This window comes from Melospiza georgiana, chromosome 8 (genome assembly GCF_028018845.1).
Source record: "Melospiza georgiana isolate bMelGeo1 chromosome 8, bMelGeo1.pri, whole genome shotgun sequence".
In the NCBI taxonomy this organism is placed as follows: Eukaryota; Metazoa; Chordata; class Aves; order Passeriformes; family Passerellidae; genus Melospiza; species Melospiza georgiana.
In genome coordinates, this window is record NC_080437.1 from 17,880,381 (window position 1) to 18,021,258 (window position 140,878).

The 140,878-nt window shown below is 43.2% G+C and overlaps 6 protein-coding genes across 6 annotated transcripts; 3 read left to right on the plus strand and 3 right to left on the minus strand.

The window, feature by feature from the left end:
- Positions 1-502: 502 nt before the first annotated feature.
- TM9SF3 (transmembrane 9 superfamily member 3) lies at positions 503-41,665 on the minus strand. The gene is made up of 15 exons (XM_058028754.1): positions 41,546-41,665; positions 33,400-33,595; positions 29,817-29,939; positions 25,061-25,221; positions 22,808-22,885; positions 21,761-21,892; positions 21,081-21,247; positions 18,621-18,715; positions 16,568-16,698; positions 8,890-9,029; positions 7,289-7,357; positions 7,051-7,197; positions 6,810-6,893; positions 6,625-6,701; positions 503-2,146 (listed from the first exon to the last, which is right to left on the minus strand). Exons 1-15 carry the CDS (start codon positions 41,621-41,623, stop codon positions 2,079-2,081), a joined length of 1,746 nt encoding a protein of 581 aa, XP_057884737.1. The 5' UTR covers positions 41,624-41,665; the 3' UTR covers positions 503-2,078.
- A 4,270-nt stretch (positions 41,666-45,935) lies between these two features.
- Positions 45,936-80,046, minus strand: PIK3AP1 (phosphoinositide-3-kinase adaptor protein 1). Its single transcript, XM_058029679.1, has 18 exons — positions 79,753-80,046; positions 79,475-79,622; positions 74,061-74,477; positions 63,384-63,532; positions 62,394-62,538; positions 60,767-60,909; positions 59,503-59,635; positions 58,625-58,821; positions 56,239-56,428; positions 53,340-53,435; positions 52,649-52,828; positions 51,814-51,876; positions 50,943-51,148; positions 49,317-49,389; positions 48,830-48,985; positions 47,016-47,086; positions 46,724-46,833; positions 45,936-46,336 (listed from the first exon to the last, which is right to left on the minus strand). The coding sequence occupies exons 1-18, from the start codon at positions 80,044-80,046 to the stop codon at positions 46,282-46,284; spliced, it is 2,826 nt and encodes a 941-aa protein (XP_057885662.1). The 3' UTR covers positions 45,936-46,281.
- A 3,941-nt stretch (positions 80,047-83,987) lies between these two features.
- NOLC1 (nucleolar and coiled-body phosphoprotein 1) lies at positions 83,988-93,799 on the plus strand. Its single transcript, XM_058029594.1, has 14 exons — positions 83,988-84,119; positions 84,222-84,277; positions 84,352-84,473; positions 85,562-85,677; positions 86,456-86,597; positions 87,120-87,226; positions 87,880-88,030; positions 88,582-88,716; positions 89,114-89,203; positions 90,484-90,630; positions 90,856-91,416; positions 92,109-92,221; positions 92,596-92,676; positions 92,906-93,799. Exons 1-14 carry the CDS (start codon positions 84,009-84,011, stop codon positions 93,062-93,064), a joined length of 2,091 nt encoding a protein of 696 aa, XP_057885577.1. The 5' UTR covers positions 83,988-84,008; the 3' UTR covers positions 93,065-93,799.
- An 8,829-nt stretch (positions 93,800-102,628) lies between these two features.
- LOC131086402 (2-hydroxyacylsphingosine 1-beta-galactosyltransferase-like) lies at positions 102,629-108,538 on the plus strand. The gene is made up of 5 exons (XM_058029400.1): positions 102,629-103,474; positions 106,224-106,363; positions 106,534-106,610; positions 106,998-107,217; positions 108,140-108,538. Exons 1-5 carry the CDS (start codon positions 102,629-102,631, stop codon positions 108,453-108,455), a joined length of 1,599 nt encoding a protein of 532 aa, XP_057885383.1. The 3' UTR covers positions 108,456-108,538.
- A 12,694-nt stretch (positions 108,539-121,232) lies between these two features.
- ELOVL3 (ELOVL fatty acid elongase 3) lies at positions 121,233-124,568 on the plus strand. The gene is made up of 4 exons (XM_058029680.1): positions 121,233-121,345; positions 122,049-122,180; positions 123,398-123,549; positions 124,147-124,568. The coding sequence occupies exons 1-4, from the start codon at positions 121,233-121,235 to the stop codon at positions 124,566-124,568; spliced, it is 819 nt and encodes a 272-aa protein (XP_057885663.1).
- A 6,050-nt stretch (positions 124,569-130,618) lies between these two features.
- Positions 130,619-137,072, minus strand: LOC131086002 (pituitary homeobox 3). Its single transcript, XM_058028619.1, has 3 exons — positions 136,964-137,072; positions 132,195-132,400; positions 130,619-131,182 (listed from the first exon to the last, which is right to left on the minus strand). The coding sequence occupies exons 1-3, from the start codon at positions 137,070-137,072 to the stop codon at positions 130,619-130,621; spliced, it is 879 nt and encodes a 292-aa protein (XP_057884602.1).
- Between the last annotated feature and the right edge of the window lie 3,806 nt (positions 137,073-140,878).

Consider the following 140,878-nt stretch of genomic DNA (forward strand, 5'->3'; position numbering starts at 1 on the left):
TGGCCTGTACTTCAAAACAAAACAGACAAAAAATTATTCTGCTGTGCAGCAGAGTGTTCACCTACAGACACCAATGATTCACCTGAAGCAAAACTTAATTATTTTCTGACAGATTAGTTAGAATTGGCCAGGGAAATCAGAGCTAATTTTTTCAGAAGCCATATGCAGCAAGGATGCACTGCTTCCCTCTATTACCTACCTGTACAGTTCACCAAGCTAAATACGGATGTTTCTCATTGTGGCTACTGCATTATCCGTACTTTTTATACAGAAACAGTACAGTGCTAATCAATACAAATATTTGGCTCATTTTTAAAATTCAGGGAGTTTCCTTTTACACGGCAGGTGCTCTATTTCAGACAGCCACACTGATGAAAACATTCCTACATGGCAGATGTCTAAAAAAAAATCCCATGAAAAAATCAAGCCAGGGGCTCTCAAATCTGTCACAAACACATTCAGGATATTTCTAGGTAAATACAGTGCATAATTAACAGTCATCTTAGAAAGACTTAACCTTTATTTGCCCATTTATTTCAGTCCACACGTACCCCCACTTTTCCCAGTACACTGGCTGGATCACAAAACACTTTGCCACAGCCAAGAAGAATCTTTTTGGGTTGGTCACTCGCTTTGGAGTTGTATTGTACAATACAGTTGTAAGCAAATTCTGAATTCAAAGCAAGGGGGATTGATAGATGAAAACCACGCTAACATTGTATACAGAAACTGGTGCTCAGCAGTATTGCCTTTTCAAACATTCTCCATTGCAAACTCATCTATTTTCACAATCAAAACATTTTGTCTGAAAAGTTTATTTTAGTTTTCTGAACACTCTAAAGCAACTGTGCTTTTGATATTACAAGTGTTCAGATAGGATTAACAAAAATTAAAATGTTCTAAATTACAAATTTAATTCCTGTAAGAGCTTGAGAAATAGAACAGAAAAGCATGACATACACACATTGTGAAGAAACCCCAACTTTTCATGCAATGGCAGGCAAGATGTAAAAAGCCACCCGAATTCACACATTTTTACACCGAATCATCAGAAAAAGTACTCTGTAGTAAATCTGTACATCCAAATACATTTGGGATCTACACCTAAGTTACATTATTTAATGTTATATACACTTATTACCCCTTGTATGATGTCTAAAGGAAAATCTTCATTCAACCCAAACCCAAAAAAAATATGCAAGACTAACTTGGAGAAAAGGAGAATCACTTTAGACATTCAGTTAAAACGTTGGTTTTGTTTTAATCTAGACCTCAGAGTGTTTATTAAAAAACAAACAATCCTCTTCATTTAACATTTTGCTTTCTAACTGTACAGTAAATTGCATTGCAGAGAACACATCCCGTCTTCAGACTGTATTTTCTTTGGATGGATTTAAGATGTAGCTGGATATTACTTTAAAGATAAATAAAGGGAAGTTGGTCCAACTAGAGCAATAGCTGATATATTACATGCATATGGGAGTTTTATATATGTTTAAATTATTTTTTTAACAAATGAGTGTAGGGTAGTTGATATTGCAAATAAACCAAAAAGCACCTGGAGTTGAAAATACAAAACATACCTCCTATCCTGGCAATGGCAGTAAAAATCAGAAGAGTAATCTTTCTGGAACAGCATTTTTACATAATTTAGAAATGTTGAGTACCAGGAAGACTACTAATCAAGTAGTTTTAGCAGCCAAGTTTCCCTCTTTATATTGAATGGAACAAATGCTTTAAACAAACTGTTTGTCCTCTTCACTGAAGAGAGCTAGTCTATTCATCTTTAATGAGCTAGGTTTTTTGTTTTTTGATGTTGGTTTTTTGGGGGGGAAAGATTAGCCACATACTGTAGTAATGCCTACTGCATATAATCCAAGCATTTGCTGTGAACAGTTGGAGAAAGCAGTCAGTAAGAACCTAGGATCAATGAAATAGATGTTACTTTAAGCCATCCACGAAATGGAGACCCATATAGTGCCCAGTGTTAAAACCCAAATCTCTTCTCGCGCTTTTTGCTGTGCAAATTCATCCCCAGGAAAACAGGAGCTGATCCATAGTTCAATTTTCTTATTTCCTTAGTCAATTTTCACATTAGTGTAGATTTTACGAACAAAGGCACTTGTTCCCATGTAACCAATAGCTCCTGCAAAAGAAACCAAAAACATTCAATATGTTAGAGAGCTGATCATCAGAACAAGCCAGCGGCATAAACCCCGCACACTTCAACAGAGAAAGTCACACAAAGCACTTACTCTGCACACAGAAACTTCTTACCTGCAATACTTGTTCTCAAACTCTAATTATCCATGTTCCCCCTGAAAGGCTGACAGGAACTTCCCCTGTCTAGCAATCCAAATCCATTAAGCCATCTTACCAAGAGGCCATGCTCACTTGGCCTTGATAAATATAGCAGCCCCCCTACTGCTGCCAATAACCAAGTCCATTTTTTCAGAGCAGAGGGTAAAAAACATACAATCACCCACTCTGCAGGGAAGGTGGATGGGAGGGCAGGTTTTTATTATAAGTTACATGCCTTCTGGATGACTGTTTTATTGGCAGATGGCTTCTTCCCTCCCACAAAGCACAAATAATAATAGATCCCCATCCCAGGAGTCTTACACTCCAAGGAGGTCTGTACAAAGACATTAACAAGTAGCAGTTAGTAGTTCAAGAAATTGCAACCTGTGGTTTTCAAATTAGTAAGAGTCATGAGCAAAGCATGCATTGTCACAGCAGTAATAAAAGAACAGGTCACTGAGTTTTTGATAGGGGCAACAGTTTATGCTAAACCCAAAATACTGCAGTATTAAGGACATCCAGAAAAATTAAAGAAATGCACTGGACTAAGGCCTCTTCTCAGAAAGAGATTCAGCAGCTCTCCTGGTCAAACCCAGAACCTCAGGTTTGCCAGGCTCAGTAAATACTGTGGTCTTACAACATCAGCAGGGAATGTCTTCATCTCTTCCAAGCAAAATGAGAGTAAGTCAATTTGGCTGATCGTCATGTTTGAAGTGAAGTTGAAAATCAGGCAAGAATTAGAGACAACTGCTGTCTGACTGCCAACACAGTCGTATTTTACAGAACGGATAGAGAAGTCAGGGTCTGTAAATCACTACAGAGAACTCCTAACATTAAATGCTTGGATGCTTGGTAAAGAACACTCTTCAGAGAAAAGATATTTTTCCTTCCTTGAAGAAATGAAGAAAAGCACAGAACAAAGCATTGCAGTGAATTACGATGCACCAGAACTGCAGAAGAAATGTTAAATATAGAAGTCTAACCCATGCTAAAGTTTTAAAGCCAAACTTTCCAGTAAAAATATAGAGTGGTTGTTTTGCCTTTACATATTAAATCTGTACAGACCTGCAGCTGGCATTGCTGACTATGGAATTATTCAGGTTCTGAAGAGTTCTTTAAGTCCTGGAGACTGATGGGATAATTTATGAAGCCAGCCATTAAGCTGCCACAAAGTTTTGATTTTTAGACCCTCAAAAGTCCAATATTTATACCCAATCAAGAAATCTTGCACAAAGCAAAACGAAATAACTAACAATAAATCATTCCAGCATTTTTGGAGCAGTAAGGAGCTTGTGGATTCAGCTTCTGTACAGGACAGCATTCCAAGTTGTATAAATATCATGGCAACCATTCCACTGGCCAGCAACAAGAGATTTGCATTACTAACTTGGGCAAAGCAGAGTTCCATTAAAGCAAGTACAGCACACACAAGATCAGGTTGCTGCCTGCAAGCAAGCTGGGGATGCAGCAGAAGGAAGGCCTGACTGTTCAAGGAGAGACCAGTGCAGCACTTGGACAGACTGTGTAGTGCAGGCTGTGAAGAGGTGATGAGAGCTTGGAGTCATACAGAAGCATGTGCAGACTTTTCTGCAGCTTGTCAAGAAATTAATCTTCTGTCTTATGAAGTAAATGAACAAAATAATGGCACTGGACTCCTGCTTTAAGACTCACCAGGCTTTTCCTGTTAAAGCAAACCCAGCCAACAGATCCAATTCCCATTTCCAGTGCTAAACTGAGATACACTCCAGAACTTGTTCTTTAAGAGTTCCTCTAGTGATGTGATGCCAGGTATCACAGAGATTTGAGAGAACAAAGCATTAACTGTGCTTCACTTGGGATCTAGAGAATGCATGAGGTGGAAGTGAGGGGGAGGAGTAGAGAGTAGCAGTCACATGAGACCACAAGCTCTCATCCCCATAAACAAATCATAATCTATTCTGAATCAGAGAGGTGCCTTAGCCAGCAAGGCCACTAATGGCCAATACCCAAGGCAGGGGTTAAGCCTCAAGGCTACTTCACAGGCATTGAATAAAACATGGGGCAGGGAGGCAGAAAACCCTGGGCAATGAGAACTAAATAACATCCTCCTAAGTCAAATGCAAGGCAGCTGGCTCATCTGAATAAAAAAAAAACATAGTAAAGGGAAATATTTTATTTGTTTATTAAACACCTCAGCAGATGATATTTATAACCTGGTTATGGCCTATTTAGGTTCAGCAGAAATAGACCGCAAGCATATTTCAGCAGAACAATAAGCTTTTAAATAAACAGAAAAATCCAAATACTGAGGAAGAACAACCACGCAGCAAAAAGAGAATAATTCCCATCTATTACTTCAAACCAATTACTACAGTTGTGACTTTGTAAGCACCATTTTTTTTAAAGCTCTTTAAGCACACTTAAATGCTGAAGTGTGGTATTGCAAGAGTTCTTTCTATGTTATGTAGCCCCTAAGCATTCCACTAAGTTGGGAAATGAGTCTTAACCTTTTCTGCCACTAAGAGGGAAACATGAGGAGCTCAAAAGGTTTGGAAATTCTCATGGGCTCCCTGCTGTCCGGTCCCAGAACTGAGATGCTCTGCAGAGAGCAGCAAACTTTGTGGATCAAAGCACCCCACAACATGTGGGATTGAGTTCACGAGGCATTGTCAAGGGCATTAAACCCAGAGCTGGATGATCCATTCCTACAGAGAGTTTCCCTGTGGCTGCTTTGGGCCCTAACCAGTTCATCTCACATCCAACTGTGATGCCCAACACGCCCACTCCTGTGAGCCTCCAGAGAACAGCTCCACACCCTTTTCACAGACCTACAGGCAGTAGCACACACACTGCACAATTCTTTAACACAAATGTTTTTGTTAGACCTCAATGGCTGCAAGTTCCCTACACAAATGCTTTTTGACAGGGGATTTTTCTTCTCCACTCTACATGCTGGAAATGGCACTTCTCAGTAAAAAGGAATCTCACGGCTTCTCTTCCAACACATTTAAAAAGACAAAAAGAAATTTCAATAGAGTTGTGGAAATAAAGTTTAGTGTGCTGAAGTATTTTCTGGTTTTAAAAAATTTGGATTTTACACTAATATTCCATCAAATAGTGTCCTACCATGAGAAGAAATAATTTGACAATCTCCCTTTTTTGTGTTTTAAAACACATTTTAATTACAGAAATTGGTGGACAAGCTTGGCTTCTGCATCACAGACATTTTAATCAATACCGGCCTGAGCACTTTTGAAAGAAAACATTAGAGCTGAAAAGTATAAGCCTATTAAGGAAAAAAAAATGGCTGCAAGACTACCGAAACAGCAGGGAAGTCTTGTAATGTGCCAAGAACCTGATGAAGCAAAATTACATTGTATGAGAGAAAAGGGGAGCAGGTACTCAGCTGTTAAATGATGAATTTCCTTCCCTTTTTATAAAGCATTGTGGTATTACCCACCCTTTTGAGATATCAAGAAATACATACTTTACAGAAGTAAGTTCCTGTAAGACATCTCGTGTCTCAAATATAACTCTAAGAAATCTTCCCACTAGCTATAGGACTATTCATTCACTGCTAAGAAGTATTAAATTAAGATCACTCACCAAAAAATCAACATTAGAGAAAAGTGCAAAAGAATCAAGAAGCACTTGCTGAAGGTCATAAAGGAAATGATAAAAATAAAGTTAACATGTGAACAAGTTTTTGGCCTTAACAAATGACCTCCCTGCCATGAACTATGTTTTTGTCTAAACATCTGTCAAAATAGTACCTTAAAAAACAATGAAATCCAGCTGCACACAGGAGCACCCTGCATTCTCCTCACCTCTGAATATTGCAATACTTATTCTCAATAGTTATTGCAATAATTATTTTTCAAATGTTTTCCTCCAGCTCTCAGTCCTCTGTCCTGCTCACCCTCATATATACATGCCACAAGACACACATGGCCCTGTCATCATTGATGCCTCAACGGGTGCACCTAGCTCCTTGTCTTGGGTGACAGTAAAAAATCCAAAGCAAAATGCTAGCATGGTCTCAATTTCATTTGGAATTTATTTTGCAGGATTTCTTGCCAAATACTGAGTCTTTCAAGCTTGCACAGAGGCTGAAATTCCCTGCACAGTATATAAATTATCTTCCTATCAGAAGACACAATCCACAGCAATCTCCTATATAAGGCAGAACCAAGTCTAAGCAGAAAACTCTTCAGATTCTTCTTAAAGACTTTTTGAGCAGATCTTGCAGACATACACATTCTACCACCAAAACCACAAACTAAGGTCAGAAATATGAGTCTGAAAAAAAACTGTTAGAAAACCTTCAAAATATCTGGAACTTACCACACATTATTCCCAGAGCTGTGCTAAATACTGCCATATAACCAAAGTAAAATGATGTTTGAAACAAGCCATACATCCTGAAAAAGAAAGATAGAAATTTATGCTAGCCGTTTCCCGTTTTTTATTAATAAAACTGATTTGGCAATACAGTAATCTGATATTCAAGCAAGAAAAGTATCACTTACTTTGTCTTGAAAAAGTAGTAGTAAAAGGAGTACATGTAAACATAAATCGCAGTTGATGCCGCAGAAAGAAAGCTTGTCCATTGCCTAAAAGTAAACACACATGTCCATCATACAACCAGCCAAAAGGCTTCCCAAGAAGATGCACAATGCACTTGGAAAAGACCCATCTAGACTGAAAAAACACTGCTTTTCCACACAAGTCTCCCAATCTGGTTACCTAAGAAAACAGTGCAACACTTACCACCTGTAATCCTCTGCATTTAGCAGGAAATACGTACAAACGATGGTCACACAAACTGTCACAATGCACAGGATAACCAGAACCAGCATCATAAAGCCATAAACATAGTAGATCTTGTAAGCCCAGAATGAAGTAAAAATGAAATACCTGAAGAGAGTAAACAAAATTTGCAGATGATATTGTAATTCAACTTAAATTGTAATTTTTAACCAAACTGGGAAACAGTTGAGGTACTCACATTTCAATAAAAATTGATCCAAAAGGGAGGATTCCACCTAGGCAAACAATAACAGCTGGTTCCATGAACCTGAAAGATATTAGGATTAGTTTAGGGACAACTGAAATTTTTCATTTATAAACATATTAAGACCAGATTATTAATATAGCACAGGAGATTGTTTAAAAGACATGCTAACAAGAATACTTCTGTCTCATACCAGGAGATTAGAAAGATTCCCTCAAAAATGTCACATGTATGGATAAAACAAGAAATTACTCTTGGGGAAAGCTGAAACAGAACATGAGGCTGATGCCTATCACCTACAGGCATAAGATTAGCCCTCAAACCAGCCTTAAGGCCACAGAAAGAATCTTTCTGGACAAAAAAAAAACAATCAAGTTCCATTACATCCACTAGCCCTGCAGGAAGGCAGTGAAAACACAGTGCTGTTGATGGCTACAGATACAGAAAAAAGCACAGGCAAAATTTCACAGGATAATGGTTATATAGATAAGAACCAGTGTTCATTTTTAATGCTATACTGAGTCATGAACATATAGTTAAAAATGAATACCCAGCTACCTGTAAAAGACACTGTCACTAAAAGGTGACCTTTCTTTAGCACTTGCAATGATGCTGAATCCAGCTAGTAACCAGTGATTTCATTTGCAGCTTCTTTTATTATTTATAGGGAGACTTGTCTAAGCTGATGGTGTGTTACTTCATCATCATCAAGAGAAGTATTTTTAACTGCCATGCTGATCCAGAAAAATCCATCAGATTTCCAAGACACTAGTCACAATATAACTTAAATTCTAACACCTGAGCTGCACAACCCACCACTAACAAGAAAATCAGTGTCCTGCACTTCTTGGACATTACAGGCGTACATGTTTCAGTACCCCTTTCACTTCATCTGTTCCACTCCTCTGAACAGGGAAAGCAAGAAAAGTCTATTAAAAAAATCCTCTGAGGATATTTTAATTTCCATAGCTTGCTGCTTTCACCTCAGAATTAAATTAATAGGAAAATGTGATTGCATTCATAATTTTCCAAAAACCTAAGACTAGGCACCACTTTGCATTCACATCAAAAATTATAAAGCCTTCTTCACAGTTCAAACCATATACCTGTAATATTTTAGGCTCTGTGCCATCAACAAAAGTACAGAATTGGGAACAGCATTGCAAGCTTCTCCCCACCATAACCCTGCAAATATGTCTCCGTTTGTGTTAGGAGACCATTAATCAGAGCAGTTCTGCCTCCAAGGCACACTCAATCCTAAACCTGTAAGAGGCATTAACTGAAGTGGAGAGGTTTTAGTGTCAATATATCTATACAAGAACTGAGTTGGCACCACCCCCTTCACACAAGGACTAAAGAACATTTCAGGAAAAATGTGAATCTGTGATCCAAGAGTGTAAAATCTGCTACAACTATTAACCATGGTGTTTTAATTCAAAAGAAAAATCATATTAGGAAAATGTCAGTTGAGCGGTTCTTCTAGGCATAACTCAATTCAAATTAAAAGGAATTATTCCATTAAAGCTGAAGACCAGAAAAGCCATTTTAAATGTATTGAAGTGAACATTTCTAGTTAACATTATGCTCGTCTTTACCATTTCTTCTCTGGTATAGGACGAGGCACTGCATTGACACGACATGGGAAATTAGGCTGTCCTGACAGATTTCGGCCAAGAATAGTCCCAACGAGGTTCAGGGGAAGGATGACAAAGAAACAAATACAGCACACTGCCACCTGCAAGCAAAAATATACAGTTGCAATTAAAAAACCAGGTCTAAGACAACAATATAAGATAATCAACCAGTATTAGTCCTTAGTAGTTATTGCCGTAGAATCGTACTCCTACTTATGAAGCATTAGTCACCATATATTTTATCAAATAGAAGCATTTTTTCCCTGAGAAACTTTTTAATAAACATTATTAAGCCTATTTTCATCCATCAGTTGAGAGAACAGAACCATTACAGACTGCTTTACTGTTTCCACCTAATTATTATACTCAATACATTGCATAAAAAATAAAAGGAAATCTTCATGGTACTTCATAACAGAAAGTATTGTCAGCGTTTATTACAGTTTTGCAGAGAGTGCAAGTGGGAATTTCTCTGGGAATTAACATAAGTGGGAATTTCTCTGGGAATTAACATCTAGCAGTTAGGTAGTTGCACACAAAATTACAGCTGTTGAGTGCAGAATTTTTAATCCAATAAAAAAAAAAAAAAGCCAACCAACCCAATAACAATCACAAAACCATGTAAGAATGCTACCAATTTTGATTCAATTTTGGGTTCAATGTTTTCCACTATGCATCAACCAGGCAACTAAGAACATTGACTGACAAAGAAACCAGTGACCACTGGTACACAAAGATACATAATTTAGAAACACAACAAACCTACTTACATATAAAAATCAAGTTCATACACAATACAGGAAAGAAAGGTCAAGTCAATGCTCCAGCTCTTTCCAGTGGAACAGCCTCTCTAAAAATCTACCATGAATCTTTTTCTGCCACTATACTTATCTAGCTCCATTTTTGCTATTCCTTAAAGGCAACATAATTTATCTCCCAAAAATAGGAAAATTTCAAGTGTGAAGTAAGACATTCTGAATTCATAACTCTTCAGCACAAAAAGAAATAGCATTAGACAGTTTGGTAACTTTTTGATATTGATAATTAAAGACAGAACAGTTGCCCATAATGCAATCACTACAGTACTGAATATTGACCCTATGACCTTTTCTATGCAAACATATGAAAATATTGCCTTTTAATGGCTTTGTTGCCTGAGGCTGTGTGTACACCCTGGTGCCTCCTGAGCAAAGGAGCTACATTTGCCTTCACTCCAGCAGAATGCAAAGTCCAGCAGATTAATGCAAAACAACAGAGAGCAGAACAGATCTAAGAGCACACATTGACTTGCTTTAGAAGCAGTTACTCAGAGGATAAATGAAAGCTGCTCATGTATGTTGTATCTAAGAAACCTACAGCAAGCACCTGAAAAGAAAGAATGACATTAGTTCAATACAAACTTAGCAATAGGTGAAACACCCAAATTTAAGGCAGCATTTGACTAAAGTCAGTGGGTTATTCTTCTATTAATGGCTAGCTTAGGTCAGATGTGAAGGGAAAACATTGCCTGGGGTTGGATGGAGTAAACCTTCATGCTTCACAGGAGGGGTACACCAAACTGGTGGCTCAACAAGCAGAAGCACTTTCCACACTGCTCTGTATATCTTTGAGAAGAGGTTATTAAAGAATTACTTCATGAGCCACTAAAACACGAAGTGTCACTGGTAAATAAGGAGACGCTAAGTTGTACTTATACTTGAAGTACAAATAATATAATAACAATAAAGCAGTTTTTACACAATTAATTTAGTATCTCCCATTTATCTTCTTCCATTACTCAAAAAACACAGGTAGGTAAGCAAGCATAATGTTTTAAGCAGGAAACTGAGGCTGCCTAAGAAGAAATTTCAGGAGAAGCATACAACTCACTCAATGGATACAGGTTCTGCCCTTGAAAACTTCTCAGTCTAAATGAAGGAGCAGATGAGAATTTTCAGAGAAAAATGTCAAAAAGTATCAGAAACATCAAAGAACATCATCTTGAGTGCTACATTTATTAAAATCCTCATCAAAATGTCCCAGCTTGCTTTAGGTGCAGTGGGTAGAAGAGATTTTCAAGAATTACGGCTTGGATCGTATCCAAAAAATTTCTGAGCTGAACATACTGAAACCACTTCCATTTTCAAGGAGAGTGTGCTCTGCTTCCTGCAGCAAGGCCCTCTGGATGTGTCAGGTGGTCCATCCTGCTCTGCAGTGGTGTTCCAGCAGGCAGCTTTCACACCTGGCTGAGGCAGAAAGCTCAGATCCAGGCAGTGAAAGGGTACCTGTACTGCTCATGCAGCCATAGCTGTCATTTATAGTGCAGGTTTTAAGATGACTGTAGCTTAATTTCTTGATCTTAAAATTTCACCAGACTGGGGACAGTGGTAGAAAGAGAATCCACTGCATAAAGAAACTGCGCAGGAACTGCCTTGGGCTCTAAGCTCACCTGCAACAACACTTAGCATTTTGCTTTGGCCCATCTTGCAAAATGTGTCTATTTTACAGAATCCACACAGGAAGATTATAACCTTGGACAAGGTATCAAGCAAGGAACATCTAGGCCTTAATTACTGATTAGCTGGCAAACTCCTGGATGAAACAAGGCTGCCAGTAGCATTTCATTGCAGTGGTACCCTCAGCACAGCTGAACGGCTTCAATCCAGTAGGCAAAGGAAAAGGGCTCAACTTGATCCAGCAGGGTTTGGCTGTTGTGTTATCCAGGAAACTGACTCAGCAGTAGCTTTGAAATCTAAAATGTTCATCTGCATAAAACAAGCTGAGACAGATCAAGGTCCCTTGAATAATGACTTCAGTAAGTACACTCAAGCTATCTCTAGTACACCTATAATTGGCATCCATCAGAAAAATCTGTGGTTTCATTATCAGATCAGTCAAAGTATGACTGATAATGGTGTAACACCTCACATTCTGTTATCCAGTTGGCTGAAAAATTAACTGATTTCAAACAGAACAGCCAGCATCTTCAGTGATACCAAGCAGCAGCACTAGATAAAGTCAACATTTTGTTAAACAGTGAAATGCCACCTGTCTTAATGCTATCCTGTGTTCTGAGGACATGTGCAAGCGAAGTACATTTTTTTCCTTTTATCCTGGAGCCACTTCAGGAGTCTAAAAATTATCTGAGCTAAGTCTGGGGTGCAAGGGAGACACAACTGAGCAAACAAGGATGAACCAGGGCAGAGGCTCAGGAATGCCTCCTACTCCCACCTGGCTCTGATAAGCTGTCCAGATTGAAGAAGATGTGCATGTTCTTTCTACTGAGATAAAACTATTCTAGAGACAGCAACCTACTGGCCCTGGTGAGATGACCAACAAAACCAGTACTGGTTGTACACACCATGTTGAACTCAGCAGCATCTTCTTTCTTGCTTTTCACTCACTGACTCACAGGTAGTCTACCAGCTCAGATTGATGACTGGTAAAAAAACTTTCTTCACTCTTGGCAATAACAAGCCTTCCCTGGATGTAAGAGATGACTGGAGATAGCTGGTGGTTTTCAGGCATGTTCCTCTTAATTACAGGGCTGAGGTAAAACCAGGGCCCCTCCTCTCAAACTAAACAGGCAGTGCCGTAGCCACAGATGGCAAGGACAATGTTTGCAGGCTGGGCAATATCCAAACCTACAGAGTCTAAATCCTAACCAAAGCAAACACAGGCTACTGGGGTAACAAGTGTCTTAAAGGTGAAGTAACAAGACTTCTGCCTAAAAGGTTTCCAAGAGTAAGAATATAATGGGAAGAGCAGTTCAGGCACTTAATGGCCTCCACCACCACAGATGGAAAGGAGAAATGAAGACAAGACCAACACACAAACCTGCTCTACCCTCCTGCCAAAGTCATTGACAACATACTAAAGATCCAATCCGATTAACAGCAGTTGTGTGATAGGCAGAGATAAGAAAGTTACATTTTTTCTGAGTGTTTTAAGAGTTGTTACTGTAACATCAGCCAGGGGAAATTCAGAGAACCGTTTTAACGACTACTTCATAAAGCACAAATTATGCAAAGAGGCAAATACATGAGATCTTCAAACCTGGTTTTTCATCAAGCAAACAAGAAGACGTTCTCTATAATCCATGTTAACCAAAACAAATTATGTGAGTTTTTGTACCAAGCCACTACATTAAAAAATACTTCTTTAATTTTGACTGTTGCAATTTTGTTGTACAAAATATCTTACACACTAGCAGTCAATTTAGTTTGCAGGTTTCAGTTGCCATAGAAGAGACTGTCAACCTCACCAAGCCTGCATTCCTTCTAACTCCTTTTTTGTTTTGTTTTGATGGGGAAAAAATATTCTACTGCCCTTGACTGAATGTGCAGAATTCAGTTTTCCATATTTGAAAGGAAACATTGTGAAGAGGGATATAATTTATTTCCTAGTGCCACATGTTTCATATTTCCTGACAACTGTAGATTAAACTTCTTTCAAGGGTGATAATTAAAATTTTTATGAGCATATCTAATATTAAACAGCTACTGGCAGGCTATGGTGCCACGTCTGCTTAATGCACAGGGAAGAAAAGCAATAAAAATTAACTGTCAAAGCAGCAGCTTGATCTTCCCTGTCAGCTACCAAAATGCACTGAGTCATGAGACTCCCTCCCATATAGAGGTTACTAAATTTCTGTAACACAACAGTTTTCTGCACATTGTCCAAACATTACAAGAAAAAGAATAGAAGGCTTCAACATAAAGTGTTACAAGTTTTATTACAACTAAGTTGTTAATCTAGACTGTAGCTTTGAGTAATAAATTGAACTGTTGAAAATGTAGGCAGAAGAATTAATGGGTGTCTATTTTTAGCAAAATGAAGGAGTCTGACCAATGGTTGCACAGTCACTTTCTGCTGAATGCATGTAATAGGATTTTCTCCCTTTTTCAGTGAGGTATATTTCTTTATCTGGCTTCAGGCATGAAAATGGTTGGCACCACCAGGTCCCCTTTATTTTTAGTGGCAGTCAATAGTCATATCAACTCAAAGCTGTCAGGGAAACCTTGGATTAAGCTATCTGTTGGAGGAAACACTTTTTTCTTTTCAAAACAAGGTACAAAAGATGCAAACAGGGTCTCAATCCCAAGAGAAACACTGTGTCCTTAACCTTATTTAATTAAATCATTAAAAATGCACTGGAAACCTTAGCCACAAAGGAACCTACTGTTCAAACAAAACAAAAATAATAAATCTTAAAACGGTTAATAGAAGCTGCATAGATTTTGCAGTCAGAATATTACATTAGTCATAGTAGCCTTAATGGAAATCTTTAAATTATGCATCACTCACAGAACAAGGTAAGCAGTCACAACTTATGAAATGCCAGAATTAAAATGGTCCCTTCAAATTCAATCATGCTGTACTCTGTAGAAATTCTGCATTAGTCAGTATATCTGCACAGAACTAGTAACATACTCCTCAAACTTATTATGGAGAAATCACTTCACATACCATTATTTTAAAACTCTTCTTAAATCTTCCACACTCCAATTTTTACATATCACTCACACACACACAAATATAAAGATGATTGTTAAATATACCAGAAAGACTGATAAACATCAACAGACAGTAAGTCAAGATGTATAACAACTTCAGAACTCAATGTTCACTAGTAAGAGGACATAATAAACAAAATATACCAAAAAATCAAATTTGGACTCCAAAGGCATGAATAACTGAACAGTACCCATTGCATTCCTATAAAGGTGAAGGGATGAGTAAAAAAAGCAGATTTTGTATCTCCTTCATATGCTCCAGAAAGCTTCAATGTATTAAGTTTTAAAAAGGTATCATATTTGAATAAAACCTGTCACATTCTTGATATCATTCTGAAGGGAAGGACAGCTGAAAGCTACCCCAAGGAAGAGATTAAGCCTTTGTTTATGCTCATGGCTTATTTCCCTGCAGAAGGTTTGGCATTCCACAGGTAAGACAGCTTGCAAGTATTTCTAAAAGGGCTAAGGGCAGAGTCACAAGAGTGAAGACTGATTTCAGAAACAAACTTTCCATTTTCCCAAACTTTTCATCTTCAAGGAGATCCCAGACACCAGGAATGAGTTACACAAGGTGAATGAAGTTTTGAAGTTCAAAACAGACTACAACAATGCACGAAGGTCCTGAAGAGCCCAATCCATTTGAGGACTTCAAGACAAAGTGTAGAAAAACAGATACCAGGCAGGTGAAAGACACAGAACTGAGTGTCAGTTTGGATGTTGTGGATTTGATTCTATCAGCTGCCCTTGCCTAAATTCCCTATGAAAACTCCTCTGGACAGAAGAAATAAGTCACAGAGACTACTTAGATACTTCACTGGAAGTGGCAATGCAAAACTGGTAAAGTAGAGGATGACATATTTAAGAATAGTCTCTTAGCAACCTTTTTGCTATGGAACTTTTTTCAGTAACTCAGTTTCTGCTTTTTCCAGATTTATGGCAGTCAAGTGAAGGGGCAATACTTGCCAGCAATTTAAATCAAGGAGGATGGTTTCAAGACATGTCAGGATAAAGAAAGTTATTTCTGTATTCTAATACATTTAGGTGGCAGAGGTTTTATTTCCCCAAGAAAGCAGCAAATTTGCATTAGACAATTCTGGAAGCCTCTTTACAGTGAAAACAGAAGTGGAAAGACACAAAGGGATCTCATCCATAAAGCCAGAGGGCTTCCTAGGGACTTCAACCTCAAGCATAACATGGTAATTGCAAACAATTTCCATTTCCTCCTACAAACCAGCTTGTTGATTTGAAGCCATTAGAGCGTTGCTCATGCTGATGAAGTTTCCGATTCATAACCTGCTCGCCTGCTAACTCCACTCAAGTTTTATTGCCACAGTCACAATGATTCAAACGCTTTCATAAAACCTGGCAAACATTAAAATCACTCTGTATGGAGAGTTCTAACATCCTGGTGAATTGAACCCTGAAGATTTATACATCAGTTTGCTTTTCCATGCACATGCCCACGGTCTTAAAATACAAATCAGTTGAACAGATTCACAAGAAAAACTTCAGTACACGTGGAATCGCCTTCCCTCAGCATTCCTGGCCTCCAAATGAGAATACAAGTGAGAAATGGGATACCATAACTGCTGGCTTAGCAGTAAAACAGTCTCTTTACACATATCAAAGATCAATGCTGTAAACTTTTATGACAATACTGTATATAGCTGCTAGCACAGGAAAGAAAAAATAACACAATATTGCTTTGGGACACATTGACCAACTAACACAAATATATTCAAAGACAGAATTTTAATCTAATTTCTCGAAGAAGAAAATGAGAAAAAATAAGTGAAGAGTTTGTTTAGCTTTATATTACATTTAATGGTTTTACAGAAATTAATTTGACTGGTAAAAAGCTGGTATTTAGGCATGCTTTGAAAATACTACCAATGAGGAGGTGACTAGAATCAGCAACGTCACTTTAAGTGTCACTTTAAGCAGAGATAAGACTGTTTTTGGCATCCATCAGCTGTTGCTATTGTGATTAAAATTAATTATATTTGAAGCACCTTAAGCCCCCTCCCATGATAAACTTCTAATTAGCTAGCTCTAAAACATGACTCACAAATATATTTCTATTAAAAAAATAACATTTTTCTGTGTGTACAGTGGAATTTAAATTTGCCAATGAAACAACTCACCATGGTTGCAAAGGGTATAGCTCTTGAAGCATGGTAATAGATGGCAATGAAGTTGATGAAGAAGGCAGTTCCACACACCATTGCTGGAATAAGGAAGGCTCCGATGAACATCTGCTTTATCCATCGCCTTCCTGTAAGAAGGGACATTTCAATGGGACTGGTAAGATACAGCACATTAAAAAAAAAGGACTAGCAAGCACTCCAGAATTTACATGTTTGACTACTTCTCCCACAAAAAAGTGAAAGAAGTAAGTAACAACATACTACATCAATACAAGAGCTAAGAGCAAACTAAGTTTCGGCTGACTCTGGTCACTCACAAGATACAGCACATTAATCAATTTAGTGGGCCAGGTGAAAAGAAGAAAAGGGATACAGCATGAGAAAAGCAAAGGGATGCAGCATGAGAACATTTCAGCTGAAGAACAGCATATGCTGACTAAGCTGGCCAAAGAACCTGGGGTGTGAAAGCTGAGGGTGCATGTAGCTGCAGATGAGAAGAGACAGAGATAGCAGAGCTGGCCCTGTGCAGCACCTGCATTAGACAATGCTTGAGGAGCACAGGAGAGCTCAGCACTGCTCCCAGCAGAGCTCAGCACTGCAGCTGCTTCCAGGCAGCTCCTGCTCGGGGCTGCCCTGGTCCAAGCTGGACCCAGCCAACACAGACACACCTTCAGGATGCATTAAGGAAAGGGCTATCCCTGCTAAAAAGCAAAATGCCACAGCATTTAACATACAGGAAAACTGGACTCTTGACATTTTCAACAACAGAAAAGGTAGAAAGAAAGTGATTTCTAAACTCCAAGCATCAAGGGAACAGAACACCTGTTAGCAGTTATTACTAAGTTTAGAGCTCCCTGAGGAGATCAAAGAAATCCTTTTGGGCAACATCTTAAAAATTTCCCCCATCTGTATTCCCTGTACTTTCTATGCTCTTAAAAACGGTCTACATTTATACACTGTGATATTAATATTCAGTAAGTAAAAGATATTTTTAAAAGCATATTTTTTCAAGCAATCATAAGTATTTTCACCATGTGCCCACATAATCAGCATTTAATGGTTTGATACATGTTTACCTGTAAAAAAAAAAACAACAAACTTATCTGGCTCAACTACAGATAACAACACATGATAGCACAGCAACCCCTTTCTAAGTAGATCTGGTTTTGTACAAATTGCTAGGTTTATAAACAAGTCACATGAAAATAAACTTCCAACCTCCAAACTCAAAGTAGAGTTGAGATTGAACATTAACAGGTATATCATGCTAAAAAGATACAAATTTTTTTTTGTGAACTTACCAGATTTATTTTTTTAAGCACTCTAGAAGATAATAGACACTGATTATTCTTTTATTGCAGCATAGGGAATGGATGAAGCTAGTGCACTGCAAGAATCTAACTGGTCATAACTCAGAGGCATAGTGGAGAGCATTTGAAGACAGCCTGTTCAAATCTTCTGTCAATTTTACTTGGCTTCTGCTCTCCACTGATGCTTACTTTGATTTGCTAAGTATAAAGCAGAGCAATACTGGAAAGTAGAACAACTTTCTTTAAAAGATGATATAAACAGTTCTCTCCATCTGCAATTAATGGTCTAGTAAATAATCTATATTGGTCCTTTTTGTGTTAGCCTAACATAACCCCCCTAGCACATAAAGAAGAGGACTATGTAGGAGTCAACTGGAGAAGATGACATGAGCTGTTTAACATGTTACACAAAAGGGAAAGGCTGTTATACTCTGTGGATGTCATGAGCCAAAAATTATATACAAGAGTATTACAAGCAATTTGGAAATCACAACTGTTAAAAGTTCTTTAGCTCTTTTAAATTAACCTAAGACTTCAGTTACCTTTTTAGAAAGCATAGCCAGTACTGACTGAGTAAATAATATGAAAGTTAAATATACTCAAAATATTTCCTGTTTATTAAGAATCTAATGGATTCCATCTAACTCCAAGAGGACTCTTCTACATTGGTGCAAATCAGAAAATAACAACTTCTCAATTTAACAATGCAATGAAAATGCTGAAACATGAAAACAATTTACCTCCTTGTCTAGCATAAAGGCTTCCTCCAAAATATCCATTCACTGGTGATGTTGCAGCATAAACAAATATAGCTGTACTAAGCATTGATCCTCTCCTACAAGAAGGGATGTTTTTGGTAAATTACATAATGGCATACAAAACCAAACATGATTAGAGCAAAAAAACCCTGGATTTTTAGCAGAAGCAGTTATTTAATATTTTAATGTACTACAAATATTTAGAAGTGCTTGAACTGTAAAATCTGCGTTAGAATGAGAACTGTTTGTACACAAGGCTTTGGCCAAGTCTAATTCAATGTGGGAAAGAGAGTTTTGACATACTACAGTCTTTCCTAACATGCCTTTATTTTAACTGGAGTACAGACTCTCACCTCTGATAAATATACCCTGACATTTGGATATGTGTACTTTGTGCATAAATAATTATTTACATGACATCCATTAAGTGTAAGATTCAACTGCAGATAAAATGTCAAAAGGCCAGTATTAACAAAAATATACTAAGATTGTGAATAATGTTTCTGCCATCCACCAGAAATTAACTTTTAAGATGAAAAGTGCTCATCTGGCAGAAAATTAGATTTAGAAACTATAAATACTATAATGAAGTCACAAATCAGCATTAAGTAGCGCAATCAGAAGAGCTTAGTAATTTTTAAATGTCACCCCATTAAACGTCGGACTACTAATTTTGGCATAATTTTTCTGAAATTTTACAAGCAAAGCTAATAATTTTAAATCAAAGAAGCCATTTCCAAATACATTTTAAAAGATCGCATCTAAGAATAGGAAGATATAAATGTAATTCATTAATAGAATTGTTTCCCCACATCCCTCTGCTATTCTTCAACAGCAAATAGCAGTAGGTTTTCAGCTGACTTACTGTACTTCCTTCAAATTAGTTGCTCTGAGAGATTCTAGTTACTGCCATTTTGGTTTTTGAGGAACCATTCCTGGATGCCTGCTGTACTCAAAGAAGCAATCTTTAGCACTTAAGCTTCCATGACAGCATGACCAAAGCAAATATACCTGCTGATCACACACACTGAAGGACTGTTCTACCAGTATTTGTTTTTTAAAAGTTTCTCCTAACTTAAGACAATTTAGAGACACATGCAAAACCCCCAAGAGCAGGCACAGTCTGAAACGGCACTGCCATTGTGTAAATCCAGACTACCAGTAAAAACACCAGACTTGGTGCTGTTTTCCTAAACATAACAATTGTCTGCACCACATTTGGTCAATTATTCCACTACACACCCAGAATTAAATTCACTTTGAAATTGACAGAAAGGCCTATTGCAATAAAAGACTAAATGCACACATCTTTTCAAAAAATACTATTCTGATACATTTCACAAGTGTCATGACTAACCTACAGGGCACATACATTCTGAAATGGTTTCCTTTTGTCCTCTGAAGGGCTGATATGCTGCACAATTAAAATGTGTATGCATTCCTGTCTAGAAACACCACCATGAGACACAAGGAGGGGAATAACACCCTATGGAAAATGAAAATATGCCAAGATTCTGGTACTACAGAGTGGCTTTTTAAACACACTGGTAAAAGGCCACTAAACTGAAAAGCAAGTGTTCCCTCCAGCGGCACATTAGAAGCATTACAACTTGCTAAAATCAAGTTACAGGTGATAGAGACCAAAGTTTAGTCACTGCTTAAAACAAATCACTTGTAAAAAACCCCCAAAACCCAAACACAAGCCAATAATTCCCTCCAATACCCAAAACACAATCACTACAGAAGCAGATGAAGTCCACCCAGTAACCCAAAAATCTCAATCAAATTAAGAGGTAAAGGAAGAAAACAGGTGAACTACAAGTACTGTGTTAAATTTAAACTTGACTATTATTTCTTTTTTTTAATTGATTCTTTCCAGTCAGGACCTCTTTCTGGGGATTTTACATCAACACAGGCTGAGCATAATGTGTTCAAAAGAACTAAAAGAATTACATTTTCATTCCCAAGCAGACTTGTGATAAGACTGACTTAATACTGACTTGTTAGCTGAAAACAGGACTATTCACAACAGAGCACACTCTTATTTCAGTCTTCACAGGACATGGTGGGGAAATAGGGCCAGAAATATAATAACATCTTGTCACTCTGGATGAAACCAGGAGTGAAATATGTACCTTTGAATACATATAATTCCCATATTATCTACTAGTGATTCTGCAGAACAACAAACTAGTTTCAAAATAAATCATTCAAAAAGCAAGCACTAAAAGAGAAAATCAAAGAAGACTGACTAACGTGATAACAGTAGGACAAAGTTTCATTACAAATTAAAAGAGCACTTCTTAATACTACATCTGATCTGCAGATTACTACTAGAGACTCTCAAACACTTTTATTCAGGCCACTTAGAACAATAATTTTTGTAATTATTTTGTTCACTTAAACATTTATATATGGAAGACATGGCACAATTATACTTACTCTGTGTATAAATCTTCTATCATTGCAACAATAATAACTATAAGAGACACAGCAAAAATTTGACAGCCAGACCCAATAAGCGATGAAAATATTAGAGGATGACTGGATGGTCTAAACACATCTCCATGGACCTGCTTCCACCCATACTCATCACCTAGATCTCTGTCCTGGGAACAACAACAACAAATTTTAAGTCTAGTCATGACAATTCAAGACAAACACACAAGCTACATAAAAACAAAAGGTCTGATTTAATAAAGCAACTTCAAGTGAAGTGTGTATTGTCTTCTAAATGCATGAAATCGAAAACTTTTCAGATGCTTATGAAGACAACAAATTACTACCTGAATGTATGACACAATAGAATCTACCAGAATCCCTCCCTGTCCCTAAAGCCTCTGAGGTGCTTAGGAGTATATCAGGCTTCTACTACAAAGTCAGAATGGACCTAGTTAATCCTAAGGTTGGATATGAACATTAACACAGTGACTAGAGAGAGATTTTTGGGTCGCAACCTAGAAGCATGTTATAAAGAAAACCAGTAACACTTCCAAGACACACAAAAGGCATTTTCTGTCCAATTGAAGAAAGCCATTCAGAGCTGCTAACACAATGAATGTACAACAGGAAAACAATAAGCCTTAAAAAAGGAGTTTTTAAAGCATATATGCAGGTCTTACCATATCATCCATTTCTTCCTCCTTGCTGTATCTTGCATAATCTTTTCGCAAAGTTCTCATTAATATCATAGACACCAGGCCAACCAGAAAGATCACCATCATAAAAGAATTGAAAATTGAAAACCAGTGAATCTACAAAAAGAAAACACACACATAAAATTTAGAACTGTAAATGTGTTTGAAATTGTTCCAATAAGGATGAATTGTTGCCTATAAGGACAGCTTGTCAGCACTAGCAAAGTAACACAACATTTTCAGAGAGTGACACTAAAACTGGCCTGTGAAACACCACTCATAAACCTTTTTATCAGCCAGCCTCGATCAGGACCAAGTTATCACAACTTAGTTAAGCAGCAGCAAAGTTTGAACAATTGGCTGTGCATGCTCCCTTGATAAGCAAAAGGCAACACCATGCACTGCTGCCTTCCTAGGGAAGAGTTTCAAGTAGAGAATCCAAAGGAATTACTGCTCTGCACAGGATGAAAATGTGCAGCAGCATTATTTTTGCTCTCAAAAGCATATACTTCTGGTTTTCACTGAGCTCCAAACAGAATGCAAAGTTCCTAATTTCAGAAAGCAGCACAGCTCAGTACACTACACTTAAGGAGATTACAACCTCAGATTTAAACACAACTGATAGCACCACAACTGATAACTGGCTTAGTTAATGCTTTTTGCTCTGCATTTGCTTCAGAAAGAAGTGTACCAATGGCCAACTGCATTTATTCAGCTAACATAGTTGCACAGTCCTGTCCCTGAAGTTTCATTGTTTCTGGTCACCTGAAAGGATTTTTTTGAACTACACTATATTTTCTGCAAGCTTGAGGCTTGCCTGCACATTTATTGAAGTGCCCCAAAAGAACAGAGCCATCCTATTTTAGCAGCAACACTGCCACTTAAACAACAGTCAGACCTTCCTGCTTTATTGTCCCAGAGCACCTGGAAAATATGAAAATTCAATGATGTAATCCAAAACCTGCATGACATCTAAACTAATGCAACCATTGTAAAGGGATGTATTGTAAGGCTGTCGTGAACAATACATACTCTGTGCTGAAAGAAAGATGGGTCAAGATACTTGTCAAAACGGTCTTCAAACTTCACATCTGATTTCTTCCATTTCACCTGAAGAGAGAAATGTTTATATTTGAAAAGGTCCTTACAGTATTTTTAGCTATACTCACATGCAGAAACTCAGAACACATATTAAAAATCATCCACTTTAGATGTCTTCTTCAATATGAATGGGGTTTGGCAAAAAACAATGGAATGACATTCTTAAAGACTGGCATCTACAGGTCAGGCACAGAATGAACACCAGCCTCCTCTCCTCATGGATCTAATCTTGTACATGCTTGTGTTTAAGAACAAGGAAGAATCAGTCGTGTACTAGCTCAGTTCTCTCTAAGGGTTAATCTCTGTGAGGTTAACCAAAGATACAGATTTGTAATTGTCAAATACCACAAATCTTTTCCACGATTATAGAATCTATACAACGTATATATACATAAGTATACACACACACATACATGTAATTACTATTAATCTAGACACTTCAATTGCCAATAAATTATTCTAAAACCAACTGGAAAAGTATGTGATTATGGACAGACTATCACAGGGTAACAGCATATTACAGCTGTCAGTTCTCCACCAGCTGCAGAGAGGACTGCTTTTGATTTGGAAAATGTAATTGCATTAATGAACTACATGGTGATAATATGGTAGCACAGAATATTTTTGTCAATTTTTGCAAGACTGCATTTAAAAATCAAAATAATTTTACAAACTAAATACAAGCCTACCCGAAAATCTTTTTCAAAAGCATGCCAAAAATTACCAGGATTTTTAGTGATGGTGATACAAATGTAGCCCCCTTGTACATTCCAATTTTAAAATTCATGAGAAGTAACTATCCCTTCCAAAAGCTGTTCTCTTACTGAGTATAGAAGAAAGCACATAAATGTAGATTGAACACCCCAATCACTCACCACAGTCCTGAGACATGTTAAAAACCCCAAGATGCCAGCACTACTCACTTTGAGGTTTGATATTAATGTTCCTCAGTTCAAATTACAACTTTGTTCAAGATTAGTAGCTTTCAAAATTGTTTCAAGCAGATACATTTCTCATTTGAGCATCTGCCACTATGAAGCACAGTTTAGAACAAATCCACTAGTGACAATCTGTGAATTAAATACCACACACAGGACAGCCCAGCAATTGCCCAGCGGTGCCAACAGAATTTGAGAGAGAAGTCCTGAGCTTTGCATGCTAAAAAGTCTTTTAAGGGAGTATCTTATGTTATTTTTATTACTGGCTGCTACTCAGCTTTTAAGTTGCTGTCCAACTTCAAATTTAGAGCAAATGGACTTCACAATGATGGTAGAATTTGAAATAGCAAATTCTGAAATTTCTACTATCAATTTTGCAGCAAATATAGGGAAATTAGTGTAAATGTAATACTAAAAAGCACATACAAAATCCAGTTATCTGCTCTTCAAACTATACAACTTATTCAGCACAAAAGAAATGTAACTGTGGCAAGAATATTTTCTGAAATAAAATCCTATGCTGACATCCATGTATGGAAGAAAAGCAGTGCATTAAAAAATGGTTTCACTATACAAATGTGCTGAACATGACAAGTGAACCATCACTTGATTTAAGTAACATCAACTAAATAAAGAGGAAAACTGAAAAAAATCATCTGTCTCAACCAGCAAGCATTGTTTATTCATTACCTTTTATCATAGCAACTCAATATCATATCAGAGAGCTTCAGAAAAAGAAATTAAAAAAATTTAAAACCTCATTAATCATGTTATATAAATAAGAAATTTCTACTGGAATAGCAAAACAAAGTAAATTTTGACATTAACTGCTTGCAAAGTATAAAGGCTTACAGTGGGTTCTTATACTAGCTGAGAATCCAGTTCAAACCCATGATACAAAGGTCATAAGTCCAAACATGAAGACAATGTGTACCTTCTCATGGGTCCTCTATACTTCCAGTCTCCATTATTTCAGGGTATCTTCCTTTCCCACTAAAACACTTTTCTGCACATTACAGAAGCTCCAGTTTGTTTGGAGTACTTCAAAAATAATAATTTTACATTCACTATTAATAAATCTATCAAGGTTTTTCAGCAACAAAACAGAATAATTGAAGGAGTGAAGATGCATCTTCCTCTAACACAGCCCAACATATCAGTACATATTATAGTATACAAGTACCTATTTTTGAGTTATTTCACCATGTAGAATTTCTTATTACACGGACATCACCAAATTACTTACTGAATATGACATCTGGATTTTTGTGTTTGGTACCAATTTCACCTTTCCTTCACTGGTCAGATTGACATCTACAATTCTATTTCCATTGAAACCAATTTCAAGTTTTTTGTAAGTCCAAAGGTAATAATCTTCTCCATTTTCATCTGCTTCTCCAACAATCCCTGCATAGAAAAGAAGTGCAAACATGTATTATAGCTATGCTTTTCAGATATTTTGCATTTACTTTTTAAAAACATGCATTACAAAGTTTTGCCAGCTAAAGAAGCAACATAAATAAAGAGGCCACAGAAGACCATATACTTTTCTTCTCAACTCTAATATCTGGACTCCACTTTCAATCCATGGGTCACTGAAAGAAGCATTTTGTAATGGCATTAAAAGAAAAAGCTTGCAGCTACAAACACTGCAGAAGACCCAACAACAGAGCCTCTACTTTTATTTGCAATTCTTACCAGATAAATAACTAGCTAGAGATTCATTCTTCCTGGCAGAACTTAGCCAAGACCTCTACAATTTCCCATCTTCCAACTATCTATTTGCTTGTTTTTCTTCCTCTTATGAATTTTACTTTTTCTCTGTAATTCCCATTAGTTTACTTCCCAACAAATGCTTCTTGCTCTTGTTTGCACACAAGTTTCCAATGCTTGCCGAAAATGTGGTTTTATATCAGGAAGAAATTCTTTACTGTGAGAATGGTAGAGGTTGCAGGTTGCCCAAGAGAAGCTGTGGCTGTACCATGATGAGCTTTATGCGCTCTTCCATCTCAAACCATCCTGTGATTAAGTTCTTAATTTTCATTAAGTTAGTGCAAAATGTCTCATCTACCACAGAAGAATTCCAGAGACTGTGCTATGTTGGGTGAAAATAAAAAGTTTAACAGTCAACAAGTTCCCAGGCTGTAAGTGTCACCTTTGATGTCAAGATCCAAGATCACATACAAGATGTACAAAATGGAAAGTCACAAAAAAAGCAGCACTCAAGATACACACGGCTGAGGGGAATGGGAGTACAAGAAGGTGAAGGATATGGAACAGAGTATCACAAAGCACCAGGGATATGAAGGAAGGGCCTTTGTGCATCACCTGTGTTTTTTAATTTTCAAGGTGGTATTTCTGTCAAGTTTTTCACTATGCTCAGCCATCAGGATTGCCTTGTATATGCCATCTACACAAAACACGTGCCAGTTTGTGCCTCCACCATATAGCCTGGCACCTGCCATGCCATCTGTTCCCATGGTAGTATCCAGAACCACGACAATATAGACCTCTAAACTACTTAAAGAACGCTCTGATTAATCACTCACTGAAGGAATGAACTAACACAGTGCTTCACATAGCTAGGGAATGTCCTGAAACAATCAAGCCTAGTCTCTCTCTCCACTGTGGGACAGCAATTCAGGAAAAAACATAAAATGGAATAATTTTTTCTGAACGCACTTAGAAAGATCTTGTTGCCTTTTTCAGATTAGAAAACAGTGTAAACCTTACAGAGCCCTCAAAGAGCAGTTTGATGTCATTACCTTCAGTTATCAGCAGTTAAGAAAGGTTAATTTATGCCTAGTCTCTACTGAAAATAGAGTAGTCCTTACAGGGCTTGAGGACTTCCAGGGTGAATTTTAAGAATTAGTGTTTGTGCATATGTCTGGTGTAAGCCTTAGCAAGGTGAAAAATCATAAAGAACATAAAGGATGAACTTAACTAAAGTTTGCCAGGAGACAGGAGGAGTGCCAGGAATGCATCTGGTGGAGCCCAGGGAAGTGAAAGGTCTGCTTTAAGAATAGAATTAAAGAGAAGTTGCCCAGAATTCTCAGCAAACATTAGCACCATCTGAATCCTTTTCTTTTACACTCTTCACAGAGAACTTTATTTTGGTAGCACTAAAAAAGGATTCCAGCTATCTACATTTAGGGAACAAAATTTTGGTTTAATCCAGCTACAAGATGCAAAGCAACAATGAAAAAAACCTGGATATTGGATCATACAGTATATTCAATACATGCTGGCCAGTGAGGTTCTCAAGATAGGTAATCCAAATAAAGTGGATCAAGATGAGAGCCTTCACACAGTAACAAAAAGTCATTCTGCACAAGCTATTTTTAATGCAAGCTGAGGGTAACCAGTTCTGGACACTATCCCCATGAAACCAAAAAAACCCTTCTCAGTATTCAGAGTATTTCAGAGATGCCATCATAACTACTTCAGATCTTACTTCCATACCCAAGTATCTTCCTTCATTATAATTACTGAAATTTAGTAACTATTTAGAAATACTTACAGCTCTGAAACAACAATCAAAAGATATTTGCTTTCTTCAGTGTCTCTACCTGCCACCACAGTACGTGGTACTAAACAAGTCTACACAACACACTCAAAGGCACCACAAGCTGGCAGAGGCATGTGTACAGCATCATTCATGCCATATTCATAACAGAAAATACTTAAAATAAAAACTGTTCAGTTACCAGCAAGTTTCAGTGCTTTAAGTTTTAAGCAGCACTCAAAGCCCAAAACATTTCTGTTGCTGAACAGAGACCCAGGAAAACCAAAATTATTGCAGACAAGCTATATTCCCAGTTTTCTCCACTGTACTGGGAAAACAAAGGTCCAAAATACTAATTCAGACTTGCAGATAAACTCTTCTAATTAGTTCAGGTGCATCCACTCCTTCCTCAGCTCCCCACCAAGAACTCATTTTAATTTTTTGAATATAAGTCAGGCTAATATTGACCTACCTGCAGTCCTGCTACTTTCACCTAACCTGCAGGAGACACAGACCAAAACTGTCAGCACCACTTGCCTTCACACCTGGTGTCAGATTATATCCTTACACAATATTACCTATACTTATGATCCTGGAGTCCCCATTATGTAGCACAGCTTGAGATCCTGGTTCCAAACTATCAAAAGCAGCTTCTTAATATCTTAGAATGATAATACCTATATTCTACACGTTTTCTAGTTGACTTCTTGTGCATAAAAAGCATACTACTGGGAAACATTAAAAACACTCAATCACAGGAAACTAGATTTTTTAGCTGAGAGCATAACATTTGTCATATGTAGATTTAGTAGGTATGTTTGTTTTTTGGCATTTTGGATGACGAAACATGACCAGAAAAATAAATTTCAAAAAAGAAAGCCTCCAAGACTTGTTAGCCACACAGGATTCCAAAGAAGTCAGCTTAGCATCCATCATACCTGGGCAATTCAAACCCTACATACCTGCCACTAGTTTAGAAAAATAATTCACTGGTCTTTTGCTGAAAGGCCAAAGCCATAAAAATATTGTAGCAACAACTGTCACTCATGCATGCTTTTAAGAAGCCTACCAGCAATTGCACAAGCAGTACAGTAAAGGTCACACAGAATAATTCAGGTCTACTCCAAGCCTGGCTACAGAGCCATTACACACAATAAACCAATCAGCCGAAAAGAACAAAATCAATACTTAAGTACTTCTCTTCAGGCATTATAATGGTATCTCTTAAAAACAGACACATTAAAACAAACCCAGACCTTCCTGACAACCAGATAAATAATAAATAAATGAAGTGTTAATATTTCTGCCATGTTCATCCAACAGATATTTTCTAAAACATATTAAAGTAAGAAAGAGCTAAAAAAAAAAGCAGCCTTAGTCAAAATGAATTAATGATGGATAGCCTTATTCATACCAGCTATCAAAGAACTTTTCTTGCATGACTTGAACTGCGTTTCTGTAGGTGCTGTGGGACTTGGTTTAGTTTGGGCAGGTTTACCTCCTTCATGGAACACAGGCAACAAAGAGCTTATGGCTGCTTTTCATTTCCTTCCAGTTTATATATCTACAACAGGGAGATCAGGCCTTGGAGAGTTTGGTTGATTGCTATCAGTGCAAAGTTCAATCTGCAGAGAATTCCTTACTAGGTATGTGATCACAGGTTATGAGGGAGCAACAAAACACAGAGACCTTAGGAGACAATGGCAATAAAGATACACACATTTTTATTCAAGACACAAGCACTTCTAAACCCAGGTAAATAATACTCAGCAAGAGAAATTCTGAGAACTGTAAAAAGAGTAAGTAAAATAAAGGGTAAGTAATTACCATGAAATTAAACCAAACAGTTTTTGCATGAGTAATAAAGAAAAGTAGCAAAATAAAGTTTCAACTCTCAAATAAGCTTGTTATTAATGATCAGAATAACATGGCCCTTACAAGTAACCTACCTAATTACCACCTACTTGAACATCTGAACAAATTTAAACCTAAGAACTTACTGTTATTAAATCAGGGCTTTAGAAACAAACCAGCTTTTCACTGGTTTTGTATTTCACTAGTACAGTCACCCTACTGTTCTTTCAATGCAATAAGTCATCAACTTATTTCACACAGAATTGATTAGGTTGGAAAAGACCACTGAGTCCAACCTATGACCCAACACCACCTTGTCAACTCCACCATGGCACCAAGTGCCACATCCAGTCTTTCCTTAGGCAGCTCCAGGGGTGGTGACTCCAACACCTCCCTGGGCAGCCCATTCCAAAGTCTAATCACCATTTCTGTGAAGAAATGCTTCTTAATGTTCAACCCAACTCTCCCATGGTGCAGTTTACGATTATGTCCTCTAGTACTTTACTTCAAATTCTTGTGAATTAGACTTGCATTTCTTGTGAAATTCTTGTAACAAAGCTTAGTCATTAAATGACTCCATGAAACCCACTAGTACAGGACTTGAGTAGGTGTAATCCAATCATTAATGCACAGTATCACTCACCCCATATTGGCAAGTCATCAATATACATCTGGTACCAATAGTGATTTTTGATAGCATACACAAATGCATCTCTTCTTCCTTTGTCCAAGTCAACTTCACAGTAAGTGGTCTGCATCACATCATCTGCAAAAAAATTGAAGCACAGTTGAAGATTTATTATTGATCTGGCTCAAAGTGAAGGCAAATCAAATGTAGGAATGGACAGAGCTGAAGTCTCCAAGCCCTCTTGGGTATCCTCAAGTAGATAACAATAAAGGACATTTTAAAAGGAAGCATTAAAGCAAATGCATGATTGTGTTCAGAAATCTGCATGCAGAGGCTTCCCACATACTGGGCAGGGAAAGGTTTCACAGTATCCATTTGCAGCTTCACTCACACTAGATTAAGGTAAAAAAGCTGATGACAGATTCACCTGAACAGATAATGAGATCTCTCTAACAAGAGATATGAAATTATTAAGAAATACCTTAAACTGTTTACAACATTATCTCTGGTTTAGTATAATCAGCTTCACTGACTAGGAATAATGTTTGTAAAAAAACCTAAAAAGTTTTAAAGTTCTCAGCAGTTTTGAAGAAACTACCCTAAGGAAGAAACAAAGCAATCAGAGTAAAGACAGAGAAAAAAAGGAGAGAAGACAAAAATAGGAATAATGCAAAGGACACACAAGAGGCTGCATTTGGAAATAAAATAAATCCACCTCTTTCACCCAGAAAGTTATTCTTTCCCATCTACAATTCCTAAGTTATACTGTTAGCAGCCATTCTTTTACATTTCTGAAGAAGTACAAAATGCAATTTTGTTAAATCATCCTTTTCCTCTTTACATTCATCTTCTCTAACAGCACAGTATGGTAATATCAAAAATAAATTTTCAAACTGAAGTTACCATGATACCAACGTTCAATCCATTTAAAAATTTATTAGGTCTCAGGTGTAACAGAGGATGTCACTCAAACACTTGAGTAAAGAACTTGACATATTAATTAAAAAGCATTATTATCCTAGATTTAGCTTGACAAGATAATTAAGCCAAATGAAAACTTAGAAGTTATATTACAATATGAGTGTATGTTACTATTTCATTTCTTCCTTCATACAGGTATTTATACAGATTTGAGACCTGTGATCTAAGAACATTGTTCATATTGTAACAAAAGGAAAATCCAACTATCTTGTATGATTACATGTATCCTTTCATATGCCACACTTAATACAACAAGAAACTCTACTTCATGGAGGCTTGAATACACTGTAGATTCGCCCCACCAGTCACCACCATGGGAGTGCAAGTGGAAACCTTCACTCTCAGAAGGGCACATTTCTGCAAAATCATGTTTTTATTCTAGTTCAAAAAATACAGGCAATGCCTACTGATTCAAATGCCAGTTTTACTTACACAGTTTAGTACTTCAGCTAATAACAGCTGTAGCTTAAACAATTCTTTGAATATGATGAACAACATGCAGCTTCACACTTACCTGCTACTGCTGCCCAGTCAAACAATGTTGAGAAGGGAATTATTTTTCATTGCAGAAGCTAATTTATTAGAACAATTTTATTTCCCATTTACTAACTTTAGAGAATAAAAATCTAAGAGTATGAAGTTCAAATCTAATTTTGCAAACTCATACAATACTTTAAAGAGAAAGAAATGCCTGCAACTGTTAATCTTGCCATAATGCCAAAGACACATAAAGAAAAGCACAGATGCCTGTAAACTCAGAATTTAGATATGATTCACATATTCATGAAGAAAATCTGTGCAAGTTGATTACTTATTATCTTAATTATTTCAGCTGCAAATTTTAGATACTCAACACTCCTTCAAGCTGTATCTTTTACTTAAGAACACATGAATATATTGGTACCAACCAAGCCTCTATCTGCTTACAAAAAGAAAGAAAAAGGAAAACAAAAACCAACCAAAAAACCAAATCACCCCAAAACACCAACAGCCCTGTTTCAATTTAATTGCAGCAACTCCTGGAACACTGACGCAGAGCTGAAGCCGATATCAATCACACTGAAATAAAACTTATCCATTACAAAAATATTTTTTCAATTTCACTGATACAACCAAGTTACAAGGAGAAAAAATAAAAGTGAACACCCTTTCTGCACAGAACAAGGTCTACCACTAAAATGTCACCAAAAAACTGAGCTACCATCACAATTTAACAATCTAACTGGAAAGGAATTAATTATACAAATGCTAAACATTAGAGACTGGTCTATGAAATCCAAATTTTACAATACATAAATTGGATACAAATTGTACTGGGTTTATGACAACTTCTAAGCCTCTAAAAAATGAATAAACTTTATTAATCTTCACCAGTTATTGAATTGCTGCCAGTTGCCTTCACTGTCCTTTCCATTTTGTGTTTCTGAGGACATTCTATGAGGTTTGACAAGAAAATTATTTCTCCCACACTGAGTAAAATTTTCACCATGCTACAAGTGTAACAGACCAGTAGTAAGACTGTTTCCCAATGTTTGTACAGGTACTTCTTCTTTCTTAAAAGAAAAGATTCAACTCCAAACTCCTTTAGTGTGGCAGTGCTATCCTCTATGCAAATTTTAAAATTATGAAGAATTTAAGATATTAACAAACTTTGTAAAAATATTTTATTCAACTTATCCTACTGCTAGCAAAAACATCATTAGCTCTTTTATTTTACAGATGTCCAGCTTTGGATAAAAATTTACAGCTTACAGAAACTAAATCCCATCTGACTGTAAATGCTCAGACAAGAGATACTATGCTTAATTTCTCCATCCATTTAAGCCCAAGTGATGAAATGCAATGTTCTGGAAAAAAAGATACACAGAAACATACATGGAATTAAATTAATAAATGTTAAAAGTCAAGAGGCAAAAAAGAATCTATTACTATTTGAAGTTCTGCAACTACTAGCTACAGACATCTGAAAGGACACACAGAGAGAAATTATGCAATAGAAGACTCAGGCCTTAACACCAAGAAATATATTTGCTAAAGAAGTTAAATGTCTTCTCTGGAATAGTATGGAAAGATGGTGAGGACAGGGAACAACAGGGGAAAAAAAAAAAAAAACAAACCAGCTTCATCCTGCTCCAGCCTGACTGGCATGAGTTAGGGACAGCACTACGAAGTCATTCTAAACTAGACAGTAATCAGAAGGATACAATCATCAACTTTGTGTCGAGGTGGAACTCTGACATACTGAGCCCTTGCTTCTCCTTTGCAATTGCAGTAAGTCTACAAGTATTCATCATCACAGGAAAAAACTACATCTTCAGAACTGGTAATTCCAGGATATTAATTCCAGGAAATTATCAAACATTCATACGCAGAAAACTTAAGTTTTATTTTGTAAAATGATATCAGTTACTTCACAAGCAATATCTGCTGCAAGCATTTTCCTTCAAGGGCACATAGATGGAAGTGCAAACTCAAAAGCCAGTGGTAGTACCAATCAACCATACAAAATACACTCAGCTGCTAGCAGCAAGAAAATTTCAGTTCTTCTCATTAAAAGATCAAGTTTGAAGAGTTTGTGTATTTTTTTAAGTGACTAAATGCACTTTGAATTACTTACCTTTAAATTTGATGTCAAGCCCACTAAATTCCAGCTCAACTCCTTGAAGTGCTTCCCCTAGGGTTTCATGGTAATGGCCAATGCTTTTTTTTGATCCCACACAGAAAGGGAGAGAGAAGTATTTGTACGTTTCTTGGCGATTGTGGTAGGGTCCTACAGTATTCATCCACAGAACAACTTCCTCTTTATCTTGGTACTGAAAAACAAAGTTATTGAGTTAGATGAGAAGCTCAGCAGAATAAAAATGTTCAAGAAGCTCTTATTCATATCAAATAGCAGGGCAGGATTGCTCAATCACAGGCAACAGCCACATTTAAAGACAGCTGAGCATTTTTGTCTTTTGCACAACAGGGACTCCAGGATAAAATTTCAGCCTGCTTTCATAGGGAAAAAAAAGGCAAGTTGATCATACAGTTTCTTACGGCCTATCAGTGAAGTATCAGACGAGGGGGATTTAAGAAAGATGTAGAAGATGCAGCGAGCAGAAGTTTTGAAAATAAATAAGCTTTGACTAATTTTGTAAAAACACAGATCAGTTAAAAGCAAAACTCTGCTTATCTCAACTGAAATAAAGGAAACACCAAATTAATGTCTTGTTAAACAAGACTTTAGCAAAGTAGTCAGGCAATCTACCCACACTGCCAGGTATTTTGTATTTTCCTAAAATGCAGCTCCTTTTCTTCTTAGAAAGGGTATAAACTGCATTCAAAATTCCCAGAAGAGCACAATGCCTCACAGGAAGCACTAAAATTAAACTGTTGTGTACCTATAGCAGCCAAGAGCCAAAGTCAGACAGAAGAACTGTATTTTGATGCATTTCCAACATTCCCAGAGTGAAAAAACAGAACAGCAAGAAGTCTGGTGGCTGCCATGAAATTCTCTCTGGGAACATTTACTCTTCACTTTCCACAGCTACTGTTAGCCAGAAAAAGATATTCCTTGTCTAGGCGCCAATATTTTTTTCCAAGCCCTTATTACTTCTGAACAACAAAAAAAGGTACTTAGAAGTCATTAATCTATCAGTATTCAAATACTGGACAAATCCAGGAAAATTAAATTATCTGAAATAGTAATTTGCATTATATCTGTATGCATCTGGATGAGGTATCAGATTTGCTGATTACTACACAAAGTCCCTCACACAATACTACTTCACCTATAATTTCAACAGAATCAGAGCGACAGGGACAGCAATGTAACTTCTAAGGCAGGAAAAAACCCTATTTATAATTATATACACATAAAAGCAAATTGCTATACAGGTCTTGAATTTCTTTTAGGTACAGAAGTATAAAGTACTGTTATAAGACCAAAACACAGACACAGAATACCTTGGGGAAGAAAAGAAAGCAAAATGTTAATTAGATGTAACTATTATATAGTGCACAGCTGAAATACTGAACACAGTTTTGTATCTCCCTTTTTAACAAATGAACAAAGGTTGTTCAACTCCATTTGTGGTTGTTCAACCATTATGAACAACCACAGCCATACCAACAGGTCAGTGCAGAAATTTTAAAAAAATTCCAGATGAAGTGTTTAAGAGTTAAACTCAAGGACTTAAATAAACTTGCTTCGGAAAATAATTTCATCCCTTTAAACTAACACACCAACTCAATTAAAGGCTCATCTTTTTTTGTTTACAAAGATGTACAAAGGTCATTCCAGCCTCCTGTGTGAGTGATTTCCAACAAGAAACTTAAAAGATCTTAATAATTTCATTCTGAGCTGCAGCAGAGACCAAACACTTACTGGTTTCACAAACTTACCCCTTTGCAGAGCACACACTTCAGAGCAGTTCTGACAGCTAAAGAATGTCAAAGAAGCATCAAATAAAAAGTAAACAAGAGAAAGCATGAGAAAGTAGACATTCCTCCTCTCTGTCAGCAACCAGAAAGGTCATACCAGTGCAGCATAGTTGTCCAAAGTTGGGAAAGATAAGAGAAAGAAAGCAAAATCCCAGTTCCAATCCCCTGAGCTGCAGAAACAGACATTGGAGTCTGCACATGGAATCTGCCTCTAGCTCCTGCCAAGAGAGCATGGCACAAGCTGGTCCATCTCTCTTCCTAGCCTGTTATTTCTATCACATCTTCTGTTTCTTCCTCTAACAGCTGCAGAACATATTTCCAGCCCTCTCTCAAAATGGTCTTTACTTGTCAAGAGCCCACTTTAGCACTACTTACACCAAACAGCTTACACGTGAGCTGACCTATGTCTCTGCTTAACCTTCAGTAATAGAATATGACAACATCCTTGGGTCTGTCAGTTCATCACTGACAGCCTGAATAAAGAAAGCACTGACCACTGCTTTCCTCAGCTGTTCCTTTCTGACATGCTTCATACTGAGCTGGCACCTCCACATTTTTGGAACTCATGACAGATGAGGCAGAAACCAACAGATTTAGAACATAATATGCAAAATCTTGCTATGTTTTCTGATCTACCAATGAAACTAAATAGTAATTACAACATCTGCAATAACAAGTCTGTTTTTGCTTGTCTCTTATCCTCATGTGGCTTAGCCCCTCTTCGGGGCCTACATGTTTTTCCCGCAATGACTCCAAGATGCCATCAACCTACTCTAGAGAGAAAAGGGGCCACATCTAACAGATGCAAAGAACTCAGTCTGCATTTATTACTTCCTCCTTTCTAACAACCACCCCAGAACAGCACCAGATGAATCTTTTCAGGATTGCTACATAAAGAAACACAACACCTCATCCAGCCCAGGGTACACCTCACTCACACAGTCCTTAGGCACAGCCATCTGCCATCCATCAGGTGCTCCCAGTGACTTCCTCAAATTAAGGGCATTGTAGTAAGTAAAACAACTTAAGCACCTTCAGCTTAAATTTGGGGGTGGTGCCTAGCAGAAACGGAAGGACATTTTCTTCTCTCTCCATCTGTTGGGTTTTGCTCATTGTCAATTATAAGGATGAGCTTTCACATTTAAATACATTTCTCTGACATATCTTATCCTTGCATTCTTAGCCTATTGCTAGGGTAAGATGTTGGCAAGAACACAGTGCTATTAAAGAGTTCAAATGTGGCAGTTTGATGGTGGGCTTTCTGTCTGGTTTCTTTTCTGTTCTGTTTCATTAGGGCCTTCATAATATCAAAAAGTCCACAATAAATAACAATGCCAACACAAAGGAAAACTTATTTAGGCAAGACAAAGCACTAGAGTATTTTGTAGGATACTGTCCTGTCACCTCTTTAGGAGGGCTGCTAAGTTGTGAGAAGGCTTACATATAACACACCTTTCAGCAAAAAGGTCCCACTATGAGAGAGAGAACATAAAGTAAGCCAAGATGAACATAGTAAATGACAAGGCAAAGAAGGTCAGCAAATAAGATGCAATCTGTACTCTGGTATATCTCAGCAATCTCTTCTGGTTTTGGTTCATATGAAGGGATAATACACTGCACATAGCTCAGAGATCCCAATTATATATTCACAGACACAAACATTTAACAACTTGGTCACAGTGCCACAACTCACACAGTTCAGTACTTCCACACGTGAGAGAAGGCTACAGAACACAATTTTATTTATGTTTCACGTACTGTAATTTATGAAAAAAATGTTTGTAAGCTTCACATATTTTTCTGCACTATGCTTAATATCAGCTCGGTAATTTCTGTAGCTATCTGGAATATATAATGATATATTTATAGATGCAGCCTGAAAAGTCTCAGAATAGACACAAGTTACCTACCATATAGCTGTTAAGCTAAGGGAGACAAACCTTCAGAAACTTCTTTCTGTAATTGCCAACCAGGTGGTGGAGAACCAATCTGCACCTCAAATGCAACTACATATCAACTACAACCCTCACCACAGCTGAGGACATCTGCTCCAAAGCAGCACAATGTGGCCACAGTGTCTGTTCAGAGCACTGGGCTGCAGGGATGTGCCTGTGCAAGCTAAAATCACATCCAACCCATCCACAGTTCTTCCTCATTGCCTGTATTGATGGGTCCACTCTAGCTCCCTGCAGAGCACTAAAGGGGCAGGAACCCTGTGTAGTCTGACATGGCCAGGAGTGCACATCTTCTGTGTAATACAACTAGTGGAAAACTGGGGGTGTGCACCACTTTGAGGCTTAATATAGACAATTTCCATAGATCTATACAATTTAGAAACTATTCAAGTATAGCAATACTGCCTTCAGTACATGCATCTTTCTTTCCTGTTACCCAACAGGGCACTCGTGGTATGGAAAGCAACTTTATGTTTTCTTTGCTCAACTGTAGAAATTAGCATGCTAACCCTAAAAAGAAACTATTTATTCTAAAAAACAATTAAGGCTAGATGAAGTCAGTTACAAAAGGTTGCAGAAATAGATATGAGATTGTTGCTGATATTCTTTAAACCAGGAAAACATTTTGCAAAAAAGTGAGGGGGGCCAAAAAGAGCTTTACATCTGCCAAACCTCATGTGATGATTCAGCAAAATAAATTCAAATCAAGACAGTTTCTTTCAGAAAATATGTGATTTTACTCCTTTCCTCGAATAGAAGTCTGGAATGGCATGCCCCACAATGCACATCTTGCAGGGGGAAAAAAAGAACCAACATTATTTGTTACTGGCAAAGCAAAGATGTAGAAGCAAGATAAGAAATACAGGAGGCAGCAAGCAAGACTCACCTGGCAAGTAATATCCCAGGCCTGCAGTCCCCAGTATCTTAGAGATATCCCATCTATTGAGCACTGTGATAATACTCAATGTTTGCAGCTCACATCCACACCCTATTAAACTGTGGGTTTCAGCCTCATGCTCGCCTTTGGACAAAGCAAGCTATTTCCAGTAACACTTCTTTATTTCTCTCTGAATTTTAGGCCTCATCAAGATGTGTCTAGAACTGTACCAGTGGCACAGGCTGAACTTCTGTACATGCAGTACTTTTACTGTTACACTTCCTCGATGCACAAGATTGCTCAGGCACACCACGTCCTGCTTCCATGACATTTATTTCACCTCTTCAAAATGGAAACACAACTTCAAAGAGGAATCAGGCCGCTCATCTACGCTCAACTTGACATGCAAATAAGTATTTTACATGAACTGAAATGTTTTCCACAGTGTTTCTCTAACAGACGATTTTCAGATACTATACAAAGTTCCTAATTTTACATACTAATTTTAAATAAGCCTTACATTCTCAGGGTTTTAACATATTTGATCAGGGTATAAATCAAGCAAAAATGCTTTTCTCAACCATATTAAATTAGGAATTTTGCTATGTAATGTAGGCTGGGTTTTGTTTATTTTCAATGTTTTTCATGTATTTCCATTCTTACAGAGCACATATAATTAAACTGAAGCAACATTAAAATGCTACCTACTCTCTAGACCATTCTCCTGCAACAAAAACCACAGGATATTTCAGAATGTTTTATGGTTTGTCTATTACATCATCAATTTCAACAAGTCTAGCAACAGAAGATGTGAAAGCAAAGGGCAGGCAGGAGCCCCCAGCCCTGTTTCTGCAGGATCAGTGTACACTGTGATAAGGCCACCAGCACCCCATCGATACTATCGCTTCCACAAATAAAAGGACAATTGTCAAAAAATGTTGCAATTGTTATAATACAGGCAGTGAGCAAGTACATTACATGCTCTGAAGCATGAAAATAAGTTAAAGAATCACCAGACAAGTTTTCAGTTAGGTCCTGATAAACTGTTCTGTCATGGTCTGAAGTTATGCTGCTGTACTGTCTTTAGACAATGGAGATTTTAAGTACTGTGGCAAAAATTTCTCTTCACTTACTACTCATTTTAAATAACCATGTCTTTATCTTATAGTTGTATTTAAACTATTCTTCTTCCAAAGCAAAGCAAATGTGATTTCTAAAGACTAACTGAAATTAAAGATAAAGGATATAAGCTGTTGATTCAATGACACTATCCATACCTAACATACCCAGAAACAATAGCACAGACCTAGAGTTTCATGCAGAGTCCTCTCACAATTACCTTTTATAGTATTTGCTCAGAAGCCCACAACTAAATAAAATAAAGGACACGTGTAATACATATTACAGCACACAGTGCATACAATTCCATGTTACAGCAGCTTTAAAGGCTTAAGACAGCACTTCTGTATGTCCAACATGCTGAGCACTGACAACACCCTGCTCAGCTGTGTCAGGGTGCACCAGCACACCTTCCCCCAGGGAGCTGCACACTGAGGAAATGGAAGGACAAGGATGTGTATTCCTACCAACGGGTCTCGAGTCTTTAAGTCAGTGAAAATTTAGTTTGAGATTATCAAATCCTAAATTTCCCTTCCACTTCTCCAAAAGTGAGCAGAGCCTTCAAAATGTAGTAAAGCACTTTGATTATAAGAAAATTAATCTCCCAGCTGCAATCATATTTAAAAGTGAAATTCATTAAAATGCAGTATTTAAGGAATATTTCCTTCAGGTTATTTATCTTAACATCAGTACACTACTACAAAACCCTGGCCATGCTTCATTCATGCTGTTAATGCTTCCACTCCAATCTCCCACACACAAGATTAAAATACCAAAATACCCAAGTAAGGAGATAGCCTTCCAAAAAAAGGTACCTGTCTATCTACACCAACTATTCCTAACCTATCACATAACTTACCCAGTTAATAAACTGAACACTATGTGAACAAGAATACTGAACCAAAACAGACTTACAATCCCTCAGAGTTGAGCAGTTTAAATGAAAAAAATGACAAGCCTTCAAAAGGAATTTGTGATCTCCATGGGTAATTGTTCAGGTAATCATTCAGAAGATCTAAAACAATCACTTCTGAAGAGAGAGCTCAAACCCAAATAAATTCAGTGACAGCTTTATTTTTTTTCCCCTAGAAGACTACCAATATTAATTTAATAATGAATAATCCCTCAAGTCAACCAGCCCTTAAAATAAACACAGTGCAATGCTGAAAACCATCTCACCTCAGCAGAAGCCTCACTGTAAAGCATATGTTCAGCAAGAAAACTGGCACCTAAACTAGTTCAAAGAATATCTGTTTCCTGAAAGTACTGAATATTAGATTAACTTTTCTGTCATCAACTGAAGAACCAATGAAGTCCTTTCCCTTTCAAAAAACAAACACAATCCTAATCAGTTTAAAAGTCCTCAAAAATAAACGGAATGAGGCAACTAATTAACGACCCCTTATACAAAAGCTATCAACGCTATTTATCTGTTTCATTAAGAACACTTGGTAAGCTTTACCAACCTCACCTTGAGAAAACTATGTTAAGAAACTCGGCAAGCATTTACCAGCCAGGCTGCTCAAGAGCAAAAAAAGTCCTGACAGTGAGAGAGAGCCAGTGTTTAATCACAGCCACGTTCTAATACACTTCACTTGCAGAAGAGACGATTTCTAGGAAAGTCTTGTTCCAAAATCACATCTCAGCTCATCATCACACAAACCTCCATTCTTTCACACGGAAAGTCACGGGAAACAACACTCTGATGTAAAATCGGAAACTGACGAAGCACTAGTATTTTTTTCCTAGAGATTCCTTTTGGATAATATTGCGAGCATTTGAGAAAAACTATCCTCATGCCAATGCGTGAGCTCTCAGATCAATAGTATTTTCTGCACCCATTTTCCTTGCGGGTCCGTGGCAGTGTCCCGGTCCGGCTCTCACTCCCCAGCCCATTCCCACGCTATCCTGCCTTTTCCCGAGGGGAGCTGTCAGCCCCTGTCCCGCAGGGCTGTCAGAACCGCTCCGGCTCGGACTGAGCTCTGAAGCCAGAGCAAACATCCTCTCGGGAGGAGGGCAGAGCAAACAGCGCTCTCCAAACAAAGCACGGTACCTGCCGGGCCGTTTATCTGCTCCAGGAAAAGGTGGGACACCCCGCCCGGCCGCACAAGGATGTGCAAACCGGATCAGAGAACCCGCCGGCCCTGCCCCGAGCGCCCCGGCGTGCCCCGAGCGCCGAACCGGATCGCGGGGCCCGGCTCCGCCCGGCGCGGCCGAACAGCCCGAGCAGCGCGGCGGGAGCCCCGCGGGGCGGCGGCCGCCCGCTCCCCCCGAGGCCGCGGCCCGTGGCTCCCCGTCCCTCCCGCCCACCGAGCCGCGCTCCCCGCGCCGCCGCGCCACGGGGGCCCGGCCCGAGCTCCGCTCCCGGGAAGCCGGCGCCGCCTCACCGTGTGCTCGTGCTCGTCGGCGCGGGCGCGCAGCGGCAGGAGCGGCAGGAGCAGCAGGAGCAGCCCGGGCGCCGCCATCTCGGGCCTCGGCGTCCCCAGCAGGCCCCGCCGCGGCTCCGGCCCGCGCCCGCCGCCGACGCCACTTCCGCCCCGCCCGCCACGTCACCCGCCCGGCCGCCGGAACCGCGGGGGCGCTACGGGAGCGCTACGGGAGCCCCGCGGGGCGGGCGGAGCCCGGCAGGGAGCGCGGGCAGGCACAGGGCGGCCGCGCCCCGCGGGCCGGGCACCGAGCGCGGCCCGCGGGAGCGCCGTTCTTACGGGATGGAATTGTAATTGATATTTCGTTTTGATCGATAAAGTAATGGAAAGGTCTTTGGGAAGGGCGGGACGCAGAGCAGTGGACAAGAACCCTCTGGAGCGCAAGTGTTGGGAGCAGCATCTGAGGGAGCTGCGGTTTTTGAGCCTGGAGAGGAGGAGGCTTAGGGGAGACCCTTATCACTCTCTGCGAGTGCCTGAAAGCCGGCTCCAGCGAGGCGGGGTCCGTCTCTTCTCCCGGGGAGCCAGTGACAGGACAAGGGAAAGGGCCCCAAGCTCAGACACTGGGCGCAATTTCTGCCCGGAATGCCTGAGCAGATATTGGAAGGGGCTGCCGAGGGAGGTGGTGGAGTCACCTGGCCTGGGGGTGTTGGGTGTTTAAGGAAGGACCGGACATGGTCAAGTAGATACGGTGATGTTCAGGCCGAGGTTGGACTCGACGCTCTCAGAGGTCTTTTCGAAGCTCAGCAGTGAAATCCACAGCCCCATTCTCTACAGCCCTCGCACCAGCAGCACACGGAGCCGCAGGGCCCAGGGCAGGCGCTGAGGCAGCAGAACCACACCTGGATCTTGTTCAGAGTAAGGTTTCTGTCAGTGCAAGATGAAACCCACAAACCTACCTCAAACTACAAGCCCTCAATGCAAAAAGCTCATGTCATTGAACACTGATTCATCAGACAACTTTAAAATTAATTACAGTAAAAAATTTCAAAAGTTATCTTACATATTATCTCAAAAAAAAGGGGGGGGCTATGCCATCTTCTCAAATAAAGAGAGCCAACAAATAAGCAGACAATAAATGATACGAGCAGAAGGCAGGAACTCTGTGCTGTTACATGTCATCCTTGCTTTGCAGAAATTATGCAGAAAGCAGATTTCCCTGTTACCATCATACCTATGCTAAAAGCTTTTCCTCTTGTGGTTTCACACATTCAGTCTACCTTCCCTGCACATATTTCAAAGGTGTATTTATCTGAAGCCCTTTCCAGAGATGCAGGAGATAGTGCATGCACTGTTTCAGTAGAAGTGAGGTCTCTGTAGAGACACTTGCCAAAACCCATGCAAAAGCCATGCTTGTATTACACACACACATAGAGACTAAAAAAAAAAAAATCCTAGACAGTTTTGATAACACCATATGTTTCTTTCTAGTCATTGCATCTCAGTCCAAAATAGAGTAGCTTACCCTTGGGAGACAGAGAGAGGAGGCTTCAGCATCTTCAGTTTTTTCAGTACTTAAGTCTCTCAGTCAGCACCATGGCCAACCAGAGCCATCTGCTGCAGCAGGGTTTGCAAGGCATGCTGTACAAAGAACAAACACTGTCCCCAGGCCTGCCAGCTGGCACCTGACTTTGGTGGATTGGTTGATGCCGCCACAATTGGCCAGGCCACTTAAGTTTTTACAAGCAATTTTATTATCTATTCAGTCCTTGAACTCTAATATGCATCAGAAACACTTCATATTTCCCTTTCCACTTTCCCTCCAAAGCATATTCTTAAATAACCAGCAATCTGCATGCACACTGTTTCTTCTCTGGTCTCTTCTGAACTTCAGTTTCAGTGCATTTCTCATCCTGGGTGGAATTAACACACACCACATGCTCACCAGCACAAAAGACAGATACAGGGACTGCATACAGTGAAATGCAAGAGGCTGAAAGCAACTAGATGAATGCAACGCGTGTGGAACACACACTTTGGTGGCTAAGCAGGTGCATTGCTGTTGGCCTGTAAGAGGCTTGAAAGACATGACTGCATCCAATTGTTTACCTGCATCCAACAGTAAAGCCATCTTAGTGCTGCTCCTTTTTCCCTCAATAGGGTGAGAGTCTTGCAGTGATTGTTGGTTACTGAGATCCCTCACTAACCCAGCAGCAGTGAGAGAGGAATGCCTGAAACCACAGCTGCATCTTCAGTTTCTCTCCCCTGAGGAGTGCAGAAGGGGCCTGAACAGAATGCACTTATAGCATGGCTCACCTCTCCCACAGCACCACCAAGACTTGGCTTTAGGTGATGGGTCAGGCCAGAGTAATGAAATAGCTTCACATGGGAGAGGGCCTGAAAGGCTACTTATGAGCTACTTTCAGTAATTCAGATATAACCATGTCTGCACAGCACAAGCAAGAAATATCCAGTTCACAGCCATGGTATTAGTCAAATGCTCAGATAAATCCCTCCCATAGAGGACATCTGGCTATAACATGGAGGGGATGCAGAATTAAAAATTAACTTGGAAAGACAGATCCCAGGGCTGCTTCAGTCCAATAATGTTGAAAGAAAATCTGCATGACACACATATAATTTGCTCTTCCTTTCCTGTCTTACTACAGTTTTACCCACATCCTACAATTCTACTTTATGTTGTACCTGGCAGATGTGAAAGCAGACAAATTCATCTTACCACATCCCAGCTCCAAAGTCTGGGGCACAGCTGCAGTCAGCACCAAGATAGGGAATTTTTGAGTAAAACCAGGGAGCTGTATGCAAACCAAAGCATGTGACAGCTGAAGACAACCTGTTTATCTTCTGTCCCTAACTTCTTCTTATCCTTGCTACTGTTTTCCCCATTTCAGCACCAAAACCTCCTTCCCTCCTTCCAATTTGAGCTAATAGAGCTGGAAACCTTGTTTCAGTCCAAGAAGAGCACAGGAGGGCTGCTCTTACCATTCCCCTCGCTACAGTGAAGGAAAGCAAACTCACTGAAAGTCTACAGCGGCAGTCACTGGAGACAGCACTGAGGTTCCTTTGAAAAAAAAAAAAAAAACAACAACAAAACAGAAAGGACACCTCTTTATCTGTGACACCTCTTTATCTGTTGTGCTGTGTATGCAGCACAGCAACTGCATCCCTCTGCCATCAAAAGGAGAGGAATTATGAACTGCATTTGGAGTCACCCAAATCCTATGAGTCTAATGCATTGATGATATTTAGCATATGTCTATATCCCTGAAAGGAGCAGGGGCTCCTCTACCTTCATTCAGTGCTGGTCAAGTCACAGTTGTTGTCACTTCTGCAGCTTCACACATTGAGTTTGCCACCCTGCAAGAGAAAGGAACTGCAACTCTGTCACCTGCTCTCCTGCTGATGAAGGGGAGCTGACATGATCAGACAGAAGCTCTACATGTCCTGCCTCTACCCGAGGGATCACCTAATACAGATGTATGTCTGTTTTTCAAGTCATTCCGCCCTCTTTCATCCCTGAAAACCAAGTATGTAATGATGTTTAATTCTCTACCCTGAATGTTATCATTGCAGATTTCCAGCAGTGTCACTCACAGACAACCAGAGCCCTCAATTGTCCCCCAAGGGTTGGGATATGCACAGACAATTTCAAGGTCTGGAAGAGAGCCAAACCAAGAAGTCTCCTTAAATTTGTAAGCCCTCCGGCAGAAAAAAGGCTGGCTGTAGCTGCTGCAGGTTCACATTGGTAGAAAGGGACAGCAGAGCAAGAAGAGTCCAGCTCCCAGGCTGTCTGTTCCCTCTGCAGCCAGCTAAAATATGGCTGGTATTTGTGAGGGGTGTGCCCTGATAACTGGGGACTCACTACTGTGCCACAGTATTTAGTGGAATGCCTTCATATTGCTGCAATGACCACACGTGAAAGACACAGAGCACAGCACTGCCACAAAGGCCTTCTCTAATTTGAGAGCTCAGTCATGTGATCTTTTAACACCATATCTGCAACTTGCATGAAAAAACTTAAGTCCAGTTGGTTTGTGATACAGAAGGTCCCTTACCAGCTGTCTTGGGAATTTTCATGGTAAATACAGGACACACAACACCTTGTCTGTCTTCCTCAGGAAGTGAACAGGAAAAGGAAAGGCATTTTCAAGGCTGTGTGCAAAATACATTCTTGAAGAAAATTTCTCATCCCCTCCATGGTTTAATGATTGCTAAAGGGGGATGCTACACCTTCTGAAAGGTCAGTATAATTGGATTAAAAATGTTATGCTAAGCAGTAGTACATTCATCTGCTCCTGCTGTAATGAGCATTTTTCAAACATCTTATTTTCTTTACTTTTTAAGCATGTTTTCCAGTCAAGCCCTGATAGACTGTATTGAGAGGTTTGATAACAATGCTTTTCAGGATTTAGTTCCTAAAAGGACACATGTGCTTTCTTGATCAGATGGGATCTTCATGTTGATGCAGGGCTCCCAAGACACACATCAATGTTCTTCCCAATGATGATACCTTTTCTTGAAGCCCCAAAGCACCAAAATTCTTCCAACTAAAAAAAAAGTTATAAAACGCCAAAAGGTCCCAGTGAAAATCATGGGAAAAGTCACCAGAGCTTCAGGGAGGACGAAGGGGATGAAATCATTTGGGTCCCAGTTATAAATAATTTAACGCAGCCCAAAAAAATCTGTACAAACACATGTATAAACAAAAAAAATCTCATATTCCACAGATGTTGAGAGATTCAGCGACCTCTTGGGGGCACAGGTGGAGGATAAAAGCCTTCACAGCTCACAGGCCTATAAAAAGACAGATAATGAAAATGTATGAAAAAGTAGTAGAAAATAGAGTTCTGGAACAACACATTGCATGCAATAAAATCATATGTAAGCATAGTGTACAATCAGTAGTCATACAAGAACAAAAACAGGCTGATTGAGCAACAGAGCAGATGCCAAACTGCCAGAGCATTGTTCCTGTCCAAGCCATTTCTTCTGTTCTTTAGTTGCAGTAATTCTACTATTACTGGAAAGAGATGCTAAAATGGTTCGTTGGAGTAAAACTTTGAGAGTTTGGTAGCTTTCTCAAAAACATACTGCTGCCTTTGCTAACTGCCTTGCTTTCTGTCCAAGGCTTCCATAAGGATTAACTGAAAACACACATTTTGAGCTGCATTTTAGTTTTACCTGCTTGCACCTCGAGGAGGCACTCTGGGAGGCCTTTCTGGGAAAGGAAGCCTCTCTGCTTGGTGAGCAACTGGGCTGCGACTCCTTGCTGTTTCTGGGACTTCACTGTCCTACAAAATGAAGAGAAGTGTTTACAGAACAGCAGAATCTGGTTCTTGGTATCCTCACAAAAGTGGCTACATTTTGGCATTTCTCTAAATACAATGCCAGCTCTGAGCTCTTTTTTCAGCATGAAAACAAAGGTGTGTACTTAAGGACAGCAGAGCAGTACATAGCAGAGGTGAGAGCTTACCTCAGTGTCCCCTTCCATCCCACTGCTGACACTCAGTATACTCCGAGTGCTGGAGCGGTTACTTGCACTACCTGGAGGAAGCAAGAGAAAAAACTGATTAACCAACCCTGGGCATTTAACTGCAAATTCCTAACTCAGGGCTCTTTCTAACCTCATACTTAATTCTTGCAAATATAATTAATGCTTGTTTATATTAATTTATTTTCACTGGTTTTTTCATATATTTGGGATCCAAAACCAGCATTTCATACAACACAAACCACAGGCCCAAGCAATTCAATTAAGCTTTCTTTTTAGATGATTTCTGCCTTCTCTTTCTTTATCCAGTCTTCTGGTCAAATACTCACAACCACAATCTATTCTTTATATCTGTCATATCATGTAATATGAAAAGATCTAATGCTAATATCATCTGGAAGTCAGGCAAATATTTTCACAAGGGTTACACACCCAACACTTATGTACATTTAGATTATCAGTCCCCATATCTTTAACAACTACATGAAGATAGATGGCTCTCAGCACTGTCACATATTCATTCCTGGAGTGACTGCTTAAGAAGTTATTGTTCCAAATAAATAACTGTTTACTACCCCCTCTTAAAATAATCCTCCATCACCACAGAAATGTTTCCTAGTCTATTTCCAAGCTAAAAACAAGTTTGTTCAAACAACCTTCAGCACCCATCTATGCAAACCCATTAAATGTCATGGACTCAGAGTAGGGATTGTTTTTTCAATCAGTCATGCCAATTCCAAAGGTGACAGGAACTCACAAACATTCCCTATACTGCTATGGCTGGTTTCAGTACTAAATAGGTAACATTCTATAGGGCTGTGAAATATGGGGATACTACTATTCAGAAACCTGTACACTGAAATGGTGGCTAGAGAGGTTTTCTCCTAAGATGCAGTCCCTTCCTGCTAGCTTTGGTAAGTCTCATCAGCTGATACAAACAGCAGCACTTCAGAGTGCTAAATCCTGTGCTAGGGTCCATTCTCAGCATCACCCTGTGAGAAAGAACACCAGGCTACGTACAGCAAGCTCTGCAGACTTGTTAGTGCTTCTCTCACATGTGCTTGTAGGCAAGTTACTGGCTCAGCCAGCTGCCTCTGGCACCTGTTCTGGATGAATGCCAGCTGCACCTTGCCAAGAGTCACAAAGGTGGTAACCTAACAGGAAGTCAGGTTTCCTTTCAAAGGACCCAACTGGTCCTAAATGATTTCTGCAAGAATTGCTCAAGTCTGCAGTAAGAGTAAGAACACAGTGATTTAATTTGCACAAATTAAATGTAATGAAAAGCAAAGATAATAAAAATGTGCAGATTGCCCAACCACTCAAGAGGTCCCACAGTTACCAATGAAAAATGCTTTCCTTTATATAAAACAATTTAAGAAACAACGTATAGAGACTGGCTTCCAGCCCTTCAGGCCAGAAGAGCACACAGCCTGCTGGCAGTCACAGCATGGGAGCATCCTTTCCAATAAGGCAGCAGCTGCCATCTACTTTTACGAACTGAAAACAGGTGGCATGCCTTCTCTGAGAAGGGCTCAAGAGAATCTTTTGCTCAGCTTTCAGGTTCTCCTTCTGCAGAGATGCAGACAGAAGATGCCCAAACCACTTGATGCACACCTGGAATTGCTTCTACAGTTTTGAGAACAGCTGGCCTGAGGCTGCAAGGTTTGGAGTGGCATTGTCAGTGTTGGGATTCAGGAACAGAAGTCCTGTCCCCTGGGTTGACCCCAGGGTAAGGCTTGGGAAGTGTGTTCCATCCAGCTCTCCTGTAGGGACAGTGATGCTCATAGGTTGCTTACTTGTTGTGCTGGATGTGCTTTCTGTTTTCCAGTCTCCTCGTTTTAACTCCCTTTTTGGTGGAAAAAGGTTTTTCCTGGGCGTGTATTCATATATTCCACATTCCGGTTTCCCCAAAGTATTACGAGAATGTCGAATGGGTACTGTAATTTCCAAATCTGGAAGGGAAAATGAACAGCTCCGAAAGATCTATGCAATTACAGCCTCCAAGAGACAGTTTTGCACTTAAGGACAGAGTTAAACACCATTGCATAAGGACAATCAAAACTGTGTATGAATGAATCAAGATGCACTCCACAGATGGGGACATCCTTTTCTTGGCAGTGAAAATGAACAAAGCAGTTTCCTTAAGTTTTTGTCAACTGGCACATGGATGTGCATACTAAATATCACAGAACCTCAATACACATGGACACACCTGCCTGAAGAGCTTGTTAATATGGTTAGCTGCTTCATTGCCAGAGAATTATCAGAATCAAAGACTGTTACCTGCACTTTTGTCTCTTTTTTGCTTCTCCATTTGCCTCCTGGTTATGCTGTCTCGTAGACGTTTCAGATTTTCCTAAAATCATCACAAGATATTCTTTTCAGGGCTTTGGATAAAGAAAGATGAGCAGCTTTCTGACAAAACCAGTATTATATTTTTGCTAACTTTGCTAAAGTTTATATATAAGTCATTATATTTGAGCTAAACTTGCTTTGCAGTCAAGCTGTAACAAAGCTTGCTAGACCTGGCTGAAGTCCAAACCATATCAACAGGTTTTAATCTATTCCTTTCAGAAACCCATGTATGCCTTTCAGAAGCCAAGTTTTTTTCTGATGTTCATTATGTATGTTAAGGTCAAGTTCACATATGGGCAGTTGCACATAAGCAGCAAATTGGATTTAGAATTCTATATTTTCTGTTTGCACTGTGACACTGGCACAGAAAAATGACCCACAACCAAGTAACTGCATTGTTCTTTCTGTACCAATGAACAGATTATCCTGACTGCGGGGACAGAAAGGGCTGCCATGCATCCCACAGTGTGAGGTACAACTCAGAATTTAGGATATCCCCAATGAAGAAATGTAACTGGGAGCAAAGACTCTTCACCATTATGTGGCAGCATATTACACCTTACAGTACAAAAAGGTAGGGGGGAAAAAAGACAACTTTTTTCAGCAGGGAAATATGTACAGATCTGAGAGGAGGAAACCCCTGAAAAGCAGAGGAAGGAACTGCTGTACCATGAAGCAAAATTCAGAGCAGAGACTTTGAAAGCTGCTCATGGCATGGGGCACAGAGCATGCCACTTCATCTCTTCAACATCAATTTACTCAAGTAGCACTGTGTTCTTCTCTGGGAAAAGAAGGGACTGTTTCTGGGTAGAGAGGACCTTTCCAGGAGGAGAAAAGCTTTGCTTGTTTTGGAAGTTGTCAGCAAAATGTCACCCACTGGAGACTAGACTGCCACAGCATGAACAAAAGGCTCCAAAAGAAGCAGGCACTGGTTTTAAACAGGGAGCCAAACTCTAACTTGAGAATGAAAATTTTAAACTACAACTGATAGTTCCACCAGTCATTATGTCACTGCTGCCAACGGACTCCCTCTTTCTGTTAAGACACCCAAACACTCTGCTTTTACTAATGACTATTGCTAGACCTTGCCCAGCTGCAAAGAACAGTCCTGTAGCCATCAACAGTTGGAGAAATCAGATCATCTACCAGCTAGGGCTTTACAGCCAATACATCATCTGGGACACAGAGTCTTCACTGATCTCAAATGGATGACAGCCAACAAGTTAAATGTTCATCACAGAAGTCCCCTGCCAGCAGGTAGGTGCTAGGTGACCTCTAGAAAGGTGATTTAGCCAACTGGATTTGATCCAATTACTTGTATATACAGATCATCAAAAACTGATGCTATTACTGCAAGACAAACAGATCTGTACAACTGCTTGCTGCTTATTGGGAACAGCCTTCCCATGGCAGGAGAGAACTCTGCTAGCTGGGGGGGACTATGTTAGCAGTCTTCCTGCTCCAACCAGGAAAAAAATGTACCCATGCTGAGAAGCTTGTGATATATACCTAGAGAGACAGCTGTATTTCCTAAACAGTAGCATAAGTCTGTACCTGCTGGAAGCGGAATGATTCTGATCTCTTTTTCTGGTTCAGTTGCCACTCCTTAAAATGAAGTACAGCTTCATCCACAGTGAGGATCCCCATTTTCACTTGCTCCTGCAATGTAATCAGCTGCCGCTGACCTGGGGTTTTCATTCCAGCAAATGGATCATATATACTTGATTGAGACAGGTCCCTTACAGGCCTGACTATTGTCTCTGAGGAGAGAACATCAGCAAAAATATTATTAAACTTGTGGATCTACCTTCCTCACTGAATACAAAGAGAGCAAGTACCCTTGATCCAGCAGACATTTGAAAAAAAAAAAAAAAGAGGGAAAAAAAAAGTACTACAGACTGAATGTTTCCTAAGTGTTTTCTTCTTAGGCCATCCTACTAATTGTCAGGTCTAAAAGCCCAGCTGAGGGGTAACATTGTACACAAATATATCCCAGGGATAAGCTCTGCTCTTAAAAATGTAATTTAAGTAAAGAGCACAAAACATATTCCTTAAAGCACCTGCTTCCTCAGCAATTCACAGAACAGTGCTTTTACCTTAGCAGTCACAAAGCTAGATTCTATCTAGGTAATCTATGTAGTTTAAGCCCAGAAACTGAAAACTCATTCCACTGATGATTTTCTAAATAATTTGTAACATAAAGAAGAGCTCCCCAGACATGAGATGTGCTCCCCTCACACTCTGCACTCATAAAAGTTTCCAGTGTCACAAATGGTCAAAAAGATTGGGTCATTCATAGAGGACTGTTATCCCCAGAGCTTTGCAAAACAGTCTATTCTGTCATATTTCACACAAATGAAGCTACCACATAACAGATCTGCTTTTGGATTACTGAAAGGATTTTCAGGGTGAACTTCTGCCTTACCTTTCTTAACCCTTCCTCTAGGGACATAAAGATTCTCAGGTCTTTGAGCCTTCTGTGCAAAAACTGCAAAAGAAACATTCTTTAGATACTGAAATGCATCTCATGAAGACAGAAATAGCAAGGATGAATACGGCAAGCGTACACAATTCTGCGTTGCCTTGCAGCTTCTGTTACCCTTCTCAGTCCATTGAAGAAAACAAATATTTGTACAGCAGAATTTCCTTTCTATTGACCTCAAAGAATTTAGCTCAGACACCTCTAAGAGAAATCTGGACATGATTTCTCCTTAGCTCTGTCACAGCGGGAAGAAGTCACAGAAATTACTCTCTCACATGTCATTGTGGTTCTTGTTAGAATGGAAAGCTTGGTCATATATCATGAACAAAGCTGCCTAATGAACTAGGAGGAACAATCTTCAATTTCAATAAAACCCCACCTCAGAGGGAGATACTGAGGTATAAAATCATGTCCTAGACAGATGCAGTTGAATCAATGATAGCATTACAGATCAGCAATGTCTCAATTTATTAGCTCGATTGTGTCCTTATGTCAGGATCTTTCCTACTTAGTTGGACTTGTTTATACCATTTGGGGTTAATCTGTCATGCTACTGCTTTCAGGAAGAGCAAGCTTAGGCCAAGATCTTGGGATATAACATCCCCACATTTTCAGAGTAGGCAAAAGATGAAAAAACAGATATGAAATTGGATCCCAAAGGTAACTTGACTCCAGAGTCAAATAATCCAGTGATCCTGGCATTTATTTGGCAACTGGAGCCCATGTCAATTGTATCCTACAGTTTACTGGTCTACATTTCCACCGATAACCAACTCACTTTTGGAGATGTACAGTTCATTGTCTGGCTGTGGAGAGCTAGATTCTGGTCTTGGAACAGGAACTGGAGGTCTGTTAGCCATTTCCTGTGGAAAAGGGTCTTGTTCCACTGAGTAATACACGTCTTCACCATACTGCTCATGACCTCCTTCCTCAGAATCTGGCACATCCATGCTACCACCTACAATGAAGCAGAGTTTGTAAGAATAATAATCTGGCCACTTCACAGAGCACTGGTTCCCTCCAGATGCATTATGTACCACATTCTTACCAAGCTGGTCATTTCACAGCCAAAACCGCCCAGTTTTGCAGTGCCTTAGATGTACCAAAGACCTTTATGACAGGACTTGATAAAGTCATTAACCTCTAGTAGCATGTAACTGCCACTATGCCTGTACCATCTCTTTAGAGAAAGTGAAAAACCTCCTAACTCTCCTTAAGAATTTGAACAATAGTTAGTTTAATTAATTTCAGTTAATTAACGTACTTTAATAGTGAACAAATCAAACAGACCAATGGTTTCCAAAAGCTGTGTGATGGTCTACAAAGTACTAAAGAGAATTAGTCCTTTGTCTGAAAAAAGCTAACTATGTGGGCTATCTTCCATCCCTAAGAGATCATGAAGAACTCTCTGGTTCTGTTTAATTGCTTTAACTGCGCTACTGCCATCCTTCCCTCAAAATAGGTCTCACCTTCTAAAAACTTGCGGAGCATTGAGTCCTTTGTAGTTATGGAAACTTCATCTCCAGCAACTGGAGTGTCTGGTTTGGACTGAAGCATCTCTACATCTGAGAAAAAAAAACAACCCAGAAAAATGAACCTGTCAATTATAACCTTCAATACATGGAAGAAGGTAATATGACATAATGAACTGGACCTTTACTTTGTGGTGACAATCAAAGCAGCTGGGCAAATGCCCAGACATTCTCCTTGAAGAAGGCTTCTAAGTTGCTATGTTCAGTCCACTCAGCACAAATTTTTTCCAGCTGCCTGATGCTTACACTTGAGGGTGACTAACAATCCTATTGAGAAGTTCTGACAAGGCTTCAAGCAGGCATTGAGTTTTGGCTATTCTTGAGCATGTGTTGGCCAGGTGAAAGTTTTGACCTCTGGACAGTGCCCCAGAGAGGAAACCATGTGCCTTGGAAAAACAAGACATTAAAGGCAATTTTCCCATTACACATAAGATAGTGTTTATTTTATTTATTGGAATAAAGTCAAAACAGTTGGCTGAGTTAATTACTTGGATCTGGAAAGTGTTTACAGGTCAGATAATAATTCAGCATTGAGAAAGGACTGACAGCAAACAATAAGATACTTTGTTAATTCAGTGTTTTGACATAAAGAATTCTGATTTTAAAGAAAAAGGTGAGCCTCATCATAACACTAATACTAATCTTAAAACTAAAATAAAATGTTAGGTAACCATATTCCTAATGATATTAAAAACAAGAGTGATATCAATGGATTGCTGAGGCTTATTGATATAAGTGAATTTTTGAGATATATCTATGTCATAGATCTACTACTATGTAAACTAGATAGTTTGGGTTACATGTGAGAATTTGAAATACTTTTAACTCATTACAACAGCTTCAGTCCCCTGTTACCTTATTCTCAAACAAGTTTCTATCAGAAAAATTGACCCTGTGGTATCTAATCTTCCTTTGATCAGTCTCTGAAAAACTGTGGTGGAAGCACACCTTAATCACAATAAAGGGGCACAGTGCCACAGTATGGCTACACCTAAAATAGCCCAGGTATTATCCTCTACACCACAGCCATATCTACTCACATACAGGTAATTCCTAGAAAAAGTACTTCAAGAGAAGTTAGTTATGATTCCTTAGTGAGCCATCCTCACAAAGTCAGTAGATCCTTCAAGTCAGTACAAAAGCTTAAATCCTTTATTTGTGATGGCAGCTCTAAACCAGCCAGCGCTCATATTAATTTCAGTGAGAGTTTGCCTGTGTGCTGGTATTCTAAATGATATTGAGACACTTTCACTTTGAGAGAATCAATCCAAGTGCTGATAATTGCACCAATTTAAACTTATCTGTTATGATACAGGTAGATTATAAGCACTGTTCAGACAAGTTGTTAATATTCTTCAGACAAAGTCTAACAGACCAGGTAAGGAAAACACAATTTCAATAAGACTCCTTAATGGAAGGCAGCAGAGCTTTGTGTGCAGAAGCAACACACTAGAACTCCAGAAGAAGCAGGAAAGAGAGGCTTTCAGAGTCCAGTTCAAAAGTGCTAAATTACAGGGAGCTCAATTTGCAAGAAAATTCCATGCATAGTTTCTGGGAGATCTGGGCATTTCAGGCCTGGAAGAAGGGGAGTTTGGCTTAGTAGTGTTGAGCTTGTTTTCTAACCATCCACAGGCTTTGTCAATCAACCTCATTCAGAGGTGCACTGATTACCGGCAGACCTACCAAGCATCTAGAAACTCTCACTCATTCCTGCAAACAAGAGCAGCTTTGTTCCTTGCAAGTCCAACCTGATTTACTGCTTATCTCCACCTGAAGACAGAATAACCCTGGTTTTGGTAGCAAAACTATCCCTGCAGTGGCCAACAACACTTAGCAGAAAAGAGTTTATGATTTCAAGGAAAGAACCAACAGTCTTCTGGACTTCATAAACAACAAAAATGTGTTTTATAGTATCATTTAATCTAAAAGAGGAGAAAACAGTCCAATATAGCCCATAAGCACAAGTGTTTCAAAAAGAAAGCTTTTCCCCTGAGGCAGCACACTTAAAAACTGCAGAAACACTAGAAGTCCTTAAGTACCTTAAGGAGGTACTTAAAATATAGGAAGCTAAATTTTCTGCTCATTATGGGAATCATATAATAGATATCAGTGGGATTAAGTCAGACCAAACAGATAGGTGAGTAAGAACAGCAAATTTACAATTGCTTAACAGAGGTAATTAATTTGGCATTTTCAATTGGCCTCACTGAATATTAATGAAATAGTAAAAAAGTTAAACATATGCATATTTATCAGAATTAGCTCTTTATTTTTAGCAATAAACCAATCAGATTAGAATAATGATTTTTCACTTATAATCTTTTCGGTATACATATTTCTAGATGTTCACTTTCTTTTGCTCTCAAGCTGTTGCACTAGAATCTCAACTCTTGTTTTTCAGTTTCCCAGTTGTCAGTAAAATCACATCTGACAGTGTTCTTTTCTGTCAACGTCAGTTCCTAGGTACCAGTCCTCAGGAGGAAAAAGCAGGACATTGTAGAAAATTTAGTCTCATTTCTATATGTTAATTTATTTGCTCAGGGTTCAGGGAGTCCTTAAAACACTGAAGAAACAGCTCTCGATCTTGTACACTATCAATTAAGAAAAGGCATAGAGTAATTTTGTCAGTCAGCCAATGATGGAACTGCAGGATAGTTTCCTTGTGGTGAGAGCAGAAAAGCTGTAACTGAGGAACTCCTGTGTGTGAGAGAGATGAGTCTTGAGCAATCTGATCTAAACACACCTCCCATTGCAGAGGGCTTGGACTGGGTGAGCTTTAGAGGTACCTTCCAACCCAAACCTTCCCATGATTCTGTAACTCTATGAATGTACATACAAAGATCTTCTGGGGCACCCGGGACAAATCCAGCCATGGATTCATAAAGCTCTTCATCAGAGCCTGGATTCAAGGAACATTTCATTAACAGATCAGTGGACAGGTGAGCCATGGACTCATAAACAGACTCATCCTCCTCGCCTTGCATCAGCTCTTCCTTTATATGACTCTTTAGCATATCTGCAGTTTCCTGGAGAGGAAGGAGAGCAAAAAAAAAAAAAAAAATTAAAGTCTCTTAAATAAAGAATATAGAGAATAAAAGCAAGCAAAAGATATCTCACTTTGTCATCAGTGATAAAAAAAAAAACAAAACTCTGAAGACAGCTCATTCCCAAAGATTAAGGCTTCTCAAGTGACTTAAATCCCCACTACAGCTGTCTGGGTCAAACTTTTGAGATCTTTACTGTATTTATAGGTAACAAAGGTGAAACAAGGGCTGCTAACACATTCTGAGTAGCCATTGCAGCCTCTCACCCCACCAATTTCATGTCCTACCCAATATCTGCAAAGTCCTAGAACATAAGCACAGCTCATTCTAAAAATACAAATGTTTGTCAAAGGCTATTTTGGGGCACGCATAGCTAACCATAAAGAGAAAAGTTTATCACATGCAGAGCACCTGCAAAATAGCAAAGTTTTAGCTTTGATGTAGATTCAGTTTCAGTTTCTTGGCATTAGCAGCAGCATGTAACACCCAGAGTGGGAGTACACAGACCCTTTTCTGTGATATTAACAGGAAACCTCATAGCAGGCAGCAGTTCATGCAATACAGGCAACTTCTGATTCACAGGAGAGCAGAATCCTTTCTTTTGCATTTGCAACATAGAGCAGGGGGGAAGGCAGAGCTTCACCAAATCACAACACAAGGAAGCAAAAGGTAAAGCTTCATCCCATTCTCCTTCCCAAATTCCAATTATGTCACAAGCACCACCTTAATAGTTGCAATACTACAAGATACTCTTCCATTCCCAAACGCAGACTCATGGGCCCTCAATCCACAGGGCATGTGTGTCAAAGCTGTCTACACATGCTTCCCTCCACAGTCAAAATGTGTCAGGCCAATAGTTCACACAATGCTTTACAAAGGTGCAGAGGAACCTTTGCCAGAGAGAAAAATCAAGTGAGTAACGGGGTTTAATGGGATTTTCAGACATCCATACTAGTGATAGTAGTGACACTATTGCAGATGTTTGTGTGCTTTGTACTGTGCTGCACTGACAGCTCCAGCAGGTCAGTGAGGAGGACCTGCTCTTAACACAGCTCTGTCACTGTGCTGGTGGAGAGAACATGGGAGGAGCACAGTACTGCAATGAGAGGTTGGAAGGACTTCCTGCACATCTCTTACTTACCCCAATGCAAAGATTGTGATCTCACTATTTACAGTTTCTGCAGCCCTCCTGATCTCAGAATATGGAATGGCTTTTATTTAGCTCTAATGTATAATTGTCAAGAAGCAAGGCCCAAGTCCAAGAACTACCCATGCCTCCTAAATAGGGCTCAAATACTACAGTAATTGGCTGGCAGAACCATGCTAAAGCTACCAGATTTATCACCCAGCACTCAGACAATGTTAAGGACAATTAAACACAACTTTTCAACCTAAAGCAAAGGCAAATAGAATTCAGATGTGGTCAATGTGACCCGAGTCAAGGAGCTCCTTGTTATTTTGAAGCATACAGGCCAGAAGGAGCTCAAACGGAAATGAAAGGAGAAACTCTGTGAGTACCCAAGTACTGCACAGAAACAATTGCTTGGTGCAGCTGGAGTCAGGTCCACATCATAATCTGGAAAAGTTCAGAGTGTATTTTCTGGGGGTGGGCTTAGCTCAAATAGAAATGAACTGTCAGTTGGGATCCCTGATAGTAACAAACAGGGAATGGACAGCTATACCAATGCAGGAAGAAATGGGTATCAAGTGAAAGAGGCAGACTACACAGATCAGCTGTGAATGAGCTAGTAAGCAATCCTGCCTATACTAAAACTAATAAGAGAGCACCTCAAATTGTATCTTCCTAAACATATTCTGTTCCCATATTATTCCCTAAAGTAAGCTGGATGAAGGGGCTCTTTCCCAAGATCAGAACTACAAGAATGCACTAAGCACCAACCACATATCCTCAGAAACTTCATTAGATGGATGGAGGAATGGAAGCCAGCTTGGCAGTCTCTACTTCCATCTTACTTGCAAAAGCCCCAGGAATTTCCCTGGCGCCAGAGACACACCTAACCCTCTAGCCTGAAAGTTTGCAGTGTGGCTGGATGTCTGTGTTCTACATCCTACCACAAGACACTTTATCACCCCAGCACTCAAGTAACACTGAGTGCCAAGCTCGGTGCCAGACCCTGGTGTGGGACGAGGCAGAAAGATGGCTCAGCTTCCCCTTACCACATATTCATCAATGAACTGGCGCAGATCCTTAAAGCCGTGCTTTTCTGCGATGGTGTTTGGATAGTGGCCATACTTGTTGGCTACGCTGTAGGCCTGCAGTGCGCCAGGGCACGTAAGCAGCAAGGCAGTAAGGTTCTTCAGCCCGTATCTTGCAGAGAAGTGAAGCAGTGTTGGCAACTCCTCATCTCTCTGATCTGTGAGAACAGGAGCCCATTAGAACCTAAGTTTTTCTCTAGTAGCAGCAGAGCCAGCAGGTGAGAAACAAACACAGCAATCACACAGAACAAAGCAGCTGGGAAATCCCTGGAAGGATGTATATGGTTTCAAAAGTGAGCCAACAGCACAAATTATCTTGTGCATCTCCAGGCTTAAGTCCTGTAACCTTTAGTGGGGAATATGACACTGTAATAGCTTAAATGCATGTAGGATCACAGATTTACAAGGACTTCTTAGATCATCATTACAAAAAGACAGCATACCAACCCAACTGCTCAGTGCCCACTGTGTATCTTAGGAGTTATGTGGTTTGGGGAAAAGGACTGGGCTGTGGAGAAAAGTCATGAGGCAAAAGAATAATGCAGAAAATCTGGGAGATATTTGGGGAGAACCATCTTTTCACTCTGGTATGAAGCTGTCTATATAGCAGCATCTGCCACAGTGCAGGGAAGTGAGAATGACAGATGTAATATAAAAGGGCCACCTGACTCAAATAGCAATTCCCTTTCTATAGACACCATCAAAATTTAGCTTCCTGGCTGAGATCCAAGGTTTTTGAGACAGCCTGTGCAGGTACCACCCACTGCAGTGTTAAAAGTGCTTCAAGGTAAAACAACTGATACAAAGAAAATCTATAAACCAAGTGTCTTTAAACGTACTTGCTGTCATATCTTCTTCTTCCAGCTGGTTGATTCCAAACAGGTGTAGACCACTAGCAGGAATGTTCTTCTTGAGTGACTCAGTCAATAGTTTGTCCAGGGCTTCTATGCTGTATGGCACAATTTTAAAGGCCTACAGATAAATGGAAAGGACTTTTGTTTGGTAGAATCTGGAGATTCAGTTAAGGTGAGATTTATATGGTGTCGTTATTATTTAACACAATCAGAAAACAGTAGGTATAAATACAAAAGGTAGAAATGTTCAGGTCAAACAAAGAACTTGGATAGCTTCCTGGTGTAGAAACAGAGTACCATCAAGCTCAACAGATGAGAACTGTATATTCCACAAGACAGCACAATGAGAAAGTCCCTCATGCAACTGGAAGCACAGAAAACTTGCTTCCTACTTTCTTGGCAGGTATACACTTACTTCTGAAAGCGTTCCAATGAAATAGCACTCCTGCTTTAAGTATGCACTAGTCCATTTTGAATTGTACTCATGCTGAGTTCAGCTTTTGGACTGGTTCTTTACCACTGGGGAACAGGCACACTCCCTAAGCAGAGGCATCAACCTGTACCAACTGCTACACAACTTGAGCTAAAAAGCAAGGCAAACACAGTCTCCCCCACCCCAGGTATATTGGTGACTAACAAGGCTGCTCTGTAGGCTTCCATTACATGGCAGATCAGGGACATGCAGGCAGGCAACAGGGCAACGCTGCAGAAAACTTGCTTGTGCAACCTTTACCCCTCTAATAGGGTTCAGGTACCCCAGCTGGGCAAAACAGAATAGGAAAGCTGAGTGGCTGTATTGAAAAAGTGTTAAGAATCAGCAAATCCTTTTATGTTACTCTGCTTCGTCCAGCTAATATGAATCTTTGCTACTATTTACATATTTTTTTTAATAACACCTAGGTACAAATTCCAAAATGTTTCATTTCTTTATGGTACTTTCTGTTATATCAAGCTCTTTCATTCCAACCTTTTGAAGTCATCAAGATCTAAATGTAGGTGTTGATTGACCACATTTTTTTTTCTTAGTTTGATAACCTGACTCACCTTAGCCAGCTATGTGCTCCAGAGACAGAAAAAACAGCCATGCTTTCAATAAAAGGGGATATGAGAGTTAGGTGAAAATCCCTAAATAACCTTGCATTTCTTCATTTCAGAGGAGCTACTTCATGGCAAGCACTTTTGCTTATGCCTGTTTGTTCAGCCTCTGAAAGAGCTGGTTTCCAAAGCAGCTGATTGCTAAAGTCCTTACCTGGCACATGAACTGTACAGGGTTGGCTGCATTAGCCAACAGATTGCTGATTTCCTCCATGTCAGTATGGTAAGTGACACTTGTTTCTCCCACCATCAAGTCCCCTGAATATATCTGCAGGGTCACTGTCCCAGAGGTTAAATCTTTGAAAAGAAAGAGCAAAAATAACTATTAGCACAAACAACGGGCATGAGTTTGCATGATGCACTGTGAGGACAGGAGGAGTTTGGATATACTACCAGATGGCTACCAAAACAGTTTCTGCTATATTGAACTCATGAGAAGAGTCATAATCTTGGAACTCTAGGTAGGAAAGTACTTTGGAACTACCTTCTTTATGGCTGCATCAATGCACATAACCTGCTAAGTCCTCTGCTAACAGTAGACTGGACCACTAATGTTATAAGAACTCCACCTTGAATAGAAAGCCACACATCCCTCCACCCCTGGCTTCTCTGGAGCTGTCTATAAAGCCAAACCATAAATACAAAGAGCTGGGGAAGAAAAGAAATCAGAAAAATCACTAGAGATTTTGCAATCTCTGTCAGCCTCACTAGACTCTGAATAAAATCCATGAAAAGGAATTCCAGCTTTGCAACTTTACCCATGCACAGGATTACCTTATACTTGCACCTTGATGTTTTGCTTAATATGCATTTATAAGTCTGAACTTTCTCTTTGAAACACAGATATTTTGAATCCCACTAAAGCTAGTCTTTCCCTGTTAAGAACTTGGGAAATTATGAAACCATTAATAACACAAAGGAATTAATTATTTCTCTTACTGTTAGAAACTTCAGAGCTTACACTGTACACTCCATCAATGTGAAGGTCATGTTTATAATTCAAAGTACAAGTTAGTTTTCAGGTCAGTGTTTATATTGTAAGACTTAAGACATTAAATTAAGCCCTTATATGTTCATGAGGTCACCTTTAAAATCAACTCACTTCACTGACTTTAGGGTAGTTGCTTTAATGACTGTTAGTCTATTCTCAGAGAGAATGGCAGAATGACTCTTCAAGAGGACAAACTAAGGTAGATTAAATAAAATAATGCTGAGAAATAATAGCAATCCTTAAGGCTCTGAAATCATTCCCTTAAAGTTCAGTGAACCTAAAGTTTAGGCAACCTTCACTTTTGTAAATGTAAATATTTAGAGTGACAGAACGTATCTAAATTAAAAGCCAGAATAAATAGTCTCAGCTCTGATCACAGAGATCACTACACATTAAACACATGCCATTATAGTCATGTAATTATTTACTGGCACTTCCCTTCTCTCTTGGTGCCCTGCCAATGCTAATAATGGTGGTGGTCATAACACACAGCTAAGTTCAAAGTGCTCTACAAGCTGCAATGTGTTCTCAGAACTCCCAGCAAGGTGTTCCCACCCTTCAACCCTACTGCTGCTGAGGGGAAAACAAAGCCCACAAGCAGCAGTCTCTCTCAGTTCCTCATCAAAAGTATCACAGGTGAGAAAGCAAGTTCAAGATTTTCTGGATTCAAGTTTTTCTGCACTGCAATCTTTAGCCTTATGCCCCTGGCACTTCTCAGGACAGGCAGGTTGAGATAGAAAGGCAGCAATGGTGAAGGAGAGAAGGAAAAAAAAATCTCAGTTCATCTTACTTGGAGCCTTCACAGAGATTGTGTACTCATTCTCCATCTCAGCCAGCACACGCACAGAGGATGCATTCTCTGGAGAAAATTCAACTTCAGTTTTCAATTCACCGTCTAGTTTACATTTCATGATAATATAAACTGTTGTCTGCACCTAAAACAAAAGGCATTACAACACAGAGGTTCAAAACAAAAACACTTACTTGGTTAAGTCCATTTTCTAGGGATTTTGTTCTCATTGCAACTAACACATCGATTATCACCTATCATTTTCAGTTTTGAATTGTTTTCAGGAGCATCTTCCAGTCACAGACTAACTGGGCAGGTGGCTTCTGCTACAGCTTGCATCAGTATAGATACAAGCATTAAACTGATAGAACTCCAGATTTATTAGATAGATTTATAAACTGATTAGGGCTAGATTTATAAAATTATTTACTTTCAACTCTATCCATCTCCTCCCTTAAGCAACACAGCCACATTCTAAACAGAACCAAAAGAAAGAATCTTGGACTCTTTCCATCTGAGGAGATGCTATACTAAAAAGTGCTGCTTTTCAGACAAGAAGCCATGATCCAAGCTTTTCAAGGTCACTTGCAAGGCATGCACCAGTATTGTCATATTAGACTGGATACTGACTGTGGAGTTAATCAGTTCATTACAGTCATCTTACTCCACTTGCCAGCAGAGCAGAGGAAGGGAAGAGTGTGAACCTGTCTCACAGCACCCAAGTCAAGCAGCCATGTTAATGGGGCAGTCATTAAGTGACAGCACAGCCTAGACAGCACTAAGCTCTGCACCAACTGCCACCAAGCTACTCTGGGCCTAGGCAGCCAAGCCCATGAAACAGGAGACATGGAGGACAGGGGGCTGAGCAGGAAGGTGACAGAAGAATTCAGGACTAATTTGCAGGCCTGTAAAGCTGAACATTACAAAGCAGCATAGTGGGCTGCAGCAGCTCACAGTAAGAACACAGCCCAAGGAGTGGACATACAGTACCCCACATTGTATGCGGCTGGGCTGCACCACTGGACAGTCCCCAGTGCTCCTGGATGATCCATGTTCTTCACTCATGGCAAGTCTGTGGGACTCAGCTGGATTCTTCTCGTCTTCTGTTTCTGTATCAGTCACAGAGTCACAGCCTGAGTCTAAAATAAAGTATAGAGAGTCCTGTTGCCTCACTCCCCTTTGCTGAAAATGCTTATCACACCCATCCATCCTGAAAAACAGCTGTGAAGGTGGTGGGATGGAACTTGCTATTCGTCTCAAAGTAATGCTCAGAAAAGGGGATCTAGTTGAAGAAAGGGCAACTAGAGAGTTTCCTCTTTTTTTCCCCTTAAGAGGATTTGAGGAGGAAATTACCAAAGACATGAAATCAGTAGAGTAGCACTGAATATGCTTACGGAGCAAACAGTGGCACTCTGCTGAGCTGGATAGTCCCCTCATGTTAAACAGGAAAATCAGCATGTGAATGTCTAATATTAGAATGATCAGCATCTGAACTCATCTGACTCAAGCAGCACTCTGATATACTCTAAGAATGGCAGCAGCCTTTAGTCTTACTTTCCTAAAATAATACATGAAAACCATGTTTTATTTGTCATGTTTGTCATTTCAGTAGCATCTTTAGTTTTTTTAGTGCTGCTTACCCCAACTCCCCAACTTTGATTATTGCATCAAAAAATAAAACATGAAGCAGTAGTCTGAAGGGGTTCTGTTCCTTGGGCAAGAACCATAAGCTCCAGTATCTATACAAGAGTGAAATTGAAACCTTTGCATTGAAAAGTAACAGCACTTTACCTAAACAGAATCAAGAGCAGAATTAGCGCATGTGAGCCGACAATATGTGTGTACAAAACCATGTTCTCACTCTCATTTCCCAAAACCAGCATGGATATTGATAGAAGTGCAAACAAACTGAATTGATACCACTGGCTGAGAAAACTTATCTATCCCTGCCAGGAAATACTTTTCTCAGCTAGAGAAAGGAAACCAAAGACAATTACGTAGCTACTTCGCACAGGACACTTTTTTAGCCAGTTTCTACTTCTTGATTCACATGGTTCACACCATTCCCCCCCCATCTCCCAGAACACAAGGCAAAAGTCACTGACTCCACTTTGTCAGAAGACTATAATGACTTCTTAAACTATCCCCTGTGGTCAGAATTTCCCAAACTTTGTAAGCCTGTGAAGCAGTCAAGGATTTAAGACAACATTTTGGCATTTACATGTTATTTACTACTTAGTAAAAAAACAAATCTGTAAAGAGTAGTACAAATTATTTACCAGATAAAATCTCAGACTTGGACAGTCATTGTTCTTATATTAGTAAGAAATATTCTATTTTAAATGCTCAATTCTGATGGGAAAGACATAAGTGAGAACTGGGCTGTCAAACCTATAGCATCCATACAGTGAAGCTGCCAAGAATTTTACTCAGAATCCTCCAATTTTCAAGCACATCAATTTTCCACAAATCAAATGAGACAAAACAATTATAGAGTGGGCCACCATTAGGAGTTCAGATCCTCCTAGTTTCAAACTGAAGCTAGAAGCCAGTCAGAAACTTTAACGTAGACATCTTCATAATTATTATTACCACCAAAGACTTAAACTTAGGATATTAGAAATGCTTTGTCACACAATTCTTTAAAAGGTATTTTCAATTCATTTAAATGGGATTTTAGGAATTATAAGAAATCAACCTCCTTGCTTTCAGGAGAGAAGTTTTAAGCCACAAAACTTTAGCAAACCATTCAGGTGAAATTTTTTTCACAAATTTTGGTGCACACACACTTAGTTAAGTATGTGAATCTCTCCACATAGTATAAAAAGCCTACTCACATGAGTAGAAGTAGATTGCTGCATTAATGTTTGCTGTAGAAAGAAGATAGCCAAAAATTTGCAGCTCTGAAGCTTAAACAAGGCATGACCACTAACACCAACATTTCTTAAACAAACCTAGAACAGTATATGTAATTTAGCAAACAGATTTTAATGCTGAACCAAATCTGAAGATTTGGCTAAGCAACTGCTTTGACACAAGGCTGAAGGCTGTACTGAAGGAGGTCTTTGGGATTTTCAGACTAGTACCAAGTATTAGAAAATTAACTGAGGCATTATATTCCTTAACTCAGGGTTTCAATTTGTACTGTTCAAAGTCATCAGCTGCAAGAACCAGATACATTTTGGGAATCCTTCTCTTAGAGAAACATGGACTACTCCCACCTGGGAGTCCCAGGCTGCCCTGCTGCACAGAGGAGAAAAAGCACTGGTCCCACACCCTTCCCTTACACCATGGCTATCAATTCAGGTGTTTGGCATATGCAGAGCAAGATGCCATGCCTTCTGGGAAGAAGAGGCAACTGTTACTAGGTTAGTGTCTCTGTAATCTCTGTTGGTTACTTCCAATATGACTAAGTCAGAAAGGGTTCACTGAGTTCACAGCAGATGAGAGACCCTCTTGCTCTACAGTAAGATATTGATGTTCCTGCAACATATGCACAAATGGACACTTGCCAGCATCCTGATCCTCAGGGCTTCATCCCGAACCCAACACAGAACCATTAGTGTGTTAATTTTTACCTCACTCGGCCAACGTGATTTTTCAGAGAAAAATCAAACCAAAGCTATGGATCTCAGCGACAATGTACACAGTCAAGGGTAAGGGCGATCTCAGCGACAATATACACAGGCAAGGGTAAGAGGAGTGGAAAGGAGGGAACAAGCCCACTAGTCTCTCTGCCTTAACAGTGTTATTTGATACTAGAAACCATTTAGCAAATAAAGAATAACTAGAGCTTTCAAGAAGTTCTGGCATTGCACTTCTGCATTCTTGTAACAGAGTTGACTGCCTGGAGGTCATGTGAACACAGAGCTGTTAGGTAATACAGGAAGAAGCACGCAGTGTTAATCAGTAATTGGATTAAAAGCTGAAGGAACAAGCATTCAGTTCAGGTATGAATTATTCATCTGTTTTTTCATTCAGAAAATACTGAAATTGCAAAGTACTAAATTCCCACACCAGCAGTGAGGTGATCCTATGATTCATGTTGAAGTTCCAGCCATGTGCTAGTGACTGACTCATGAACATGCAAGGCCTGGAAGAGGTAACCATCCCATAACACTTGATAATACCCATGCTCTAAAGCATTGTTCGAGCAGGTTTCCCACCCACTAAGATACTTGAATAATGACAACCCATTTGCATACACAGACTCAGCAGTTGTAACACTGCAATTACAGTCTAGAGAGGCCATCACTGAGAAGAGCAACAGACTTATTAAAGTTAAGTGAATACCTGAATTAAGCTTCGCCATGAGCATATGCTGTAGGTCAACACTCATAGTTATAAGAGGTTCTCCTTTTCTGCCCCCTTTGAAACAAAGGCTCCCTCAGGCCTCACTTGACGGTCTGTGAAACATTTGTGAGAATAGCAGCAAGGGGAGGAGATGTGGTCCAAGAAACCCAACCACATTTCCCCTTGAAGAACGTGCACCCCTCCAGGATGCATCAGCAGCTGAGCTGCAGAGAGCAGCCTCATGCTCTTCTTGCCTGCCCTGCTGGGCCCCCTGCACAGCTGTCCTGCAGACACTCACCCCAGGGAAAAGCCCAGGGGAAACACAGGCATGGACATGTGCTTCAAGAGTCATTTAGCAGCTTTAGAAAGTCCTAGGAAACAACCAGCTATTTTGACCTGCTGCTGTAGAGCACACAGCTCTCCCTATCATCCATTTCCTCCTGGCGAAGCTGGCGGGCTATCGGCATGGAGCTGACAGCTGTGGTTTCTCACAAGTCAGCCCTCACACCAGAGGACATGTGAATGCTTGGAAGAAGTCAGCAGTCTGTCCAGAGCACTCTGTCACCCAGATATTAATGCTAATGGCACAACTGGGCAACAGCTTGTCTCAAGTTCCATGTGGGCAGAACAGCCCCTCGCTGACATCTGAAACACCTCCCATGCTGTCCATCAACCAGTTGAGACAATCAGCTCTCACAAGGCCTCACTATGCTTAGAGCAAGAGGGAAGACCCTAAAAGAGAGTTCCTGCTTTCACCTGAAGCTTGCAACTGGCCAGTATCCTTTCCCAAGTGCTAGTAAGTCTCCCAGAGCAACGACAGCTACTTTTGCAAGAAACAGACAAAGTACTGACAAGTAGTTGGGGAAAGCAGGGAAAGTTATCTGTCATCATGCTAACATCAGAGCCCCTGCTTCACCAAGGAGATAAACATGCATCAGAGCAACATCTTGTGATAAACCCTCAGAACTGGGCGATACTGTAGCAACACTTCCCGTTTCAACTGAGCGGAGAGAAGCATGCAGAAAAACAGCAGAGTGAAAAACAAAACACAGAAATTTAGGACTTTGTAAAACTGTCCATGCAGAACAAAAAATGTATGGGACATCTCTCCCTTCTCTCCAAACCCCTCACCCCAAGCGGTTCATCTACAAGCACAGCACCTACAAACAGATTTTCAATTCTACGAAAAGCAGAGTCATGTTTCACATGTCGTGCAAAGTTTGAAACTACAATGAACTATTTCTCATCCTCCATCAAGGAAACAAGGTATATTTGACTGTCAAGTTTTACTAAGGTTCTTGCAGGTCTAGCAGTCAATTTGTGACTGGATCAAGTGTATAAACCAAAAGAAGTAGCTGGGGTGCACAGGAACAGGACAGAGATGGGGAAGACATTGAGGAAGAAGCAGGGTTCTGGCTACCCAGACAACAGACATTGTGTACGTGACCAAAATCTCAAGCAAGACAGGCTGGAATAGTTCACTTCCACTACTTCTGGCAGAAAGAGACAACACACACTGACAAGGCATATGCACACCTCTTACGACTCTCAAGGGTGCCAAGAACCACATGATATCCATCACTGATTCAAGCCTTCCTGAGAAGCCACAGGTAAGAAACATGAACATCCAGACTGCTAATTCATTATCTCCTCTTGCAGTACCTCCTTGCTTCAATTTAAGTGCAATGTGTAATGCTTGCATGACAGAAAAGACAATCCCCATAAAAGCCAACAAACCTGGAACTCCATCTCAGAGAGCTGGGCAGCTGTTTGGAAACATCCCACCAGTCACTGTTTGACTGAACGTGTGGTTCTACAAGTGGCTCCAGTAGATCTAAGACCACATTACTATTGCAAGGGCAGTCATGCCTTGCCTCTCCTTCAAATAATTTCTCTTGGAATACCACTCTTGTAGTCCAACACCACACCCAATCAGACAGATGAAAGATGGAAAATGAGGCAGACACTCTTTTGCAGCACTTCATGCTAAGGTCAGCCACTGGTCAAACTTCCCCATGGGAAACTCAAGATACACTGTTATTCTCAAGTCACTTTTGAAAAACATGTCAAAAGTTTTCTGAGGTAATAACAAACAGCCATAAAAATCTTACAAAATGCAATCCTGGAAGTAAAACAACTGTCCAAGAAACCACAAAGTATCTGTGAAATAACTTAAACTCTGTTCCATACATGTCTCCAGACCTGCTCTCCAAAGCATCTTTTTCTTGACCACATACTTCTACTGAGATTTTCAGAAATGACTTCAGCTGCTCCAGACTTGAATACGATCAATGATGGCCACTGGGATCTTACTTTAAGTATCTTAAAGCCTTGCAGTTCTCATTAGCAGATACCTAGAATTAGTCTGAGACCATAAAGCAACCTGTGAGGAGATTGTCAGAACCACAAGCCACAGAGAAATACGCTTAGTATTTACAAGGTGCATAAAGACTATAACAGTCTAAAATTCTTAACCACAACAGTTTGTCCTTTACTATTTCTGGGCTATCACTGTCTCTATTTAGAAAGCTAATATGCACCTATGCTAGCACTGCTTGAATTTTAAATGCCATGAAAGAAAACCCATGATGTATTTTTATGTAAATAAACTGGGACTTTATGAAACACCTTGATGACAAACAATTAATCAATTCTGCAGCTGTGAAGATTATTTTAACTGCTTGACCCCATATGCTACAGATGGATAAGAACATCCACGCATTTCTCTCAGAGAACTCTCAGTATCACTTGGGAGCTTAGTTAAGGTTGCTCCAATTGCTTTAACCAGCTCTCTAAAGTCTCTGATTTTCCAGCAGCAGTCCTGTACACCCATGCACAGAGAGGCATGCAACCAGCATGTTCTCTCAACCTGAACTCCTGTGCAAGAGCATCAGTTTCCTCTTCCTGACAGGCAGTGAGAACCAGCCAGGCTGCTGAGCTGCCATATAACAAAGCAGGCTCTCATTTGCACCCAGAGGCTGACTAATAGCTCACCCACTCCTCTTCAGTGAGCAGGGTCAAAGAACCACATCTTATGTCTAAACAAGATAGAACAGAGAAAAATATTGCTTTAAGAATTCATTTAATTTTACCCCTTCAAAGAGGAGGGAGAGAGAACTGCATGCTACCACCTCACATCTTCGAGACCAATCAGCTGGCAGAAGTCAATGTTGGATGTAATTAGCTGAGATAGAACTACTCAGAACATATTCCTCCACAGAGCACTGAGAGTGGAGAAGTAAACACCACATGATAGTTCCCATCAAGTTTAAAAATACTTTGTGAATTTAGGTCTCTAGCCCTAAATGGCAGCTATTAGCAAAAGTAAACAAATAAATCAAATCAAATAATTACAGAAACAAAAAGCTGTAAGGAATCTCACATGTACTACAACTTCACCTATCTGGGTTGAGAACATCTGTCCAACATGACCTTAAATTCTGAGTAGCTTATTCCAAGATTTATCTTTACAGCTTGAGTCCAGCGCAGGACCATAAAGATGATTAAGGAACCACAGCATCTTCCATAAGAGGAGAGGCTGCAAGAGCTGGAACTCTTCAGCCTGGGGAAAAGAAGACTCAGGGGAATCTTATATGGACAAGATAGCAGAAAATGAAAAAGAGGGAGCCAGACTTTTCCATAGTGCTCACTGACAGGAAAAGGGGCAATGTGCACAAACTAAAATGCATGAAGCTCCATCTGAACACAAGAAAACATTTTGTTACTCTTGAGGGTGGTCAAACATTGAAACAGCCTCAGAGAGGCTGTGAAGTGCTGCAGTCTCCACCTGCAGAGACATTCAAAACCCAACTGGAAATGGTTTTGGGCAACCTGCTTTATTTAACCATGCTTGAGCAGAAAGTTTAGATGACCTCAAGAGGTCCCTTCCAACCTGAATATGATCTTAAGTCTCATCTGTGCTTTCATCAGTGCAACAGAAGAAAGCCAGAAATTCAATTCAATTCCTTGACATGAACAGGAGGAAGAATTATACAGCTTATGTCGTTCTTATGCCATTTCCCTCTCAAAAAAGCTTTCTACCATGGTCTCTGGCATCTGTTAATGAGTCCCTCTGAAAGTGGCGTAACATTTCAGCTCTTCCTGACCTACAAAGTTAAAAAAAGTTCTCATTTTCCTTCTACTTGCCCAAGGCCCTCCATCTTCACCATATGTTTCCTTACACCGACTTCTGACCCTCTTATTTCACAAAAAGTTTGTTGGTACTCATCTTTCATTCTTGTCTCTTCCAGGGCACAAGAGCTCTGCTCAGCCAAGGCTGCCCTTGTCCTCCAGCAGCACAGTTCACTGCTGCTGTCATATTCAATTACCACCTCAGCCATCTCAGGCACATGTGGACTTCCCTGTGTTTTTACCCACAAGAGATGGCTTGGATGCAGAGAGCTCAAAGCCACTGATGAATTAGTAAGTGCTTTGGAAACATCAGCTTTTCAAGTGGGAAATTTGAAATGTTTCAAAGCAACATAGGTAGGGACAAATACCCTGAAGCAATTTGAAATGTCACATGAGCTTTGAGAACACATGAGGAAGAGAAAGATCACTGCCTCTGACTGTGGCTCAGCCTCCCAGCTGCTCAATGCACACAGCACAGCTATCACAGGCCAGACAAGAGGGGTTAAGCAGCAGCTGGTCACTGCACCCTGCTGGACCTGAGCTGGTGTGTACAGACATCCTGAACAAGATTGTTTAATCTGGAGAAAAGGAGACTCAGGGGGAACTTACTGCTTCCTACAACTACCAGAGAGGAGGCTGTAGGCTCTCTTCTCTCAGGCAACATGCAACAGGACAAGATGAAAGAGTTTCAAGTTGCTTCAGGGGAAGCTTAGATTGGATACTATGAAAAATTTCTTCACTGAAAGGGTGGTTGAACACCAGAACAGGCTGCCCAGGCAAGTGGTGGGATCACCATCCCTGGAACTGTTCAAAAAAAACCATGTAGATATGGTATTGAAGGACATGGTTTAGTGGTACACATAGCAGTGTTAGGTTAGTAGTTGGACTCCATCTTGAAAATCTTGTCCACCCATAATAATTCTATGATTTCTATCCCCTTAGCACAGTTATTGCATAGTCTGAAAAAACTTCACCACAGATAAGAGGAGTACCTGCAAATGCAAACCTTCATGTGCTCTGTAGTTTTCCCAGAATTGAGAAACTTTAGAAGTAAAAATACCACATCTACAAGAGAGCAAGAGGCAGCATCAGCACATAGTTGTTCAACAAGGCTAGATGAATGTTTCCTCATTTCTGAATTCCTACTAAAATAATAAAAATTAACATAAGTTTCAGCATGTGGTGTCTGGGTGCCATAGTCCCATGATGCCCTAAACACCAACAGCTGTGCCAGAGGCAACAGCACAGCCTGCACAGGGCCAGTGCGCAGCCTCTGGAGAAGAATTTGCCCTGACTGCATCCTGTAGACCTGCACCACTATCACTATCTCAGGATTCAGCAATTTGGAAGCTGAAACAGAAATTTTAGCATCAGACCTAGTTTTGACACTGCTGTTAGAAGTACAGGTGAGTGCATGTGAAGAACTTCCCAGAGGAAGACACCCAGACCCAAACAATTTCAAATATGGTCATGAACTTTCTCTGCTAAGTGCTGTAAGAATTAAGGGCTGCCTTAATCAGGAAAAATTCAAATTTAACTAAGACCAGAGCAGAGGCTGTGGTTCTCTGTGGGAGAGGTCTGCTGTCACAAATATTTTAAGTTACTCATGCTGCAACCAAATCATGCAGCAGATTTTTTTTTTTAACCAGCCAAGAAGAAAGTTTTCACAGTTTCAACCAAAAAAGGAACTATGTACACCTGGGGCTGTCTTCAGAGGAAACATCAGAACATTTGCATTTGAGGCCATTCACAGAACTTGTATAGAAGCACACAATAGAAGAGGTCAGAGTCATTTTTTCCCCACACAGAAGTAGGATCTGATACATTAATCCAAATACTTTGGCCATGAAAGCAGCCCACCTTAAATAGGTTCTTCCTTCACAAGAACCACGGTGACAGCAGATGGCTTACCTTTGCAACTGCTCTGATGTGCACAAATTTGACATGGCATGCAGGTGACAGTCACATCAGCTATGACTGCCATAACAGCAACCAAAGTCCAGAAATTCTGGATCTTTGTGTACCAAACTGTCTGGAACATGTTACAGCAGACTCCACAGCAAATGAGTTTAGTTTTACATCATTTTTTTTCTCCCAGTCAAGTGCTTTCTAGATATGCTGAAGTCAGTTTGAGATCAACGTATGCTTATTAAAGTGAGAAAACAGAAAACAAGCTGATTTTTTTTTTTTTTATGTAGAAACAGCAATAAAAGTCCAAAGCACTAACTCCCTTTCAGAACACCTACATAAAGCCAAAGCACAGCTTGTTTCAGCCCATGCTAACTTGCAGCACAGGTGGAGAAGGACTTTAGATCCAACTGTGAGAAGTCAGACTCCAGAGCCTTTATGCACACAACACTGGACACACTGCCTCACTTATGCCACGGAATAGAGATAAATCTTAAGCCAAGATGCAACCACAGGATTCCAGTCTTGCTGAGACTGACAAAGAACACTGTAACCCTACCTATGGCAATGCCATAAAATACCCAGGCCACCATGACTGCCCAGAGCGCTCCACCTTCATTTCAACAGAAACTATGAGAAAGTAATTCTACACACTTTTCTAGAGTTTAGGAAAATTTGGAATCAATTAAAACTCAGTACATTGGGTTTGTGTGGTCTCCAGCTCTTAATACTTCTGTGCTAGTAAGTCCTCTATATTAGTTACAAGGGGATCACCTTCAGACTGTCTGGGTTATTTTTAAGGCCACCAATGGAATTCTTCATTAATGTCTGGCTTTTCATCACAGGTAACAAAGTGATCTGCTGCCAGTATGGTTACATCTTTGATTTTAGGCCCAATGCTAAAGAATACATACTAGACTTTATTTTGGTTCTGGTATGACAGAAACAAGTCTGAAGAAAAAGATCATTCTTTTCCCTAAAATAAAATTTAAAAAGACAATTTTCCATTGATTTGGGTCAATAAACTGCAATATTTACAGGCAGTATTTTCAATATAGAAAGTTTTCATTTTCAATTTGCTTCAAAAGCAGCCACCCAAGACAACCTCAAATTCAGAAGTTGTCTGTGAGTTGCTGGTAATTTCTTCTGAATTAGGGACCGACCAACCAGGCACAGAAAAATTTGCTTGCATAACTTTCTTGTTTACAAGAGTTGGACAATTTGCTTTAGTTTGCTCTTTAAGTAAAGCACTTTACAGGTGTAAAAATACAAATAAACAGCACCACACATCTCCCTCCTCCAAGAAGAAAGCACAGCTCCTAGCTATGGTCTTACCTTCTGAAATAGCCCTCTCAACGGCTGCAAGGTAAGCATCAGGCTCATCATCATTTGTGAGTTCTTGCCACTGATCCCAGTCCTTGAAAAAGGTCAAAAAGTCATCACAGTCCGTAACACCACAGAACAGCTTGACCACTTTGCACGGGGGCCATAAAGCTTCCTGAAGGCTCTGCTGGATGTGAGGAATGTAAAAACTCTGCACCAGCTCAGCAGAAAGCAAAAGGATGATACTCCGACTCCTGCTGAACAGGTGCAGCTCCTGCTGGGAGATGGCAGAGCGCTCCTGCAGCTGGTAGCTCAGGATGCGGTGCTTTCCGACTCGCCAAGTAAAGAGGAAGAGGTTCTGCAGGTACTGGCACCATTCGGCAGCGTCACTTGCATACACAATCAGCACATCATATTCTCCAGGGGCTCCTGTACAGGTGCAAGATGATCACAAGAGAAAGGATTAAATTCAAACCATGTACTCACCCACAGCTTTGGAACAAAAAACCCCACAGCACTGTCTCTAATTCCCGTCAGAAGCTACAAAGCATTTCGAAAGAACAGTACCTCTATCTAAAGTGAGGTGTTCACTGCCACAAAGCAATTCTAAGGATGAATGAACTCCTACTTGCATCTACTCCACTAAATTTAAGTAGTTTTTTCATTCTTAAAAATGAAAAAAATTAAAATGGTCTTCCTATAAAGGAGAGCATTCCCTATGTAGTTTCAAGAGAAACAAACTACGCAGAGATTTACAGATTTAAAGCATTCTGATAAGGGAAAAAAAAGCCACAAAAACCAGACCTTCAGAACAAACTAGCTTGAAAAGGGGAGTTCACTCTCACAAGAAAAGTTAAAATCATTTTAGGCAATTATATGGTCTCTGCAATGCAACTGCAGATCATTACATGCCCAGGCAGATACCAAAAATAACAACATACCTAAAATAACAAATGAGGTCACACAACGCCTACAGGAAGTCACTATGGCCCCCGTGGTGTTAGATATTTGCTCTCTTTGCAGCAGAAAGCAAACTGCCTGAAAAGCATGCATGCAACTGAGGGAACATCAGCCCCAGTGCTTGCACCACAGCCACTCTGTCCTTCAGGCTTCAGACATTCCACAGGGCTGTGTTAGAGTCCTTCCTCAAAATTGCCATCAAAAGCTTTCCCAACCATTTTTGGAGTGACAAAAATTCCCTCCCTTTACAGGGAAAGAACTAATACAATGGTGGTGGCCATAAGACAGGCCAAAATATGCCCACCAAAGTTGACTTCTTCCACAATTCTCTAGAGACAGGTTCTACCTACAGACTCATGCATTTCAGTGCTCTGGCACAAAAACACTTAAAAATGTTAACGGCTTGCTAAGAGTAGATGCAAATTCAACTAGTGTGACATGATGCAGTGCTGTCCCACCAAGCTCAAGGAAGCTATTAAGTCTAAATTTAATTTTTCTTTTTACCAATGAAAAAGTTTACTCAAATTTGAAGTTTACAGCTCAGGTCCACGGTAAATTTCAGAGCTGAGCATTTAAAGTCTTGTTAACAAATTGTCTGCTAATTCCAGTTTGACTCTTTAAATGTCAACATTTTCATCTCCATCATGATGCAAGCAAAGGCAATTTTTTCCAATTAAAGCAAAGAGCAATGCCTAAAATTTGGCAGCCAAAAAGAGGATCTGCAGAGTGAATTTACCTGAACTGAAGATGACAGTTTTACAGTCACCTTAGAAAAATTCAACCAAAATTGCATAGACTCCAAAGAGTTGACTCTATCACCTTCCCCAGAACCTTCATTGTGAAATTAAGGCAGAAACAATGTCTAAGCTGAGGGACTCCAGCCCTAAACTACACAATTAACAGCTTTAAACAGTAGCTCAGCAGAAGTGATACAATTGAGAAGAATGGAGATGTGCTCAGTGCTTGACCAAGAGTGTTCCAGTTACCTGCATAAATAAGGAAGTCTCTAGCAGTGGAAGGATAATCTCCTACCTATGGAGAACGTGGCCAGTGCAGTGCTGACATAGTCACTAGGACAGCTGCATGTTTGGGAGTGAATACAGAACCACAGATGGAGGCTTGTAGGAGACAGCATTCCCAAAGGAGAGGATCCAGCAAATTCAAAGTGGAGTCCTCAGGATTCAAAACCTTGGGGTCTTTAACCTAAGAGTGCAGAACTGCTGTGAAATAAGATGGCTTTCACACCAGTGAGCACACCCCCATGGCCAACACATGACTGATAGTGGCTGAATACCACCAGGCAAAACCAACAGAATTACATGAGCAAAAACATGAAAACCAAGCAGAATTCAAGTTTTATTCTAGAAAGGGAGATGTACCACAGACTTCTGCTTCCACTGCCCTGGGCTGATTTACGTGCAGTACAGTGGGAAAGGACAGCACAACTGTCTGCTGAGAATGGAGCCCACGCACTGCGCCACGGCCAGATAAGCCCAACCTCAACAGATGAGGAGACCACACAATGACTCTCTGAGGTGTGCCCAAAGCTCTTAAAGTCCTACCCTGGTGCTCTCTGGCAGCAGCCCCACCTCCAGTCTCTGGAAGAATTAGTAGTGGCCTCCTGGGCACTTTTAACATTCTATAAAATGGAACAACTAATCCTGCCATTTGCCTTAGGAAGCACAATCACACAGCTTCCACAGCTCCACTTGTGAGCCAACATGCCCTTCTCCAGGCTTTCAATGGAAGTAAGCAGCTGCGCTTGGAGACTGGGTGGAAGAGCCACTGGCTTTAAACATGCCTCGCACTGCAGGGGCACTAAGTATCCGAGAATCCCTCCCTTCTCTGCTATGTAGATAAAGGATGCAAACTGGACAGACTCACTGCAAATTCCCTGCCAGAGTAGTGCAACCTTTGCATCCAGCAGGAAGGAACTTCCTCTGGTGTTCAGGAAAGGTGCTGATTTCCCAGCTAGCACTGCTCTACAAGAACACCATTCCCCTTAACAGAGCTGTACCAGCTCGTCTCAGGCCTTCTTCCCTCAGCTCCTACAGCCTTTTACACACATGCAATCAACTGAGGAACAATGCTGCTAAAACAAGAACTGAGAAATAAAATTACTGACTCCACATGTAGAGCCCAAGTAATGCTCCATGTTCATAAGCAAAAATACTGGAAGTGGGTCTTGCAGAGCTAAATAAGCTTAAGTCAGCATTGGGACTGTTTAAAAAAATCCCCAAAAATCTAGAAATAACTTCAATTGCAACATTCTCCCTTAAAAGAAGAATGACTCAGGACTCTCCTTCCTGGACAATGCTATTATTTGTCTAACCAAATAGCTGCCTTTGCAGCACTAACTACTGTTCAGTCCTCAGGGAACCATGTAAAAAGAACACAGAACATTTCAGGGAGGTTTTTCACAATTCCTCAAACATCAGAAAAACTCAGAGAATACCGTTCAAAACATAATGTATACTCTGCCTATTGTAAGCATATAGGGAAATCCTTTGGTGAACACCAAACATTTATTTTTAAACCCTACCCTTAGATAGATGGTTTGACAATGCTTTTGACAGGCTGGTTTTGGGAAAGTCTTCAATTAAAGGAAGACATATATGAACAGAATATACAACAGCAAGATGAAGAAAAATGGTTGGCTGGTGCAAGTCTATCTTTCACACTCTCAAGTGTGATCCAGTTTAAATTTTAACAATACCTTGTCACTGGATTTCTAAGCTTAGAGTATTAATAATACTTTTGCCTCTGTTTACAAAATGTTAGCACTATTAACAACACTGCAGGGCATGTTCATTTACTTCCTAGAAAATCGTAAAGGCACAGTTCTGTTGTAGTTTGCAGTGATAAACCATAACCTTTGGAATGCTTTCCAGCTGTAACTGCCTCTCCAGTGTTAAGCTGCACACTTCACTACACAGCAACGATAAACTGATGAGATTACAAACCAGTACCATAGAAATGCCTAAGACCTATAATTGAAGTGTAAGCCCCACAAATTAAACAGCACAAATACTGATACAAAGCTTTCCCTAGCTCACAAACCACACATAGAATGGAAGAGGATGAAACAATTCAGTAAAAAACACATTTGCTCAGGGCAAGCATAGAGAAGTATGCATGACCATGTCATGTCTTCACAGTCTCTCTCTGAGAAGCAAACAAATCAGGCTCATATCCAGATTATATCTGCAAGTAGTGAGGTGATAATCTTTAGGCTCAGCCCAAACATGTGATAGTGGTTTATGGCCATATCATAAGGTTCTGATTACCACGGAAATAGCTAAACAATTCTGTGGGAAGCTGGCATATCAGCTCTGGGTAAAACTACATCTTACATTATCCACTGTTATTATCTATTATTTCATTCCATAAGCCAAAAGGTTTGACCCTTTTTCAATTTACAGATCATAAACTTTGTACTTGTGGGCCCCATAACAAATATCCAGGGCTTGCAGTAATACACAACTTTTCACTGTCATCTTTCACATACCTCTCATAAGTAGACCGTGATTTCTCATTGTCCACAGACCAGGTTAAAAAACTGAGACTAAATCCTTCATTCCAACTCAGAGGACCATATGCAGTGGCAAACAATTTATCTTCATCTGCCAGAAAAAAATCCATCTCCAATTCTGACTACATAAGAAAGGCATTATGTAACCTGTTGCATTGTGATTTGTGATTCATGTGTATGGAGGATACAGAAATAATACTGTCCAAAACAACAATCCTTGATAGATGGGAATTCGCTCTTCATGAGAGACAATTGTCCATGGTATAAAGGAAACGCAACTCAAAGAGTCTTAACAATCAACTTCTTAAAAGAGAAAGCACTTCCAGGAAGTGATAGAAACTGCTGGTGGGCCATTAAGAGAAGTCCTCAGCACCTTCCACATTTCAGTATGTGAAGTGTGTGTACTTAAGTGATGTATGATGAAATAAATGCATTCTCTGCATGCATGGAATGCACAGTAATAGTGATCACATGAGACTTCTTACCTCGACTGGAACAGAAAATCTTCACTTTAAATAAAATGCTGTAAACAAGCAAAAGGAAATAACAGAATCAAAGCAGATAAAATTTCTGCAAACCAAACTCCACAGAGAGGAACAAGAGATTTGCATTGCGATACGTTAATCTAAAGTTGTTCTCTTTTTAAGGGTCTCTGTGAAATCACCTTCTTTTTATAAAGAGAAAAGCAGTTTTGCCCACAAGTCTCCTGAGGCCTCCATTTAGCTTACTTTTACCTCACAAGGAGATATGGGTCAATGAAACGCAAATGTTACTTCACACCCTGAGAATGGCACGTTTTTTCCTTTTTTAGATAAAACCCATATGCTTCCCTGCAAAGAGAGGAACTTGCAAATTGGGCATTAGCAACTCTTACACAATAGAGGCTAAACCCCTCTCCCCTTCAGTCTGCAGCTCTTATTCTAGGTAGTTTTACCTGCACATATGTCAGCTAAAACACTTTCAATTATGGCAAACCAGCTCAGCTTGGGATCCTGGGCCACTGTGGCAAGGAGCACCAAGTTATACCTCCAAAATGAAGTGGTGCTAAAGAATAAAGCAGTATTTAAGAAAAACTGACTTCTCTACGAAACATCACAGAAAAACGTGCAAGTAGTAAAGGCGGACAGGGGAAATTAACCTACAGATCACCCTCCCTCCAGAGCTCGCTGATCTGCCAAGCCGAAGCGCACTTCAGACGCAGGAGAGCTCTACCAGCAGCAGCCCTGAACTCCAGACAAGCGAAGCAAGGCGCGCTAGAAAGCGCTGCAGCCCGGCTAGGAGCGCGGGAGGCACCGCTGCTCTGAAGAGCGCCAGGGTTCCCTGAGCGCGGAGAGCGGAGCCCGCAGCAGAGCGCCAGGGGCGCGCAGAGCCGCGCAGCGGCACCGCCCCGCGGGGGAGCGGGCAGGGCTCCGCCACGCTCCGCTCGGCGCGGGGCAGCTGCGGAGAGCGGCGGCCCGCGGGAGCACAGCGCGGAGAAGCCCCGCGGCACCTACCGGGGGCCGCCATGGTCCGGGGCTCCGGGGAAGGGGCCGCTGCCCGTCCCTCACATCGGCGGCGCAGCGAGGCGGTGCCGCACCCCCCCCGGCCGCTCCCTCGCCCTCGGCGCGGCACGGGACTCGGGACTCGGGACACGGGACTCGGACACGGCCCCGGGCTCCTCCCGGCCCCGCCTCCCGCCCGCGGCGCCCCCTGCAGAGCCGGGCACCGGGCGGCCCCTGCCCGGCCGCGCGTCGCCTTTCCGGTGCTCGGCGGGACTCGGCCCCCAGCAGGGAAACTGCCCCTTCCCGCTGCTCCAATCACACATTCCCTAGGGGGCCGAGGAAAGGTTGTGTCACAGTAATAACAAGCGATACTTGCTTTATACTCATCCCTAACTTAGGTTTTGCCATGGAGCAAGGAAAATTCCAAGGGAGAAGCGAAGTTGCCCGCTACAGAATGAAGTAACTCGATGTTCTATATTTTCATTGAGAAGATGCTGCTTTCAAATGAAATTCACCCCTTTCTGTAAGACCATGCCGATGTTTGAGTACAGAGACAAAAAGCAGCAGAAAAACACCATTATTGTTAAGAGAGTAGGACTCAACTTACTAATTTTGTCACTGAAGACAAAGTAACAGATTTTGCCTAAATTATTCAGCCTATTCCTTTGCAAACTTCGAAAAAAACACTTGTAACCAGTGAGATCTTCCATTGATGCACTTCAGCACAGCAAAAGCAGACCCCTTACAACCTGGCTTCCCAGTCAAGGCAGTCAGTGAACATTCTGTATGCAGCTTAGCGCCACCACTAATGTTAGAACAGAGGTGATTTACAAGCAGAAAGGAACCAACTATTTCCCACTAATCAACTCTATCTTAGAAGTTAGTCAAACTCTCTTGTTAACTCCAAATCTTTTTTTACTCAAAACCTACTTTAAGCTTACAAACCCTGTGCCACTGCCTGTCTTCCAAAACCAAGGTGTTTGTTCTCTCAATAGGGAAGTACTAGAACAAAAAGCACTTCCTGATGATAAAGCCTCATGAGTAACTCCAGGTATGCAAAGAAGAAACTTTCCCCTTTGAATCATCCTAAAAATATACACTAGAATAAAGAACACATGGACACTGGATGGAGAAGTGTGCAAATACAGAACCAGCTTGGGATTTATGTCAAAGACAAAAGTTAACTAGTCAGAAACTAGAGTCTATAAGCCAATTATTTTACTGTAATGGAACAGCAAGTATCTTTTAAGAAGTATTTAAACAGATGGATAACCACATGTACAACTTTATGACTGTTCCACATTATTTCTCTTGTTAAGCTGTGTATTTTCCAACTTCCAGTATAAAAAGTTAAAAGTAAAATCATCTTTCTGATGTTAGATAAGAATTTCAACATGCTCTTATGAGCTTTTAAATTGTCTCTCCTTAAAGCATTGCAGTAACACAGAGAGGGAAAGCAGAGTCAGCTTCCAGGGAACCCACAGGGCTTCTCCATGTCAGTCAGTGTCACTCAGGATACTCTGCATTTTATTTAATCAATGCAAAGCCTCTTCAGCATTTAAACTTTCCAAGTCTCTAAAGGGAAATTAACGTGCCTCCACAAATGAGCTGAGTAAAATAACTGCTAGTGTGTTGTTTCAGCAACCTCCAACTAAAAACTCAGGTAGCAAATCAAGGCAAAAGCCCCTCCACACCCTACCACAGTAGGCAGGCTTAACAAATGCTTACAAACACCCTAAAGAAATAATCAAAGAAAAAAAAAAAAAAAGAGAGAAGAAATAGAGGGAGCATTTCATCCTACCTTGTCCAAAATTCACTGTACAAGCCTTTCCTCACTTCAGTTCACTGCAGCATACGAACACAGCTGCATCTGCGGCATTATTCTCAAGGGTCTGTCTTGTCCCTGTCCAAAGAAAATGACTAGGTTGCTCTTTCTGGAGCCAATGCTTTTTTTGCTAGGCACTTACAACTAGTAACAAGGAAAGGATTGAGTATGTGTTTGAATACTAATGCTACCTCTCTTCACTTTTTCTTGGTCATGGAAATGGAGTGGAATGGCCAGAGACCCCTAATGGAAATGTTCTCTTCCGAGATGAGCTGGGAAATGAGAGGCAGGAGAGCAGTGCTGCAGAAACAGACCCGGGGGTCCTGGGGGATGGCAAACTGAACATTAGCAGCAGTGCCCTGGCAGCCAGGAGGGCCAAGCCTGTCCTGGGGGGCATCAGGGACAGCACAGCCAGCTGGGCAAGGGAGGGGGTTGGCCTGCTCTGCTCTGGGGCCTCCTCACCTCAAGTGCTGGGGGCAGTTTAGTCACTGTAATATTTAAAAGATCCCATGCATAGCTCTCCCTGCAGCCTTAACAAAAGGCACGTGGCAGACAAGGGGAGGACTAAAAAGACTTGGGAGTAGGTGAGGGGAACAAAGGAGTTCACAAGCAGTAACATAAATCTCTTGAATTTGCTTGTCTTTTAGATCCCAGGATCTCCCAATACTGTCTTGAAGAATACAAGGACAAAACAGCTTTCCCTGCCAGGTCATCTGGACAGCTGCAGGCACAACACAGGGGAACCCAGAGAGCAGCACACCTTTGAAGAGAAGCTGCCACACAGCACAGGGAACAGACGAACTGGCAAAGGCCAGGCCGGAGAGGGAGATACTCATTAACCAGAGGAGAAGCAAAGTGAGCCAGTGAAGCAAACACAGTAATTTCCCTGGCTCCTCTTGGCAGTTACTTCACACAGCGGGGCTTAAAGTAACCACAGTTTACCAGCAAAAGCTGCATCTTTTCCTTTCCAATGTAGGCAAAAGCATAAAAGTTTGCTGAGCTTTGCAGATGAAGCTTGCAACTGTAGGTTACTGTAGAGGGAAACTACAAAAAACTAGGAAACATGAGTTCCTGCGAACAGTTTCTTTTCTGCAACACAGTCTCATGTTATTCCATACGCAAAAGGATTTAGTAGGAGTATTCAGTACGCTCCTGTATGGGTCCAGCTGCTTCACAGCCCATTTTCCTGAGTACCGGCGAACGCCGCTAGCAGCGCCGAGCCCTGCCCGCCGCGCTGCCCGAGCGGGGCCGGGCCGTGCCGCTGAGGGCTCTGCCAGCGCCGAGCGGGGCCGGGCCGGGCCGGGCCGTGCCGCTGAGGGCTCTGCCAGCGCCGAGCGGGGCCGGGCCGTGCCGCTGAGGGCTCTGCCAGCGCCGAGCGGGGCCGGGCCGGGCCGCTGAGGGCTCTGCCAGCGCCGAGCGGGGCCGGGCCGGGCCGCTGAGGGCTCTGCCAGCGCCGAGCGGGGCCGGGCCGGGCCGGGCCGGGCCGTGCCACTGAGGGCTCTGCCAGCGCCGAGCGGGGCCGGGCCGGGCCGCTGAGGGCTCTGCCAGCGCCGAGCGGGGCCGGGCCGGGCCGGGCCGGGCCGTGCCACTGAGGGCTCTGCCAGCGCCGAGCGGGGCCGGGCCGGGCCGCTGAGGGCTCTGCCAGCGCCGAGCGGGGCCGGGCCGGGCCGGGCCGCTAAGGACTCTGCCAGCGCCGAGGCTGGCCGCAGCTCAGCTCCCGGCTGCTTCTTCTCCCTAGAGCAACCCAACTTCTGCTCTCCAGCCTTCCCTCAACATTCTCCTTTCGGTGAATTAAAACGCATTACAAATAGGAGTAAGCTGGTGAGGCTTAAGCGGACTTAAGTTTAAGTTTTCCCGCTTCCAGAGCCGAGTGGGCACTGCCAGGTTCCCAACTCCGCTCCTGCCTTTGCACCACAGGCAGCCGTTCGGCACTGCGCGTTGCCTTGGCGCGGGCACCAACACCGAGCGGCTCCATGCCCTCACGCCCGGAGCGCAGCCTCCCACTCCCAGCCCGCGCCGCTATGGCGCCCCGGAGCGGCGCCGCGCGGGCAATTAGGCAGCGGCAGGGGCGGGGCCGCGGCGGCGCGCACACGCAGGCACGCACGTAGGCACGCACGCAGGCGTTAGCGCGTGCGCGCGCAGCACGTGTCGGCGTGTGCATCATGGCGGAGCGGCGCGCGGTGCCCAGCGACCTGTTCCCCCTCGTGCTCGCGTTCCTGCGCGAGAGCGGCTGCCAGGGCGCGGCGCGCGCCTTCGCCAAGGAGGCGGCGGCGGTGAGCGGGGAGCGGGGGACGGGCGGGCGGGACGGGACGGGACGGGACGGGCGGGGATCAGCGATTGACTGACTCTGGCTGACGCGGCCTCTCTCGCTTTAGAAGGAGCAGGACCCCAACGCGGCCTCGCTGCTGGACATCTTCACCTACTGGCTACAGTAAGTGCCCTCGCGGTGCGGGCCCCTCCGCCCGGCCCGCGCCCCGCAGGCCCCGCTCAGCCCTTCTCCCGCAGGTCTCCAGCGGCCAAGAAGAGAAAGCTGGTCCCGAACGGCGCCCAGGCCAAGAGGAAGCCGTCGGCCAGCAGCAGTGACAGCTCTAGCGAGGAGGATGAGAAACCGCCGGCCAAGAAGCCTGGTAGGTTTGTGCGCGGCCCTGTGCACGCCGGGGCTGTGTTTGGCGCTGGCTTCTCACGTGCGTTTAGAGCTCAGCTTCAGCAGCTCTTGGAAGGCCTTTCAGCAGCTATCAGGATTAGGCTTGTATTGACTGATCTCGGTTTCGGCATTCTTTTGCCCATGCTATGGAAGATAGCTTAATTTTAGTTAAGGATGATCTCTGTATCTTGCTAAAATTTAGTACAGCCGTTTGTGTCCCATGGAAGGTTTTAGCCATTCCAAAGAAGTGCCAGGCATCCGTACTCACCTGCTGCCTGTGTGAGGTTGCTACCCTTTTTCCTTTAGAGCTCGTGTACTAGAGCTACCAAAAAATACATCCCTGTGCTGCACTTTGCTGTGTGGTGAGCTGAATTTTTCTATTTTATCTGCAACTGTTCTTGTATCATTTATTAACCACTATACACAAGGTTGTGTGTGTCTAGCAGTAGATTTGCAGGAGGGAAGGAATAAATGAGAAGAGACACAGAAAAAAAATATGTCTTTGATTTAACCCATCCTAAAGCTGAATTTGAACTTATATAACTTATATCTGATTTTTATTTGATAAGGACAGTTGTAAATATAACATAAGACAAAACGATTTTTTTTTTTTTGCTCCACATTACTGAAAAGCAGTCAGTAACCAGGAAATGGATTTGGCCAAAACACATTTGGGTGTCTGGAACCTTAACACGACATTGCAGTGGTTCTCTTTGCAAGCACCTGTCTGTACTTGTTCAGCAGCTTCTTAAGCTGAGAGGTGTGCAGACCCAGCTAATATTATCTCAGTTTGAGGGGTGCTCTTTATTTGTGGGCTGTCATTTTTGGTGATAGAAAACTGCACTTTAATTTGTGTGTGACAAAGATAAATTCTAGAATGGTTTTATCTTTTTGCTTACCCATTTTAGAGCAGTCTCACACACTGCTCGAGAAACAAAGTCAGTGTTGTGAACTTCAGTCATGGTTTAATGATCTTTATGTATCCTTTAGCTCTAATACCCACTAGTGCAGGATATAGGTACATGAAAAATGTCAATTAACTTATCAATATACGCTGTCCCTTATTTGCAGCTAAAGCATCGGCTGTGCCCAAAGCAAAAGCTGCTCCTGCAGCCAAGACAGCAGAGAGCAGCAGTGAGGACTCCAGTGATGATTCAGACTCGGAGGAGGAGAAGAAGCCAGCAAAGGTTGGCTTTTCTTTCCAGCAGCCTTAATGCATGTTTGACAGTGATGAATAATAGCAAATTTAACCAACAGAATTGCATGGGATATTGAGCTCAACAGTCCTCTGAACTATGAAATGCCCATGCTGCTGCAGATACAATGCAGAAAGACATTTCTGTAGTGCAATTTGGACTGGTCCTAGGAAAAATTAATTTTTGGTCCTGCACCCTTGTTTCATATCCAAATCTGGTCCTTCTTTTATCCTAAGACTGCCAGGGCTTACTTCCTTTGCAAAGAAAGATCCGGGTCTATAAGTTTGATCTTTATATATGTATATATGTGTATGTTTAGGTAAAAAGAGGTAAGAAAAAGCTTTTTCTTGCTGCAGTCATGGTCTTAAAGTGGAGGCAAGGAAGAATGGTGGCAGGGGAGGAAGAGTGATAACATTGTACACTAGGGGAGACCAGCTAGAGTTGTCAGTATTTTCAGTCTTCAAGCTAGTGTGATCTGTAGAGGGAAGAGAACAGTGCCAGCCTCAGAGCTGCCCCATTTTAAGGAGGCAAAACTGAAGACTAATGTGCAAAGGAGGTTTCCAATGCATTTCTGGGAGGTTTTCTAGACCAGAACTGTTATCCCAGAATTTTCAGACCCTGACCACTAAGCAGATTGGTGTTTTCAAATCTAAATGGTGATGTCTGTGAAAGACAGCTGTTTCTACACTCTGTGTATGTGTCCATCTTATTAGCCTTGTTTTCTTTTCATGACTTTGAGGGTTAATCAGTTTTTCCTGCTGCTGTTTAGAAAGGTGCAAAACCTGCTGTGAAGCCAGCTGGAGCCAAAATTCAGCCTCAGAAGAAGGCAGAGAGTTCCAGTTCTGACTCAAGCAGCTCGGATGAAGGAGCACCAAAGAAGCAACCACCAAAACCAGCAACACCTAAATCAGGTACCTGTTATTGTGGATCATGAGTGAAGTACAAAATCAAAAAAGCAGAGGAGGAGTGCTGGGGACTGCACCTACATGCAAAGACATAGATATTAACATAGCAGTCTGAAAATCTGCTTTCACTGCCATTCCACTGCCATTCCACTCCAGTCTAGTCTGTTCTGGCACAGAGGTGTAGAACTGAATGCAAATAAAACATCTGGTCCTGAGCACCACACCGTTTGAATAACTGTTTTTGTTTTGCATTTGTCATTGTCTTCCCCTCAAAAAGCAGGGAAGATCTTTACTAAGCCTTTAGTTTTGGAACTTCCCATGAGCTAAAAGACACAGTTTCCAGAGAACTTTCTCTAAGGTTGCGGTAGGATAAACTAAGAGTTTTGCAGTACTACTACAAAAGCAGTACACTTAATGTGCTCTGTCGGCTTCTGTGGGTCTTTTTCCTCTGAGATACTCACTGCTCAGTGTAATTACCCTCATCTACGTAGCATGTTTTGCAATGTGCCTTTTTACTTCTCTCCAAAGGAAGTAAAGCTGCCCAGGCAGCTGCCAAAGTTGTCAATGGAAAAGCAGAAAGCAGTAGCAGCAGCAGCAGTGAAGATTCTGATGAGGAAAAGGCTCCACCAAAAAAGGTAAATTAGACTATGGGAAACTTCATGCACAGTGTAGAAGTCTGGTAACACTGGGTATTATCTTGCAGGCACAGGCTACACAGATGCTGTGCTCAATATAACTCCTACACCTGCTTCTCCTTCATATGCTGGGATTATGTGCTCTAGCATCTCTCCATGTACTGCTTTGTTCTTCCCTAATACCTCCTTGCTACTTTCTCTGCTCCTTCCTTTACAGGAAAACATCTTGTTGTGTCATAACCATATTGTGTCTCCATCATAGAAACTTGCTTTGTCCTGACTCTTTCATGTTTAGCTTGTTTAACTGTTACTTTGAGTTTTCCACTAGCAAGCATTTAAAAATGTTTCCTGCAACACAAAAATAATCATAGTTGTTTTTAATCATGTGGCAGTTGCTAAATTCCAGTCAGTCCTCTGCCTTCTGTCCAGAGGAACTCATCATTAGGGGTTCACGGAGCAGAAAACAATAGCAGAGGAGCTAGAAAGATAATGATACTCATGTGTTTCTTAAAATTTGCATTTGAGAATCTCTCTTATCTTCTTCCCTTTGTCTTGGGAGCTTGCTCTTAAGTGAGGCATGGAATTAAACAAGATCCAGTTGTCCCCACAAGATTTCTGAATTTCCTTTTTTAATGTATATTTCTTTTGATAAGGCTGTTCCCAAGAAATCACCTCTGCCAAAACCTGCAGCCGCTCAAGCATGTCCGGGGAAAACCAAACGTGCCAAGGAAAGTTCCAGCAGTGAGGACTCATCTGACAGCTCAGATGATGAAAAGCCACCTGCAAAACAAAAGCCAAAATCTGGTGCGTATAAAATACTAAATAGGGTTTTTTGTGAAGTATCCAGGGCCATTCAGTTGCAGTCCAGCCGATGGGGTAAATGGGCCTCTGATCAGTGTGGTATAATGTCTTAGGCTTCCAGTAGAGAGCTGGTCTGAGTAGAGGGTCAATCATCCAAGGTCAGTCTGACTCTCTAACCAGAGGATTTGAGAAGGCAGTGAATGAAAACAATGAAAAATTGACATATCTGATTTTTTTCTGTAAAAGTTTGCTGGCAAGCTCCCGTTCTTCTAAAAGTGCAGAGAAAACTTCTGCAGAGATGGTTGGGTGAGCTGAACCCTAAGAGGAGTAGGGTTTCTACCCTAAACTCAGTAGAAACAAGGAGGTAGCAATGGGATGGGTATAATCTTTCAAATTATAAGCTAGTGTTGGATTGTAGCTACAGTAGGGGAATAAATGGAAGTGAATAGCAAAGTGCTTTATTCTAACTACAACAAACACCTTGTGCTGTTCACATTATCATGTGGGCATCTGTGTTTCTCTTATCATGCAGAATGCTGTGTTTCTCTTCGTAGGTCCATACAGTGCTGTACCACCTCCTCAAGGAACACAGGCAAAGAAGGGCCTTGCTAAAGCTCCTGCAAAAAAGGCTGAGAGCAGTGACTCTTCAGACAGTAGTGATGAGGCAGAGCAGGTACCCTCAAAGGCAGGTATGTTGTGAGAAGGAGAGGGTGCAGAGGGAGCACTACATTGTGCCAACAAGGTTTTTGCAAGGTCTTGGCTTCCTTGAAAAAGCTGGTTTTCTTTGCTCTGTGTTGCTGTTTGCTCTTCTGGAAGCTTCTGACTAATTTGAAGGCATTCCAAACAACATTCCAAACAGAACTTGTGGATCTGAACTGTGGTCCGGTTGCATTTGCACATGCTGATTTGAAAAGTCATTGGGATCTAGTTTAGTGGGAATAAGCCAAGTTCTTGCATGGCTTCCAGTAGGCTGGCTGAGTGGCTGATGTACTGAGAATGGAGCTTTTTCACTTGTGCTGAGGTTTGGATCTTGGGACAAAGGTGTGGTGTGGATGTGGCCTATTAATTTTAAACTTGCTTTTTTAGGCAAAGCAGTAGTAGCTAAAACACCCCCTGCCCCCCAGAAGAAAGCTGTGACTACCAAGAAGGCTGAATCCAGTTCTGACAGTGACTCAGGTAATTCAAGAAATCAAGTTCTGATTCTTTTGTGTTCATGCTTTTACTGGCCAAGTTGCTCCATAGTGATGTATCTAAAAGCCTTAGTGTATGAGCTTAAAATCTTCAGAGTCTCCAGGAATAACAAGATACAAAATTGAAAACCAGCAGCCTGCAGTTCAAGGGGGAGTGTGACCATGAGACAAGACCATTGGCAAGTGTAGAAAAGTCCATATTGCTGGATGGAAAGGGCAGGCAATTGTGAATCAGGTTTCTTACAGACGTTTAATGGTTAAACTGCTCTTGAACATCTCTCTTGAGACTTTTGGGGTTTGTTATTCCATTGTTTTTGGAGAAGTATCTGAAATAAAAGTGTAATCACCATATGAAGTTCAAACTAGACTTAGAAGATGTCTCCCTTCTTCTGATGTGGCCCTAGAAATGGGAGCAGTACTTTGTCTCTTGTGTCAACCAGGTTTCAGGTTTGGTATTTCCCATGTAAGTTCCCTATGTGCTGCAATTTCCCTCTGAGTTCAAGATGCTCCTGTGGCATATCTCAGCATCTCTGGTGGCATGGCAGAGACTGGGTAGCAGCTGCCAGTCAGTCTGCAGACAGCTAGCCCTAGCACTAGGTTGTGTGACACTCCAGTGAATGTCAGCTGTTCTGTGTCTCCTGATTTTGTTACCTCATTGTCAAGTTTTTGATTGCTGTTGCTGAAGTGTTCAGCAATACTGGAATAGATCAGGTTTAATATTCCAGGTCCATGTAGCACAAACAAAGGTGTATTTGTACTCAAGAGTCTCCATTTTCAAACTGCTGCTTCCTCATCTGATAGAAGAATTAGCTAAAATGAGATACTGTGCTGTTGCTGCCTCACTTTGCATGCTTTGTCAACTTTATATCTTAATTTTTCATATGTTTTTTCTGACCCTTACCACATAGGTTCTTTTTTCAATGTTTCTTCTCCCCACATTTAACGATACTGGTACTTTCTCTAAAATTCCTTATTCAGTACCTCTTCTCCTACATTATTCTCCAAATATTTCCTTCCTTGTGCATGCATTAGTGAACAACTTAAACTGTTTCCACTTTCTCCCAACAAAGAAGATGCATGAAAAATGAATGCTGTCCCTTGACTGTTCAAGTGTTCATCAGATGCTTGCCAGTTGCCTAGTGGCTCAGCCTTGAGCCATTTTGCTTTTCACTTACCCATAAATTACATACATGTTACCACTAAAGTAACTTGCACATGAAGCCTCTTAACTTGAAGAACCTTTTTTTTGTTGTGTTTTTTTTTTAGATTCTAGCTCTGAAGATGATAAAAAGAAGGTAGGGAATAAGCTCCCTGCTAAACAACCTGTGATAAAGAATACTTCCAAACCAGCAAAAGTAATTGTCAAGCCTGGACAAGCAAAGAAAGACTCCAGTTCTTCCTCAGACAGCTCAGGTATTGGAGTGGGAGAGAAGGAGAATTTCTATCTCCATGTTGTTCTTGTTCAGACCTTTCTGTTTCTGGGCAGGGTCTGAAGATGCAGTTGGACAGGAATACCCGTTGCAATGTTGTTTCAAGCAGATGATGAAGTGTACTGTGTATCAACACTGAATCTGAGTGCTGGCCTTGTATTAAAGGAATGAGACTTAGCCTTTATTGCTCTTTTTCTTTCCATTCTAGATTCTGATAGTTCTGACAAGAAGGCAGCTCCTGTGAAGCCCACAACTAAAGCAGCAACCCCTGCAGCAAAGAAGTCTCCAGCTGCCACAAAGAAAGCACAAAGTAGCTCTGATTCAGATAGCAGCTCCAGCAGTTCTGAGGATGAGAAGAAGAAGAAGAAATGTCCTCCAGCTAAACCAGCTGGCAAAGTGGCTAAGCCACTGTCCAAACCTTCTACTCCAGCTCCCAAAGCAGACACATCTGACTCTGATAGCTCAAGCAGTGAAGAAAAGCCAGCAGGAAAACCAGCCACCAAATCTACAGGGGCAGCAAAAGCAGCTGTGGGGAAGAAGGCAGCTGCTTCTAGCAGTAGCAGCAGCTCATCAGACAGTTCCAGTGAAGAGGATGAGAAACCCAAAAAGGCAGTGAAGGGGGTGCAGAACGGTTCTAAAGCCCCTGCCTCCACAGAGAAAGCAAAAGCATCTGCAGTAGCTGCAAACAACGTGAAGTCTAAGCCAGCTGGTGGCAGCAGTAGCAGCAGTGAAAGCAGCTCTGAAGAAGAGACTGGAAAAGTCAATGGAGGTATTACCAGCAGTGTGGGAAGTGGGTCTGTCAGGCAGTGTTACTGAGCTAAGCATGAATGGAAGACTTCATGAAACAATACTCATTGTAATCTCTGTGTGTTTGTGCTATTTGGTGCAGTAGTAAGAGGGAAGGGCTAGTTTTGAATTTGGTGGGATCTTTTTTGTCTGCATTGCATGGCTGCACATTACCACATTTGTGGTAATGTGAAGTACATGTCTGTGTAGTTGTTGCCAGTTGCCATCTGTGCATGCACATGATTTAGTGACAGCAAAGCAGACTGCTGGAGGACCTTGTCTGTGTGCAGTGGGACACCACAGTTGATGCCCCGGTGCACAATTTCAATCTTTAACCCTCCAGAAGGAAAACAACTAGTGATGCACTACTGATGTGTGCAAGTGCATATGGTATGAATCCAAAACCTGGCAAATTTTGGCTAACAGAACTCTCAAGTATGCACAATCGTTCATATAGGGCTATCCTATTGCATAAAATTTTATCCATTAGGATAGGGTTAGGAGTCCTTGCTGACTCAGAATTTGTTAGTGTCTGGTACAGCAGTCTCTTTTTGTGGGTGAAGTAATGCAGACACCAGTTCTCACACCTGTGTCAACACTGGGTTTGCTTTCTGGGGAACAGAAGCCATTACTTTTCCCAACGCTGCCTTTAAAGTTCTGCTGTACATCTGACAGGTACAGTCGGGAAGAAACAGAAGAGGGAAGATGTTCAGGAGCCAGAAACACCACACAGTAAAAAAGCAAAGATCAAAGCCAAAACACCACACACAGTTCCCAAGGTGAAACGGGTGAGTGAGGGTGGACTGTGGCAGCTGGCTGAAGAGGCATCTCTGCCTTCTGAACAAGTAGAGGTTTTTCTGGGTGGTTGGGCCCACAGGATTATTTGTATTTTTGCTATCTCCTTAAGTACTCTAACCTTGTCCGGAGAACCCTAGGGAGTGCACATAACATATTATTCTGGCAAAAGCTGATTTGATATACTTGCACAGGAGCACTCCTGAGCTGTCTGATCTGAAGTGGGGAAAGAATGGTGAATCTGAGAAACACTTAAAGATTGAGGTGATGTGAATAGGGTTCTGTATTTGCAGGGCAAGGAAGGAGGTTGTTACTAAAGGAACATTGTGTGTTTGTGATTACTGTTTCTCATTTTCTTTTTCAACAGCCGTCCTCTCCATTCCGTCGCGTAAGGGAAGAAGAGATTGAGGTGGATGCCCGTGTGGCTGATAACTCATTTGAAGCAAAGGTAGGGCTAGGTGGTGCCAGAGTGGTAACAATTGGTCTCTGAAGTACCTGACTGCAGAGCAGGCTCGGTGTGCTTCTGGGGAGTGGTTTTGGTGAGACCTTCTTCCACCAGGAGGCGCATGGGAGAGCAGTGTCAGCTCCTGTGCCAATGTGCTGGGAAGTGCAGAGCATTGCCCTCACTATCTTGGGTACTGACTTGAATTTATTTTCCCCCCCTCCATCCCTCACAGAAAGGAGCAGCTGGCGACTGGGGTGAGAAAGCTAACAACATCCTGAAATACACTAAAGGCAAATCTTTCCGTCATGAGAAAACAAAGAAAAAGCGAGGCAGCTATCGTGGGGGCACTATATCAACCCAAGTCAATTCTGTCAAGTTTGAAAGTGACTGAGAATGTTGGAGTTCATAAACCATCTGCTCACCAGAACACCTGGGATGGGCATATGGACATTATGGATATCAAGCCTGCCTGGAATGCTACCTCCCCATGGCCCTTGTGGGGCAGGCAGCTCCAGCGTAGGGATGTGGGAGAATGGTTGGATGTTTCCCTGTCTTATTTCTAAATTTTAGTCTCCTAATTTGAAACCATCCTTAAGCTGGTGTTATTGGCACCACTAGGGTGGCCGCCAGGACTTATATGTTCTACAGTCTTATTTTGAAAGGCTGGCAGTGTTTTTTACTTTTGGTTTCCTGCCCATCTACTAGAAGAAAGAGAAATCATTGTCCTGTATTTTAACCTCCCATTTATTTTCCAGCCAGTTTAACTCTCATACCTTTGAAAAGGCAAGTATTGTCACTTGCCTCTGACAAGTAACTGTAAGAACAACTGATTTGAGCGCTTTGGCTGTAATCCCCAACCCCACTTGACATTTCAAGTTTACCCTTGTAGTGTAAATACCTACTTTCCTCTTCCTTGCACTCCTGTGGAGGCCACTAACCAGAGTACTTGGAGAAGCAGTCTCTAAACGTGGTTTAGTAGTTGAGTAACAGTATCGATTGCAGTTGCAAGGTGGGGGCTATTGTCAGAAAGACCAAGGTCTACAGTACTGCTGTGGCACTCCTAATAACACTTGCATTAGTGTAGCTGGGGAGTGAAGTTGTACAGAAACTTGAATGCATGGGGATTGTGAAGTTTCACTTGATAGGAAGGGAAAAGGAGACTGAGGAGATGAAGGCCTCTTAGCAAAAGGCAGAGGTGGATAAGCAGTGTTACTGTTTCAGAGGCTCTGGCTGCAGTGGCATTACTGCTTGTTCTGTCTGAACATAAAATGTGTCAGCTGGCATTTACTGCCAGCAGTGTGAGATGGAGCTTGTTAGGTGTCAAGGGGAATGTATCATTAATGCCTTAAATTTCTGAGTTAGACCACTTGGTCTTTAATCTGTTTTCCATCTGTTAAATCCTTCTTGAGAAGATAAATGCCACTTTCCCCCTAGCACTAGGGCAAACCCTGGTGCTGTAAGGTTTGAAGCATGAGCTAAAAGTGTATGTTCAGTATGGGCAGCCACAAAGAAGTTGAGAAACTTGCAGCCTAAACTGAGATTTCATGAGCAATTGACAGTGTAATGGTGTATTGAGGGGTGAGCTTGCATTCACTCAGTTGTGTGACTGCTTCGTCTGGTGCAGCTTGCATCTAGTAGAAAATATTCCCCCTCTGTTAGGTAGGTTAAGTTAACTAGTTTGAGGAGCAGTGGGTTGAGCCCACAGCCAGTATGAGGTGAATAGTGGTAGTGCATGTTTGGGAAATGGAGTAGTGGGCTGTGAAATATGCTTACCCCACATGATGAAGCTGTCAGCCACTGAGAGGTAGTGCAGGGCCTGATTTCCATGTTTCCATTCCCTCCCCAAAGGGTGCCAATGAGAAGAGCCTTGTTGTAGGAAGCTGTGTTTGTGTGCAGAGCAGTGTCACCTAATTGAGGGTTGGGATGAGACTTGATCAGCCACCCCCATGTACATGAGTGGCAACTTTTTCCAGTGAGCATTTTTCAGGACTTCCCCCAGCTTGCACAATCACTGGGGCTACAGTGCAGAGGGGCCCAGGAGACCATGGTTATTACAATAAAGTAAAGGTTAGAGGCCAAAGGAAGGTGGGAAAGAGTATTTTCTGCATGGGGATTTGAACATCATCTTTCTTGTCATTTGCCCTCTTTTTTCTGTTTATCTGGAACTTACATTTGAAACTGTTTAAAATACTTTTATGCTTTGAGGTTTTTAAAAAATGTGAGTATAAAATGTGAGAATTTAATGTGTCAGAAAATAAAGATTGCTGCCTTTGTAGTCTGAGTGGATCTGGTAGTTAAAGATATGGGATAATGGGTGGGAAAAGGGAGGGTACCAGTGCTTGGGGATAACAGCACTGTCTCTACATCTGTCTACAACTACTTGTCATCTTACTTAAATGATTGTGGACATGTAACAGACATTCAGAAGTAAAAGGTTGCCTGTGCAGCTGGCTGGTGAGTGACTGAGAAATATGGGTAAGATGCTAGAAGCTTATATCAAAAACTGAGCCTGCTCAAGTCCCTTCCTATCAGAATATCTCCTCAGGTCTTCTCAAATATTGCTACCAAATCAACTGTGTGGTAGTTGGCCATATAAGCACCAGTATATAGAAAAAAGAAAGACTAGGCATAACTAAAAAACCCTGTATAGATCTAGTTTAAATAACTGATTTGTGTCCCCTTAGATTTTTTTCCCCTGTGTGTGCAAGGAAAAGAAACTTGCCTTGTGGAGATCTTGAGTGCTGTAATGCTCACACTGCGGTTTTCTGGAAAGAGTGGTATAATGCACCACGTGCATTGGGCTCTGTGTCGCTCTGTAACCAACACTGCCACAGCCTTCCACCTTGAACGTGATGCTGTAGATGTCATGCTGTCTGAAATTCCAGCACAGAGAATGTCATTAGCCTTGCTGGAGATCAGCACCTGACTGAGCAAGTGCAACAAGCATTGGGGTGGGAAATGATTTGTGAGACTCTCAAAGTGACATGCTTGACACTCCTGGGAAAAACTGGTCCTTTCACAAGATTTTGCAGCTGCTGGACATACTTAGCCTACATCTCTGCTCTGCTGCTGTCCTGGTGTAGAGGCCTGGTTTCCCTGTGCAACAGTGGTGCAGCTACAGCTGTTATTAGTGCTGGAACTGGACCAACAGGACATCCCCGTCTGGTGTGTGCTGGAACAGTGTCACTCACATCCCGATTCCCTTGTGCACCGCCCATTCCCTTTTGCTGTCCTGACTATCGAGTTCCGCTTGCCCTCCTCTCAAGGGGCTTCTGGCCCTGGCCGTGTCCGGGCAGCGGTCACAGGAGAGATGCTCTAAGGGCGATCGGAGGCACAAACTGCAGCGCTGTCCCGCTGCCCGTCGAGCTGCCGGGGCGGGGCAGCGGGTGCGGCTCTCTGTGCCCACCGCGTCCTTCTCTCGCCCCGCCTTCGTGCCACAGCCCCGGGCTCGGCTCGGCCCGGGGCGCGGCCCGTGGGCCGGGGCTGCGCCTCCCGGCCCCACCTGCGCCCGCCGGCTTGAAAGGGGAAGGCGGGCGGGTGGCGGCCGCATCCCTCCCTTCCTCCCTCTCTTCCCTCCCACTTCCCGCACCGCCGCGCCTCTCGCTCGGGCCGCGCTCCGCCGGGACTCGCTGCAGGTGGGTGCCGGCACCGCGGCGCAAGGGCGGGGGCGGCCGGCCCAGAGGAGCTGCGGCCGGCGTGTCCCCCGGCGGGGCTGCTCGGCTCCGCAGCGGCGGCGCTGTCCCGCTGCCGTGCCCTGCCGGGCTGCCGTGCCCTGCCCGGGTCCTTCGCCCTGCGGCGTGCCTGCGGGGTCGGTGGGATGCGCGGTCGGGAGCTCGGGGTGGCCGCGGGCGGGGGGCTGCCAGCTGCGCTCCGGGTGAGCGCTGTAGGGCCGGGCTGGGCTGATGGCACCTGAGCTCTGCCCGGCCGGGAGACGGGGACAGGGACTCGGTCTGAAGTCTCGGCTGTCAGCCTGGCCCCGGCTCTGCCCGACGCGCGTGTGCAGCCCAGCTTGCTCCAGCGAGGCGCGAGTTCAGCATCTGCTTCAATGCGCAGGACTAGAGCCTTGGCACACGGACGCGCGTTCAGAGCGCCTTTGTGTAACTTGCTTCATCTTCCTTTAGAAGATTACATCTCAGGAGTATCTTCCATCTCCTGTTCTGCCTCCTCTTCCTATGCAACCCTCTTCAACCTCTGTTTACGGCAGCTCAGCCAGGTCTCATTCCTCTGGTGGGCTCAGAGCCAAGAAGCTCCTTGGTTTGATTGTGGGTTTCTTTTACGTGAGGGTGTCAATTGTTTCATTGAAGATAAGACTCATCCCTAGCTTCTCTACTCTTGTAACTCTGTCAAATGTGATCAGACTTGTCTGTCAGGACTTTATCAGTCCCCATAGCTTTCTACACAAGATTTCACAACCTTCTGAGGTGTTTAATAACTTTTCTTTAAATGTGCTGCTTCTCTGCAGAAAGAAGTTGAAATGACAAGGCAGTTAATGGGAAGATTCTTTTCCTCCCCATTCCTCTTGACTGCTTCCCTAAGGTTTGGTGCACCTGTATCTTCCTAGTTTTCTCTGCAATCTGAAGAACTTATTTAAATTGAGTGTCATACATTCTTCTTAAGACCATCTAACACTCTGCCCTGTCATGTGCTCTCACTTTGAGGTCTATGGCTCACACGACTATTTGGAAATGGCCCCGAGGTGTTCTTTCTCTTTCATCCAGGGATTACAAATAATGTTCTGACTTGCTTCCACATGGCAGACCTCAGACCACTCACAAGGGGCACAGTCTCACATCATCTGCTCTGTCTTGCAGCCGTGTTGTAAGTGAGAGAAAAAGGCTGTCCGGAAGAACTTGTTATTGCAGAGCGCCCTGTGTCACAAACCATCTCTGTTGCTTTCACAAGACAAACAGGAAGCCTGTGGATATTGAATGGGGGAAATATCACTTACTTCCTAGACAGATTTAATGTATGATGAGGGGCTAGCTGGGGAAGCAGATGTGTGGTGTCTGACACCATCCCCCAGCTCAAAGGTGTGTGTAATTTCAAATACTTGAAGATGTGTGTAGTTTCAAATACTGTGACAAGCTGAGATCCAGATCTTTATTTCTTTTCTCAGTTGTTATGGACCAGTATTTCCTTTAGTATCATGGTTCCCTGGCACTATCATCTGGCAACCTCCTGCTAGCCCACAGATTCCCACCTTGCTTGTTGAACTTCCTCCATATAACTCTAATGAGACAGGAAGGATGTTGAAAATGGTCCAAAGTACCAAAAGTCAGGAACTGTTCGGGGACTGCATCAATCTTTGTCCAAAAGAGATCAGCCAGACCACTTCTGGTGTTTTGTGGCAGCAGTAGCACCAATGTGGTGAAAGGTATAAATGATTCTGATGCTGACCTGATCACTGCTGTGATTGTTCCCTTTGGTCCTTCCAAAGGGATCTTGGAAGAGTGATCTTGGCTTCCTTCATTCTCTGTGCTTGCAGTGGGCTTCTATGAATATGTAAAAGGAAAAATGCTAGAAAGGTATGTTGTTTTGAGCAAACCATCTGTGCCCTATTCAGTCTGTGTGCAAACAGCATTTTAAAAGACCTTCAGGGATACAGACTGCCAGGGGATGCTTATATCTGAAGGGTTTTTTTCCTTTATCTTTGTTTTCTATACTAAAATACTAATACTGGTATTGGTATACTCTGACATTAGTATGCTATAGTGTTAGTATAAATATTTTAGTGTTACTGTAATTTACCCAGGTGACTCTGGTTAAGTCAGAGTCTGTGATAAACCAAAACCAGAGCACAGAAGCCTGGTTAAACTTCCCTATTTCCACCTGTGCTTTGTTTGCTTTGTACAGTATTGTATCCTCTAGGTTTTTACTAGAGATTCCCCTGGGCAGCCCCTGCTGATAGTGTAATATCCTCCTGCAGTGACAAAGTTGCTCTTGGAGCTGCATACCTGCCTGCTTTCACAGTCTTGGCTTCCATAAATTTGCTGCAGCTAGGCTGGCTGTCATCAGTGTGATGGTAGCAGAAGATCCTGGGCTTTTTTGGATCATACCCAACAGAACAGGCAAATCTCAGTATCTTATTCCAGGAAGAGTTTAGAGCATCCAGGTGAAAGTATCTTCTGCTTTTCAATTAATTCTGCTGCTTTGTTAACTCCTGAGAAGTTTGCAGTGAAAATGTTTCTTACTGTGGGCAAGAGCTGCATAGATGCAAGAGCTCCAGGATGCAGGAGGGGAAATAATTCAGTCCCATGTATACAGGCCTCCAGGTCCTGGGCAGGAACTAGGTAATATAAAAAAGTGAGGGAGAGATACAAATGGCAGTCCTTGCATTTGAGCCTGTTCATAGCCCTTTCTTTGTGGGGTTCTTTGCCTTGACTGCTTGCTGTGACAGGTTTTAGTACTTCAGCCTAATAAAAGGCATCTGAATTAAATTGGAGCTGTGGCTGTTTGGTTATTTCACTTAAGTTGATTGGTGTAATTTTCCATCAATACCAAAGCCATACCCTGTCAAACATGTTAAACAGGGCAAAATCATGGGACAAATTTCAGCCTAGAAAGAGGTTTCTCAGGGGCATTTCAGAGGACTGTGCCCTCTCTACTCTTTTTCTGCTGCTTCACTTTTCAGCACTAATGCATTGCTGTGGTTTTGAAAGCAATCTCCCAGCAGCTGGAGGTGGACAGTTGTGCAGGGTAGGGGGGATGCTGCTGCTTGCTGTGACAGTCTCACTTTCCCAGGTCCTGCTCCCACTGAGGTGCCTGCTCTGCCCTGAATACTGCAGTGGTGAAACTGCTGTGATGTGGGCTTTTCCAGCAGTTCCCTTGAACCCTGACTCTGGCTGCCAGTGTTAACTGTGATGTTAGGTCCATTGCTCTGCCAAGCACTTGTCATGAAAACAGGGAAGGGTCTATTCTCTCTTTACAAGCCTTTCCCTTGCAGTGGCAGGATTATTTTTGCAGTATTTATGTGATGTAGCCACTAGGACTTCCAAACCACAAACAAGGAGATGGTTCCATCTACTCTGCTCTCGGGCCTAGTGTGCAATCTGTCATTTACCTTTTGTCATTTACTGCATTTTGCACCTCTGACAAGGCACAAACCATGAATTCACCTTCCCAGAGAATCACAATCCCACGTGATTGAAGGTGCCTGAAGATTTCTGAAGATCACCTGCCTGCAGTAGCTGAGCTCCCATAGCCAGAGAGCTGGGCTGAACTGGCTGCACTGGCCACAGCAGCTGCCCAGGCTGCAGAGCTCATGGAGCAGCTTTTTTGTTCAGTGTCAATAAGAAGTAAACCAGCAAGGTGAGCAGGTGAATTTTGAGCCTTCTAAACTGGGCCATTTAGCCCTTGTATAGGTCTGGGACTCCCTTCCCCTTTGCCATCAGCCTGAGACTTCAACAATGACTAGCTGCTGAACAAGCCCTTGTGCCCTTTTTGCTGGTAGTTAGCCTTTGTTTTATCCCAATAGCACTAAAATTGGATGGGTCTGGTGCATCCAGCACAGCTCTAGGGCTGAAGCTATGACCAGGGTACCTTTCTGGGCATGGACAGAGCAGAGATTATCTCTGGAGGTATTGAGCTGAAGTAGGAAAAAAGGTCTCTTCCTGCACCCTGGCATCCTCTCACATCTTAGCAAGATTTATAGCCTCCCTTATTGCTTGGGTAGGGAGAAGAGGTTCCTGAGCCAGCACCTTTAGGGATTGCTCCTGATTTGGAAGAGATGAAACCACCAAGAGCAGTTTGCAAGTCTCACTGAGTCAGCATCTGCCCCTGACCTGAGGGCTGAGATTTGACACCTTACTTGTTATTTGGATTTTGGTAGTCCCCAGAGGGTCTTAGCTGAGCTGAGGGTCTCAGCAATGTCTGGCATGTAGGTCCATGGCAGAACACAGTCCTTGGCTGAAGATGGGTGACTATTTTTTTCTTTAAATAACTATACCTTTTACCTGGACTATTTCTTCATCTTTTTTCTTGTTGCCCAATAAGAAAACACCCTACCCCACATATAAAACCTCTTTTACTCTTCTTGGCATACTTATGTGCATGTATGACCCACTAGGTGCCCCAGGGAAAGCCTGTGTCTGCTTCTCTCCTTAACTCCCTGCCATCTCAGTGGAGATCACATGGCTGCCATCCTTTCCCTGCTTCCTGGAAGCAGCATGTGCTCCTGGATCTGCTGTGAATGTCATAGCCAAATGCTTTACCTTCCCTGGTGTTGGGCAGGATAAGTTCCTTTTGGGCCTCTCAAGTAATCTGAGTACCAGACCAGCTTTGTGGGCTGTAGCTCTGTTGTGACCAACGCTTTGTCACAGGCCAGCCTGTTTCCTGCTGTTAGGGAGGCAGGATGCTGGGCAGATCCTTACATTCCTTGCAGAGCTTATGCTTTCTTCTTTCCAGCCCATCACTTTTGTCTATATTCTCCTGGAGCTCTTGTTCTGTGGGTTCAGCTACCCTCTTGGTATCTGTTAGCTTTTTCTCATGTTTCTTATCACTCGTGCAGGCACAGCCACACAGTTGACCCTGGGTGGGAAGGATGGGAGTCCAAGCACTAGCAGGAATTGCCATTGAAACAGGGGAGGGTCCCAACCAGTAGCTGCTCTGTTTGTTTCCCATGTCCTGTCTCCACGTGGGACAAGAAAGCACTGGAGGAAGAATAGGGCAGTTTTATTCTCCCATGTCTTCGCTCTCATGTGCTTAGTTTAGCCAGAGAGAGGCCTGCTGAGGGCAGTCTGAACACTGTATTTAGCAGAATCTTGTCCATTACTTTCTTTCCCACCTCTTAATTGGTCAAGCACTATTGGCAGGGCTGTCAGAAAATCTTGTACCAAATTCCACTCTACCACATCCCTGCAGCCCCACTGGGGTTTAGCGTGTGGGGGTCATCCAAAATCCACTTCCAGTTGTTCCCATTGTAACTTCTTCCTCTTCCCACTGCTGCTTCCTAGCATGTCTGAACTGGGTTCTCAGAAAACTACTTTGCTTCTGACTATTCCCAAATAATTATCACATAGTTCTTCTCCCAAAATAATGCTAGGTGTGGGTGAGGCGCGTTCGCTTCCAGTGATGTAGCAACATCCCTTACACAACAGAAATCTTGGGTGTTTCACCAAACTGCAGAGGGGATGACGGCTTTAGGAGTGTGACTAAGGGGCGTCAGTGTGCCACAGGTGTTGCATGTCATCTCTGGGATTGCTTTCTGGGTTTGCCTTCTTCTAGTGGATGAGTATCCTGGCACCCACTTTCCTTTCCCAGCCCTTTCCCCAGAGCCTCCCATGACTGAGCCATACTGGAGCAGCTCTCTGTCCAGACTGTAGCTGTGCTCTCTGGGATTGTGGCTCCTCTCAGTGGGTCCTGCTGTGACCTGGACTTGCTCCTGCCTTGTTTGTGCTGAGCAAAATGCCTTGCCAGCCATGTGAGGGCCAAAGCCAGAGCACACCTCATGGCCTTTCCACCAAGCTCTGCAGGCCTCCCTGTGAGCTTGCAAAAACATCAAGGCCTCAGAGAGAACCAGCTGTTCTGGCTGGACAGAAATAAAAATAAAATCCAGCTGACCTGGTTCCATAGCGGTAAACAGGGACTGAGCAGCAAGTGTCCCTGCTGGTGCTGTGACCCAGCATAGCTCCTCCAGCCACTCACCCTCAGTAACTCTCTGTGAGTCAGTCTGCTAGTTTTTGAGCTAACTTAGGAGCACAAAGAAGAGATTTTCTGGAAAACTCCCCTGATATCTGACTTTGGTTGTTGGGGTATTTTTGTGGGATTGTTTCTGGTTTGGTTGGGGTTTTTTTAGGGCAAGGCAGAGTGGATGGGGATGGATGTTCCCCAGTGAAAGACTTCAGACTGCTCTCCTGTTGCAGCTCACAAGTCCTGGCTTACAGCTACAATTCCAACTGTTATTACTGAGTGCATGACAGAGATACTGCATTAATGGCATGTTTGTCTCCTTGCAGTGATGAAGATGATGAAGGTGCTACCATGCCCTGCTGCCCTTCTTTTCCTCGTGACTGCATTCACTGTGGAGCCATCTCACTGTGCCAAGGTGCTGATCATGCCCACCATAGTCTTTGACAGCCACTTGCGAGTCTTCATGCGGGTGGCAGAGGCACTGACTGAGCGGGGCCATGACCCTGTGCTGCTGCTCCACGAAGGTCGGGATGTGGAGACCTCCCTGCCCGGCTTCCGCGTGCAGAGGTACTGGGGAACCTTCAGCACAGAGAACGCAGATGCCTGGGTGCAGGAGAAGATAAAGCGTATCTTTCAAGGGAAGATGACCTCCCTGGAGGTGTTTTCATTTTTGGAGAAGTACCTGGAAAACTGTGACCTAGTACTGGGAAATTCTACCCTTCTGCAGAAACTCCAGCTGGAGCACTTTGATCTGCTGTTGGTGGACCCCAATGAGATGTGTGGATTTATCCTGGCCCACATCCTACACATCAAATATGCTGTGATTTCCACTGGCTTCTGGTTCCCAGCAGAGATTGGTGCCACCTCCCCCATTGCCTATGTCCCTGAATTCAACTCCCTGATGACAGACAGGATGGGCTTTTTTGGTAGGACTTGGAATCTCCTAGTCTACATAATCACTCGTGTGGCTACAAAACTGGTCATCCTGCCCAAGTTTGAACGTCTCATGGAGAAGCATACTGTGGAGCCCAAGACATCCATGTTGGACCTTGTTCATGGAACCAGTCTGTTCTTCCTCTGTAATGATGTGGTGTTGGACTTTCCCCGTCCAACCCTCCCCCATGTCATTTTCACAGGGGGGATCCTGGCTGAGCCTGCAAAGCCCCTTCCAGTGGTAAGTGCAAGAAAGCTTTGATCTATGATTGCACATCAGCTAGGGAGGCTACTTAGTACAGATCTTCTCTGGGAGAACCTTGTAAAGTTCTGAAGCCCCAAGTGTCTGGAAAGCTGTGGTGTTTTGGTGCTTGTGGGTGCATTGGCAAGACAGGGAACACTGAAGGTTGCCAGGCTGCAGGGAGGATGTAGAATTAAGTGGGCCACGCTGAAGTGGGATTTGGCCTCACTGTCCATGTAAAATGGTGTGTGGAGTTTGTAAGATGGAAGTGCTGCCCCTGGGAGTTGAGAATGAATAGTTTGTTTGCTCCTGTGGGAATGGGAAGAGCAATTAATCTGCTTTGTTTCATCACTGATGTGTTAATCCAGAATTTCCTCCTTCATCCTATTTCCCACAGAGCATTTCTGCCCTTGAGCTTGTAGTGTTAAGAAACCACAGGGGACAGCTATTCTTGCTCCTTCATTAAACTGAGTGTAGAATCCCAAAATGTAGAAAACTGCAGGGTATCAACCCCTCTTTCTCAAGATTCAGTCCTGAAAACTCCTTTCAAGGCTTTCTCCAGCCTGTGCCTTACTAATCCCAGGAATAAATTCAGAGGAACAAGCTCCTAAAGCTCTGGCTGAAGACAGTATTGGAAGAGAGTAGGACTTGTCTTACCACTTTTACAAATATTGAGTGAGGGGAAATAAACCTGGATAATAAAACTTGGGGAGTCAAGATGTCCTAGTGTCCTGACTAAGGGTCTGAAATGGAGATAAGATTTCAACTTTCAAATTATTAGAGGCCTCTCAAGATCTCTGATGGCAACTTCACTGATGCTGTGGATACCAATATTTTTCAGTTAAAAAAGAAGTGAGATCAGGTGCCTTATAAAGAAGCTCTCCAGATGTGTCTGACTGCACATGAGCCTTGCCCATGTGGCACGGCCTGCAGGTAATGAAACGCACGTAGGGTGCTCCGAAAGCTGTGTCAGAGGGTGGCTGCCTCACAGCTCTTGCAAAACTCTGGCTTGGTCCAACCTGACCACGTACACACCTGCCTTATAAAGAAGGGAGTTGTTTGTTAGGGCATTACTCATGTGCTTCACAGCTTCCAGAACAGATCCCAGGGCACCTAAGGAAAGAATGATGGAGATAAGTTTGGAGCTCTGCAGTAGGTGGTGGCTGTCATGCTAACAGGTAGGCATGTCTGTGTCCACATCATGGGATGCCAGCAGAAGAGAAAGCCTCTGTAGGTCTAGGTGTGCCTTAAAGAATGTCCCATTTGAAATGTAATTAAATGCTTATTTCCTCCTATTTGAAACACTATGATTTTGAATGCTTCTATTTAGGACTTGGTTAAATATAGATTTGCAGTTGAGAGAAAGTGAGAACATTTGGTGGTCAACCATGCTTCCCTGGCAGCTTCAATGCTGTTTCTGAAAGATAAATGTTATGGCCCAATTATAATGGATAACATAGTCATCTGGTTTAGGAGTCATTATACTTTTATTTAGAAAAGGAAAACCAGCACTTTCTCTTCTGTAATAGTTTCAGTGGTTGCACTGCTCAAAGGATGTAAAACTCAAAAGAATGGAGAAGCTAAGATATCTCTATTGTAAACTTCTTGATTCCTGGATTGTTTTAGCACACTCTAAGCATTTCTGAAAAGGCAGGCATGAATTTCTGAAGCATATAACAAAGGAGAAGTATCCCCAGAGAATAACACTAAGATGTGCTCTGTAACTCTTTTGTACTCTGATCCCCTAACTTTTAAAATACAACTAATATTCTGTATTAATCACTTCAGTTTTCTCTTCTAATAACTTTTTTTTTTTAATTCATTTTCTCCTGCATATTTGTTTTAGGAAGTATATATATTCAAAGATAGATTTTTATAAAACTTCTCTAAAATGCTCCTGACTGAGATACATGGGAAACTTGAAGCAGGACATAATGAGAAATAGATTCAGCCCAGCCTGGCATAAGAGGGAACAGTCCATGTTTGCTTCACAGTAGCTGTGGTTGCTGATTTCTTCTCCCTACTAGCTTCTGGCTTTGGTTAAAAAAGTACAGACTCTGTTCTAGATACAGACCTATTTATGTAGCATTACAGGTAGCCTCTAAATGAAGGACAAATGACCATGAGTTTCACTGGATCTGTAGCTATCTTTCTGTCCAGTGATCAAAAACTAAATCTGCTGTCTGCAAGTAGCTATCAAGGATGGTTAGAAGTCTCCTGTCAATATGGCAAGGCTTTCTGCCACCATCAGAAGCCTTTGGCATAGGAGAGTTGTAGGAACTTTCCAGGAAGAAGTTGTTCCTGACTGTGTGATGTTTTGTCTCTTGTATCAGCTTACATCTAGAGATCCTGACAGGCCTCCTGTCTTAGTGGTAATGGGAAAATAGCCTCCCTTTTTTTGCTCCAATTTCCCTCTCTCTCCTAGCTATTCCTATGTGGTACCTCTGTTTCCAGAACCTTTCTTGTCAAAGACTAATTGTGTTACCTCCAGCAGGAGATAATGCCATTGGTCACCTCCCTGCAAACTCCCAAGACCAGGTGGTGCTCAAGTAATTTCTGCCTGTCTGGGTGCAAAAACCACAGTGGTTTTAGAGTTCGTTGCCTGGTGAAAACCGTGTAGCTTTGTGCTCTGGGTGGATTTGGCTTCATCTTCTCTGTGGACAGTTTCTACTGCCTATGTCAGAGGCAAGAGTGGGAAGGGCCCTTCTGGAAGAATACTTCAAGGCAGCTGTGTGTGTTTTGCCCACAGGGTCTGCGTCTCTGGGTGGAAGCAGCAGAGGCAGGTGTCGTTGTTGTCTCCTTTGGCATCGGGATCCGAGCTCTTCCAAGCGATTTGGTGGAGAAGATGGCTGGTGCATTTGCTCGCCTCCCGCAAAGGGTGGTGTGGAGGTGAAAAGGGAATGGGATTCATTTTCACTTGAGTTGGATGAAAAACAATGTTGAGGGGTGATTCATTTCAAATCACAGAGTCTGCTTTCTGTTTCTTGATCTGATTGAATTTACTCTTGTTCTCTGTGTTTCTCTTCTCCTTTTTTCCCTTGCTCTGTCTCCTCCCACAGATATTTTGGTCAGAAGCCAAGAAACCTGGGTGAAAATACGCTGATGATGGGGTGGCTGCCCCAGAATGACCTGCTAGGTAAGGCTGGGTTCTGTGTATGTGTGCCACTAGCAACACCCCTGGAGTTTAGCCCAAACCACAGCAAAGGCACATAAGGATAGCAGCACCTGTGTGGATCTAAGTCTGTTGCTCCTTGTGTGTCTGATCTGTACAAAACATGTTCCTCACCTAACACCTGCTTGAAGCTGCTTGGCTCCTATCTCCCTTCTCCTCCAGGCTCTACTCAGCAATTCTGGGCTGCAAAAACCAGATGTATTCCCAAAGGAATCCTCTCTGCTTAACATCCTCTCTGCTTAGCATGCCTGTTTTTCCCTGAACATACATCAACATTGTGTGTTAAGGAACCCCTGGTAGCCCTGTTGCAACGTGGAAGGCATTGACTTGCTACTCTTCCTTTACCTGCAGGCCATCCCAATGTGAAAGCCTTTGTCAGCCACTGTGGGATGAATGGTATATTTGAGGCAATTTATCACGGTGTGCCAGTGGTGGGATTTCCTTTCTATGGGGACCAGTTTGACATCATGACCAGAGTGCAGGCAAAGGGCATGGGTATCCTCATGGACTGGAGCAGACTAAAAGAAGAGGAGCTTTACCAGGCTGTCATCACCGTCATCTCTGACCCCAGGTGAGGCATCTGGAAGCATCAAACTCCTCCTTGGTGCAGACAGTGTGTAGGGACCAGTGTGTCTTTGTGTTGACTCCTACACCACCTATGATGGCTTCTGTACCAAGCACAGTGTCAAGCATTGCTCAGCTGACCAGATGTATCCGTGCCTCAAAGTCCTTAGATGCAGCACAGGAGTAGATACTCCAGCATTTGCTTCTAAGGAGTGTGATCTAGTCCTGTCTGACTGTAATGTTCCTAGAAAGTTTTCTGAGCTACTGGGGAGCAGACCTCTTAATGCCACCCTGTCATCAGGGAGGGTGAGATCACAGCCTCCCATTGGGACCTCCCTGAACTTGTCCAAAAAACTTTCTGTAGAAACAGAGAGGGAACTGCAGGTAATGCTCCATCTGCTCCTTCTGTCAGTCATATACTCTGCTTTTTCCTAGAACTGAAGCAGGAACAGAAAAGTGACACAGGGCTCCTGTTTTCTAATGGGACATGTGCAACTGCTGATTTTTGAAATGCTCTCTGAGAGATTGATTTTGAAAATATTTTGTATTTCTTACCTATTAAGAGTTGTTGCAGTTTGGTATCTAGAAGGGTTTGGCCACTCATCAAGTATATAGCTTTTGCTTGATGCTGGGTTAGGTCTTAGGGTGTAAACTCCCCTCAGAAAGTGTCATACACATGAACTCACTGAACAGGTACTTGCAAGCCAAACTGTCAGTGTTATTAACAAAACACAAAGAAAAATCCACTCTGGTTTGTGCCTTCATAGCTGGCCAGTGCCATCAGAGTGGGTTTCAGAAGAAGAATGGGAGAAACTTGCCCCTCTCCCAAGGTATTATTTGGGACTTCAAAGCATCACTGGATGTGTCAGGCCACTTCTCAGTTTGAAGTTTCTATTGAAAGGTAAATGTCTTGTCATCTTCCCTTGCAGCTACAGAAAAGCAGCCCAGCACATCTCAGCCCTGCACCTGGACAGACCAATGCACGCTCTCAACAGGACAGTGTATTGGCTGGAGTACGTCCTGCGGCACGATGGGGCGCCCTTCCTTCGCCCGGCTGTCTACGACCTTTCCTTGTATGAGTACTTCTGCCTGGACATATTGGCTCTTCTCTTGCTGTGTCTGGCTGCTATTGGATTTGCTCTCTACAAATCTGTGCTGTGGTGCAGAAGGAAAGGGGCCAGCCCTGTGTATCAGAATGGCAATTGCATGAAAGGCCACTTCACAGATGAGAAAAAACTGCAGTAGTGGCCGGTGTGTTCCAGGGCATATCCCATCACTGTGAAATGAACTGCTGCTGTGCCAAGAAATGTATGGCATGCAGGCATGGAGAGAGGTGAAAGATCTGCAGGTCTGGATGAGAAGAGAGTGGGGAGGGAGGAGTATTGCAAAGGCCTGTGTCTACACCTCTGTGTACAGCACCTGTGGGCGGGGGGGTGAATTCAGGCGTGGGTGGGAGCACTTGGCCAGGATGCTGGGAATGGGGCATGGGTAGGTAGACTTCCAGGGAGGAGTGCAGGTTGTTCCCTTTGTATTGCACATTGGTTTAGATGCTGGAGTTGCTCTTCTGGCTTTTTGGATCATGGAGGCTCTGGAGGCAGGAACAGCATTTCATATGCAGCAGACACCATTTCTCCTCTGCTTTGTTACTAAGAGCCCCAGTAGTCAGGATACCTTTATGTGCAGATGAGAACTGAAGCAGAGCTGTGGACAAGGAAGGGCACTGAAAGTATCATCTACAAGAGAGAAAAACTGGTCTAAGTTCTGTGGATAAATATTGTTCTTCCTACTTCAGTCAACACTCTGCAATCCCGTTTGTGTTTGAGCTAAATTATTATTTTTTAAAATAAACTTATATTCTTTCTCCTCTGTGGCAGTTCTCTGGTCTTGGTTTAATGTGAATCTGTGATTCTCATAACAGGAAGTTGTTCAAGCAAGATGGAAGTGCTTTTCCCTTCTCATTACTGCTGCTATGGTCTCCACATACCTCCATCAGCAATGTTTTAGCCTTTCTGCAGGCTTTCATGTAGTGCCTTCTCTCCTCTGTCTTCATGTGGCACACACCCATTCCCAAAGCACCTCCAAACCTGTGATGAAAGAAATCTGGAACAGATGCAAGTGCAGCCAATAGCTCAGAGAGCTGGTCACAGCAATGGGCCCTACAACACATTTAGAGAAGCAGCAGGCTCTCCCCATTTCAGTGTAAACAGACAATATCGTTGCCCTACTTGGGCCATGCTATGGAGTGATACCTAAGGTGTTTTTACTCACCCTGGACTCTAAGGCAAACCTTACTGGGGTGCAGTTGCACAACCTGCCCACAGCATTGTCTGTGCCCACTGCCAGTGGCCCACACTGAGGATCAAGGACTCTGCTCCATGCTCCCACTGGGGCCACTGCAGTGCTCCCAGTAGCTGGAGAGTAACCTCACTGCCACAGCTGCTGTCACTGGTGGTTCTAGCCTCTGCTCTTGCTTGCTGTCCCATGTGGGGTTTTTCCCAGACAAGAGATGCGTTTTTACTGCAACCTGTGAAACAATAGTTTGGCTGGGCTCCTGGGCTGCTCTAGGTTGGAATAGTGCCTGGCTCTGACTTGGGAGGTCTTCTGAGGCCAGGCAGTGCTGTCTTCCCTCCCTAACCCTCAGCTTGCAGAGGGGCTAAGATGAAGGTGACTTTGGATGACCTATCAACGTTGCTCTGTAGCAGCCCTTTGTGGCTTCATTCCCACTGAGCTGAGGATGTGGAGCCTTAGTCTCTAATGGCAGGAAGAGGGAGATCAGAGCAAGGTGCTGATAGATATTCGGGGGAAAGTGGGCATTGTAGATAAGTAATAGGAACACTGTCTGCCTGACACCTTTCTGTCTGCAAACTGAAATTAAGAGGTTGATGGGATTTGGGGTTTATTTTTAGATAAAAAAAGAGATATTGCCACAAATTTTCAGCATTCCTGCCTGTTTCCAGTTGCACTATAGTGACCTTGTTGTCCTCTCCTAGCAGATGAGTTTGGACAAGGGGGTGGAGGTGGGGCATTTTTTCATCTCTGAGGTGGAAGAAGGAGATCATTACTGCTGCCTACGTGAGAGTTTGGATGTTTAGATCAGGTTGAACATAGGAAGAGAGCTGGCAAACTTGTGGCTTGGTGACAATGTTGGATTGTTTTGAACTTGAAGAAGAAAGAGGGAGAAGACAAACACACTGTGTTTGCAAACTGGAGGCATCATGGCCTGATGAGGACAGAGACCTGCACGTGGCTTTGTTTGCAAGCAGAAGAGCAGACAGAAGTATTTGAGACCCAAGAGTCTGTGTGGACTTACAAAAATGTGAATCTATTTTCCTATGCTTCCTCCTTGCTATTCACAATTTCAGAAAGAAGCTCAAGCAAGCACCACATGCATCATTAGCATGTTGTCCCCTATCAGATATGCTCTTAACTTCTTGAATTTCTTATGGCTGCTTTCATTCCCAAAGCTATTGCAGAGTTAGGAGGCATTTCTACCCAGGGAGTCAAGTCTGTTTAAAAACGATTCCACAACTTGGTGGCAACTCTTTCTAGTGGAGTAAAGCATTAGCCTGCCCAAGGACCTTGTGAGTAAGAAGTGGACATTCCAAAAGCACCCCTGAAGTAAAGAGTCTTCCCTAGGAAAACCTGTGTACTGGCTTAGAAACTGTCAGGAGCCATTCTGTAAGTTATAAAGTAATTTTATAGAAGTATTTAAATAGACCCATTAAAGATGAAGGCTACTCTAGCTTTTTTATCTTATTTATGTCCTCTGTAAATCTTTTCCTAATAAACACACAGCTTTCTCTCTTTACTCTTCTCCTTTCTCTCTTTTCTCCTTGTTATTCTTTCAGTATTGAATACAGAAGAAAAGTATGACAAGGGCTCAAGCTAGTTATTAAGTTAAATTAGGAATAATGAGTAGCCTGTCACACAAATTAAAAGCCATGGTGGGGGAAGGGAGGTAGGTGAGCTTTATCCTTCATGCAGCTCTGCCTTCAGCTTGGTGCCTGATCCCTGGGCACGGTGCCGGCAGTTACTAAATGCCCTCCCTGTCATAGGTACTGAGACAGGCACGCAGGGCTGTGGTGTAACTTGGGAAATTAAAAAATTGAAACTGTGGTTTATGAGGCAGCAAGCAGGGAGCAAGCTCTTTTTCTGCCTTTTTTTTTCCTCTCTCCTTCCCCTCGAGGAAAAGTAGGACATGAGTCAATACCTTCCAGAAGACTGAAGAAGCCTCACCCAAGAGCTGCAACCCCAGCTGAGCTGTGCACAGGGCAAAGCTGCCTCCTGCCTCGGTGCCCTGCTGCCGGCAGGGCAGGGGCATCATGAGCAGGGTCCCGCAGCAGCCGCAGGGTGCAGCAGCACCCCCAGTCTCGCTGCTCAGCGCCATCTCCCTGCAAGGGCCCCGAGTGCAGCGGGAGGTGTCCGGGGCACGCTTGAGCCAGCTTTTCAGGTTCACCCGGCCCCACAGCTCCTCACCAAACTTCTCTGCGTGAGGCCCTGTGATTGGGAGCCGTCCTGGCTTGGAAACACCCTGGGTTTGCAAATGAATGTGTGTTCCAGGTGATGGCTGTGCAGCTCTGCCCAAACCCTGGGCTGGGGGCAGCTCCCCTGCTGGGAGCAGCTCCTTGTGGGGCATAGGGAGGGGGTGAAGCCACTCGCTGGCATGGCTCCTGTTATGACCCCTCTCCTCAGCCCAGTGCCAGCAACCGCGGTACTGCTGGAGCACACAGCGGGGCCTGGCACTGCCTTGGGGGCTGCTCCTCTGAAGGACTTTGCAACCAGCTCATAAACTACGGCTGCTCCAGCCCGGTGCTGGCTTTGGAAGGGTCCCCGCACACCCTGACAGCATCTCCATGGGAGAATCTAACCGTGGGCTGCCACAGCCACATCAATTCCTTATCTGGTTTTTCCAGCCTAGTAAGGTGGAGGCACCAAGCTGTGTCAACAAAATTAGGCTAATAAAGAGGAACTGTCTCCCTCTGCAGGTGAGTGTGAAATCGCTCCATCTGGCAGTGAAAAGACTAGAGAAGACGATCATTTTTACTTACCCACCGTTTAATGACACTAATCAAAGAGCACTTCTGTGGCAGGAACCCCTTCCCTTGGCCTGTGCATGGCTCAGCCCCAGCCTCTCATCTCTGCCCGTGGGTATCTCCCTCATGGCCCCCATGCACCTCTCTGATGCTCTTGAGACTGCGGGCAATGCTTTTCTCTGGTGCTTGCAGGTTACAAATATTTCCCACAGAGGAAGGCAAGGAGCCAAGCTCTGTGAGTCCCCAGAGCCCAGCCGTGGCCATTTGTCATTGAGAGCACTGTTGGAGCAAGCTAGTCCCTCTGTCCCCAGCAGGGCCTCCTTAGGGCTGTGTCATGGCAAATGGAACTGCACAGCAAGTCCTGAAGGCAGTGCAATGGAAAGCAGCTTTCTCCCAGGCACTCAGGTGAGGCATGATCTCAAAAACCAGAAATGCCCATGGTGCCTCCCAAGCTGTGGTTTTGGAAGGGCTTCCCAAATCCTTGTAAACACCAAGGAGACATTACACACCAGCCAGAAGCTGGGCACTATGCCTTCCAGGACAGCTAAGGGCAGCCAATTACTCCCAACAGCTAACAGATATATCAGGATACAAAAAGCTCCTCCCTTGTCTCTAAACCTTTTCCCTCTTTTTCAGGGACTGCTGCTAAGATGCTTCTCCCTCTCCAGCTGAGCTTATTTACCTCCATCAGGACCACTCTACCTGCTGCAATAAAAGACTCTGGGTGGGATGCAGCTGGGACCAGTTATTTTTCAGGTTCTTACATCTTCTCTCTGTGGTGTCCATAGTAGGAATGGTTGTGTAGCAATATTTTTAAGGAGAACTTTTCAATTATTGTTTGGTAAAACATCTGTACTAGTGCTATAGTAGTGATGCTATTAACTAACCTAATCCTGTCTCCTTTGAATTCAGTTTTAATGTTTCTATAAGGGAAGTTCTTCCAAGATCAAAGCATGTCCTGATGTAAAACTCAGCTATTTTAGTAAAAAGCTCTTTTATTAAAGAGCTTTGTAGAGTTGAGTTTTCTTCTGTTATTAGCAATCCTGGAAAACCAGAGGGATCCTGCTTGATTGTGAAGAGCTAAGTGTGGTTATAGTGATATGCAGAACTTGTAGTACAAGGGAAGTCAGTTTTGAGAAATAAAAGATAACAATGAAGGTTGGAGGAGTTATTGAAAACATAATGGTATGGTTCATGAGGGCAATGGCAGGCCCACATAGCTAACGTTTGCTTTGAGAAAAGTACACCAATAAACAGAAAAATAATATCCAAAGCATTCTTGAAAACAACACAGATTAGCCTCTTTATCTCACTGGGGAAAAAAGAAAAAAACCACAACATTACATATTCTGCAAATGGGAAACTCCATATTATGCCAACAGAGTTCAACAGATGCTTTAGATGGAGTTGAACTTCAGTGCCCTTCCTGTAAAGCTTTGGGTAAGGTCATCTGTCAGATCAGGCAGTGGTAACGCTGGATTTTGGGCTCTAGGCAGGAAAGTATTAAAGGCTATGCCCTGAATCACCAATTATCTGCATGGATTGTCACTAAGAATAGTCTTTTTAAAAGCTAAACTAACTGAGAAGGAAGGCTGAATGGCTAATTTTCATTAAAACTAAACAGGTAAGAAGCTAAAGGCCTTGGCAAGGATAAAAGACAAAACTGGTAAAAGTTGATGTTAAAAGCTCTGCCTGTAGTTTGGGTTACGAAGTGGGGAGGAGCTGAAGAAACAGCTGCAGGCCTTTTGGGCAGCTCAGAGACACCTTTGGCAGTTGGGTATTTGGATTACATCCCATCCACCTTCTGTCAGGACTGCCCAGCAGCAAAAGAAGTGAGCACCTGTACTGTAAGAATCTGGGTCTGATCAGGGAAGTTGCATTACAGTAAGTTTTGTAACAAATTGGTTGGAAAAAACTCAAATGCCGAAAGAGGCATGAAGACTCTTCTCCTTGCAGGTCATACCTTGCTAACCAATGAGTCCTCTAAATGTATCAGTTCAGAGCTGGGTAGAGGAGTATGAGTTTTCATTATCAGGACTTTCCAAAGATATTTCAAAAGGAGTTCTGCAAAAAGAGGCACATAACTGGTGGTGGCAATCCAAGCTTTACTGGGGATCAAATTAATCTCAAGGCAGAACCAAGTAGAATGAATGCTGATTAGTTTAGTGTTGTTAAAAGGCAGAAACAAGCACTTTCTGCAGGAATAGCATTTTAGTCCCACTTCTGTAGCCAGGGCATTGCACAAAGCAAAGTGCTGAGCTTTGGTTTTGTGGTCTCAATGTCATCTGGGATTGGCAAATTTACCTGGACTCTGCAGTCTTGATAGACTTCAACCAGAGGAAAGACATTGTTTTCTGCATGTCTGGTGTTGGTCTAACTTCTGCTGACTATGACAACAGATGATTCAACTGGGGACTGGAGTACAGGAATGATTAAGTGGAGAGGGTCCACCATAAAGCCGTTGGCAAAGTCTGGCTGTGAATGACCCTTGAGCAATTTTGCTTATTTTAGCAAAGCAGAAGGGGCTTTGTATTTTTGAGAATGCAGCGTGGAGAGTTTTACACACTATGATCAGTGTAGGCAACAGCTCAGATCAGCAATTTCGTCAATTCAATAATGTTGTTATTGTGCTGTGGTTTATTTTACTCTGATTTAAGGCACAGGACCAGTTCTGGTTGAGAAATACTGAATGTTTGTACAAAGTCTCTCTCTAATGAACACTTCAGAAAACACAAGCAGGTGTGTGCATGAATGCTTGTTGGTGTTCTTAAACTCTGCCTGAGCTTTGAGACTTCTGTGATAAAGGCATAACTGATTGGGTTGTTCAAAGGACACCTTTGATCTTAACCAGAACTCATCCAATGGGGTTTTTTTACATGCATCGGTTCAAGAACTTGTTAGTTAAACTAGTCTCTGCCTCTAAATTTTCAATTGTGAAAACAGACACTGATGAATGAAATTAGCATATTCTCTGCTAATCTCAGGTTTTCTGGATTCTGTATATGTATCCAACTATTGTTTTCCAAACAAAGCTTAAAGACCTAACTCCAGGCAAAAGCCCAGCTGCCCACCCAAGTACCTGTTTTAATCAATGTTTCCAAACACCAGTGGGCCTACTTACAGGCTTTAGAGAGCAGAAGGGTTTGTAAATGATAGGGTTTTGACAAAAGAGCTGCTTAGAGGTGATTTGCACCATGAATGTTTTACATGGGATTTGTAACCCTTAGCTTAGAGTTGATAGCATTCTCATGAACGGTCATTGCAGATTATGACATCTTTGGGTTAATAGCTCCTGATGTCACCACCATTTTGTTTACCCCTTAGGATGTTTAACCCTTAGGCCCTTTGTTATTTTTTATTTGAAGATCTTTCAAAGTGGTTAGAGCAACTAGGTCAGAGAGCAAGAAATAACTTGGCCACTAGTAAGGACTCCAAGTGGTCCCTTCTGAGAGGTCTCATATTCCCATTCAGTGCATCTGCTTTGAGGTTCTTTTCATGCTTGGAAAACGCTGTCTTGCATGGCAGAGGGAAGGCAGACACATCTAGTGTGTTCCCCAGATGGCAGCTTTAAAAAGGGACACTACTTTGTCTTGCTCTATGCAATATTGTTCTCAAATGCCGAAATTTCTTGATCATCACACACATCCTTGAGAAGGACCATGCCCAGACACTGTACAGTGAAGGTTTGATACAGATACAAGGGCTGCTGATGATGGCTGTATCTTGCTAGGGTAGGAAGAAGAGGTGCTATTGCTGAACTGTGTCTCTTAATGGCCTCTAGTCAAACATCATGCAGGAAGCTGCAAGGAAGGATTGATTCCTCTGATACTGTGCAGTTGTTAAACCCCAAATTATTTGTACCAGCCTGCTTGGGTGACTCTTGCAAGGCAATGAAGCTCATCTGAGGCTGGAGAAGTGGAAGGAATACAGGGACTGCTTGCAAACAGCAGGGGATCCTCTCTTCACCCTGGGCCCGAGGGCATGTTTCTCCAGGAGAGGACAGCTAACACCTCCAGAGAGTCAGGGAGAAGCACAGCAAACCTCCTGCCTGCTCTTGCTTTTGGGTCTCTGTTCAGGAGGTGATGCCTCCCTGCACTTTTGCAGTGTTCGTTCCCCTCTAATGGCCAAAGATCTGAGAGCCCCTTGGTGGAGACCTTGGTGTCACAGGCCGTGGTTGCTGGTGGCAAAGGGTGCCCTGTGCTGGCAGACCCGTGAGGCATCGAGCCTCAGGTCCAGGCATGCTCACCATTACCCGGCACTGGGATGGGGTCTCCTGCAGCTCTGATTGCTGGTGTTTATCCCTGTATTCCCTTACATCTCCAAAGGAATGCACCTGTGCCATGGTGGCTGAGAGAAAGGATTATAGCTAAACTTAACAAAGCAAGGCAGTGCAGGCAAATCGGTAAATCTGCACAGGTCTTAGTCCTCCCTGAGTCAGAATCTCCTGCCTACCTCCTGACAGAAGCTCTTTGCCTCTTACACTGCAACTCTTCCTTCTTCTTGGAGCAAGTGATGCTAACTACCTGCGTTTTACCCAAGCCAGCTATTAATAATCTTCTGCAGATTGGTTGTTAAGAGGTCTCAATCTATGCAAAAACGTGTGTGTTTGTGTGCTTGAGGCTTTGGTTTTCAAATAGCAATGCTATTTTTTGTGCTGCATTACTTGCTGTTGCCCTTTCTAAAGAAAAGCTTTTCAGAGCTGTCCACATATGAAGTGTAAGAAAATGTAAATAATCTCATTTTGCATCAGCTTTTGTACTAGGGGTTATCATAGAATGGTTTGGTTTGGAAGGGACGCAAACATCATCCAGTCCTAAACCCCCTGAAATGAGTAGGTACATCTTTAAGTAAATCAGCTTACTGAGAGCCCCACTCAGCTTTGAATGTTTTGAGAGACAGGACATCTACCATCTTTCTGCACAATTTGTTCCACTGTTTCACCACTTGTGTAGGCTTAAGTTTTGTGTAAGCCTAACAGCTCAGGGTAACTCCCCCAGCACTTTATGTCAAGCTCTTTGCTGCAATGTGTGTTAAAACTAGGCTGCTTTCCAAAGTTAGGGAATCAATCAGGAGAGAATGTTTGTTTCCTTATCTTTACCATTTTTTCTTCCTATTAAACCTAATTGAAACAAACTGATACATGTAAAATCATGCCTTACCTGCCATGCCACTTCTGTTGGTGTCGAAGGAGTTAAAAGATACTGTGATTAAGAACACAAAGATTGTTCTCTGTTTTCATAGTGTGGTCAGTCTGGTGAAAAAGCTGCCCTGGGAGGGCCCATATATGAAGTCATATTCTCTGCAGTCAAGAGGGTCGTATGGAATCAGGTTGTTATCCTAAGCTTTCATGAAAGCTTGCAGGGCTTGTGCAAGGAGATTCCTCCACGGATTTCACTGCTCTGATGTGTAAATCACAAGCAACAATCACAGACAGTACAGCAAACTTATTTGGAGGTGGTTATGTGCAATAGCCTTGTCTCCTGGGCAAAAAAAACCCTCTCTGTCCTCTGCACTGGTGAGGCAGTGTAACTCAGACCAGCAAGGCCCAGCCTGGGTGAGGCTGACTCTGTCTGTACTCTTGTCCTGCAGAATGTCAGGGGCCTCATATTTAAGGGCAATCTGAACTGGCAAATTATACCTGGAACTATTTTTTTTTTTCATCAACAACTCTGCCTACTTATTTCCCTGTCCCCACCTATGTGGATCAGGCAGGTAGTTGGTGGCAGTACAGTGACAGTCAGCAAGCCAACAGGCACTGGGAGACTGGTGGCCACATTGCCTCTGGCCCCTGCAGTTATAATGTTTTGCCCCATTCTAGTTATTGTAGCTGCTCTCTTGACTCCTGTCACTGTGTTTAAGTCCTACAGACCTCTCTGTGTCATCTTTTTTGTGTCACTTGCTATGGAAGTGGTTGATCTGTGAGGCTAGGGAGCTGTAAATTCTTGCTGTCCTTTATCTTTCCTGAAGTTTTGGTTTTGTTGATTTGTAGTATTCTTAGAAAAGAGATTATGCACTCTTTCTTTCTAGAAATCACTTTCTGCACTTTGTACCAGGATTTGGCATGTTACTCATTCTGAATGGTGCCTGCAGTCTTTCACATACATCTTCATTCTCTCAAGTCTTGAGAGGAGGCAAATGTGCTATCTACCACTAAAGGAGTCTATTTGTTGTTTACTGTTCTGTTACAGGAAATTAATTTTAACACTTGGGATACAAAATTAGATATTTTTGCAAAAATCCATTTTCTTATACTTTTGACCACAGAGCAAATAAGATGTAGGTGATGCTCAGTCACCACATCAGGAAGTAGTTCTCTCTCTACATGTATTTTGGTGAAAAAGTGAATCTTTACCAGAAAACAAAAACTCTTTTTGAAAATAGCAATTTAATCTTTAAGTGAGAATTTGATCTATTTGAGTCTACCTCAAAGAAGAATCAATTCTGGAATGCTGTAGAAGCAGTCTAATGGGACCCAGCTCTCCATAAGGATCCACAATGTTATTTCTTGGTCCTCACAAAATGGTTCTTTCTCTTTGAGGTCCTACCTAGCCATTTTGGGCTCAGAATAAAGGCATGGAGGCTTCTGTTCCATAGGGTCTCTGTCTCCTTCCCACTCAGTTAGAGGACAGAAGAATGAAGTGCTCCCCTCCCACTGAATCAGGACTGCAGCCCTGATGTTCCTGCTGTGTGTGAAGTGTTTCTGGGGCTCCACTTCCTCACCTGCAGTGGCTGAGCTCTGTGCAATTCACTGTAATGTGTGAAAATAAGCTCATCTGTTCATTTACATGTTGCTCTGATGTCTATATTGCATGTCAGTGCTAAAGCCTTCTGAGTCCAGCAATGTTTCTGAGCAGTGCCAGTGACCAGGCACTGGGCTTGGCACTCTCTGTGTGCTAATCCACCCAGATTCAGGAGGGCAGACAGATGTATTGACAGCAGGGAGAAAAGAGGATAACAAGGATGTCACAACTGCATCTGGATTGTGCAGGTGAGCTTTCAGGCTGTGACAAAGCCTGCCTTATTAAGCAAGAAATGTTTGCCAGAGGATGGTAAGAACCTCATCCCTGCTATCTGCTTCTGTTCTTTACATGTGTTGTTCTTGTTCCCATCTGCCAAGGAGACACTTGGGGAGGGCTGCCAGCTGCTTGCTCAGATGGTACCAAAGAGCTGCAGTGTCATGAGCTCCTCCTGTAACTATACATGCCACCACCTAAGGGATGGATGGACAGACCTGCCCTAGGAGAGGCATTGTTCTCGTTCATGTGGCATGAAAGTTTCAAAATGAAAACTTTACTGAACCTTAAACTAGATTAGGAATAAGAAGTAATGCCAATATCAGGATGTTTTCTACTCAGCTAATCCAACTCATCCTTGCCTCTCTCAACAGATATTTAAAGGTTTTTTCTCTTCTCATATGGTGTCTTGTGTAAAGGAGGCCTTGTTTAACGGTTGCTAAAGCATAGGTCAAAAAAGCAGGTGTTTTTTACTTGTAGTGCCTCAAACAGCTAACAACTGTACTCCATCTAAGAACAGTGAATCCACAGACAATATGCAGGCAAAGAAGTCAGCAACACTGAAACCATTGTCAAGAGCATGGAGAGGGATAAATTTATAAGGTTCCCAATGTGGCTTTGCTGTTGAATAATGAGACTGAACATTGACTTGTATGCATTAGAAGTGCAAAAAGTTTGTGTTACTGTGCTGTCTCTTCTCTGCTCTTGCCCTTGGCTTTATTGGTGGTCGCACCTGTTCTTGTGGTGTGCAGAAGCCCTTGCAACAGATGAAAGTTTCCTCCAGCATGTACTCAAATATTCTGCCTGGTGATGCTACTGCCCAAAGTAGGTGATGAAAGAGGAAAGACAAGTGACCTAGGAATGGAGACTGCACAATCCCTGACCTACAGTCTTCTGGAAGGGGAAGGACATCCTTGGTGCTGGAAACACTAGGGTGAGAGGTGTGCAAGGCACAGTGGGAGTTCATGCTATGTACAGAGTGTTTTAGGGAAAACACTCTGTGGGGTATGGTACTCTATGGGGTATGGTAAAACCACTGCTGCTGACACATGCAAGCTGAACTTTCCACAGATACACGCAAGTGCTCTGCAAAATGGAAAGTGTAAGTCGGGGTGGTGCAAAAATCGCCAAGGGGTTTTAATTCCTACATGTCAAATTCTTTCCTGATTTTCTCACACTACTCCATTGTCAAATACAGAGAAAATTGGGGATGCCCAATCCCTAGAAGAGTTCAAGGCCTGGCCGGATAAGGCTTTGGGCAGCTTGGTGTGGTGAAAGATGTCCGTCCCTATGACAAAGGGCTGGAATTAGATATCTTTGAGGTCCCTTTCAAACCAAAGCATTCTACAATCCTATGAAATGTCTCACCCAGGCAAATGTTCCCCTGTTTGAAGAGGCAGCAGTTAGGCAGATGATTTGTGCACAGGCACAGTGATGCCTGCGTGAAGCAAACCCCTTCCAAGTCTGTGAGCTTTGCAGGGTGCAGATGTTGCACCTGTGTAAAGACATGACACCTGGGAGAGACACCAAGATGAGTGACCTGAGGGTACAATAAGATATGCTGCATTCAGGGGATTTTGACTGTGCTGGAGCCATTTTCAGCTGCAGGAACTTCAGTAGGAGGTTATCCAGAACCCATCTAGTTTCCAGCAGCAGCCAGATACTTCTGTCTATGGTGAAGAAGGCACAACAGCTAACTGCAGTCCGGGTAATGGAATTTCTGCCGGCTGCTGGTGACAATGTTGGAATCACCTTGCCCATCTGCTGAGGGATGAGCTGGGCTGGACGGGGAACGGCAGGACCTCCCGCTCAGCCTGACTGGGTGAGCAGAGCCTCCTCCTCCTTACCCACGACAAGGAGCGGGAGGCTGCCGGTCCCGCCTCCCGCCGCGGTGTGATGTTGGGGCGGAGCGCGTTCCCGGGACTATATCCACCGTGAGGCGTGCGGGAGTGCCTCGTTTCGGGTCGCTCCCGGGGATGCTGACTATGGAAGCGAACATTGACCTGTCGGAGCTGCAGCCGCTGGGGGAGTATGACTTCGAGAAGAACTTTAATCACCGGGCAGCCAGGAAATGGATGGAGGAGAACTGGTGAGAGGAGAGGAGGTTGCTGACCTGGTGCATTCCAGACCCTGGGTAGCCCAATCGGCTCCTGCTGCTTTTAGCAGAACAAGTGTGAGGATCTTCATTTCCGAGGAGGAGAAGATGGGGGGTCTCTGGTTGCTTACCTGAGGCTGTGGAGGATGGGGTGCAGCAGTTGATGTGGCAGAGCAAACAGTGGTGCAGGTGGGGCTGCAGCTTGTAGGGAGATGGGGATGTGCAAGAGGGCAAAAAGCACCCACGGATGGCCACTGCAGCCCTTGCGCTGGCAAACAGGGTACTCAGCCCTGCCATGCTGCACTAAAGCCTTGGAATGTGTGGGATATAACACAAGGCACTTGAGGCTCCAGCTTACATGAAACTGCCTGTACAGTCTCACGTGTAAAGGGATAAGATGCATTGATGTGTTTGCTTTGCATCCTGCCCACAGGCTACCGGAACCTGCCTCATCCCACCAAGGTCCTGTGGAAATCTCCATGGTGTAGCAGTTCACTTTATTTTGTGCAGTCCTTAGGGTTCTTGCTTGCTCACTGTCAGGGCAGGCTTTCTTGTGACCAAACCCAACTTTAACATGAGAATGGGAGATCTTTTGTTTCTTGTGAGTGTGCGAGTACTTTGCCAGGGCTACAGAAGTCTGGCTAAAAATAGGTCAGTTTGGGTCTTTTCCTGACTGTTCCCTCTTCTCTACTTGCAGGCAAAAGTCTTTAACTATTTCTGTTATTTATTTGATCCTGATCTTTGGAATCCAACATTTCATGAAGGAGCGGAGGCCCTTCAAACTGCGTGGACCACTGATCCTGTGGTCCTTCAGTCTGTCTTTGTTCAGGTAAGAGCCTTTGTTAAATCTGGAGACAGCTGTAGACCCTTCCTCAGAACTGGATTGATGGAAAGTTCTGGTTATCCACTACAACACTAGGCTACATAAAATTTTTCCTCTTGAAGGCACTTTCTAACTAGGGGAGTGACCTGCTTATACAAGTCATTTATTTCTCACCAGAAATACTCCAGCAAGAATGAGTTGCAAAAGGATCTCTGGGAAGAGTACTTGAAAATCATTAGTGGGTAGATTTGAATGTGAAGCCTGCAAGAGCAGACATCTTCCCTCATTCAAAGGGTGTTTGCCAATTGCAAGTTTGATTTGAGGTCTATTTCTCTTTAAAATTTAGATTTCTTTCTCTTCCCCTACCCACCGCCCCCCCCCCCCCCACTACCCCATTTCTTTAATACTGTTGTGTAAGAGGTGGAGAAAATTCTGCTGCACTCACAGAAGCACAAAAGATTAAACTAAAATGTGTTTTCAAACTGTCCTGTCTTATTGAATAGGTTTCCTGCAGTAGCCATGAAAATGTTTCAGCCTGTGCCCTGTATTCAAACTAGCATATGTCAATCTTAGAAAATTCCTCTCATCTGCACAACTTTTTCTCTCTGTTTGGTGGGACAGAGAAAAACTCAACTACTGCCTCTGTAACTCCAATTGGCTTTGACAAGGTCAAAGGGACATTGGTTGTCCTCTGTCAGGGCATAGTTTAGCAGTGGTGTGTAAAAGCACAAGTTGCGGAAGAGGGGAGGTCAGGGGATAGCTGTTCATGCTCTGTTCAGAGACAAACTTGTGCTAATGAAACAGGCTGATAACAAGGAAAAAGTGGTATTTCTTCTCATAAGCTGTAGGAGTTGCCTGCCACAGGAGGTTATAAACGCTCCCTGTCCTCTGGGCCCATGTCAAAAGGCAGGACATCAGGAAAATTGTCCTCCATTTCTCATCAGTGGGGCAACTTTCGCTCAAGTGCCTCTTCAAGCGGTGGAAGCAGGGGGTGTTTCCCTGAGGGGAGCACTCTATCGTGCTGCTTTGTCTTGCAGGAATAGGTTTTAAATCCTGGCTAAAACTTGTTAGGAAGTCTAAGAAGGCAAAGGTTTGTTTAAATGTCTCTGAGATTGCCCTGAGCATCAAGATGGAGTCAACTAAATATTCATGGGTGCAGAGCTCTCAGGGGCTATGTTGAGGCCCTGGGCACAGTGTTCAGCTCTCCTCTGGTTTTCTTGCAGTCTCGTGGCAGCCTGTCGGATCTGGAAGCAGTTGGCCTTCCTTGTCCTTACCAAGGGATTTAAGCAATCAGTGTGTAGTCAATCTTTTTATGTCCACCCTGTTTCCAAGCTTTGGATATATCTATTTGGTCTGAGCAAATTTGTTGAAATGGGTGAGTTTGAAACTTCTCCTTATCCTGTGTGTTTATAATTGCTTTGCTTTTACAAGCAGATTTTCTTTTACAGGTCTCTGTCCAAATGTTACGTGGAGAAAAGGGTTGCTTGTTGCTTAGCCTTAGCAAGAACTCGTGTTCTTGCTCCCTATTGTTCGACTGGGATGATATGCTTGCTCTCCAGGGGGCTGCAGCCTGATGTTACTGTTCGAGTCTGATCCCCAGGCCAGTGCCTGGACTAGGCAATTCTGCACTGGAACAGCCATGGCAAGGGGGCAGCAGACAGGCAGGGAGGGCTGGGCTTTCCACACAGCTTTCATAAAAAGAAGTAAAGAAGAGCCAGTTGGAAATGAAGTGCAGGTAGATCTGGGAAAGCAAGCCTGGGGCAAGGGGTTCTTATATTCCAAGCATGCCAGAAGATAGAATGCCTAAATGGTCCTCTTCAATACAGATTATATCAATGGGAACCTAGGCTTTGGTGGGATCAAACCACATAATGGCTTCAGCATTGAAGCTTGCTTGGTCTGTTTCATGTGAAAACTTGTGCAACTGCTGTGCTTTCACCTGACTAATGATATACCTGTTCCCCAACCCCAGGTGACACTCTGTTCATTGTTCTCCGGAAAAAGAAGCTCATCTTCCTGCACTGGTACCACCACATTTTCACAATGATCTTATCCTGGTATGGCTATAAGACGATGGTAGCTGGGGCAGGATGGAGCACAGCCCTAAACCTCAGTATCCATGTTGTGATGTATTTCTACTACAGTGTGGCAGCCATGGGCATCCGGGTACCTAGCTCCATCACCATGCTAATTACCACTTCACAGATTGTGCAGATTATTGGATATGTAGTAATGAACATCTTTATCTTTTTCTGGAAGGATGATAAGTTCTGTCAGTATACCTGGCCACTGCTTCTCCTTTCATCGGGCTTCTATACCAGTTTATTGGTCCTCTTCTCCAACTTCTTCGTGAAAACTTACCTGAGTAACACCCAGAAATCAAAGCGGAATTGAAACCAAGGGATGGAAGAAGAGATCGGGATGGAAGTGGGGAGAGAGGGAGAGAAAAAGGGGAAATTTTTTGCTTCTGTCTGGAGCCTAAGTGCCTGATGGGATGGGTGTGATGGGGTTTAGGAAGAGATCACTGTGGGTAACAGCCTTCAGAGTAACTTGCACATTGGCCATTGGTGTATCTGCCTTGCAGTGGGTGGCATGCCAGAGTGAGGTGCAGGTCGTGGCAGGCTGGTAACAGGAGAAAGGGGAAGAGGCTGGGGTCTGGAAACCTCAGGGTTGAGGTTCTGCTTTTCCTTCTTTGCATCACTTGGGTTTGCCTTGTGCCTCACTTCCTTTCTGGGGGACTGATAGAATCCTGCATGCACCAAGACACTCCTTGGAAAAAAGGTAGGGAAACTCCTCTCAAAGCAGCACTGCCCTCTCTGTGGTCTCCAGTTTTGGGGAAGAACAGAGCCCAAACCTGCTGCTACTCTGCAGGGAAGCTCGAATAGATTGCTGGTGAAATGGAAAACTGCTGATTTTTTAAGGTTATGTAGAGAAAGGATCTATCTGGGCTCTCTCTTCTCCTCTGTGATGCAAGGAACTGAATCCCATGAACTTTAATGGCTGTTACCTGTGGTGTGCCTCTTGTACAATATTAACCCATAAATTTGACTTGACTAGCTACTGCCTCAAACCCTAAAAGATGAGCAGGGTCCAGCTCGGTCCTGCAGTAGTCAAGCATTGCCCATGGTCCCCGCCCATGGCCAGTCTCATGGGCTGGGAACAGAAGGGTCAATTCATCTCTGGGTGCATCTGCCACTGGGTGATGTGTTGAAACAACTAATAAATACTGTCATGTATGGACTGATTGATTTCTTTGATGCCTTTTTCATACCTGACCTTCATACAGAAGTGTGAGAGGAATGCTGCCTTCTGTGTCTTGATACTGCGTCTTCCTGAGGGTTAGTTATGTGTCCAGCAGGCTGTCCCTCTGTGCTTACCCCTTCTGGAGTCATCAGCTGGTCATGCTGCCTGAGCACCTTTGCTCAACACCAGGGAGCTAGAAATGAGAGAGAGATGATAAAAAAATCAGGCTGTTGTTTTACCATCTGAAATGAGCATGTCACTGTGCTTCATAAAGCCAAGATGTGCCTCAGAGCCTGAATCCAAGGGTCTGAGCCTCTGGGTGGGTGTTGGCTCCTACTGGTGAGTGAGTTTTGGCCTCTCAAGGCAGTGGACTGGAAAGTTGCTACATGGCAGTGGGCTGCACTTTCAATGCTGGGAGGTGGCAACAGCCCTGTCCAGCCTTCCCTGACAAGGGCTCCTTCTCTGGACTTGGCAGCATGTTGGGTAGTGGTGTAACAGCACCTTCCCCCGCTGTGGGAAAGGCAGGAGCAGTCAGCTAAAGGGTTGGGGAATAGGAATAAACTGGCTTCTGCAGTTTAGGGAGGGGATGGTGAACATATGGGAGTAATGGGGTGGTTTCTCTCCTGCAGAGTGCTGTTTGGGGCACTTTAGGTAACTGCTGTGGTCCTGGTGAGGCAACTGCCAGCTCTCCTAACTTCTACAGCTGCCCAAGGCATGCTCCCTCAGCTCTGTCCAGCATCTGTGCCAACGCAAAGAATGACAGAATCATCAAGGTTGGAAGAGACCTTTAAGAACTTCAAGTCCAACCATCCACCCAGCACTACCACTGTAACCCCTAAACCACTATATCATATCACCAGATCCTGATGCCTCTTAAACACCTCTGGGTTGGTGACTCCACCCCATTCCTGGGCAACTTATTCCAATGCCTGACCACCTTAACAGTGAAAACCCTTCTAATATCTAATCTGACTCTCCCCTGTCCCAGCTCTAGGCCATATTCTCTTGTCCTCTCTGTAGGCAGAGCAGAAGAGACCAGCCCCCAGTCTTCGCTGTAACCTCCCTTCAGGCAGTTGAAGAGAGTGATGAGGTCGCCCCGGAGCCGAAGCCGGGCTGGGGAGTGGGCGGGAGCGAGCGCGCGGTTTTACCCCGGAGGCTGTGTCGGTGTCACGGCGCTGAGGAGGTTCCCCGGGGCCTCTCTCGGTGTCACGGCGCTGAGGAGGTTCCCCGGGGCCTCTCTCGGTGTCACGGTGCTGAGGCGGTTCCCCGGGGCCTCTCTCGGTGTCACGGCGCTGAGGCGGTTCCCCGGGGCCTCTCTCGGTGTCACGGTGCTGAGGCGGTTCCCCGGGGTCTCTCTCGGTCCCGAGGGCGGGAGCGCAGCCCGCCCTGCAACCCGCCGCTAGGCGGCGCCGCCGTCCGCGCTGAGGGCGCTGCCGGCCGGGTCGGGCCGGGCCCGCGCCGCGACGGCAGCGGGCCCCGAACGGGGCTGGGACCGAGATTAGAGCCGCCCCTCACGGCTGTGGAGCGATCGGAGCCCAGCCTCACACGCACAGCAGCGGTCGGAGGTGCGCGCCCGCCCCGCGCTCCGGGGCTCTGTTGGCTGCAAGCAGCAAGCGGGAGGAGCGGGAACATCCTCCGCTGTGCGAGCGGGACACGAACCGCGGACGGTGCCGCGCTGCTCCTGGGCTGAGAGGAAGAACCGGCGGCAGCTGCTGAGGACACCCGGCGTCGGTGCGCGCTGTGTGAGCCCTCAGACAGCAGCAGCGGAGCGGGGAGCACGGGCCGTGCTGGTGATGGGCGCTAAAATCTGGCCTTGAGTAAGAGAAGTGCAAGGAAGACAGTATTTAGGCAAACGGGATTTTTTCAGACCCTCTCGGTGTGGTGAATCTCGCACAAAGCTATCCCAGAATTAGTCATTGTTGTCTGTGAGAATTCCCACGGAATTTCCCCCTCTTCAAAATGGGGACTGGGGCCAAAAGCCAGGAACTGCTCGCCGTTAAATCCCCCCTCAAAAAACATTAAAAAACCCCACAAAAAACCAAACCAAACAAACGAACGCCTACAACAACAACAAAACCACAAAACCAAAGCAAATGAAAATAACCCAAACAAACAAACAAACCAAAACAAAAAACAAAAACCTAAACAAATGAGCAAAAAGCTGGATCAAATAATGTCACTATGTGTAAACAGTGGAGATGTGGACAGGAGTTTTGTGAGCACATCAAGAACAGAATCTGGTAAAAATAATTCAGTTTTCCTCTCTGACAGGGTAAGGGCATAGTGACGGAGAGCTTTAGCTGCCAGTCAAGTGGCTTTTAAGGATGATCTAGATGGGATTTGGGTAGGTACCAAACCCACTGGGTAATCATACCCAGAGAGTTATCCACAGTTCACTGTTGAAAAGGAAGGGGTCTGTTGAGTGAAATTCAGGAACATCTGTTGCGGGTCTTTTTTTGCTCAGCACTTCCTTTAATGATCTGGGTGATGGAGGAGAATGTGCACTTGCTAAATTTGCAGATTGGGAAGTATCCAACGACAGAGTTATTTGCCTAACAGGTCTCCAGAATAAGTAGGAACCTGCTAAAGATCGTGTGCTTGGGGTTGCAGTATCAACAGGATACATCTGGGGAGGTACTGGGGAGAGAGAAGTGCTGGGTAAGGTCTGTAGAACACCTGCTGTGTTTGTGCTGGACCAGAGAGCATGATGTCTGAGTTCTGGCCCCATGGGGAGGAAGCTGAATGTGAGAGGCTGAACTGGCTTAGCTGAACCAGGAAGGCAGGTGGCATTTGTCAGATAGGAGTCATCTCCCAGAGCGCTCTGCTGCCACCTTGCTCACTTAGTTATTTGCTGTTTTCCGTAGTTTTTAATGTTTTCCCATGGGAAAACCTTAAGGTTGTGTCAGTTGTTAGGTAGCATTGAACAAAGTGCTCTCAGCTCAGAGCTGGTGTGTGGTTTGCCATCTGGTCTGGATCCTACATGGTGCAATACCTCTGACTGCAGAAACAGACCCCACCATCTTCTCCATACAGCAAATTGTCATGGGAAGGAAAAACCTGAGCCAACTAGCCAGGCTGCAGAGCCACTGGCCACATGTACTGTGTTTATTTTTTATATGTTTACACTTGATCTTTGAACCCTTTCCACTGGTAGCCGTTTCAGTGCAGGATATCTTGGCCCCCAGATTTTGGATTAGCTCAAAGCAAAGAACACTCTGTTACAGTGAGGGTGAGCTGACACTTGTGACTGCTTTCAGCATCTGCTCATAAATACCTTCAGAAGCAACTGAACTGTGGAAGAGGCTTTGGCAAAAGCTGAGCCATTTAGGAGCTTGGTTTGTGAGAGACCTCTTACAGTGTCCTAGTGAGGATCCATTCTCAGCAAAGAACTTGCTTTCTCTCTGCATGCTGACGACATTGCAGAACATGGGTTATGTCAGATTTGCCTGTCCTATTCTTCCTGGTAGGACAGTTTGTTGTGAAGGTATTTTAGGGCTGGTTTTTTTCTATCTAAAGAGGAAAACAAAGTATTGGAGTTGTGCTTTCCCTTGGAGCTTGTGCTTGATGAAGGGAAAGGTGATTGCACTGGGTAGAGATGTCCTGCTCCCCTGCTGTATGTGGAGCTTCCTTGGGCCCTTGGAGGGATCTGCTGCCTCTCTCTGCATTGGCTGAAGCAGCAGCTTTTCCAGGTGCCTGTAGAGCTCAGGAGGGCCACCTCTGTTTTACAGCCTTCCCAACAGAAGCTGAGCAGGGCAAGTTGCTGCACCTGGCAGCTGCCCTGGGGACCACTGCTTGGAGCCAGAGAGCCTGGGGGGGAATTCTCCTGCCCTGGGCTGTGGGAGCCCAAAGGCACTGGCCCCGTCCAGCACAGTGGGGAAGCCTGAGCCAGAAGAGGCTCAACCTTCCTGCTGCACTGGGTGCATGCAGACAGGGAACACAGAGCGGACTTGTTTTCCTCTTCCTACTGTGCGTGTGGCCTTTTGTTGTTCTGAGAAGCCAGGTGTTTGATATTTAAGTGAGGAACATGAACTACTCTTCCAAACTTCAACCCCTGTTCTAACTCGGACTGCCTTGTGCTGGTGCTTCTAAGGATGCTTACCTTTACCTGGGCTGCTGGCACTTGATTTCAGAATCTTCAGAATCAAGCAGGTTTGTGCTTTCAATAACCACACAAGCAGAAGCTTAAAGGGTTTGTGCCAACTTTTATTATCTTTTTTGGAAATGGGATTTGGGGAAGGGAAGGAGATGTGCAAGGAGGAGCTGATTGTTGCAGATGGGAATGTTTGGGATGTATGCTGGCAGCAGTGTGTCTGACCAAAATGACTGAAGCAGTAAAGCATGACAGCCAGGACACTGCCTCAGTGGATGTGCTTCCTTTACAGGGTTTTGGTTTTAAGGTCTACTTGGTAGATTATTTCACATCCAAAACAAGAAAGCATATTTTAATGTCTCTATATGTATTTGTATATATATATATATATATATATATATATATATATATATATAAGATAGATAGATAGATATATATACACACATATTTTATATTCTTACAACCCCCAGCTCCTGAAGGTTTTAAGTCTGAAGGGCCATGTGTATATATGCATTATAAAGAGATGATAATTGACTGAGACAAGGCTTCCTTACTGGCTGTATGATAAATAAATGGGCAAGATATCTTTCATTGAAATCTGGCACGTGTGCAGAGAATATGGTTTAGCCAAGCACCAAATGGCAACCCCTCTCAAGCTGTCCTGTCTCTGGCTATTTCCTGCAGGGGTGCTGTGAGGCTGCCTATGCTGTCCCAGGAATTTGTGGGGCTCACCCCTGTGGGGCTTGGAGGGGCAGATTGAAACATACTTGATTGTGCTTCCCATGGGTCAGGCACCCTGCATGTTGGGGCTCCTATTTCTCCACGGGGCTTCCAGTAGACTCTTTTGGTTTATTTTACCATGGAGGAGAAGGTTTGGTGGGCAAGAAGGGAAGGGGTTTTGAAGGGGAAAGACAGTCAAAATTCACCATACAATAGACAAATCTTCATAAAGGTTCGTCTGCCTGCTCGTTCTTTTCGCTCTTTCTCTCCCTGTCTCCCTCTTATGCTGTCATGTTCACTCTCACTCTGTGCAGGACGTACGCTGTTGTAGGGCTAAAGGTCTCCTTTTGTCAGGCTAAGGTCAAGTCCCTGGTTGGCAGCGGGCAGCCCTTCATACGGGCCTGTCCACGGCGTACTGGCAAGGGCTCAGGTTGGAGGCTGCCGTCTGCACCGCCGGGTAGGTGAAGTTGGCGTGCTGCTTGGCCTTCAGCCGCAGGCTGGCCAGGCTGGAGTTGCACGTGTCCCTGTACATGTAGGGGCTGGCTGTGGAGGCGTAAGGACAGGCACTGGAGGAGACAGCAGAGTTGAGGCTCGGGCTGTTCAGATTATTGATGTTTCCCAGGTTGTTGAGGCTTGGGGCCGGTACCCCAGTCACAGCAGTAGGGACCATGGATGAAGGCATGGTCATTGAGGTGATGGAGCTGGGTGGGGAGAACATGGGCTGGGAGGAGAGGGGACTGACGTTCATGGAGTTGAAGAATGGAAAGCTCTTGGCCGAGAGCGGACTGCTGGCAAGCCCCTTGGTGGCCCAGTTGTTGTAGGAATAGCTGGAATACATGTCATCGTAAGGCTGCATCAGTCCATTGAACTGGGCTCCGAAGCTGTTCTTGCACAATTCGGCCTGTTGGTTCCTCTCTCGTTTCCTCCACTTAGCTCTGCGGTTTTTGAACCAGACCTGCAAGAGAGAGAGAGGGAGGGCATGGGAACTGCTCTGGCTGGCCTTGAAAGGGGCCTTGCCCTGGTTTCTTTGCCCAGCAAGACAAGAGCTGTTGAAGAGCTGGCGATGCTCCCAAGGAGATGGGAGGCTGAGCATCAGGAAAGAGCTGCAGCAAGATGTCTGGGCTTCAGGGTCATCTCCCAGCAGGAATCACCAGGTGGTCCTCAGTCAACCAACAGAAACCCAAACAACTGCCATTTAACAGCACACAGAATGACCCACTTCAATCAACAAACAGATGCCCTTTATACAGAAAAAAGAGAGGAAAATACTTGCTGTATTTCCAAGTGACCACAGCTAGAAGGAGGGATTGGGGTTGTGTGACTTGGGAGCAAAGTATTTGAGGGATGTGGCTTGAAAACTGCTGAACAAAGGAAATAACTTATCTTCTTTTGACTTTGCCTCAGGACTGGCTTGGAGTGGGATGTTATAGGTCTGTCTTCTAAAAGGAAAATCTGTTAGTGTTAGAGGGGTTCAAACAATATAACTTCCTAGAGCATGGAAGCTGCTGGAAGGCTATTCATGATGCTGCTAACTCATATTTCTAGTAGCAGAGAGAAGCTCTCACTCCAGCTGGAGCCCTGCCACACCATGCCTGTGACTGCACATTGATTTGGGAACCCAAAAGAGTGCCCTCCAGCAAGGGTAAGGCTGGGGAGTGATGGTATGCAAGGAAAGGGTCTGCTGGGTCGAGGTAGCCAGCTGGTGGGGCTCTGTGGGGCAGAGCCTGGGCTTTGAATCTACCTGTATAATTGCAAGGTGGCCCTGGATGGGGAAGGCACCACCAGCATAGGGTTTGTGTGTGGCAGGATGTGTCAGATCTCAAGGGCAGACCCTAGTGAGGTGTTTCCAAGACAGGGAAATTTTTCAGTGCTCCTAATTTCCTTGCTTGGTTTGGGGACACCTTGGTCATGTATCACAGCAGGCTTCTTCCCCACAAGCTCAGGCCCAGGAAGGGCTGCAGTCCTACCCGGACTCGTGCCTCTGTCAAGTTGGTCCAGACTGCAATCTCCTCCCTGGTGCTCATGTCTGGATAACGGTTTCTCTGGAAAGTGGCTTCCAGCTCCTGCAGCTGCTGGCTGGTGAAGTGTGTCCTCTGCCTCCGCTGCTTCTTCTTGAGCGAGCCGTCTTCAGGGTTGGAGTCGTCCGTCTGGTTCTGCTGGGACTTCTCAGTGTCTGTGCGAGAAACAGAAAGATGGGGAGATCCCTGAGTTAACTTGAGGGCTTGGATGCACTTGGGGAGCCTATCCTTGGGGCAACCAGTGCATGCTCAGTGAGGTCCCGTTCCACTGCAGCCACCAGGAGTGGTCCCATCTCCCTCCCTTGTCCTTGCAAGCAGGCATCCAGCCAGCACCAAAAGCAATGCCCCTCTCATGTAGCACAGCTTGCCTTTGTTTAACTGCCATAACAGATGTTACCTTCCAAGTGACTGGATTTGGATTTTCCAAACTTCCAATATTTGGGTTTCATTTACAGTTCACATGGGAGATAGTGGCAGAACTTATCCAGATCAGAAGGTTCTTACTCTGCTTAAAGCTCTCTGCCTAAGGTGTCCTTTAGAAAAACTGAACAGAAATTGACACTTAGGACACAGCAAAAGATCCAGTCGTATCCCTCATGGACAAGGGATGGGAAAAGACAAATTGCAAATTGATAGCAAGCTGAGGCTCTTCAATTAATTAAACCTGAGAAGCACAAATTTTCATTCCCCTTCTTGCTCCTTTACATTCTTACTTAGCTGCATTTGTTTTGATTTTTAAAAATAGGGAAAGACTTCTCTTAGACCTTACCATGAAGTATTCCAGCATCTCCCTCTCTTTCTGCCCCTGCCCTCCTTCTGATCCACAGATCCCTCTTCTGGAGGCAGTGTCTTTTGTTTCACTGCCCATTAAAGTCTCAAAACTCTCCAGTGTTCACACTGACATCTCACTGAAATGTACAGCTCAGCCTCCTTCTGGGCATCAAGTCCATGTCTGCGTGCTGAGCTTTTGGCTGCTGTGAGTAGAGGTGGGCAGCTGTTTCCTTGTGCCACAGCCCTTTTTGGGGGCTGTGCAAATGCAAGCAGGCAAAATGCAAATAGGGGCAGAATGCAAATACAAATATCTTCCCTTCAGTTGTCCTCCATAGAGTGCCCAACTGCTCAAATGTGGGACTTTTTTTTATTATGGAAGAAAGCTTTGGCTTGTGTTTAATTCTGCTGGGAATCAAGACAAGTTACCGTAGAGGAAAATTATTCAAATGAAAATAAATAATTTCTCATGTTCAACTCCTTCCTCTGATCTAGAATCTGGGTGAAGCATTTCCAAATGAAAATCAGGTCTTCAGCAAGGAGAGAAGTGTTCTTTTACAATGGGAAATAGTCCACTAAACTAAATAGAAATTTTTGCAAATAGTTCCCAAACTGTTCCACTTAGAAGAAGAACCTTTAAAAAAATCCTGGCATCACTCTGATAAAAATGAAATTTTTGTTTGGTCCAGTTCTCTGAGTAAAAGCTAGTTCAAAAGGCTTCAAAGTCCAGGAAAATCTCAGTGTGAAGATGTCTGGTACAGCCCCTTAATGAGTAGGGAGGTAAGGAGACAGCAGCCTGGAATACAGTTGAGTCAGGGAAAAAAGGGATTCCATCCATTTCAAATGGAAGTGCTCTGGAATAATAGGCTCTGTCTTTTTCATTTAGTTTTTATAGGGCATGTGAGAGGCCTAAAGGAATCTGAGCCCCCACAGAGACTGCTGCAGGGCAGTGCTGTGCCAACAGTAGGTGCTTCAGTGGGCCCCAGACCTGGAAGATGCTCCTGTCTCAGGAACCCAGTGCCACTACCCTCTTCCTATGACAGTCTGTTAATTCAGAAATGTTTTCTGGAAAGCTCTCCTAGTACTTGCCTTTCTTCAAAGGGAGCAATCATGGAATTGCAGAGAACATTTCTAGGAGAACTGCTTGCTCTCCAGGGAGGAAACCCTGGGTGTGGTCAGTGGCTTGCTCCCCACCAGCCACCTCTGCTTCTGTAGCACATCTGATGCTATGCATCAGCAGGAATGTGAATGCAAGGACAGTGAGATGGCCATTGCTCACAGCAGCAGGTTATAAGTTGGTTCTTCTAAGCAGGAAGGTGCTATGTCCGGTTCTCAGCATCAGGACCAGTTTGTGTTTCCATCCAGGGTGTACCTGTACAAGAACTTTCCCAGCACACTCTTGAAAATTGAAAAGTGGAATGAAAGAGACTGGTTGTGGCCTTGTGGTACTCTTCTCATTTTCATGAGCATCTTTGTTTGTGGATCCCATATTCAGCAGAACTCTTGGAAGCATGCTCTTAATGTGGCTTTTTATAGTGGTTCTTGCCAAGAAGATTAATCTGATTTCTCTAGCTCAGTGCTCTAAACCAGTATTGGATGCAGGAGATTCCTGCACTATTTATCTCCAAAGGAGATTGAACAGGGAGTGATGCCACCCATCTGAGCTAGTTATTAGGAATGGCTCAATACAGATGAACAGGCAACATTTGGATTGTTTGTTCATCTGCTGAGCCTGGGTTAATTGGAGCCTGATGCATACAGGGGATGTGTTCTCACCAAAGTCCCTGACAAATATTCATTTCTGAAGGGATTGCTGTGAAGTAGGAGGCTGTGTCCTTATTGGGAACTCCTGCCCAGGACTGCCCTTCTTCACTCAGGAAGAAATTATACCAAGAGGGAAAGAAAATGGAATGAAGGTACCACTGCTTTATGGGCTACATCTGGGTGAAAGAGATCACAGTGTATCTTGTTTGGTATTTGTCTTCTCAACACCCTCTGGTATACCTACTTTCCATAAATCTTAAGTCTAAGGAGAAGTAGGAATCCCAACTCTGAGCCTTGAAAAATCTCTGCAGTTCAACTTGGTGTTCTCTTTGTTTCCATACCTGCTAGCTGTGGTTTTTTCTGTCTGTCATCTCTTTTCTGCTTCTTCTATAAGCAGGGAATAAGTGTCCTCTGTAAAAGGTGCAGAGTTTTGACAGATTGTAGTGGGGACCCAAACTATGGCAATGCAGGGAAAGAAATGAGCCCAGAGAAAGGATGTGGGTGCCTTGAATCCATGCCAAGAAGCACAATATGGGGAGATGTGGGGCAGTTCTCTACCTCCCTCACTCTTCATCCTTGCTCTCCCCTGACCAGTGCTGCCTGATGAAACCCAACAGAAGGGGGTGTCACTAACCATGCCATACAACTGGAGGACACTTGAGATCCCTGAATGCTGAGCCTAGACAAGCAAGGTTTGTGTTCACTTCTTCAAGATCTCTTATTTGTGTGGATGAATGAACCTGGGCCCAGGAAAAGTAGGGAGGCAGCTCTCTTGAGGGGAGTCAAGAAGTGTCAGAAGTGTAGCTCTGCCCCTGTTCCAGGCAGACCTTGGTAGGCAGCTCTATTCTGCCTGACACTGCTGATGCATGGCTGCCATCAGCCTCTGCTGCAAAGTTACAAGCTGCACACAGGTAATGCTGGCAAGTCACCTCCCAGAACCATTTTATTTCTAGACTGCTTAAGACAGTGGGGAGTGATGTAGCCAGGCATCCAACACTTATTGTCACCCCAAAATAGGTCATGGAATATATCCTGTACATGTTCGCCCACTCGGTGAAACGACTGTGGCCATAGCTGGAATTATCTGCTCATGCCTAATGGAAAGAAAAGTCAGTGCCTAAATTGGCACTTCTACAGCATGCCAGGGTGGGCTCAATAGGGAAGGCCACTTGAATGGAGACACTGCCATGCATCCAAAGCAGCTGACGAGGAGCCACTGAGCTTGGGGATGTGCCCAACTAAGGTACGTGTGCAGTGGGGAATTTGTCAGGCAGATTCTCTGACTCTAGTTATCCCAGTGTAACTCCCTTCATGATACTTTCTCTGGGGAATTTTAATCTGCATCATTATCCTTATTAGCTTTTGCATGCGGGTGAGCCTGGAGGCTTTACACGGAGAGCAGCGGGCTGTCCCCAGCCCTCACTCCCTCCTGCTGGCACTGGCAGAAACAGCTTTGCATCCTGACAGATCCAGAACAACAAGGGATGGAGTGGTAATCGGACAGATGTAAAATCCAGAGGAAACCACAGCATTTGGTAGCTGATTTCTGAACAGGTGTGTATGGTGATGTTCCTTATTCAGAGCCTGATAAAGAATTCAGCAGGCTTGGGGTTGGTTCAGCCTTTGGGAATGGTCAGAGGCACCTCTGTAGGAGAGCAGCAAGGCATAGGTGAGGAGACTTTTTCAGTTAAAGCAGGAGCAAGACAGTGCTTCCTTTTCATCTTAATGCATGAACCTGGAAAGTTCAGCCTAAGGCTTACCTTTTCCATAGAAAGTTTAAACCCAAATAATTTAAACAGAGGTTAAAAAAAGAGAACAGTTTAAAATTAGGTGTAGACTTCTGCACCTTGGATCCTGTTTAGGCAAATACAATAAAATCTTGATTGGGCTGTAACCTGACTTGCCTGGCTCTGGTCTGCCATGGGCTGTGCTCTTGTGAGCAGCAGCCTCCTACAGCCAGGGCCACATGACCCCACCACTGGGATGATGTTCTCACCCTCCCAACAGCTGTCATTGCAATATGGACCCTTATGCCTTTCCCCTGCTTGTTGGCACATCCATGCTGCTATGGCATTTTTCTGGCTCCCAGTACAAAGGGAAACTGTCCCTCTGCAAGCCACTGGCCACCCAGATCCACGAGCAAGGTTGGGACAGGGTTTTTCTTGTATCTTGGGCCTTGCACTCACCGCTGTGGTCCTGCCCTTTGCAGCTGTGCTCATGTTGAGGAGTTCCAGAGTCCGAGAGAGACAAGGCTGGGCTGCGAGCCTCCGCGTCTGCCAGCAGGTTGAAATCCATGGGGCAGGGATGGGTGGGTGGAGAAGGAGGAATCTGAAAAACAGTAGTCACGGGGTGATCAGAGAGATCAATGTGTGTGTGACCTCTCCTCACCATCTCCAGCAGGGACTTGCCTTGAGGAAAGGTCTAGGAAAAGGAAAGGATCCCTGTGTGATCCTTGGACACCTTTGAGTTTCTTGGCTGGAAAATGGACATACTGGGCTTTCAGCTGAGCCTCCCTATCAATCAAAGATCATCTAGTGACACTTCTATTTGCAGCCTTCAGAGAAAGAGCCTCCAATTTATAGGTGACATTCAGACTGAAATAGCAACGCCGGGAGCATGCTGTGTAATGGAGATCTGAGGAAGTGGTTCTGGGCCAGCCAAGGGCTGTTAGCACCTTCCCCAGTCATCCCACCTCTCCCATCCTCCCTGCCCAGCTTCCCTCCTCTTTCTCCCTTGTTTCTCCACAAGCTGGCCAAGCCTAAGTAAAGCTGTTCAGAGAGCACTACATGCACACATCCCAAATGAAAAGCATTCTTGTGCTGGCACTGATAGGAAGGCACATCAGCCTGCCATTTCTACACATCAGAGCCATTTCTACAATCAGAGATCCAGACAGTGCAAGCAGACTCCTTTGGGGTACATTCTGAAACCTGAATTAACATGGCAATCACATGCTTAGGTGCCTGGGAATGAGTGGTCCTGGCCATAGCAGGAGCTTGCTTCCAGCCCAAGATCATCCTGACTGGAGGCTTCCCATGTCCCCTCAAGAGACTGGCCTGTGCTGGTGAGCCATCTTCCCTGGCTGAAAGCATCCCAAATGGGAAGCTGTCAGTGCTGCTCCCTACAACTGCAGGAACCACTGTGACTCTTCTTCCACCTCTTTCCACACCTCTCTGTCCCAATATCAATTCTTTTCATCATTCACTTCCTTATGGACCCTGCACCCTCCACCTGTATTTCCTAATGGAGCTCAGCTGAGGGCACCACTTATTCTGGACCACACTGGATGCTCATGAAGAGGCAGGCATGAGACAGTAAGTGTTCCAAGTCTGGCTACCTCTCCTTGGAAAGGTGAGCTGGCCCTCTGTTAGCCCCTAACTGAATTTTGGATCATAACCCAGCAAAACACAGGATGTTTCACTGCCACCAGTGCACAGTTTATGAAGGTTGGATCCATTTGAGGGGACCACAGCAGTTTCTGAAACTTTAGCCACTCCCAGCTGATACCTCACCTTCCCAGCTAGGGATCCTTTTTCTCTAGGACACAACAACTGATACATTGTTCCAGGATCTGGGACCCCTGGGTTTAGGGAAGTTTGGACCAGGGGTTTGGAACTTTCAAACTTTAGGTGGAGATCAGTTGTAAAGGGTTCCTGGGTGGTGAAGGATTGCCCAGCCCCTCAAATCCATGTGTGTCAGGGAGGGAACGTGCTGAAGACAGTCTGGACTGTGTTAGTTTTTAGACATGTAAACAAGAGATTAATCACATAGCTGTTGCACCTCATTTGGACGTGGATGACAGTGACTAAGAATGTATTTTCAGAGCTGTCTAAAGCCTCCTTTAGTCAATTTGCACAAGGCTGCTGCCAGGGCCCAGGGCTGATCCCCATATCTACAGTGTGCTTTCCAGGCTGCAGTGAGAGAGAAAGGAGCCATTTCTAATGGTTATCTGGCTGGCTTCTGCAGCAGATCTCGTTCACAAAACCCCTGCAGTTTTCCTTGCTCTTCACTTGGCTTGACCTCCGTTCACTGCCTGAGAGGTCCACCGCCTCTCCCAGGTACTGCTGGGACAGTCTCAACACCAACCTCAGCCAGTGCTCTCTGGAAGCAGCACATAACAAACCAGGACCTGGTTCTGCTTTCCCAGACCTCTGGCTTGCTCTGGGCTTCTCGTCTCCTGTGGGAGAGAAGTGGCAGGACTCTGTCTTTGCCATGAGGCTGGTTTCCATTTCCACTTCGTGGCAAGCCTGACCTTTGATGTCTGCTGGCTGTGTTAAGCTCCTGCCAGCAGCCAGGCACAGCCCTGTTGCATTCTGCAGTGTGTACATACATGAAGTGATGTGACAGGGGCTGTGTTTTCTTTAATGCCTTTGCATGGAGTAGGGGAGTCCATCTGCTGCTGATATTGCCATGGCTTTTAGCATTACTCTCAGAATTATGCAGAAACGCGCAGTGAATTAATTCCACGGATTAAGTCTTGATTAAGATGTGTGTCACTTTGCTGTCTCAGAATTTATTAAGAGCCCTTCTTGAGTCTGCAGCAGATGGAATTTCTGCCCAATGTTTGTAGATGATAATTTCCCCTCTTCTACAGCCATTTGCATATGATTGCATCTGTCAAGCACAATTTCCTCTCTTCTAGAGCTTGACACTGTACTGGACGATTTAAGGAGGAATTCAGATCCTTGCCTTGCTGTAACTCAAGGACAGTGTCCTCCTGTGCAGGGTCCTGTTTGCTCTTTTTTCCACATCTTGCATTGCTTTCATCTGTACAAACTAGAATGAAGACAGGAAAACCAGGGAGGAGTATCTTACAGAGACAAGGTTCCACAGGTTTAAGTGACAGCACAAGGCACAAGGCTCAGGAGAACCTAGTCCTGGTATTGAAAATTTATGCCCCATCTTGGGCTGCGCCAATGCAGTGGTTGCAAAGTTCATCCAAGCTGCTGGACAAAACATAGCATGCTTAGCCTGCCTCTGAGATACAGTGGGTACTTAGATTGAAACTGGTTATGAAGGGTGGCCAGTACTGGGACTTGTGGCTGAGCACAAGTTTGCTTTGTGAACTGAATTTAAAAGCAGGAGGATTTCAGAGAGAAGATGATGTATGTATATATGTAATTGCACAAACTACTGCATGTGCCATATGTGGTAACATCAAGGAATGCCTTCTCAATTTGCTCTGAGCAGGTCATGGAGAAGCAAAAGCAAGAGGGGAGAGGGATCTACTCAGCATGATTATAAAAGCAGGAAAAGTCTGCAATGGTGACAGCACGTGAGCTCTGTACCAATGTATTTACCCAAAAGCAACCCCATGCTACTGACACAAAAGGCTGTAAGGTATTCTTCTAGATTATACAGCCCTTTTGGATTTAAAAAAAGATGCTTTCATCCACATTGGGTAGATCTTGCTGTAGGCAGAGATATTAAAAAAGTCAATGATAAACCTTCATGGCATTTCTACTAAGTTGTTTGCCCAGTCTCAAGGAACCAATGAAATTGGCAACTCAAAAGTATTTTTAAATAAAATCAAATTTACCATCTTCATCTGACTCTTCATCTCACTTTCTTTTAACATAAAAGAACATTTTCTTTAGGGACAGCTCTGTACTAGCAACATGCAGCCAGGCTTCTCAGAGGCTTCAGTTTTGTGAAACTAGTCATGGCTCCCAGTCTGCTCCGGCACCTGTAACTCCTTCCATTGATGTGTTATTGCCCCTGAGATAAAGGTTCCCCAACCTGTAACAAACACATCTCTTCTTCCAGTCACTGCCCATGTGAACATGCTGTGGCCACCTGTACAAGACCCTCCAGCCAGACAGGGAATTGCCATCCCTTCTCCATGGCTGTGGTGGAGGGCAGGGGAAGAGCAATCCTGGCTCTGGGCCTTTTCTCTTTTCAAATGTACACCCTTTCTATTTCTGTGTCAGCTCCCAACTACTCAAGCCAGGGACACTTAGGCAGTACAAGGAGGACACTCCTTCATGAGGAGGGCAACCTTGTTTACCTGAAAACAGGAACAAGGATTGTTCCTGTGAGCCATCTCCTGGTTCTCTGTAACACACTGCTCCATCACCTGGGAGCGAAGAGGATTTTGCTTG

Bases quoted from the DNA above. Each gene is read 5' to 3' on its own strand.
- TM9SF3 (XM_058028754.1), bottom strand. From the start codon at position 41,623: ATGGCGGCGCCCGGGCTGCTCCTGCTGCTCCTGCCGCTCCTGCCGCTG. The intron at 9,030-16,567 runs GTGAGTTGTTTC...TTTTGCTTGCAG, and splicing joins CTATACCCTTTGCAACCATG to GTGGCAGTGTGCTGTATTTG. The intron at 6,894-7,050 runs GTAAGTGTTGCA...GTTTACTTTTAG, and splicing joins AATGCAGAGGATTACAGGTG to GCAATGGACAAGCTTTCTTT.
- PIK3AP1 (XM_058029679.1), bottom strand. From the start codon at position 80,046: ATGGCGGCCCCCGGTAGGTGCCGCGGGGCTTCTCCGCGCTGTGCTCCC. The intron at 63,533-74,060 runs GTAAGACCATAG...ACTTTATTTTAG, and splicing joins TGAGAGGGCTATTTCAGAAG to ACTCAGGCTGTGACTCTGTG. The intron at 60,910-62,393 runs GTAAGATGAACT...TTCTTTTCAAAG, and splicing joins AATCTCTGTGAAGGCTCCAA to ATTTAACCTCTGGGACAGTG.
- NOLC1 (XM_058029594.1), top strand. From the start codon at position 84,009: ATGGCGGAGCGGCGCGCGGTGCCCAGCGACCTGTTCCCCCTCGTGCTC. The intron at 84,278-84,351 runs GTAAGTGCCCTC...CTTCTCCCGCAG, and splicing joins ATCTTCACCTACTGGCTACA to GTCTCCAGCGGCCAAGAAGA. The intron at 84,474-85,561 runs GTAGGTTTGTGC...CCTTATTTGCAG, and splicing joins ACCGCCGGCCAAGAAGCCTG to CTAAAGCATCGGCTGTGCCC.
- LOC131086402 (XM_058029400.1), top strand. From the start codon at position 102,629: ATGAAGATGATGAAGGTGCTACCATGCCCTGCTGCCCTTCTTTTCCTC. The intron at 106,364-106,533 runs GTGAAAAGGGAA...CTCCTCCCACAG, and splicing joins CCGCAAAGGGTGGTGTGGAG to ATATTTTGGTCAGAAGCCAA. The intron at 107,218-108,139 runs GTGAGGCATCTG...CTTCCCTTGCAG, and splicing joins ACCGTCATCTCTGACCCCAG to CTACAGAAAAGCAGCCCAGC.
- ELOVL3 (XM_058029680.1), top strand. From the start codon at position 121,233: ATGCTGACTATGGAAGCGAACATTGACCTGTCGGAGCTGCAGCCGCTG. The intron at 121,346-122,048 runs GTGAGAGGAGAG...CTCTACTTGCAG, and splicing joins AAATGGATGGAGGAGAACTG to GCAAAAGTCTTTAACTATTT. The intron at 123,550-124,146 runs GTGAGTTTGAAA...CCCCAACCCCAG, and splicing joins GAGCAAATTTGTTGAAATGG to GTGACACTCTGTTCATTGTT.
- LOC131086002 (XM_058028619.1), bottom strand. From the start codon at position 137,072: ATGGATTTCAACCTGCTGGCAGACGCGGAGGCTCGCAGCCCAGCCTTG. The intron at 132,401-136,963 runs GTGAGTGCAAGG...TTTCTCGCACAG, and splicing joins CAAAGGGCAGGACCACAGCG to ACACTGAGAAGTCCCAGCAG. The intron at 131,183-132,194 runs GTAGGACTGCAG...TCTCTCTTGCAG, and splicing joins TGACAGAGGCACGAGTCCGG to GTCTGGTTCAAAAACCGCAG.